Source organism: Thunnus maccoyii, chromosome 4 (genome assembly GCF_910596095.1).
Source record: "Thunnus maccoyii chromosome 4, fThuMac1.1, whole genome shotgun sequence".
Lineage (NCBI taxonomy): Eukaryota > Metazoa > Chordata > Actinopteri > Scombriformes > Scombridae > Thunnus > Thunnus maccoyii.
Window position 1 is genome coordinate 30,104,899 of NC_056536.1, and position 144,179 is coordinate 30,249,077.

The following is a 144,179-nucleotide window of genomic DNA, read 5'->3' on the forward strand; positions in this document are numbered from 1 at the left end:
TTACACCCAAATATATACAAAATTACTATATAAAAATTAAGAATGGCAACCATTTTTGCACAGGTAATGGCTAGGGAGGAAAATGAGGATTTTATTATTATTAATTAACATTAATATGGAACTGTGCTGTGATTCAGACCCGACTGTTATCTGACTGATCCCATTTATCCCATTTAGAATCTAACTTTTGAAATAATAAAACACGTCACGGTCATCATTTATTTGTTTATTCATTTCATATGCAAAGAAAATATACAATTTAAAATTCAAGCTTCAGCAAAAACTCTCTATGCATTGACAACAAGCCAGCTAGCATGGTACTTCAATCTGCCATCAGCAAAACAGGGAACAAATTAGTTTATGTAGCTACAGCCGGAGTCATGTGATAGAAACAGCTCTGTCACCTCAGCTCTGACCACATTTACATCCGATAATCAAATCCCACCAGAGTTAGTAAATTATGACTTGATAGCATCAGGTCATATTTAAACATATTACACAGATTCCACTACATATTTGGTCATTTAGCTCATGCTCCTACCAACACCTGACCCCAAAAGTGAGATAAGAAGTGTGGAAACTATCACAGCCATATTGTGAGTGAGTGAGACAAATTTCAAAAGATGGGGCCTTGACATCAACAACTCTCACTGAAGAAAACTTTCAGTAATGTTTTAGCACTAAGAACTGTTTCATTTCATGACTCAGGCAGTGAGCAAAATGCAGTCCACAAGTAATACATAGATACATACCATACAGTCTCCCGCACAGCAAAAACACACTAATGCGACACTGTTTTTTTTTCTCTTTTGATAGCAATAATAGTAATAACAACATCAACATTGTATGTTTTTTTTTCTTCCTAGATTTGGATTTTCAACAGGTTTTTCAGTTGACATTCATGTGGTCCGTAAAATGTAAACGAATGAAGGGAATCTCCTTGCGTTCAGATGCACGGAGGTAACGATACGTACTGTTACAGTTGGCGAGAAATAGTTTTTATTTATACACCAAGAATAACAAGAGAAAGAGGTCAGACGTTAAATGATGATTAGAACCATGTTTTATACTTTTACATAACTGTAATATTCAAACAGAATGTCTATACAGAGCTAACGGACAATATAATAATGTTCACTCTGCATTGTTATACAAAGGGTTTTCGCCCTCTTGGAGTCATTGTCCTTTTTATATAGTTTTGTGCTACAAAAAACACCAAACAGTAATACAAAATATCGTTGCGTCTTCAGTTTTAACAGTGACAGTTAAGCACAAAGAGCCTCACAGCTGTTAGCACGTCTTCATAAAGATAAATCATATCAAAGCCAGTGTCCTTGATGCTCCGGCCATTTTTCCTACACAAAGTCTGCTAGGTTGTACAAAAGACGACCTGTATTCATAAAACTTGTCTTGAAACAGAAGAGTCTAGATCATCAGGCATAACAGAAGTATGGCAAAAATGTAGCTCCAATCAACAGAACTAATAATCCTGTAAATTTAACACTAGAATTAAAACATTTTCCATAATTTATGATTTATAGCTGGTAAAGACAAGCCTATAAAACATTTCATCTCTTTAAATTTGTTGCTGTTGATTATTTGAAACTCAATTCACTTCGCTTTTGAGTTTCTAAACTTTAGCAGCGAGCTGACAGGAGGCTGGACAATTTGTAAGTGATAATTTTCAATATAAGAAAATAATGCACACTTCGGAAGCAAAGTGGAGTCAATTATTTTCTATACCAGATGACTTTGGAGTGCATTATCAGGTTTATGGCACGGTAACCTAAATAAAGTAAAAAAGAGCTTATGTATCATTTTTAAAATTTTTTAATGCTTTTTTTCTGGTCAGTTTTATCTTATCATTTACCTGTAGTATAATACATCTTGAGCACTTGGTTTCCCCATAAACAATTTATATGCCTGCTATTTTAATTGCCCCTCGGGGACAAATAACATTTATTGAACTAATTTTAATTGAATTGATTTTCATAGCCATAGTAGAAAAACAAAACATCTGGAAGTCCATCTGACTTCTGTAACACCTGGCTTAAGTATTTAAAATAGGTGCTACAAATAAAGAATAAACAAATGTATAAATATGCTTATTCTGACTATGGCCTATGTTAGGTTTATTCAGAAACTCATTTGGGTGTACATTTTAGTTTTAATTTGACATCCAAAATCGTTGGCCTGGTTTTGTGGTTTGAAAATTTGAAGAAAACACTGATTGACATCACATGAGTGTTTATTGAACCTTCCTGGACCAAAATAAGTAAAGTTAATATTGTCTGGCTTTAGTTATGGTGGACTTTCATTTATGTGACCTACACGGTGATCAATACTTTGAGCTCAAGTAGCAAGTCATTCACAGAAGAATCTGTAGACACACATCTGTGACATTTAGAGCTGGGTCTAATGTTTCTCCTAGCACTGTGAGTCTGGCAAATCACCCAACCTTTAGGAATACAATAGCTCCGTCTATGAAATCATTTGTCTCTGTTGTTGTCGGTATAAAGTTTAAAGTCATATGGGGTAAAGGTGCACTCACACTACTTAGGATGCAACTGAAATCACTTTTGACCCCATTTTATAAGAGGGAATCACATCATAATATACTACAGAAGCACAGGGCTCCCAAATGCACAACACTAAGTAAGCGAGAATACACTCATGAAAACACAATAGAGTGTTACTGGGTTTATAAATGATGGCCTATTATCACAAGCAGAAAGAGAAGATGTGTTCATTTTAAAAAAAAAGTGTTTATGTAGACATTTTAACCCATCGTAAACTCTGTTTCACCAATAAGAGGTAACTGTTGGTAAATGGCAACTATAGAAAATCACTATGTCACCATGGACACATACAGTTTATTATATCTTGTGTACTGATTTAGAACCAAGGTTGAACTGTTGACCAGAACTATGTTTGGTGTGTCATGTACATGTGCATTAGCTGACACTTTACAGCCCTTCATGAAGGCGTATTTTCTGTGTAGTCTTCACTTCATTAATACATGACACCAGTTTATTGTGACCATGGTAGAATCCACACTTCATCAGTACTTGATACCGATTTACAGCAACACAGCAAACCATGGAGCCTCTTTTTCAATTTGGACAAAATGACATGAATCGGCTGTATAACACACGATAGCAGCACTACAGATGTTGAGGTTCACTGTGATTACCTCAGCTGGAAGTGAAGCTAATAGACAAAGTGGGAATTTAATGAAATGTGACTGTTACTTCTATACAATCAGAGGTTTCAGTTGGAGATGCAGAATGGCAGAATGGCGTATCCATCACCTCAATTTACATTTAAGCAGGTGGGTTACTTTAGCATTCCCAACTAGCAGTATTGTATTCCAAAGTTTAAGGAGAATAAAGAAGGCAAATATCCACTTACCTAAAATGCAAACCTATTAAAATACTCTAAAGTTGCAGTTAAACTCTTAATTTATGACTGAAGAAAGCTATTTTAAGAAATACATACTCAATATTGAATTGTTCTCAATGGCCTGATGAATCCTGTCCTCAGAGGCTTTATGAATACAGGTCTGGACTAGTATAAACTAACAGCGAAGCACCAGTAAAAACTAGAACACATTTTTATCCAGCCAGAGAGCGAGCTTCAGTAACAGACTTCACTTGATATTTAAGGCAATGTAAGTTCATAGAATTGTTCCTCTCAAACAAAAGAAGACACACTAAATAAAAGATTAATACAGTATGTGCTGCAAAGAGTAACTGCAGCAGACAAACTGATTTGCACAGACAACTTTACCAAGAAAAAACAAAAAAACAAAAAACGGTAAAACATAACCCTTCATGACAGCAAATGGTATCAACTTGCTGTCATAAAACTCAAGAAATAAGTGAGAAAATATTACAAACATGTTTTGACTCCAAAGTAAAGAAAGCTTAACCAATCAAACTGCTACGTAAGTAACAAGTGACACACATATAAAATTAAAGGGGACACCAACCCTAAAACAGAATTCACAATGTTAATCCTTAAATGCATAAGTTTTAAATTAAATTGTCACTTTGTTTACTTCTGTACAACAAACCTCCAGATTATAAACCACTTTCTTAAAGTAAGACCCAAAAATTAAGAAAGAAACCATGTCTGGTCAGACGCCTGTTCAAGATTGTTGAGAAGCTGATTTTATTTTACATCAAAAACTGATTCATAATATTTTGATTAAATCCCTTGGAAATTGAGTGACTGACTGTGCTGCAAGGGTTTTTTTTTATCAGTTATCAAAATTGTACTATCTTGTCTGCTTGAAAATGACCTGTTTTTCATTATTTTTATTTACATCAAAAAGTGAAAAAAAGTGATATTATTTTGTTATTTCTCACAAGCAGTGCCAGAAGAAAATATGCAAATAGGTTTTAGAGTATAAGTTGTTTGTCTTAACATGATGCTTTTTTTTTGCAAATATTGAGAAAATACCTGCCATAATGTTTAGTCTTTGAAATTGTCACTGTTAGATTTTTCTGATAGTACAATGTAAACACAATGAATAGAAATAAATCATATAAACTTTTGCATTAAAAATTATTATCATATTGGATAATTTTTTTTTGTCATTTAAAATGTCCAAAAGGTCGTTCACATTGAAATGATGTATCCCGTCAGTCTTGTCATGCTGTCAGTAAAATTTCATCATGAGAATACCATTTGTGATTTCTGTTTCAGGGTTGATTTCCACTTTAAGACACTAAGAAGAGAGAGAGCCCCTTTGTCCCTTGGAGTGGGGTCAGAGCACTGTGACCCCTTTCCTCCTGCTTTGCCACTGTGGTACTGGGAGTCAAAATTACTCCACTGATAAGACCCTTACTCAACCCCACCTGGTGTGAACGCCCCCAACCTCAAAATACCTCAAACCCAAAGTTTACAACCAATACTCCCAAACCCGTTGTTGACCCTGAACCTGATCAGTTTCATCTCCAAACCTGACAGAAGCTACAGATGTGGGGAAAACAGCATACCCAGATGTGTCATTTTCAAAACATCTGTGATTACATTGCCCCTGTCCTTTCATTCAAAATGCTTAATTACCATATTAGGTATCTAATAGGAACCACATGCTGCAAGCATGGAAAGAATTTCTCAGACGGTATTGTCTTTCAAACTAGTTGTCTTTGCAGAAATATATCATGTTCTCTTCATCACATTAGACCTGTGCTTGACCTTGCAACTCCACACCTGTATCATATACTATATTATTAAACTAATCATATCCCTAAAATTGATTTAGATGATCAATCAATATTACCATTAAAAACAGACAGAGCTTTAGTTGCTGACCAGTTGCCAGCTGAGTCCCTGACAGATCATTAGGGCTGGGTATCAAGAACTGGTTTCGAAAAGTCCTCTACAATTTCACTCATCAATATCTGAAAGAAAAGTTTGGCTTGGAGTATGACAAGCCAAAGTTAGTGCTTAAAAAGTCTGACTAAGCTTTGCAAAACGCAGTGGTGATGCAGAAATCTGTAATCACTGCAAGAAAGTAATTTCACACAGGGAGGAAGGTGCAGGTGTAAGAGCAAGTATGAGAATGGAACATTTTTGATGATCCCATTCATAGTCATAATGGCCCAGAATAGAGCAGAGAAGATTTATATTTTTGTTTTTATTTTATCTTTAAACCAGAAAAAAAATTATACCTCATAATTTAAAAAGAACGATTTATGGAGGCATAAACCTGCTCTTTATTATTTCTTTTTGTACTCAAACAATATGCAAAGAATCAAAACTAGGATCAGTAAGCAACATCTGCATTGACCAAATTCAAATGATAGACAACCAAGCATTCATGATCTTGACTTTTTTTTTTTCTTTTTTCAAGTAATTGCAATGATGTTGCCTTCACTGTCCAGCTGTAGCTCTGAGGAGCTTCATTTTAACGAACACCAGACAAGGCAGACTATGTGACTGCTATCATGTTTAGGGTAACATTTGAGCATATACTGTCTTATTGTGAAATCACAGATGTGTTGTAAATATCATCTGGTAAGCATATTTCAAAATATGAGGATTGTTTTTCAATCTTTATTCTAATTAAGAACAACAAATTCAGAACCACTAATCACCTAATTGTTATCTGATAAATTATGATTTTCACCCCTGTTCCTTGCTGTTATCAGATGGCTTGTAAGGCATCATATGTTTCCTAAGTGCTTGAAACAAATACTTGAAACAGCTTTTACAAATGCATTTTTTTTTTTTCCCTGGTCACATTAAAAGTTTATATTTATACCCTTGGATACAGGCAAATTGACATTTCATGTGTGGACACACCACAGACAGGCACTCGTTTTGTGTCCTAAAACACAGCAAGAAGAAGAAAAGTGTTAATACCCTTGCTGGGATTTGCCCAGAAACTGATTCTTGTGGTTCCTTTTGGGTTTTCTTTCAGGTTACAATGCCACCAGCTTCCCTTCCCACCCCACCCAACCCCACCCCACCCTAAATTCTAAATTTACAACACCCCAAAGGTGATCATAGAAAGTTTTGAAAAATCACAAAACTCTAAGAAACTTGTTTTAGAACAGGATTTCTTAGGCTTACTTTGAGTCAGGACACATTGCGAAATGTTGTCCCTGTCAGAAATAACATTCATGTGACCCATTCTGGGTCCTGAGACACTGTTTATGAAATATCGTTCAAGAGTAGCTTGTTGCACATTGTTCTTTTCCTTACATAGCTAATACCTGCAGATATTACATCCAATGTCCTGTCCCCAGTCTCAAATATTATCACATTACACTTTTTGTGCCCATCTCGATAGGGGCTCAGCAGCATGTTACTATTATGTAGACCCATTCATAGTGAAATAATCAAAATAAAGACCCTGTACTGGTAGCACAGGGCTTTATGTCCACCACTTCCCGCCACTCATGACAGAGAGTTCTTTAGACTGAAACATCAACTTATAAAGATACAATAAACTGTAGTGAAAGTGTTGAACCTCCTTTTCACACTTCCAGAAAGCTTTTCTGTTCCTTGGCAAGGCTTAAGTCTGTGGTCCTTACCATAAGATAGCCACAATCCATGCTTCCAATGTCATTTTTATTCTTTTTACAAGCATCAAAGTAGTGCATGGTGGTGTCAGAGGTTTGGTATCTCCAGCTGCCTCTCTTAATCCCATGCTGCTTATAAACCCTCTCAAAACATCCAGTTCCAACCCCTGCCCTCTCATACCCAAGTACAGAGTCGGGTATCTTTCTAGAGATGCAGCAACTGGGTACCAGCATGAGTTGGCAGATCTGTTTTTTGTTCGTGAGGCTGTTGTTTTTGGACCTGCAATAAATGTCAAAAATGCTGCCAACCCTCAAGATAGTTAAAGAAGTTTTACTGAGGTTTCCTAAAGTCCATAGCCCCACTCCAATATCTGACAGCCTCAGTGGAGTTAGGGTCATATTCATTCTAAGATTAAGGATCCACAGTGGTTTGAACTACTCTCATATCTGGCACCATCCCCTACCCAGATGTCCACAGCCCTTCCCACCCAAACTCTCAACTTCCGGGTCCGATGTTCTTCAAGCCCAACTTATTCCTAAATTCTTTTCCCTTCGACCCCACCCTCCACATCTCCCTCCCCCCCACCCCAGGCCAGTCTTCTAGTTGGGGGATGGGGGGGCTCGTGCCGCTAGAGAGCTGTAATCTGAGTCAATTCTGTGTTGGAGTTCCCTGTCCCCTGGTTCTCTCCCCTCTGTGGGGGGTCTACCCCCACCAATGGGAGCTCCACGCCTAGTCATGCTGGATTAGGTGTCCCTCCGCCAGGTCCCCCGCCATCTCCGGCCTTGCAGCTATAGGCAGCTGCCACCTCCCTTGCAATGCTCCTCATCCTACCTGACTGCTGGGTGTCAAGGCGGAATGGCGATGGGTGGCAGAACTCACGGAAGCAGCGTTTGAAGTTCTCATCCAGGAAGGCGTAGAGCACAGGATTCAAGCTGCTGTTGACGTAACCTAGTGCAATGCAGAAGTGCATCAGGACCAGCGTAAACAAGCTGCTCAGGTTGAATCCCAGCGACTGAGCCAGGACCATGATCTGGATTGGGGTCCAACACACAACAAATGCTGCCACCACCACCAGGACCATCCTGGTGATGCGCCGCAGGTTGCGGTCCTTTTCCTTGGAGCCAGACAGGATACGAACGTTGCGCAGGCGCTTGACCATCAGGCTGTAACAGATGCTGATGATAGCCACAGGGATGAGGAAGGAGAAGAGGAAGACGCAGGTGCCGAAGACAGGATCCCAGTGACTCCTTGGTTCAGGTAAAACCACGATGCACTCAACGCCTAGACACATTGGATAAGAGGAAGAGCAGAAGAGAAATAAAAGAAAACAAGTGAAATATATGGAGAAAAAACATGTGAGAGAGGACTGGACAAGTGGTAGGGATAATGCCCAGCCCAGTAATACGGTAGGTCCAGGATGTGTTGGTATAAAGACCAAAAACAGGGAAAACTGCCAGTCTTGTGATATAATCACTTTAGCATTGGAGCTATTTCTTGAGTTGTTGGGAGCAGTAACTGCAGTATCTCAAAAGTCCTGACCTCAGTGGGGTTTCAAGGTTTCACCTCTGTCCTATCACTACCATGAACAAAGCCCTGGTGACTCCTGGATGAACTGGTGACTAGCTTGTTAGCTACCAAGGACTACTACTTTTGACAAAGTCTCTAGGTTAAAGAGGAAACTGATATCAGTTTTCTGAGTTGACCGCAAACAAGCTTATTTCCAAAAATAAACCTTTATTTACACATTATGCAATTAAACTGGGATAAAGCCTACTTTGTATAATACAGGGAACAGTGTGGGGGATATGTGAATACTAATGTTTACATTAAAAATGCAAATCACTAGTGTAGATTAGGCAATGATTCTAACAATAGAAGCCAGAGATTAGAAGACAGAAAAAATATATCTGCAGCTATAGTATAGGACATGATGACAAGAAGGCAAAGTATGAAAGGATAAATTAGCAATGAGTCAGTTTTCATAGGAAGAGCAATTTAATCATAATACAGTCTTCGCCTAAAGGGGGAGGAAGAAAGAACACTAGAGGATAAATGCATCTGAACCTATATAGTTAGGTTGTGGCAGGTACAATAAAAGAAACAATTAAGTATGACTAGTTTTAGAAAAGGCAGGGTTCCAATTGACTGCAGTTGGTCAAATTTTGCATCACAAAAGGTAAAAGTAACTATTCCATAAAAATATATTAAAACAAATTGCATTATAACAGCAAAAGTTGTGTAAGGAAGATAAATTTGTATTTGTATTTTGCTTTGAATTAATATTAAGCAAGGGGGAACAGCCACAATGAGAGTTAATTTTTCAATATTTGTAACAAAAAAACACCTGAATTTTTTGCCAAAATTTAGCAGAGAAAAGCATCACAGTCCTCCTGATAAGACCGAACAAATTCACCTCATTTGCTCAAATGAAACTCAGGTGTTGGGTTTGAACACTGGGGGGGAAATCCTCTTAACAAGCAGGAAGCTGTTAATCACAAATTAACAGGAAAATACAAAGTTGACTCCTAAACAGCCGTGAGTGACTGTTAAAAAACAAACAAACACTGAACCTCTTAACCTCCAGCGAATAAGCAGAAATTTGCTGCAGCTCCAAGTGGTGCATTGTTTACTAATGAGCTCAAAAGATTTCTGGGAAATAATGACTCTGCGCACCCACACAGGTGTTTTCACTCATTGTGGCTGATCTGACATTTGCTCAGGTTGTGGGTTTACACACAAACACACACTTATCCTCTCATCTACTGAAGACTGGCTTCTATCAATTACAAGAGATTCAGTCAAACCACAAATTTGGTGAAAAGGAAAAAAAAATCTGTGACATAATTTTATGAAACAATATCACGTTTTATAAATCATAAATTCTGATTAACATTTTAAAGAGTATACTGTGGTATGGCTGGAAGAAATTCAGTTACACTTGTTTTAATTGAAGTATGATCATCAGATTAAACATAGCACTTACTGAAAACCTGACATTTTGAAACTTAGAGGTACAATATATGACATTCAGCCCCACTAGATGTCAGCAAACAACTATTTGCTATGTAAAGATATAGTGGAGTAATGGCGTCCTGAGCAGAGAATGAAGTCACAATCCCTATGTGTGTGTTGTTTGTTTACAGCTAAACAGTACACTAAAATATGTTTCTGAAAACACTTAAGGTGAGAAATAGGCAATGCAGTGACAGAATCTTGATCCATATTCAATCTTGATCCACTACATGTTTCTCTAGTGCAACATGTAATGGGGCTGAATGTCGTATATTGCACCTTTAAGAGATATAAAGCACTGAGCTGCCTGCCTGCAACAGCAGTTTAATACTTTCTTGCTTAGTCAGGCTGGTGACAGCGTGCTCTGAGCCTGGCAGAGCACAAAGAGGGATGGGAAGGAGTAAAATCTCCCGTACATACAAATTTCTTGACAACTCATTTGTCAAAGAAACTACAAATAGCCCAAACAGTGATTGATTATGTTTTAGACGTGATCCGCTTCCGGGATTTCTAACATCAGATGAATTCCATGTTTTAATCATAACTCTGAAGTGAGCAGAGAATAAATATTTGATTTTTTTTAAAATCCTGAGGACGTTTGCAAGGCCAAGAAATCAATCTGACTCAAAATTTCAGAGATGGCAATGAGGCTTTTAAGTGTAGCGCGTGAACACTTCCGCCAGCTTTGTGTGCCTTTTAGTTACTCTGATTATAACAATTATCCTGCACTAACAAGTGTGTTTTTAATGAATTTTAAATAAATTATTGCCTGTTTTCCCCCCATATTTACATTCTCCATATTTAACTTTAGAAACATTATTTTTCTGCCAACATTTAGGTTTCAAAATTCGGGAGGTTTGGGGTGGTGAAGGACAATGTTATACTCGAGATGACGACAACTACATTTGTTACTGTGAGTGCAACAAAACCGTTGTGGGAGACAAGCCAATAAGCACTTTATCAAGCCACCTGTTCAACAAGCATAAACATGTAGAGGAGCAATATTTTCAATTGTTTTACCGGCAGTGTCCCCACCACTGCCAGTATGTTTTACAGTGTGCTGGTTAAGCTAATAACACAAAAGCTGTCTGTATGTAGCCTAACTGTTTATCTGAGTTTGTCACATATCTTAAAATCTGGCTAATTCTTATAAACTTAGCTGCAGGCTGAGACAAACCAGCCCCTCCTCTCTACCAGTGGTATCTGCAGGCAGTGAATCACATCAGCAGCAGAGGGAGGGGGACAGAAGACAGGAGGAAAGACTGTCTGCACAGAGAGCAGCTATGCACACGCCCTTGAATTGGGTTGTGGTGACAGATGGGTTGAAATTGTGTGTGTAGATTGTGTTTCATAAACGATCTGGCAACTTGGGTAACATCAGACAAACAGACAAAACTTATGGATCCGTGTGTATGACAGTTATTCATAATAAAATTTGAGGGCCATGCAAATTCTCCCGGGAGTTTCCTGGGAGAAACAACAAAACAGGAGCACAGCGGGAGAAACCCAGGAAAAATGGGAGTGTTGGCAGGTCTGTACATTATATATTATATAATATGTTATATTTTCTCCACCAAAGTCACAAAAAAGTGTTCTGGCTATAAAAGAAACATAAATGCAGTGTTTTTGTTTTTAATTATAAACTATGTTTGCACCAATGGGAGGATAAGGCAGGACATACGGACACATACACACACACACACACACTGCAGAATAAACTGCATAAATAGTGGAGATAAAGGCAGATCAAACAAATAGGAATAGGGGCTGTTGAAAGAAAAAGTTGATCTATTATTCCATTTGGTGGATGCTTTTATCCGATGCATCTCACAGGGCCGAGTGTGCACAATTTATAGTGTGTGGGTGTTCCCAGTAAAAACTGAAGCCATAGCCCCAGCTCTATTACTGCTGCACTCCAGCCATTGATCAAAAACACAGTAAAAGTCTCTGTGAAGGGACAGGAATAGTAATAACCTGCTTGATAGGGCTGTGAAGTTTATGTGTTTTATAACAATTGCCGTAGATGCTCTCTGTTCCCTGAGGGGAGAATGTGTTAGAAATGAGGCACCAGGTGGGTTTTAACTCAGAGGTAAAGGGATTCAACACTGGGAAATATAATAATGTTATTTATGTGAAGCTCTATTGATATCTGCAGGGAAATAATCCCTCTTCATGGAGGGTCAGAGGTCAGATAGTTCCATTTCAGGTGCTGAATCTGTCGAGGACTAAATGCCAACATGGTAAGAATAGCACATAAAAGAAAAGCTTTGTTGTTGCTCCATTTTCCCATCTATTTATAGTTTTGTTTTCTGAAATGTGATGAACATTACAGCCTTATGGAACCGCTAACGTGACCATAGATCATCTTCTCATTTCTGCCTTCATTTGATCTTCCTCATCTTCATCTTGAGGTAACCGCTTCCTCTCTGTCTCTTTCTCTCTATTTTTCAGACAGTGCTGACATTTCTGACAGCGAACCTTGCAGACACTTCAATTTATTATCTGTGATCTCATTCTGCTCAGACAGGCTGACAGCTTGTCAGTACACTAATATATATATACCACAACATCCAGACCTCGATAACTACAGCTTCACCACACGCACACACGTCCTCCATAACAACAGACAAATGTAAATATACAAGCATGTAAAACTGCATCAAAAGCGGAAATAAAGTTGCACGCTATGCATTTGAAGAGTCATCAACTATAGAATGTTTTTAGCTGTGTATATGTGTGTATATCAGACTTAAATCTATTGCTGAATGCTGTGTGTATGTGTAGTCGACCCACTTTAACATCAAAATGTGTAATAGCTACGTTGGTCCACAGCACAAAATGTATTAGTTTCACAATAATAGCTCTAAAATTGTGAGATGTCTCTGGGTTTTTTTTGGCCTATTCTTTTCTATTGGCCTGCATCCACGTCATGTGACTGTCAAGTTTATGTCTGCAAAAACAACAACAACAACAAAAAGATGGCTGCTATTCCTTTCATTCTCAGTGGAAAATGCAATATTTTAAAATAGCTTCATCATTAAAATGAGTTTTGATAACATTTCTAGTGAGAAATGTGCATTTTATTTTCATAATCTTTGTTCAGTGAATGTATATGATGTTCAGTTTGTTAGTCATTAAGAAGATTTTTGCAGGCTTTCTATGGTTGCTATGGTGATCGCTATGGACGCTGCTACCGCTGAAACCACATAGTTGCATGTTGTGTGGTGATGTCAGCTGTTATGTTATTTTTGCTGTTTTATGTAACTGTTTGTTGATGTTCTTTCAATAAAAAACATAGATTTTAGATTTTAATTTGAAGCTTTGCAATTCACACAAAAACATGACAGTGTCTTTGATAACTCAACAATACGATAGGTTAATGTTATGGCCATCAGTTTTAATTATCTCTCCTTTGATTTCAATAAATAAAGTTTTTTTTGTCAGCTTTGGACAGCAGACTGCTAGTGAAGGGCATTGTGTTGTGGGCGGACTTGGTGCATTTGATTACTGTTTTGGGTTGTCTGCTATAGATGGGCTTCATTTCATTTCAAATTGGCGCTGAGTTGCTCATTTAATTTTATATTTCCAAGAATATATGGCTGAGTACATCAATATAAAATAATCTTTCTTAAAACAGCCTTTTTTTTGTTTGAGCAGACAGAAACTTGACAGTCACATGATGTGAATGCAGGCCAATAGAAAAGAATAGACCAAAAAAAAAAACAAAAACCTTGACATCTCACAATTTTAGCGCCAATATTGTGAAGATAAAACGGTTTTGCACTGTGGACTTACGTAGCTATTACACATTTTGATGTGAGAAATATTGATATTATAATTAAAACTATATTTAGATCAATGTAACCAATAAGTGCAATAACAGTTTGCTGTTTTTCTTGATGTATTTGCAATTATCTCCTTAGATAAACAACACTGCAGCATCTTTGTAGCTGCTCCTCCACTCTATTATGCATACTGTACATGACAGTAAGACACTGCTGCATTAACACATTAACAAACAGACTATTAACATATTTAAATGTAGTGACACACTTGTGTGCACAAGCATATGACGCATTATGATTATATTTGCCCACTCTTTTAGATGTGATGTGTCAAAACATACACATATGCACACACCAACACATATTCCCTATGAATAAACAAAACTTCATTACTTAATTCTCTGGAGGGATGCTGTCTTCTGCCTGGTGGATTAATGCACAAACATTCCCCACACATAAAAATACACGCAAAGATGTACATTACTGAAAATTAAACGTGACTTGTGCACACTGCATATATGCACCTTCCAGTTGGCTTTTGACAGGAGACTTGAAATACCTCAGCTTTCATATCTCCGAGGAGCTGATGTCTGATAGGTGGAAATCTCAGAGTCGGGATTTGTTGCTGCTCTATTAAAGCTTGTCTGCAGTGCTGAACACTGCGTGAGAAAAGGTCAAGCCGCAATCACTCGATAGCTGTTAGTAGCAATCACTCAATGGCTGTTTCGAAATATCTCACCTTTTCAAATGTCAATCGTTGACTTTTACTTGCCTCTGTTTCTATACGTGCCGCTGTTGTCGTATTTTTAAACCGTGCAATGAAACAGTATTCACAGTTAGCCCAGATTAACCCTCATTAATTCAAGGCTTAATGTCAAATGAGTTCACGTCTTCATATTGGAGGAAGTAAATTGTTATGTTTGTTGCTACGACAAAGACTGTTTAACTCATAGTTTAGCTTAGATTAGGTGCTCTCCACCATTTTCAGTGGATTTTTCATCATGTCCTTTGTCAAATTCTATCAATTTCTAAAATTTTTATAAATTTTCTTAAACATTTAAACATCAAAATCCCTCTGTGCTGTGCTGCAGTCCTTGCCACTAGTAGCTTCTTTTTCAACTGCCTCGTTTCACCTGCATCCCCACCGACCAAGAACATGATCCCTCACTGGCTTCTCGCCCAGGAACACAGCCAGAGTTTAGTTTCACCAGACATAGCGCTCCCAGGAATCAAACCCCTCTTTTGGGATGGTAGGCAAGAGCTATCATTACCTTTTGATATTCAGTTTCAATCAACAGACCACACACACCACTGCTTTATCAAACAAGACCTACCAATGACTAAACACATAATAAGTGAATCAAGGTTTCATATAGCTGTAACAAAAAGAAAAATGACGTTGACATTGAACGATTCTACAAAACCCTGGATTACGCCAAGATGCAAACTTTGATCTCCTGCATGGAAATTAAACATGCTACATATCCATCTGCGACTGTCCTTCCAAGAAAAACGACACATTAGGTCATAAATTACCTATACTTATGTTTATATATTTACACCTTAGGAACCAGATTTGCAGCTGTTTTTCTGGCGACAAAATATTTATTTTAACCCAAACTATGATCTTTTTATAATGCTAATCAAGTGGTTTTTGTGCCTAAACCTAACCAAACCTTAATCACAGTGTTGTCACAAAATAAAACATAATCATTCAACTGATAAAGGCCATTTAATGTGGCGTTAAATGACATATGAAAAGCTTAAAATGGCATCAACATTGAGACGTAGAGATTCAAATACAACGCCAATGTTTTATCAATTATTAATTCTTTCGTTTGTCCTGTAATTTCATCACTTTCTTTCTTTGTCTCTCCACATGATCTCTGTCAGTTCCCCCCGATATTCTTTCTTTCATATATAACCGGGAATCTGTGTCCCATCCCGGTTTCCATTTCACAGTTGATGATTCTCCCCACCTCTTCTCTCGTTCTTTTCATTTATCTCTTATTTCCCCCTCAATTGCATTTTGCCTACCTTTTTATTTTCTCTTTTCCTCCACCTTGGATCATCTCTCGCTTTCTTTCACTGCTCTCCTCATCTATTTCTTTTCAATACCTTGCTTTTGCTCTCTTATTTTCCTCACCTCTGGTTCAGGTCTATTATTTTCTCTTTTCATTCATTTTTGCTTGAACCACTTTCTGTTCATCCTCCTCCCCTCCAAAATGTCTTGCCTTTGGTTTTCCCGTTTTGCCGTCCTCTGCCTCTCTCTGAAGATTCTCTTTTTCTTTCTTTTCTAGACTTAATTTGTTCCTTTTCTTATCTCTTTCATATTTTTTTTGGTTTCTTCATGTTGTCACTCAGTGTCCTTCTTTCCTGTTAATTCTCTTCATTTTTAGACCTAACATTTCATGTTTTTGTAACTCCCTTGGTTGCTCCTTGCAATATTTACTCACCTTTTATTCTCTGCAGAAAATAACTGTTCATTCAGTTTCCTTTCTCCTATTGGTCTTTCTCTGCTCTCTGCTCTTGGCTTTTTTATTTCTTGTGTTCTCTCTCCTGGTGCTAATCTCCTCCTGCTGCCCCTTTTCTTTCAATTTCAATCTGAGCAAAACAGAATTCTTCTCTCCTCTCCTTATTTTTCTTCTTCCTTTCCCCTTTTCTCACTTTCTCACTTCTCATTTCACCCTTTTCTTCCATCTCTTCCCCTTTTACCTCCCATTTTCTGTCTGTGGACAATAGTTGTGGTCTTGCATCGATTGGATCCTGCTGCCCTCCTAACTGAACACTAAAAAAACTTGTCACCTCGTTTAAACAACCAAACCAGAAGCTGCTGACTCCCAACTTTCAGATGTTACTATTGATATTTTCAGTCCTTCACTAGTAAAACAGACTTGAACATATGAGAAATGATGAGGGAAATATACAGTAGTAGGATGTGATAATAAAATCCCACTAGTGGAGTCATAAGTAATTTCTTCCACCACGATTCATCAATGTAAATGGAATTTACTGAAAAAGCAACGATATGTAAAATTAAATGATGTCACATGTCATTACCTTGATTTGTTAATAATAATGTGTATCAACCTTTAAATGTACAAGGCAGCATTGGAAAAAAAAGACTTTTACTAAAGTGAAAGCAAAACAAGAATTAGGGCTGGTTGTAAAATGTAAGAGGCCAATCAGCTGTTTAGATATTGTGATAATCGTGATGACAGTAGATGGAAATATTCTACAACACCCTTAAGCCTCTACAACACATTTTTCTAGAAGGAAATTATGACCATAAACATCCAGCTTCTAAAATCTCTGCATCTTTTTGTTTGTTGTCATTATAAATTCTGTAAATTTGGTTTACTTGACTAAAAAAAAGTATATTTGATGGCATAATGTTAGGCTCTGGGAATGTGTGATGGGCGATTGTCATTTTTTTGGACATCTTATAGACAGTTATCGACTAGATTAAAAACAAGACTACAACCACACTAGCAGCTCTGTGAGGCTGTGCTCTACTAGCCAGTAATGTTTACTACAGACCTCATCTTAGTGTGATATCTTGCTAACATTTTCTAATTAGCACTAAAAGTACAGCTAAAGCTACTGGGATGTCATTAGTGTTAGAGTTGTTAGAGTATTGAACAAATTACAATTTTGACCTGATGATGGTATTAGATGGAAAGTCAGGGAATCCCTTAAGTCTTGTGAATGTTTGCACCAAATTTTGTGCCAATCCATCGAGTGGATGTTGATATATTTCAGTGGATAATTGACAAGTGTGACCTGTTGTTGGCCCTAGAGGTAAAGTCAGAAGATCATTAACGTCATTAAGATCTATCCTCGTGAAACCTTGGATATCTGTGCCAATTTTTATGGCGATCCATCCAATAGTTGCCATGCCTACAGCCACACAGCTAGCAAGGCTAAAGAGGAAATTTGAATACATTATTTTGTCCTCTGGGAATCAATTAAATAGAAAATATACTCTGAATAATGAAAATAAGCACAGTTGCTGCTCATGTTGAGAGGGACATTTTGCCGGATGTTCTTTATTTGCCTACCTTGTTGGATATTCAAGGACATTTTACTGTTTTAACAGCTGTTAAGTGTCATTTGCCTTTCAGTTGTATTCTCTGGGCAACATCACAGTGTTTCTCTTTTTCATTGTTTATTCATAGTTTGTTCTGCATTTTCTTCAGCAGTTTTGTCAGATGGGTATTTGAACTATGTTCTCTTCCTTTCTATTTCAGTTTTTCCCCACCTGGTTTCTCACAGCCTTCCTGCTCTTAAGAAACAGTGAAGATCACATCATATTGGGATATTTAGGCTTAGAGCAGCAGTGGCTGAGTTTATAATTCAGATTAGATAGAGTGAAAGTTTGCAATGGCAAATAAAAAAAAAAAAACAACAGTGGAAAGACAGAAACAGCCTTTACATCAGGTCTGTACATGGACAAGTACATAATAAGCCTCAGGCCATATGTTTATATGTGAACTTATCCACACATTAAGTGTATCTTGAGGCTTCCAGCTGTGTCCGTGTTAGCTTCTGTAGCTCCTGGCTGATAAATGGCTCTGGCAGTAGCTGAGCTTGGTTCATTTATAAGCTCTGTTTGCCCTTGTTTACTTGCTCTTGCATGAAAACCTCGTGGCTCTAGATGGATATTGTTCCACCTCAGAGATTATCAGTACAACCGCTATTTGACCACTGGTTTCATAAAGACTAATATAAAGGGGACATTTGTTTTTTTGTTATTTTCTGTTATTTTTATTCTGTTATGATGTTGGATGTCTGTTCCTTAGCCTTTGTTGCTAAGGTTTTTTCTTGGGTTGTTCACGTTGCCCACTCGCATTTTTCAGATCAGATTCAGTTCGAACATGTACGGATGTGTTTTAGAAGTTTCCATCTCAAGTAAAGAAGTACTTTTGTTTATGTAGCCTCCAGAACTGCCGGAAGCTGTTCAATCATTGGGAGGGGGGCCTTAAAGAGACAGGAAATAAAACAGCCTGTTTCAGACAGAGGCTGAACTGAGGGGCTGCATAAAGGGCTGGTATCAGATAAATATGGAGTTTTTTGAACTGTAAATCATGCAAAGATATTCCAGTTGAGGAACCTGAGAATGTGCATGATACGTCCCCTTTAAGACATTTTCATGCTACCTGGACTTGAGTTTCCCCTCCAAAACCAGCTCACTAAGATGGCAATTAACTCAAGTCTCAAGTCTCTATGGTATTTATTGTAAAATATGATGTTTTCAGACTAAAATCTTGTATTGAAAACTGGGCTTGTAAGATACTGCGAGACTAGATTTTCATTTTAAAGCCTGTGTATGATCAAGTTTCAACACAGCAGTAGTAGGAGAAAACACAGTGATTGTCTGTCATTACTTTGATACTGATCCAGACACATTTTTTAATTTTCTATTATTAAAATTACTAATGTAGAGAATCATGCAGCCTTGTTGGAAGTTTAAGTCTCTTGAGTGCTTTCTCTTATATCAAATTTGACAGCAAAGGCACTGACAACCAATGACAAACCTGATCAACAATTTTTAAAAGCAGATTATGGAGGGTAACTCCATATAGAATGAAGGAACCAGTTTTAAAACAACAAAAATGATGTGATGTGGTCTGGCCTTTTTAACCCGTTGAGGGTTGAGATCATTTTGTGTAGGTCACAGGTTCTTAATGATTTCAGTCTTTGTGGTTGATTCCTTTCTCTTGTGAACTAAAGAATGCATTCTGCCTTAGGCCTGTTCCACTAACTATCCTGCAAAATAACATAAAATAATATAAAAGTCCCCATCGGCTGTCAGAGTTCATCCCTCTGTGTGTTCATTATCCTGTAAGACAGTTCGTGGGCAAGAACTGTTTGGTTTTGGACAGTTGAAAAGGTTGAAAGACACTAATTTAGACTTAAATTCAGGTTTCAGACTCATGCTTGTTTACCTGCTGCCACTTCAAGCTTACTAATGGACAGAGGCAAGCATTGGCTTATATAACCTGTCTGTGTGTGAATGTGTGTGTGTTTAAAGTGACAGTATATGACATGTAGGTATTACAGCTCATCTCACAGTGTAGTTTCAGGTTAAACTAATGGGGAGAGAAAGATCACCTGTATGACTGTCACAAGGTTGTGTGTGTGCATGTGCGTGCATGCATGCATGTGTGTATGTGTGAGTACTGTGTTTTTGACATCTCCACGAGTTGGTACATGTATAGTTTATCCGATCTTTGTGTATCTTATCATGTTATATTGTGTGTGTGTCTGTCCATGGACATATCTGTCGTCTGTATGTGTGTATTGTGAGTTGGTGTGTGTATGTATGTGAGTATGTTTGTGTGTCTATCCTCAGGCGATACAGCGCTTGTCATAAAAGTTTTATCTAGTTGGGTCAGCAGGGAAGGGGGCGCAAAACTACACTGCACACACACACACATACACACAGATTATAAATGGTATTAGTCAGTGTCGTGTGAATGACTCTTTTGTTACAGTTTTCTTCCATCGCACTTAATCACTGTTATTTTTATTTCACTCAAACATTTCATTACTGCAGATAAACTGAACTGAGGGACAATCTTAATGCATTCCTGTAAATCCTGCAGAACGGAGGATCAGATCCACTGACAACATGTAAAGTTGATACTGATTTTATCTTTGTCAGCTTCGTCTGACTCACATTTTAATGTCACTGTCACTTCTTTAACAACAACCTTGACTCACCATTAGTGAGATAGTATTAGTATGAGACTCTCTAATACAGTGCTAATACTTACTTATCCCTCATACATCATGTACCTGCAGTCAAATGTCTTTAAAATCCATGTAGACCTCTATCTCTATATACCCAGTACTGTTTAACCAATACTAGTGCTGAGAGATATGTTAACATTGATACTGATAGGCATTAAAGGGTAACTACACACTAAATTGTTTTTTTATACTGTACACATAATCACATAGGTCAATGTTGGTATATGATGTATACAGGTGATTTTTCCAACAATACATATATTGTGTGTAAAAATTGATTTTTCTAGTTTATTTCTGTCTGCTTGGTTTTAAAAATTCAGTTCAGCCAAATTCTCTGCCCCTCCCTAATGATGACATATTAGGCATTATTTTTTAACTTTATCTGCATTTTGTGGTTATACGTCTGAATCTACACTAAAAATGATTCCCACATATATGCTAAGAAAAGAGCATATTCTTGATTTTGCTTTTCTTTTCAAGATTGTACTGAATATTAAATAGAGAAAGACTAAAAACTAGAAAAGAAGCATCCGACCCAGGAGGCAGTTTAGTAAAAAAGCACAGTGGCATTCCTGGCAGAAGGACACATTATTCTTTCCACTGCAGAATGATAATATCATGCTGGGAAACAAATATAAAATAGGAGCTAAATATAGAACTAACATGGCATTGGTGGAAGTACAGTATGTGCTCTATTGAGAGGAATGACTTTGGTTTTTTGAAACTTCCAATAGCTTCCCTGAGAGTCCAGGAGTAGAAACTATTTGTACTGATGTTTATGATACTCACTAATGATAAGTTTTCAGTTACTGTATGTAAATAATAATGGTGATGAAATATACTTTCTTAGCATAATCTTTCTCTAGATAAAAATGGTTAAATTTAAAACTAATGCACCAACAATCACATTAAAACTTATCAGTATCATCACACTAAGGTATTGACATTACCTCATTATACTGTATGTATCAATGCTTTTACAGTAAATTGCTCATAAAAGATACACCATGCCATCACAGATGATGAAGCATGGCAACGTTAATTATGCATTGTTACTATAATGGTATTATATAAGCATATTCATTTGTGTTTCTAGTTACTCAATGATTAAGGTTTACATACTGTAGCTCAGAGTATGTAGAAATAAGCAGAAGAAGACAATAGACAAGGAAATGAACTTTGACATCTCATCTCCTATCCTATACCTAGTGGGAATGCTGCTATTGTCTTCTCTTCCACTACATTATATAAAGAGCAAGATTCCATTATAATCCATGACTTTACATAAATACATAAGTGTATTACATGACCCAACAGCAATCCCTGGTTGGTTGGAATTGTTCATCGGGGTGCATCTTATTTGTTTTTCCTTCTGTTCATTTCTTCTCCTCCGATAGACCTCGGCTCAGTCTCATTTCAGCCCCCACAACCTTGCCCTGTCTCCATCTCTGTTTATGTGTTCACTATACCGAGGGTGGTTCAGTTAGTGGGCAGTGGAGGTGGACTGTAAAACCAGCCAACAGCAAGTCTACACAATGATGACTCACTGTAAGTCACTACTGCTAAATTGTCTTTGATGATACTGATTATTTGTTACTTTTCTTGAATATTTCTCATTTTTAATTTTAATTTTATTTTATTCTTTATGGTTTTGTTACCTTTTGTCAAGTTGTTGTTCACCACATTTGTTACCCTGTTAAGAAAGGTGCATTACCTAACTAAGCAAGAAACTATTATATAGCCAATGACTTTGCCCATTGAAAAAGAAAAAAAAAACAATGTCTTCCTTCAGAAGACTGTATACAAATCCCATGGTATCCCAAAGAGAAACAACTTAAGTAGATATGTAAATGCATGCATTATTGTGAACATGAGGATAACTGTGTGCTCAATGCAAGTCCCCCAAACTGGTCCCCAAATGGTTTGCCATTGTCTGCCAAACTATCCATGTGACTGTTTGTATACATATGCATATATATTTTCTGATCTGCCACCTTTATGGTTAAGATTCTGATAGGTTTCTTGCTTCACGATTTCAGTCATTGTTAATAAAAAACAAAGTTGACTGTAAAATTGCCTTTGATGCTGATTGAGAAGAACCTTGTAAGAATGTGTAAAGTTAATTTTTGGCATTCGAAAATAAATGACAAATGTAATATTTTGTGTGACAACTGGACACTTTAGGTTGTTGGAATGATATTCTTGAAAAAAATAAGTGTATGAATCTCCAAATGTAAACAAAGTCAAAAGAAGGGTAAAAAATGTCTAAATGTAAACTAAGCCAAAGCTAATATATGAAGGAGAAGAACAAATACTGAAGTTCTGTGTAACTACTCAAACAGCGTAACAAGTGTGCCTAAAAACTAAGTGACAGCTTCTGCAACAGTCTCTGGAACGGATTGGTCAGAGCATCTACTAGTGACAGCATGGTGGCTGCTGATTATAGCCTCCTTCCTGCCACTGTGTCCTTGGGCAAGGCTTTTGACCCCAATTACTGAGAGCGGCATGCCGTGACTTTCCCTGCAGCTGTCAGGTTATGAAGCTGCTCTTCTCCCTCTCTGTTTGTTTAGAGGAGACAGGAAGAAGAGAGTAGAGAAAAATAACTGGGAGTGTAGTGAACCTTTATTATTCCTGAATGTCAATTCATTGTATGTGAGGACACAGACGATAAACAAAAATCTAAAGGGCAGGCCAAGGTGAAAGATCAGAAGAAAGGAGAGAATAAGCAAAGAGGATGATGTGGCAATAAGAAGTGGACAACTGAAAGAATAAGAGTAAAATGAGAATAAAAAAGAGATGTGAATTATATGAAAATGAAATGAAGGGGATGAGAATGACATGTAAGTTAATATAAGCTGATGAGAATGAGTTGGGGATGAACTTAATGAGGTGAGAATGAAAGAATGAGATGTAAAAGAAAGGGAGAGAGGGAGGAGAAAGGAAATTGAGGTTATATAAAGAGGGAGATGTAGCGATGATATGTGATAAAAGAGAACTGAAAGAACGAGAATGAAATTAGAATTATATCTGAATTAAATGGAGGAGATGAGAGTGATGTGAATGAAATGAGAATAAAATAAATGTAGGTGAAATGACAATGAAATGGGAATGAAATGAAGGAAATGTGAATGAGAATCACATGTAAATGAAACAAAGCAAATGAGAATGAGACGGTAATGAAAAGAATGAGATGGGAGTGGAGTGAAAATGAAATGAAGGAAATGAGAATAAGATGTGAATGAAATCAGTGTGATGGGAAAGACACGGCAATGGAATGAATGAGATGAGAATGAAATACATAAAATGTAGATGAAATGAGAATGAAATGGAGGAAATGTGGGTGAAAACAATGAGAATGAGAATGAGAATCACATGTAGATGAAATGAAGCAAATCAGAGATAATGGAATGAATGAGATGAGAATTAATTAAATGAGATCAAGGAGATAAGAATGAAATGAGACACAAAGAAAGAAGAAGAAAAGAGGCACGTGCAAACAAAAAACAGAGGAAAGCAGAGAGAACTCTGTAGCTGTAGCTCAGCTGAAGAGTAGACTAATAAAAATGATTACAGGATTAGACCATAGCTGCAGGCTGAGACTGGATCAATATCTAACCACTAGATCTCCGATTTGCCTTCTAGCTACAACATATAACTCTATTTAACTACAAAATAGCACTGATAATAACTGTGCAATTTGTGAGCATGTATCAGGAGACTCATGACTGTTTCAGTGAGTTATTTTCTTTGTCTAGCATTAACATAAATATTAGAAGTATAATTGTTGTTTTTTCCACCTTTCAATTCTTCATTGTGGACTTTCTCATATACAGTAATTCTCAAAACAACATTGCAATGCGCTTTGTTTACATAAAAACAAAGATAACACAGTAACAGAGAGTATAAAAGTATAAAAGTAAAATAATACAAAAAAGTAATTACTCAAATAAATAATAGGAGAAAGTCTCGAGAGAGAATGGCTTTTAAATATTGATTTAAAAGACACTGGCAGATTTGGGAGCAGGGAGAGGAGCTGCCATAGGATCTCAGGGCTGAATCAGGCTCAGAGGGGGAAATCAATTCACACATATAAGCAAGAACCTGACCATGCAAAGCTTTAAAAACCAGTGGCAAAATCAATTCTAAAATTGACAGGCAGCGATTGAAGGGCAGCATGGATTGGAATAACAAGATCTCCTCTCTTGGAGCGTGTTGGCAGCCTGCAGCATCATTCTGCACTAGTCAGAATATTTTTTTTCAGGCTAGGATTTATGGGATGTAGTTGCAATCAATTTGTAATCAAGCCTGGAGAAAATCTAAAAAAACAAAAACATTAATAACCTTCTCCAGGTCTGTGGATGAAAGAAAATACCTGATCTCAGTGATGTTACTTGTAGAATTACATATTATAGTACAAATGAGACATAAAACAAATCAAATGACAGGCCTGCATTTAAAATTGGACAGAAAATTAGCTTTGTAACTTAACATTAGTTGTAACATTATATGTTAAACCCAAGATTTACTGCAGTGGTGCACTAGTGGGAGAAATCTGAAGGAACGCTGTCATAAAATCATTGAATGTGAGATAGCTTTTGTTCATCCAACACTAGAAGCATGTAAATGAAGATTAAGGGACCCAAGATAGAGCCCTGGGGGATCCCAAAAAACTGCAGCAGTAGAGGAGGAGAGTTATACAACAACAAAGAGTAAACTATTTGACAAGTTTGAAGTAAAAAAAAAAATCTAGCACCTCATAACTGATGCTGACAATGTATCCAAAATAATAAATATATCATTGTTCAGTCAAGGCTGCTTAGAGTGTTTGGACGTTATTTTAACATTCTCATTTGGCTTCGTTCATCTCTTTTAATATGCTTTGAAACACATACTGGTTACATCAGGTCAAGTTTTGTTTATATTGAAGCAACATTCCAGATAATTGCGTAGTCAAACGCCAGTCCATAATGACTTACATTCTAGCCTTTTTCTTATAGAGATTCTTCTTCACAAATGAAGAACTGAAGTAACATTTGCACAGACAGCCATTCAAATAGGGCAAATCTTCTACTTGTTTAAAATTAACTCGTGAACTATATCTTTATAGAAGTGAAATAAATTAAATAAAGGTCACATCGCCACAATTCCAGTATCAGATTCAGTACCACATATGAAACTGGCCCAAGTCAGAAATGGAAAACTCAGACTGAGTTTGGTTATTTCTGTTAATGCTATCATTAAAAAAAGGACCTCTCTCTCACTCTCTCTATCTAAACCTAAACAAATCCATTACAGAGTGCTCAGTATTAAGGTAAATGTAAAACAGTGCTGAGAAATGACAGACAAGAAAGTGAAGTCAGGGCAGCAGCAAGCGTGTCTGCAGGATGACAGGGGACCTGGTGTCCCCTCAAGCGTGCCAGCTGGCACACCTGGTTCAATTCAGGCGAACTGACTTGTAGCAGCTTAACACAGATCTGCACACTGACACACAGGGGAGAGAGCGGGGGAGGGCAGAGCTGCATCTGGAGACATTAACACAGACACTGTTTCCGATTTTACCAATGTTTTCCAGTCCGTAGATTTTTATTATGAGACCGAGCCTAATATTTAGACTGAATGGACATTTTTGCAACTTTATTATTCAGTCTGACATTACATTGTTGTTGGCTACAATTTAATTTTGCCCAGAACAATCACCGCTCTGCATCTGATACCGATGCCCAATTTACACTTCGGCTCCTGCTTCCAACCGTGAGTGCCAAGTTTCCAGCCATGACTCCGAACAGTGTTTTGTTGTTGTGTTTACCGTTACCATGATGATGTTTCAGGTGATCACTTTAAGCCAAATCAGGATCTTTCCCTAACCCTCATCAAGTGGTGTCTGTGCCTAAATCTAAACAGACCACACCAGTTCTAAGCGTGTAACATTGCCGTGGAATGGTCTGCATTGGATTTAATTGAAAGCCTGATGCGTCTTATACAGATGCTAAAGGGTATCTTGTACCTTGGTATCAGCTGCCAAGGGGCATTGACAAAGTGTTGGTATTTGACGACCTGGGATGAAAATGTGTTGTTTATTCAGACATGAGAAGACATTCACAGAAAGAGCAACAGTGCTCACTTAATATTTGGCACCTGGACAGGGTGGCACCAGCTGTTTGTAATCACTAACTAGTTCTTAGTAACCATTAGCTAGTTTCAAACTAGTCATTAACTATCAGGTTGCACCATTAAACCTTAGATAGTAATCACTTTAGTAATGTGTGAATTGGTTGCTAGGAAACATCTGTAGTGCCATCCAATAAGAAGCGACTATATAAACAGGAAGTCACCGTAGCATCACAAGCTGTAAAATAACTTGTTTTATTTATATGCATATGTGTGTTTTAGAATTATGCAGTATGCAGTTTTAAAGAGAACAGATTTCAATAATTAGAAAACATTATGCAAAGACAGTTTGCTGGTTAACAGCACCCTGTGTTTTCTTGCTAGCTAAAGGTATAAATATATGCTTCACAGATGAAAACTAGCCTTTTGGGTAATTTTAGTATATTTACAAAACAGCTAAATGCATCTGAATGTGTTGAATGCATTTCTTTCCTGGTAAAATATTTGCAAAGCGATTTTTTTGGATGGAACATTTTTAAATCTGCAGTGTTTACATCTAACATTGGCTAGCAATCTTCCGTCTTCCCTGCCTTTTGCTGGTAATCAGTGGAATAGCTTAAAGCTACAGGAAGGGATGTGCTTTGAATCAATCACATGCATATGTGATGTGCATCCTTGAGCATGAGATATAAGTACAGTGGTGACACGCTCATCAAAAAATTGCTCCATAGCATCACGAGTGGTCAAAAACCAAACGAGGAACCTTTAAACACAAAATAATGCACAACTAGCAGTTGTGATACGTTGCCATTTCAACAAAGAAAAAGCAAGAGATCAAGAGGGTCGAAAGGTCAAGAAGCCACGGGGCTTATACAATGGACCTCCCTTCAACTTCAGACAAAAAAGGGGAGGGCGGGGGGGCGTATTTGTTTTCATTTTTAAGTGAACACATCAGAGCTGCTCAGAACAACAATAACTGCAGTAAAATTTGTCCTCTCCTTTCTAACTTAGCTAAAAATGTCATAAACAGCAAAGTCACTCTGTCATAAATCAAACAAGCAAGCCACTAGAGGCAAGAAATTTACCTTTTAAAGCCGGTGATATTAGCAGCTGATGAATTAATGGCAACTACTACTGATTAACAACCCTGGCAACCTCCTAATGACATGTTTTGATCATTTTCTGCTTTGGGTTTATGTAAACATAATTAATTGTCCCTTTAAGGTCAAATGATTGTCTTGAATGTGCATCTATTACATCCATTTGGATTTTTTGGCCTTTTTAGGAGGAGAGCTGCCATCTGTGAGCTGTAAACTCCAACAGCAAACTGATGATATCAAAAGTTGCCAGCATGATCACAGTCACAAACACACACACACACACACACACACACACACACACACACACACACACACACACACACACACTCATGAAATGCATATTATCACTCTCACACAACCCTATAAGGCAAATGCACTGCTTTGAAACACACACACACACACAGAGCTTAATGTGTGGAGAGGAATATTTTCCACTTTTTCATTAATATTAGATGATAAATCTGTGTATGTGTGTGTGCGCCCCATACTAAAATATGCATACATGCCTAAGCGAGACGATTTATGGCAACAAACACATACACTCGCATACACACGTACACACACTCACTCGCACAGTGTATCAAGAAGGACCCAGCTGGATCCACTCAACAGCAACTGATAAGAAGCTATAAGAAGAGAAATGAAACGAGTCTATTTCGAACTGAGAATGAAGCTGCTGTTATGCATAAGGTGTTATCAGGTATCAGAGAGACTGAGATGAAGAGAGAGAGAGAAAAGGAGAGAGAGAGATTGTGATAAAGAGCCGAACTTCCCAACAGTTACATACTTTTATAAAGTTCAGCATTTGGTGAGAATCCAGCAGACTTTTGCAACAGATTTGTTTAAATTCAAATGTGGCTTTTTATCTCTGTTAAAGTAATGACTCTTTGTCATTCAGACATAGGTGTCTGTTACACAAATGTTCACTGTGGCTTTATTTGAGCCTGTTCTCATTCCCACGGCGTCAAATACCGACGCTTTGTCACGCCCCTCTGCATCTGGTTCCAATGCACAAGGTACACTTTGCTTTCAACTAACAATGTAAACCCATCCACATCATTATTTGAGGCCATGAGACCAATGACGTCTATATAAGGTGACATTTTCCTTCTTTAGAGGAGGTGGGTTGGGTGGATGGTTAGATAAGCATAGCACAAAGAGTAAGGAAATCGGTGTTTGGTAGATTATTTCTTTGTTGTAACAATGCTTCTTGGCAATAAATCTTATACCGTTGGAAAGCCTGTTTACTTCCCTTTTAAATGGTGCCACATTTGTAAGGAACATGCATTTGGGGGGTGGGATGAGCAGCAGAGCTGAGTATGTGGGCTGCGCCCATGAAAAATATGCCAAAATCTTCTCTGCCAATGCCAAACAGCCTTGTTTTGCTGTTGCTATTGACTCTTGTTTTGAGCTTCTGGTACCCCCAGGTGCTGCCAATCAGGGTACCCCCAGGTGCTGCCAATCAGGTGCACCTGATTGCCAGCATGTGAGCATGGGCCCTGCCACAGTGGTCAGTAGGTGTCTGCTCCAAGAATTGGCATGCCACATTTGACTGATCAGCTGGTGCGACCATCTCCTGTGTAGAAGAGCCGTGAGCTGAAAATTAATTATATGATGGAAGACAAATGTTTTCTTAAGGAATAATAATGTTCTCAAATCTCTCACGGGCCATGACAGCAATGGAGTTTAAAATGTACTGTATTTTGTTGTTGAAGCCTTAATTATAGTGGGGCAGCTAAGTGCAAAATCATTCAGATGGTGATACAAGCATGACATTAGCATGTGGTTCACCTTTAGGCTGCTCATAAAGAAATTAACATTCGCCAAACGGAAATTCAATATAGCTGCCATTTTTCAAGATAACCACCAAATTATGGCTATTGGATGCAATTATCTTCATACAATCAAAACAAACTGTCCAAAATTAATATTTGAGGGGTCATTTCCTATGTTTTGAAACATAGAGATTCTATTTGCACAACATCTGGGTTTGTAGGATGGATTTATTTATCAGTTTTAGAAAGTTTAAGACACTCTATGTTGCCTAATATTTTACTTGATGATTCAGCTTTCATGGTAAATAGGCATCTGGATGCATCATTGTGTATTTAATCAACCTTACAACTGGCACACACAGCTACAAAGTGCAGTGCAGCTCAGGCTAAAATGATGGCATTTGCATCTTCCATGGTATTCCATGGTCTTACATCTGCTGTCTTACATCTGCGGTCTTACATCTGCATTTCATCAGCTGTTGGCAACACTTTGCAATAGGTTGGAGAGTCATCAAGCAAACCTTCCATCCCTCGCCATACGTTGTCCACCCCCAGTCACTAGGATTCAGTTAATGTGGCCTATTTACTGATGCATACTCCATATGCATCCTGCCTGGAAGGCAGCACGTTTTGCATGTTGAAGGAGGGCATCTTGAGTTGGTGGAATAGAGATATATGTCTGTTTTCCTGCAAACATGTCCAGTTGTGTCTTGTTAACTCCTACAGCACTACTGGACCTGTCATACATGGTGACTAAATACTTCCCTAAAGTCTGCATATCATTGTCATCAATGGCTGGTTGACATTACAAGTGTCCAAAGCAGACTTTTTTTTCCTTTGCCTTGAAATACTGACACTACATCATAACCACTAAAAGCATGGAAGAACAGGATTCTCCTGTTTGTTTCTAGCACAGTTACAGAGCAGATCTCATGAATGGTGATCCATTTCAGGCTTCGCCCTTGACCAAAGGCAATCCACAGCTTTGCAAGACCTAGCTCTTTCAGGAATGGAAAACATGATACTGCTATTACAATCAAATCAGTGTCATTTGTCTAAAACATCAATACCTTGTTGTAATTTAGGACTAAATCTTTTGCATGCACAAACATTTGTGTATCTGCCTCTTCAGGAGTACAGGGAGATACATTATTTAGACGCATTGCTCGATTGGACTGTGCATTGTGTCCTTTGGTCACAACGATCATATTTGTTGTTTGGACACCAGCAATTTTGTCTGCTAGACAATGAAAGATATCCATTTTGTTTCTGTTGTCTCAAAAAGTTGTGCCAGTTATTGGGTGTTTTGATGAAGTCTGTCACCCTCCTTTTCATTCCCTGCCCTCGCTTTGTTCTAAGCCTTCAGACTAGATGGAACGTATACATCAAAAATTATATCTGAGCACTTGTACTTTGTGGCATAAGCCTTTACTGCAAGACTAACATCTTGCATGACATGCTGACTGAAAGTTTTTATGGCTCAGTGTGCCACGGCATTCACTGATGCTGAGCCACTGAAGACAACAGCATCTGCCACTAGTTCAAGATCTGACATCTTGACTTTGGATTCAAGCATCTCAGCCAGTTGAGATTTCCTGGTTATATGAAGCTGCCCATTGTCAGCCAGAGATGCAGGAAATAGATTGTTTTCATGCTGAAAGAATTCTATTAAGTCATACTCCTTTCTTTGACAAGAGATGAAAAGTTGCGAGAAAAGATGGAAGTCCTCCTTCAGTGTCTTCTGAATAGAGAAGCTTGAATGTGCTTCTCTTTTGAAGAAGTTAACTTTGTTCTTCTTAAGTGGCTGGTAAAAATGTGCATTGAACATAGGATGCAAGTGCTGTCATGAATACATGACTTTGATGTGCACCTTTCTCATATTGTGTGGCTACTAACGCAGCACTATCAGGATTGGCAATGTCCTTTGTGTGAAGGGTAAGAAGGTTATCTGACTCTTCCTGAAAAGGATTACCAACGTCCTGTGTAACAGTGGTTAGCTTTTCTACTCTCCACAAATACCCTCTAAGCCTTGTGTGTCTGATCATGATGTTGAGCTTCATTCTTGACATCTGATGATTTCTCACACTCGATGGATCTTCAGTAAAGCCAATGACTCCTCCATTGCCCTTTATAACAGCATTTGTCTGTTCATGGTCTTGGTTTATTGCCATGGCTGAGAACAGTTGGTATGATTTGTGGACAACAAAGTTTCCTGCAGAGAACTCTCTCACCATGTCCATGAGATGTATAGAGAACCAACAAGCATAATTCACATTGTTGTTGGCAAAGAAATAAGGTATCAGTCACCTCAGTCACCTTAATCAGACAGGATCAAGTGTGGTTGGTAAAGCATTCATTGCTTAAAACTGAGGGACATATTTTTCAATGATACTGTAGCCATCCTGTTCTGTACTATATGAAACTGGTGGACATTTAAGATCTTCCTTTTTGTCCAGTTGACAAAGGCAGCACTTGTTCCAACCTGTTCACCCCTTGGATGAAGATTCTCCAATGTCAGCCATATTCAAGAATGTATGGTAATAAACAATTAAAGGCTGAGTGTTTATCCTTTTACCACCTTAATTATAAGCACTTTCTTGTATGGAATGCAAGTAGGTCCATGCATTAAATTGCCCTACATCTAGCCTTATCATTCATCCAGTGCCATTCAAGTCCCCTGCGATCTTTACACCATCCGGATGACTAAAGCCCCATCAACCTTGGCTTGGCTCTCCCATGCTGACACATCCTGTCAATTCATGTGCGGATATCTAACTGACATGGGGGCTAATTAGATATCATTTGGGACGCTTAACCGTATTACTTTATAGAAGCTGACATCGAACTCCATGGTGAGTTTCACAGCAGTGATGTCACCAGTGTGCCCTGGTGGTTTATGACATTCACTCATATAATTACCATTACAAGTTGATTTTCAAGTGTCTAACATTATTTTTATATCAACTAACCTTTGATGAGTCCCTGTGCGAAATTTGGTGCCCTCTTTTCTCATGGTAAATCCCCCAAAAAATGTTTTCATTGATTTTATCATTTATCAGTCCAGAGACAGGAGAATTCTGTTTTTGTAATGTTGAGAGTGCACAAGCATTAAATGACATTAAGTTGGGACTCTCATTTGATTCCTCTTTGCTCACATTATTTGTAGAGTGGTTTGCTAATTTTAACTTATCTCTTCTTCTTTTTATCCTTTATTTAACCAGGTAAAAAGTCTCATTGAGATTAAAATCTCCCTCTCTCAAGAGTGACCTGGCCAAAAGAGCAGCATAAACATTGTTACAACAATAAACAGAAACCACATAAAGAGAAAAATACAATAGTCACACACTACAAACGAGTGAACACAATATCCAGTTAATATGCAGTACAAGATTATGGACAAAATCCAGTTAAGACGCATAAAGGGGTATGATTTTTAAAAACTTTTTCAGTGAAAAATTTAAGAGCAATCACATTGACCAAGAGTACTATTTTCTCAATCCTTCTCAAATTTGAAGAATCTCCTAAACAACTTTAGAGTATTCACAAGTTTTTTCTGGTTTTAACTTAATTTATTTGTATCTTTGTGAATGTGAAATGATGATTAAATCATACAATTATTACAGTGCTATTAGAATATGAACTAAATGTGAATTAAATTTTTCTCTATATGTATTTAACCTAGTCTTGCTGCAGCCTTAACCTTAGCCTTAAAAACACTAAAAAGGTCTAGTCATATTCAAATACAACTAGGAGTGATGAAGAATGCTCTACAAGTGATAACTTGAAGGCTGTGCAAACACTGAATAACAGTGACATGAACCATAAAGATCGCGCTAAGCACCTTTTGATCAAATCATTGAGGTCGTGGAAGAAGAACAGCACAATTAACCTGCATGGAGCGCTTGTGCACCAGGCTGATTGACATCTCATTAAAGGAAATGGAGTTCAGCTGTACATCCTGGAAGGGAGCGCTAAAAGGCTGGATCAGATTTAATTAGCGAACTATAGGTGATGCTCTATAAAATTGCATGTACAGTTGAATTTCTCTGGTTATCAGCTCATGTTGGAGTAGAAGGCAATGAAACAGCAGATAAATGGGCAAAAGCAACAATGAGTTCTCAAGCGTGGAGAGTTATAGCCTCATTATGAAGGTTAAACTGATCAGATTTGAATATATTTACAAGGGCAGTGGGGCATTTAGGTTATAGCAGCAAAACTGAGAACTCTTCATGGGGGAATCTGTGGCAGCTGCAGGTCCAAGGTTGCTAATCTACTCGTCTCTTTAGAGCAGCAACAGAAACAAAACCGCCCAGCATTATTCAAACATAAACCTGGAGGCCAGTTCCAGCAAATTACTTATAGCATGATTTAAGATACTAGTATAGTTTTGTTACTAGCTTTTTGCAAGATTTATAAGCAGTCAACCTCTCAGATTATGTGATGAAGGGACAGGCCTGCAAGGTACAATGGGAACAGCATTAGCTGTAATATTTTTCTGACAAACCGTGTAGCTGGATCTGAAGGCTGATATTTCACAAAAACCACATGTTTTCTGAAGTTTAGTCTCCATATGATGCTGGCAATAGTTCTGTAGATTTGGAAATCCATTATTCATTTCTTCTCCATCATTAATGGATATTGCATCATGCAGCTTGGGTTCAAATTTATTAAATTATGATGAGCAACATTACACTGAGGCAGTGAGGTTTTTTTTGAGTCAGTTTGTTCCTTGCTGTCCATTCTAGTTGTAAATAAATGCCTTGTTTAATGGGTTAGGGTTCTGCTTTATTTGTATTATAATGTCATTAAAATAAATGTAATTATGGTTTTCTGCAGTTGTATTTAATTCAGTTACAGATACTTTATTGATATAAATGACAGTTTACACATGATGTGTATGTTTGTTTATTTCATTTAAAAACATCCAGTATTGTGAACTGCCATCATTCAGTTATGCTACACTAAAAGGACTTTGTGCAAAATCTCATATTAAACCCTTAATTGGACCAACTCACAGTTTTTAAAAATCATCTAGTGACTCAGCAGTATGCTGTTATTTCATTGTTCCCTCAACAAAACAAACATTTTAAAAAGATCTACTTGGCCAGACACTGCACAAACACGCACCCACTGTGAAAATTTTCATAACATTGAGCATCATGAGTCGCTTTGCAGGCAATTGATTTGAAGTCACTTTGCACTTGATTGATAGGAAATGAAGAGGAAAGGGGACATCACACAACAGTCAGATGCTGTGCAATAAACGCAATAAAAACTGGGACAGCTATAATACTTGTGAACAAGTTCACTCACATCACACCCTGTGAGCATTTTTTTTTAAATATAGCTTGAAGCATTTTGCTTTTTTTTCACCCACCTTCAGCAGCCGAATCCATAAAAGTATAGCTGTTAATTAGATATTTAAATAAAAACTATCACAGTCACAAATATAATATATGTGAATGTACAGTATGCATGATGATATGTACTGCAAGTATGTTTTGTTCTTATGTACACGTATAGTGAGGGAGCATGGATGTGTGTATAGGTCAGTGCATGCATGCCGTGCAGTATGTGTGCAGGTATACACATTTACACACACACACACACACTTACATACACACACACACCCTTGTACTAGCCTCCAAACCTCTCTCTCTAATCCAGAACCTTTCATTCACACAACACAGCTGTGTGTGTGTGTGTGTGTATGTGTGTGTGTAAATTACTTACTGTTATGTTCTTGCTCCTCCTCTACATTCCCCATGACCATGGCTGGGACACCAAAGGCTGAAGCCAACACCCACACACAGATATTCACCACCTGAAGACATAGTACATCACATGGTGATGATGGTTACAGAGTAACTGTAGGCAATAGGAAAACTAGGAAGGATGCAAGCAAGAGTTAATTTATAGCTTATATATAATGTATGCTGATATTCATACTTGTTATAGCTTAGATAACAGAACACGATGAAAGCTTGCATTAAATTGTCTCAGCAATGTAATCTCATGGGATGGTGTATAAATAATACATCAATTTTAAGGACATTTTGTGTTTTCTTTATGTATTTTAAGCTTTTTGCATGTCATTTAATGCTGTTAGTTAGGTTTAAGCACAAAAACCACTTGGTTAGGGTTAGAGAAGGATCATATTTTGGGTTAAAATGCAGTAAAAAATGTACGGTAAAAATGTCCAGTTTAATGGAAGTAAAATGCCAGATGTGATGGTAAAAATGCCAGGTTAAAATGTCCTAATGTGACATTAAAATTGTCCTGCCTCTTTTGCAACTTTTTGCTCTCCTGTTACTTTTGCAATTTTTTGCCAACTGACTGACTGTCTAACTGACTGTCTAACTGACTGACTGTCCTCCTCCTAATGAGCCAAAATCACCTTACAAAAGAAAAGAAAGTCACATTATATTGACTTCATCTAAAATGCGTCACGTCCCCTGTCAATCAAACATAACTATAGGTCCTTCTTGGAGACCTGAATGGTGCGAAATGACACGATGAAAAGCAAAAAATGCATGGTCATTAAACTCAATATGACTTTTGAATTTGATGTGTTATTCATACACCATTTGGTGATACCAGGCTGGTCTCAGTAGTGACGTGGCAGTAAAGCAGCATACACAATACCAGGGCCTGGAACTGAAACACCTGAATGGAATACAGTCTTTATTAATGCTTATTAGTCAAAGTTGACCTTTATTTGACGAGTGAAAATATCTACAAGGACAAATAGTTTAACATGCGCTTGTGGCCACAGTTTCCAGCTGCTGTAAAAGTTTTTTTTTTCCTTTCATCAAAGAAATCTGGCAGGATTACTGTGATAAAGAAAATTGGACAGAAAAAACTGTCAAATCATCTTCTGCAGCGCTTTAGTTTTTCCTCATTTTGTCATATTTTCATCAGTTCTTGAAAACACATGTTTCTTAAGATGTCATCATAGGACAGAGTGTTTACCTGTCAAAGTCAGTTGCAGAAAATGCAGGAATAGCTTCTCACACCTTTCAATGTCTCATACCATCACACACAAAGGTGTCAAGACATTCCTGGCCAAAGTATACCCCAATAAAAATAAACTTACAGGTCATGCAACACAGCGTAACACCAGTGCTGGAGTCTTTATTAACTACAATTATTGTACAGCTGTTTGACATATGAAGATGAAATAACTTTGTCATGATACCAGGCAATCAGAATTACCTGGTTACGTAACATTATGCTCTATCAACCGACGTCGAGAGTAGAATAAAAGAGGTGTGATGGTCTTGGAGAGGTGAATGTCTCACTTTGAAATGAAATGGTTTACCTTGGCCTTGTGAGGAGTCCTCATGTCCAGAGCTTTGACAGGGTGGCAGACGGCCACGTACCTATCCATACTCATCACTGTCAGGGTGAAGGTGCTGGTGAACATGTTGTAGTAGTCGATAGACACAACCGCCTTGCACAGAGCATTCCCGAATGGCCAGAAGCCCAGAAACACGTCAGTGCCCTGGTAACATCGGGAAATCAAAGAATGAACACAGATATACAGCTGAAGGGAGAACTTCCTCTGATATATGACTTTGGACGGTTAATAATTCATTGAAGTGGAAACAAATCAGTGCAGTGGAAGACAGAGCAGCTAATGACTGTTAAAGTCTTGTTAACATCCAGCTGTTGAGAGGAGAGCAAAACTTGTTTTTTTAAAGCGACATTGAGAGCATTGAATCGTTCAGCTCAAGTCATTATTTACACAGCACATTTTAAAACTACAAAATGATAAATAAGAGAGAAATTAAAAAAAAAATACAAGCAATCTTCAAGGCACAATGAGTTTGTGAGGATTTATTGTTATGAAAAGATGGGTCTTCTTTTAACAGTAATGATGCTCTAAAGTAATATTTTACCAGACAATATACTCGCTGCAGTGGCATCGCATGATAAGGCACAAAGCAATAAATCACTGAAATGATGATAATGTTTTAATATGAATGGTTTTTACTGTAGTATGTGTAACATATGCCTCTTGCATATTACATTAAATACATAATTTGAGCTTTAAACGGTTATGGAAAAACCTTGCAACAATAATAATCATTTTCATGAGTCTTTGTTCGTTGAAGAAACAATGTAAAACACCAAGGAGAACACTTTTAAATACTTTTGCAAAAATACTTTTTTCTGTTGTATATTATGTTGCAGATGGTTGATAAATTCCTACCTGGAAAGGTAAAGTAGCCAGGAACAAGGAGTCAGCCAGAGCCAGGTTAAAGATGTAGATGTTAGTGGCCGTCTTCATCTTAGTGTATCTGAGGAGAGCAGAAGCAGAGAGACACACACACACAGGTTGGTTCGGTCAAATGAGAAAAACCTGAGATAAGCGGCTCATTTTAGTTCACACACATATTAACACCCTAATCAACACTTTGCAGCCAATTCAGTGTTTAATCCAGTCCGCAGCCTGCATGTCAAACAGATGCTTTGTGTGGCTGCAGGTGCCTTGTCTCTCTGCTATAGGTGCTGCTGGTTATAATGAGATTTGGTATGCGCTTTTATTCAAAGCTCCTTGTGGGAAAAGACTTGGCCACAGTGGGAATCAAGCCTCTGAACCTGGTAGTGTTAATGCCTTGTTTCAACCTTAATCTCTCAGGTTTTAAATCCAATCTAATAACATTTTATGTATGTATCTACGGGAATGGGGTTCAACTGCAGTTACCAGTGGTGTTCATCTACATTTTCCAGTCTTAATCATGAGTTCAGCTTGTCGTAAGTTGAAATTTTAGACTTTTATTTCCAAGTCTAAAATGTTTATAATCCTGTAGTAGATGAAACAGTCAGAAGTACATTTTCCAGCTGTGCATACATGTAGACCAATCAGAAGTAATGCACACAAGACTCTAAAAATCAACAGTAAGTGTGATTGTCTGATGGTGTGTTCAGACAAAACGCTTTTACTAACAATAAAGCAACATGCTCATTAAAGTGTTTCATTAAAGCACCGCTAGTGGTCAAACCCTCCACAGGGAGCCTTTTAAATTAGGCAGTTTTTCGAACATTAACAAGACTCAAATGCAAGACGCAACAACATTCGTTGCACTTCTAGCTGCCTAAACTGTTGGATAAATCAAAAACCATACCGATGAATTAGCTTTTCTTGAAGTATCACTGGTAGTGGGGCTATAATTGTTTTAAAAGACAGAGAAGAGAAAAGGCTGTGAGCGTGTTTGATTGAGGGTGTCTCAATCAAAAAGTTTATGAGATATCGTGGCGCAGTATTGACATTTTGGACAGATTTTGATGCTACAGGAAAGGTTGGGGATGTTATGCTCTGCTGGGCTTTGTGGCTTTTGTCTTGAACAGTCTTTTCACCTTAGGTGACATCAAGTACTGTATCAACTCAACAAACAGCAGCCTGATGTGACCCTGTGGTTTGTGTTTCTACTTTATTTCTAAAATATGAGTTTGATTGTCCTGTTTCTACAGTTTTGTTTCTGTCAGATTTAATTGTCAATTATCTGGTAGCCTGGAGGGAACACTGCCCCAAGGGTTCCCCTTCTTTTTATTACATCTAGCTGGCTTGTGTCTCTCATCTTACATTTTTGGGATTGAACTTTTATATTTTGATGTTTTTGGGTCTCTCGCTCTCTCACACACACACCCTCAAAAAACAAATAAATAAAAATGTTCACTTGCTGCCTCCAGATTCTGTTTGATATACATTATTGACTTCTGTGGTAAAAACGTGATATATATATATAAATGATGATAAAAAATATCATGATATCTGCTCTCTTTATCTGCTTTAACTCTGCAGGTTTTTTGTCTCTTTGATTTATGAACAAACTGAGGTCTTTTCTGCATCAGCTGCCCTTGATAAAACTTATATAAAACTTACAAAAACGCATTGCAGCCAAATGTTTCTGTGTCGCCCCTCCTTCATTTAGTCCAGCCTCAGGCTCTTTTGCACTCTTACACTCTCCCTTTTTTTTCCCTAAACGCATCCCCTTCTTTCTTTCTTCCATTCTCTCTGTCTCCTCCTCTGCCTCTTTTTCCTCCTCATGTGCCCCCCCCCCATCTCCAATTGTAGATGATGTTCACCGTACTCAACACCCCTCTCTCTTTTTAGGTCTCTCACTCATCCATTCCCTTTGCATCTCAACATCCGAGTCTTTCAGTCTCTTATCCTTTCGTCTGTCTCATTACCTTCTTTTTGGTTTTCTGCATCTTTCCTCCTCTTCACTTTTTATCCGTCTCCACATCCTTAGCTCCTCTTGCTTTTCACTTCTCTCATCTTTCCTGCCTTTGTCTGTCGTGCATCTGCAGTTTATCAGTTTTTGCCAAGCAGCAACAACCACGGCTTGAGGCAGAAGCCAATGTGGAAGTTACGTAGTAGTGGTAGGTAGTGTAACGCCACAGACATCCGCTAGATGCTGGCTCCAGTTGACTCTCATTTACAAAATGTCTTTGTTTTGTTTTTCAATAATTCATTATGGTCTTAGTTATTACATTTGGGCCCTCTAATGAGTGTGCTGGTGGTCATTTTAGATATTATTGCTCTGTTAATAAGATTTGAAGACTTATAGTAGCGTTGATGTCTGCTGTGTGGGTGTTGATTGACAGCTGTGATTGACAGTTTGCCTGCTGCTCTCCCTGGCTCTGGGACTCAAGTCAGACTGTTGTGGCAATATTTCACTAAGTTTAATATAACTTGATTACAATAATCTGCCTTGGTAGCACAATTTAGCCAAAGTAGCTAACGTTAGCCCAAGTGTGCATCACTCTGTGATTCTAGTGAGATAGCTTATGCTTCTGACTGAGGTAGTGGGTTTGGTTTGTTTCCAGAGTGTGAAAGACCCTACACTCTATATTTGGAAGGTCCTGGCTCCAAACAGAAAAGATGGCACATACCATAAGCAGCAACTCTTAGCTTGAAACTGGCTCAAATGAAAACCAATGGGTGACATCACACCTTGCTACGTCCATCTTTATGACATAGTCAATAGTTTTTATGCAGATCTATTTGGAGCCACAAAAGAACAACTTTTTTCACATTAACAGTAATATTCCCCAACACCTGTAGACAGACTATAATCGATAAAATAGACAGACTAACAAATTTCCTACTTTTGTGTACGACAGTGAAGTTACATGAGAAACGGACACACACATTTCCTAGCTATGTATGCAACACTGAAGTTACAACTACAAACTACATTTACAAGCATGAATTTTGACCTTGTTTTACAGCTGAATCTGATTGGTCAAATGCTGAGTCAATCTGTCCAATCAGAGGGCTCTCCCACAACCCAGGTGGGTTTAATTGTACTTGAGGATGCCGTAGATGATAATGGTAAACATTTAATGTGTCATGTATTGAGTTTGTATTGTGTATTTAGTTTGCAGTTAGTTTGCTGTTATTGTAATGCAATGCAGTTGTCCAAATGCATATTTTCAAGTACAGGAAGGTTGCTTTATGTACCCAGAATAACACAGTAATGTAGCTTTCTGTTAATATGTCTGCTAGCGTTACCAAAGTAGCAGCATCAATGCTGGCTCGTCCTTTGAACTCAAACATTTTAAGGCTTGCAAAATACTCTATCTCTTCATCTTTTTCTGATATCTTTTCTGTTGGTTTCCTCCTCTTTCAGTGTCTTGCTTTCACATTTGCCTTTATACTGTTGCTTTCAAAGATATCCCTCTATTCCATTTCTCTTTTTCTTTCTCTTCCTTCTTCCTCCCTCTCATCGCATCTTCCCCACCCCTTTCTCAATTCCTCTTCTGCGTCATTTCTCCACTTCTCTCTAAATCCAGCTCTTTATAACCTCATTCCTTGCTTTCTGAATAGATTTCAGCTCCCTTCAATCTCTCAGTCCATCTTTCATCACACTCTTCCTTTTCTCCTCTTCTCCTCCCTCCCTTTCTACCCACACCCCTCTTTCCTTCCCGCCCTGTCCCGTTCTTCTTCTACTTTATTCCCTCTCAACCACATCCATATCTTGCTTCATCTACTCTAATCTTGGTTCTCTGTCTCTCTCTTTCGCTGCCTACTTGTCCTCCTCCTCCACCACCACCTCTCTCTCTCTCTTACATTCCTCCCCTCCTTCTCTTTGCTTAAAATTGCAGGCAAGTAGAGAGTCTTCAGAGAGAATATTTCATGGCTGTTCAGCTTTCCTCCCTTCTTTACATCAGGGACCTTGACTACCCAGCAATCCCTCTATCTTTCTCTCCCCTCCAGAACATCTTGTCCTCTCTCTTTAAGTCTCTAGGTCTCTTGTCTTCTGGACTTCTGGCACTCCAGTTCAAATACAATCATTTTTTCCTCTCTTTCGCTATTGAAACAGTCTCTTGATATTCTGCCCTTTTCCCCTACACTATCTTGTTTTCTCTACCTCCATTCCTTTCTTTCTCCCTCTCTGACGTTCAGTGAAAGTATAACTGCATTATAATTATGAGTTCAAGACTCCTGGCGGCAGCAGCAGTAGCAGAGAGAAGAGGAAGAAGAAAATAAAGAGGGCAAGATGAGAAAAGAAAGGGCACAGAGTCAAGCCCCGAGCAAGGAGAAGTCATACAGTCGTTCACATACAGTGTAGATTAATTCATACTAAGAGATATTCACATACTGCCCTGCTACAAAGATGTATAAGGAGTGTATTCTATATGCGTATTTCTCTTTTTGATTTAGTTTCAAGGAGGGCAACAGTCAGGCAACTCCATGTTTGAGACAGTATTGAGAGCACTTGTATCAGCATTGTGGCCTTTCCTTAAATTACCATTAAAAAGACACATATTCATTCAAGTGATGGGAAAGTGTGTCCAAACTTTTGACTGGTACCGTACGCAAGTGAGTATTGTTTTAATATAGACTTTAAAAAATGTGAACCTATTCTTTAATAAGTGAATTTCAATCAATTTGTTGTAGATCATCTAATCGATTAATTGACTGACAACAGGATTCAACAGTGAATCCAACATAAGATCAAAGCTTTTTCTCGGGATTCAAACTGCTCCAAGCTGAGCAGTCGGTCCTAATGCTTCATCCCCCTCAGTGCATATTACTTACATTCCTGAAATGCAGCTAAGACGCTGATCCATTAGACTCGATCGGTTTCTGTTAGCATTCATTGCACTTTCCACAATCCGTTCCACTACCTCCAAATTCAGCATAAAATATTTAACCATCCATTAAAGATGATTTAGTGCTTTATGCCTCTCTCACTCTGTTTTCACCCTCCTGCCAGTTAATTCCTCAGCTATCGTCTGTCTTCTTTGATGTCCCCATATAAACACTAAGGCTGATATTACCTTCTGAACAAAATCCAATCTGCGAGCTAATACCAGCATACTGGCATTTGCATTTCCCAACCCATATTGCCAGACACAAAGCTGATATTGGGAGATTCTTCAAAACCCCAAATGATGTTCAGTGCCATATGTGCCGTTTTTATAGTTAGGGTTGGAAGGATATGGTTAGGGTTTTAAAAAAGTGAACTGACTTGATAGACGCCAATCCACCACCCCAACCTCCACATCTGTGTCATACATTAAGACACAACTAATATACTGCGATTCATAGGGATTTTGGGCTGGCAGCTACAGGTGTGATTGGATCCTGTTTCCTAAAAATTAAGTTTATATACAACTAAGTTGCAATGCAAATTTGTTTGCACCCTGATTTATTTTTTTATCAACACAATAAAGAAATGTTTTTTTACTGGATGTATCTGCACACTGCTGACTGGCAACACATTCAAACTCAGCAAGAGACAGAGAGTACTGACTCTGCCCTCCCTCCAAGATTTTACCACAACCACCATCTGTCTTATCCTTAACTAAATGTTTAAGTGGCCTAAACCCACAAACATGACTAGTCCCTTGTAGCGTAAAAGCTTAAAAGATTTCCCTTCACGTTTTAAGATGTATATAAAATACTCTCCCTATGAACATGCCTATATTTACTGTATATAATCTATGAATATGCAAATACTATTCTTTCAGGTGTCTATTATTATAGTAGGCTATTGCATTTTTGAGGGGCTTGGGGTGATCGAAAACTCATGAAAGTTAGCACACATGCCAGAACTGGTGAAAATTATATAAAGTTCTGTAATGATTGGGCTCAGGTTTGGCCAGCAGGCTCCATAGCACCCCAAAACGCAGGGCTATGTTGGGATAAAGTTGCTTGGATGTCCATGAGCTTTGGTGGGATCATTGCTCTCATCGTTCTGGACTGAATATGTATTTTTTGAATTTTTTTTGCCAGGCAGGAAGTCAGCCATTTTTTTGGATTTCATGGATTTCAATTTTCATTTCATGGACACATTTGAGGCCTTAAGAATACACAAAAACTCACAAAACTTTGCATCCATGTTCAAACTAGTAAGTATTTCGATTTGATATCACAGTTGGGCATGGGCATGGCACGTCGGCTCTATAGCCCCCCCTAATTAACCATTTTTAAGGCACTAGAGGTGCTCAAAAAATCAAGAAACTTTGCAAATGCATCAGAAGTGGCGTAACATTATATGTAATATGGGTCTTGGGCTTCGGTGTGGCAAAATGGCTTAAGGGCCCCCCCTAGAAAATTTCAAAGTCAAAGCCCACACCTTTAAATTTGACTTAGATGTATGAAATTTGCTAGGCAGATGCAATATCAAAAAGCCAGTCCTTCGTGCAACATCCAATATTCATGAAAAATGCATATGCATGTCAAGTGACCTAACCAAATATATTGCTGCATTAATGACCCACTTGTGTAGCACCGCCTACTGGCAAAAAGAAGTCAACTTTATGTGACTAACATCATCCGATTCACATGAAATTTACTACACATGATATACAGCAACATGACATATAATTAGTGGGTGTTCTCTGGCACCACATAGTGGACACAGGAAGTGATAGTTATCTCCTACATTCAATGTCCAATATATACATGAAAATGTATTTCTGTGTCAGTTGCTCTCTGGTAAATGTATTGCTGTATTAATATTTCACTTATGTAGTAGTGCCTACAGGCAACAGGAAGTGAAGGGTAAATGACATATAGTTCATCAAATGTATACACAATTTCCAACATGTCATCTCCAACACCGCGTACTGCACACATAACAGAACGACTGCAGCATGCCCCAACATGCATAAAGGTGTGAGGGCCCGATCCTTGCCGCTTGCAGCTTTAATATTAGAACAAAAATTAGAATTAATTTTGTTCTAGCCGTCTTTCAAAGCAAAAGCTACTGCATGTGATATTCATATTGGTTTTGGCTCATTTTCTGCACTTTTATGAAAATAATCAACCAAAGTATGTTCTTCCTTGGTGCCACCTGAGGCAAATAACATCATCTAGCCAAACAACTGAAAGAAAGATGGAGACACTCCGCTGTTCTCACCATAACTGATATGCATATTATTATTTTGCAGCTCTGATTTATAAGCAAAATCGCTTCTATCTCTTTATTTACAAATGGTAACAGACATAAATATATAAAAAAAACACACACTTATATGCATCTCCTCACATGTGCTGTATTATTTTTCTTTCATTCTTTCTTTCTGTTTCTCGAACAATGGCACTGAGCAGCAGCTTTCAACTCAGCTCACTGTATTAACATTTAATGTCATGTCAAATGATTTATAACAAATAATTAAATTATTTCTCTCTGTGTTTCTGCAGCTCTTTCTGCCTCACAGTTCTGTGTTTATTTTCTCTCTCTTCCCCCCTCTGATCACATCTTTCCATTTTGCTTTTTTGCTTTACTTTATTTTTTTCTTCACCTTTCACCTTTATTTGAATGCAACTGTGATCTTGTAATTAATAAATGCAATTAATGGATTACCCTTCTGAACATTTAGGGAAACACATTTGCAGCGGATAATGAAATCTGATGAATTCACTGGTGCATGGTGTATAATTGAGGGCTATAAGGTCAAGATTTTGCAATTCATCCATCAGTGAATCCATTTTTTTTTCTTCACAAGAGGGAGATTAAAATCGCACATCTAAGGATCAGAGGTTGAGTGCAAAAACAAATTATGGTTGAAATTATATTAGTGTTACAATACTGTCTTTACTCTTTTAGATTGCACTAGTTGCACACAATTAGACTTAATCTGAGCCAGTGACTTGTGAATATCTGTAAAACAACACCACTGCTGAATAAGATGTTCTTAGTTAGCTAGTTAGTTAGTTAGTTTTGAGTTGACATGACTAATATACTGTATTAAAAGTACAAGAGCAGCAACTTAACCTATGGTGACATCTGTGAAAGCATTTTGTTACCAAAATTGCAGTCAAACTAAAAAACTCTTTGCACACCTGAAAGTGCGAGACTCGTATCAGATTGCAGCAGAAAACATAAAAACACAGTGTAGAGCACACTTTGTTAGGTTTATTTCCTATATTTCATATAAGATGTTTATCATCTTAATACCCAGATATACATAGATATTTTGTACCAAATCCAATCAGAGAAGCACAGCTCTCTTGATAACAACAGAGCCATCCAAGAAATGAGGTCAGAAAAAATCACACTGTCAATAGCTTATTTTTTAATCAAACTTTCTTTCATACTCCTCTGATATTACAAACATACCTACAGTGGTACATTTTTGATACTAATTCCAATATGATACCAGACTTTTAACATCAATACATGGTTACATAGATAGTTTATTTTGAGGAATATTGTATAAACATATTTTTTCTACAAAAACAAACTTTTTTTTTGTAAAGCAAGTAGCTGTACAAGAACTTACTTAAGACCAAATATGTCGTTTGACCATGCACACTCAAGAACGACATACAGGAGTGTTTCCTAATCTGGTCCCTCTATCTACGTGACAACGCTGTGGTAAAGGTCTGGTTAGGTTTAGGCAAAAAAAAAAAACACTTGGTTAGGTTACAGGAAAGATCATGGTTTGGGTTAAAATTATCACTTTGTTGAGGGTTGAGAAACGTGGTGTGGGTTAAAGTCACTACTCCCTTAGAGTTACGTGACCATCATTGTCATGGCAACAATAATAACCATGGGGTTAAGGTTAGGCGACGACTGTAGCTACGGTTTTTAAAAAACTGTCCCAACATGACTTGGAAGCTTAATATTCACAGTTAGAAGGCAAACACCAGTTTTGCTGTGGCAAAGTTACTACTTCCTTAAAGTTAGGCTACCTTTGTCGTCATGGCTACAATACTAACGTGTACACTACTCAGGTTCATAATTACTATAGCCACTAGATGGCATTTGTCACTCAAACATAACTATATGTCATTTTTGGGTGACTGATATTTGTCCGTGTGGGCTTGTTACATGGATGGAATGATCCCTTTGCATATGATGGAGAAAAAAATCCCAGTTATGCTGAATATTGGTACTTTTGATCATTTACTTTGCTCTTTTTCTAAGCTGTTCACAGTGGTATATTCATGGATTTTTAAGAAAAGTTCTGATGTTATTACCTGGATGGTTTTACTTTGTCAAGGCATTTCATGCACAAATTGGCCTCATTTCTGTGTTTCTCTGATTGGATAATTGATAGTAATCTAAAGGCTGCATAATATGTAGCATTGCATTGAGTCATGTAACATTATTTCTTTGCAGATGATGTTGTCCTTTTGACTTAATTGCACCACCAGTGTCATAAGGGCTAATTTTCTGTCTTGTCCTTCCTCGATCACACTCTACTCATTTTCTTCACATCTTAAGGTATGACTTTTTTCTCTTTCTCTCTTTCTCTCCTTCTCTCACTCTGCATCTTCTGTCCATTAAAAGAGGGAGGAGGAGGGAGGATGAAAGGAGTCTGAATCTGGAATCTGATGACTTTTTCATCTGCTATGCTGTTCGATTTCAAATATTAATAATCTGTTTGAATTATTCACACGCTGCCGGTCTGCACTGTGTCAGCTTGAATGAGCTGTCACACACTGGCATAAGTGTGTGTGCTTGTGCGTACTTATTCTTGACTTTGGGAGCTCATGCTGTGGCCTTGGCACCTATGTGTGTGTTATTTGAGTGCAATCGATTGATAGGACACGGAACATGTGGATAGCAGTTTAAAACTAAAACTAGTAATTATCCATGACATTTTGATGGTAATAAGTACTTCATAAGTCTTTTCCCTTTGACACAGCAGCCAAAACCCAAGAAATATTATCTAATTGCTGATCTAAACACTTAGCAGTCCAAGTCATTCTTGTTGCACAGACAGAGTTTCACATTTTCTGTTTGACTCAAAGAGACGAGCAGTCTAGAAGGAGCAGTTCCTCACTAAACTTTACAGTCAGAAATCTCCACTTGTTTTCTACCTAGAAGGCAACACTGCTCCTTTCTCACTTGAGATTCAGGGTTAGGGTAGAGTGATAGCTTAATAACAAGGAAGAAAGTAAGAGACTAAAAGTAATTTTACTCCTCTGATAGAACTTTAATTAATTTTCAGATATACTGGCAGCATGGCTTTAGGGATGGCAATGTCAGTCAGTCTTTATATCCACCAGTTTAGTCCAGACTGATATATCTCAAAAAGTTTTAGATGGATTGCCATGAACATTTGTACAGAGATTCAATAGTCACAACAGGCTGAATCCTACTGATTTTGGCGATCCCCTGCCTTTTTTCTAGTGCCACCATACGGTTGACATTTGTGACATTTGTATCACATGACATGATATCCTTTCTGTTTGGCGGTACCTGGAAGCTGCTCGATGTCCTCCTGATCAGACTCTTCCCTTATCTGAATTGAAGGTCTAAGGATAGAGTATGTTGTATTGCTGTTTTTTTATGAAATGCCTCAACAAAGACATTGAGCCCTATCTTACTCACGGCGCAAAGTAGCGCCAAGCGCAGCGCAAGTGTCTTTGTTAGTTTAAGACCGACGCAGTTGTCATTTTCCCGTCCAGCACCCACGTTGTTTAAATAGCTAATGCACTTGCACCCATGGGTGTGTGTTGGGTGTGTTGGTCTTAAAGTGAGGTGTGGTCTGGTCCATTGTTGGCACATTGCTATCTTGAGGCAATAGAGAGTGATTGCACTATTGACCAACAAAAACCTGGTCTGAAGTCAATGGCGCAGTGTTTCACTGTTCACTCTTTTAAGGGTGCATTATCAAGACAGTAATATGCACCTACATAGGCGGGTGCACAACGTGTGTACACTCTGCTTGTTACACACACAGGACGCGCAGCAGCACACGGACATGCAAAAGATTACAAGTAAAAGGATTACAAAATAAAGGATTATTATTGTGTATATCAGCATAATTTAAAAAAATACATGTCATAATGGTTAGGCATAATATTTAACTTATCGCAGCAATGACAGATAAAATTGTCTAATTATTTTACCAAATCATGGCAATACACAGAGGTATTTAAACAGACGGACAACAACGGATCACACACAGATTGACTTTCCTGCTGCATCAATACATGATGACATGAGGAACACATGAGGAAATAAATGAGGTGACAACAATGATTAAACTAAAGAAGGAAATAAATCTGCACAGCTTCTAGCTGCTGCCAGCAGCAGGATCAGCACCTTGGAGAGCTCAACAAGTCCTGATAACTGTGTTGATGATTCTTTACATGATTAAAATTAATGATTACATTTTTGAACAATATTTAACAAATATTCTTTAACATTTTTGAGAGTACTGTGATCAGGTTTCCATACTGTCAGCAATTAAAACCCCACTGATTTGACCTGTTACTCCATGACTGAAAAAAACGATTTTAAAGAAGCCAAAGCTGTAATTAAAAAATAAACTGTATCAAAAACCAAACGAAAATAAATTTGCAACAAAGTAATGAACAGGATCTTAAACTGGTGGTCTGGGGCCCACGGGAGGGTCCAGGAGCAGGGGCCAGTGTGCTTGTTATGGATTGTGCACTTTGACTTTGCGCATGAACAGATCTGTTTCCTCTGCAGAGAAGTGCTCCTTCTTCCTACTTGGCAAATACACCATCATAATAGCAATCCGCCATGGTGCAAGTGCATCTGGCTTTTAAAAGGAACGGGAGATGACACTCTGATTGGTTTTTTGCATGTTACTCCCAAAACACACCCATGATTAATTAGGAGACTATGGACAACCCCTTTGAACAATGCACCTAGCGCATTGACTGTTTTTCCACTGTTAAAATAGCAGAAGTGGATTTGGACACACCCTCAATGCAATTGTGCTATTCGCTTCAGACCGTGCACTTTAGATTGTTAAAATAGGGCCCAAAGTCTCCCTTCAGGCTCTGTCTTTCTTCTCTTGTAGCACAAATGTTTCCAGGGTGAAAGAAATGTTTTATACCATCTACTCTGAGCTCTGTAGCTCTGTGACCCTTTGCTGCCAGTAAGCCTGTTGATCTGGTAACAAACACTCACAGTGAGTCATTCTGACAGTAAAACTCATACTACGCATTTAGGCTTTTCACTGCAGATGAATGCTTCTTCACAGCATAAATAATACCAGCCCCTCTGCTGTGAAATTATGTATGTACTTTTTTTGCTGTAACTTGCAGCATAAAAGCCGATTGTGTGAGGCAGACCTGACCCTTCACACAGAATAATACAAAGATATTTTAAGTGTATTCAGAGTGAAAGCAGGAGTTTGCCCACACTCCTTGTTCAGCTTCGTAGATGGAGTGGCTTCTGGGTTACATCTGTTCCATGCAACTGAAGAAAGTGCACTTCCTGATGAAAATTGTCATATGGGCAAAAGCTCCAGAACAAGCGGACCTTAAATGGACCTCTATGAATATGCTCTTTGATTCTATTAAATCAACAGGATATTAATCACTTTTACAATAAATCCTTTTCTTTCTTCTTTGTTTTCCTGTATCTCATCCACTCTCTCTCTGTGCTTTCATGGCACAGTTCATAAAGACCTATTTATCTCTGTCCTGCTACAGTCTAAAACCTTTCATATCCCTGTGTGTCTTCACAGGGAAGAGCTCTTGAAAGAAAGCTTTCTCGATGACAATCGCGCAATCTAATTCATAGCTGCCAGATGCCACGGCGGAGGTAACGGCACAGTGTTATTATCATCAGCCCTATTCTTCAAGGTCTTTAAGCATTCTGAAAGCAGTCCAATGGATGTACTATTATCTCTGCCTAGCTGAAAGGGGATTCAAGTGTGCAGCAAGAGGGATTATGGAAACATATATGCTGATGTCAAGATGTAGAGTGTTGCCATGTATTGTGAGGATTATAATGCTCTTTTTGACATCAACTCTTTAGGAATTCAGTCATGTATGCCTACAAAGCTGAACTTTGCTTTTTGGCAGCCAAAGGAAGTGTTCTACACATTGTCGCCATATGTATTAAAAAATTCATCAGTGCACTCCTCCTAAGCACAATAACATAAGACAAATATGTTTCATTTGTGCCGGTACATCCCCTTTTTGTCCTGGTACCAAATGTTCAGTGTTTTGAGACTGAAGGTAAAGCAAATTTTAGAAGTGGTGGGATTTCATGTGATGTCAATGGAAAGAGTTACACACGTTGAAAATGTTTTAACCTGAACAGAAGAAATATGAGCTTATCCCCAGATTTTATGAGTCCACCTTAATGATCACACAGACACAATAGAAAAAATTAGACACAAAATTTAAAAGTAGAACCTGATTTTCTGGTAGATTTGGGAGTCTGAGCTGCCCCGTAGAAAAACTCTACACAATCAGAGTTGTGTGTGTAATGTTGCTGGCTAACTAAAAGCTACAGCTAACATCAATACTTTTAGGTTGTCTCTTTCTCGTGAATTAACACTGACAGAAATGTCAAAGAAATGTCAAATTTGATTGAATAGAGCGAGACAAAAATTTATTTCAATTTCAATCAATGAGGATTTTTAACGAGGTACCTGAACATGTTTGTGGGCAAAACATGTCAGACACACTTTATTATTTCAAGCAGGGAATTTTTACATGTCCTAAAACATGTCTGGAGGGGATCTTTCAGACTTGATCTTTCATAAAATTGGGGGATTTATATTTCACTTCATTAAAGTTTGGGTACTTGCCAGAGAAAGATCACAAACACATGGTCAAAAGCAAAGTAGCAGAGGATAAAAGAAAAACACTTTTAGTCCCTTGTATGGCTCAAACTCCAAAAACTCTGGATGCTACCCTTCCCATAATGCAATTTGATAGCATCTATTTACCGCACCTTACTTTCCTGGTAAACACACGTCTTTCCAGCTCCACAGCCCCAGTTTGTAACACAGGCTTTTTGCTAAATGTTTGTTGTCTCCAATTATTTTTTTTGTGCTTATATATGCTGCTAATGCCTTACTCCACTACCCCCATATGCACGTACGTGCACACACGCACACACCTCCATAACATCAAACTACAACAAGGACCACAATGGAAATGAGTCCCATGACTTTATTGTGTTATCCTTGATGTTCTTTTAATTGCGCAGGCACATAGTGTTGCAACCATGTAATCTGTCCTTTTTAAATGTTGTTTTAAAATTGTCAAATGAATAAACTAAACTAAATTAAGAAAGCAAGCAATGTTTATTTATATGGCACCTTTCACAGACACCAGTCACAAAGTGCTTTGCAGTCAAAGGATAACATCAAATACAATTAAATCAGATCAAATAAATAAAACAAAGACACCGGATAAAATATACAAGGGGAACAGACGTAAGAGACAAATTAAAACATGAAATCCTGCACGCTACCCGAATGCCTGTCTGAACAGATGGGTTTTTAGCTGCTTTTTAAAAGAGTCCACAGTCTCCAAGGACCTCAAGCTTATTAGGAGACTATTCCAAAGCTTAGGGCCTGCTTACTGGAAAGCACGATCCCCCCCGAGTCTTAAAAGTCCAAGGTTCAAAGTCCATAATATACTGTGAAGCCTGGCCATGTAGAGTTGTATAAGTGAGCACCAAAATTTTAAAATGGATTCTAAAATTAACTAAAGATAAATAATAACTAAAGATCTTGATGTTGAACATCAATGTGGTGCCCAAGGAAGGTGAGGTAATTCGTTCTGTCCAATGAAAGAAATGTCAACAATTAGTAGCACGATTGTGATTGTGTGTTGGTTTAGATAGAGCAGAGCATTTTTTGGCATAGTTGAGTTGGCGTGCAACTATAGGTGACCGCCAGCTGGATGGGTGCCAATGAGAAAGAAGAAATGTTTTTTTAATTAATTCCAGATGCCTGATCTACTGTTAAACATCTGTCACATTGACATCCAGTGCACCCGCATGAAATACCTGATACCGAGAGGAGACTACAAGCAGACTCTATAGACTGAAACTTTATCATTAATATTCTTATGTTTAAATGAACCTCAGGTTCTCTGATGTGTAAGAATCACATATTAGTAATCTGGTCACTCCTGCCCCTTTCCTTTCCTTGAAATGACACAGAACAGGTGAGTGAAGCTGAATAAAGTAACATTTAAAATAATTATGCAGCTATCATGAAATTACTTGAATTGTTTGAAAATATTCTAATAAAAAGATAAAATCCCCTCACGGACGCTAGTGGATATCTCACCTTAGGTACCAAAATGTCCAGAAACGGCCCTGCTTTAGATGATGATTTCTGATGGTTTTGGCAACATGTTTACCTTTTGTGTCGATCTTGATTTGAATTAAACTCGCTGTATGTGTTCACCTTCCTCAGTCCATCACACTATAGCAAGAACATCTTTCTATTTAAATATAAGGCTATAAAGCAGTGATCCTGAGCAACACACATAGGATACACACCATTCCCTTTTATATCAGTATCACAAGCATATAACTGTGAAGACGGTGATGAACTGTAAAACTTTGCCCTGAAAGTAAAAGCCCAAAATATCCCTATATGCCTTATGTAAGCATATGACAGATAAGTGCCAGAAAAGCAAGAGTGAAATAAGAACTGAAATCAAAGGCGAGGAAAGCTAAGAAAATTTTTTTTTTTCATCTTCACATAAGAGCACATGAGAGTGAATGGAGGAGGTTGATACTGAACATGAGGATGTCAGAGAGATGAAACTTCAGGCTTTCCAAACTATTCCCTCCTGACATGATACTTAAAGTACTGATCCAAGTGGGTCATATAATACCTAAAAAGCACTTTGGAAATACAAAGACTCAGAAGACTCTGTAAATATGTACTTTTCATGCAGCTTTTATGTACAGGGATTTGATTTGTTTTCTCAATTTCATGTAGAAATAAAATAATTGTTTTTCATATTTTTTATAGCTGAACAGAAAAAAAAATGTTAATTTTAAATATTTATCTTTTTCATCTCAATTTAGACTTTTTATAGATAAAACCAATAAACAGAGAGTAATAAAAAAATTAGAGAAGTTGCAGAATAGGTCAGGTGGCGCTAAATGATAGCACCGAGACACTTGAAAACGCAAATTTCAGCCCTCTGTGGTGCAACGTTTTTCATGACAGAGGATCATATTTTGAACCATACCACTAGAAACACACACACACACACACACACGCAGACTGTATGGGCATATATTCATCTGACCTTCTTAAAAAAATCCCCCACACAGTTTAGGCTGCATTTTCTTAATCTCAGCAGTCCATCATGCATGACTAAAATTTCAGCAACAAAAATCAAGATAATAATATTGAATCTGACCCTTGATAAAGCTTCATTTTCCCAATTACCCTTAAAAGGCTAAAGATAATGACGTCCATTTAATTTCCACTTTTAATCCCAACAAGTCCCATGGTTTAATGGTCTAACTGGCTATAAACCATTGAGATGTATTTTTAATGGCTAATGGGGTAAAGTTGTTAAGTGAGTGTCAGTTCACTCTCACTCATCTCATTCATTGCAGTCCCACTGGTCATAATGATACACAAATACACACACAAAACATGTAACACATGCTTTTTATGCATCAAAAACCTACTTTATTAAGCCAATCAGAATTCAATCCAGAGAAAAAGTGACTTGAGTAGCAATGATGAGCACGAGAGGACACTACAAACACACTCACACACTTCAGTGAAAGCTCAATTGAGTGAACTCCAACGCTACTCTTCTGATGCACACACACCAACACCGTCATCAAACACCATACTGACACCAGGACGATTCACCTTCAGGGATTATCACAGGTTGAATTCATTAGTATGACACCTGTGTATCTCTCAGTATTATAATAACAGTTAGCATCTGGCAGAATATCCGAGTTGGATGCAAAGTCCCTTGGGAAATTTTGCTTTGTTTTATTTTGTATTATTTACACTGAATTCATTCCCTAACCCCTAGCTCTAAGCACATTTTAATTTTGGTTTTAATCTTTAAAAAATTTACACGTAGCGAGTAAACTAGTTATCTTATGGGGCTGCCACTGATTTATGTATGAATGACATGGATAAAGTCAAATAATAAACACAAATTTTGCTTTCTGGTGTGACTGGTCACTAAGACTACACATTGGAGATTTGCCTTGTATCATTGTGAGCAGTTGTTTTCATGTTGAGGCATGTTGCAGTTCTGTTTTTACCATATTGCACAAATGTTTAACACCTTCAATCCGATTAAAGCTGAATCTGAGTTTCCAGATATATAACATTAGTCTAACTTAACGTTACTACGATATGATGGTATTTACTGGCTATTCAGCAAGTCTTCAAAACTAAAAACAACACCAAATATCATTTGTCACTGCTTTCCAAAACAACTCATGAGAGTGTTTTCTGATCTGACACCCCTATCTAGTATCTGCAAGACAACATACATGTACTGTAGTTTATCAGTGTCCGTTTGGTTACATTTAGGCACAAAAAAAAAACAAAACAACTTTTTAAGGGTTAGGTTGAAAATGTGTCCCAGTAAAAAAGAAGAATGCAAACAGGGGTCTCTTGCATCAAACTCACATTTCCATCTGTCTACCCTGAGCTTCTCCCTCAGGTGTTTTTTTCTCAACAATATCATGCTACTTCCACCTTTGTTTCATGGCAATAAGAGGGTCTTATCAGTGAAAGACAAACGCTCATAATTTTTCTGGCAAGGACAGTCTAGACAAATGATATTTGACATTGTATTGGCACTGAGCTAAGCTCTCAGCACTGCTAATAGAGCTTCAAACAAAAAGAGGAAGGACAATGTAGCTTCTCCTTGTCCCTGGACATGCCACTTTTCCTGCAGTCCACTGACAGGCTTTATTGACTGATTGGCTGCCTCCTCTATGCTTAAACCCTCTGTGAAAGCACAAATGTACATACCTGAAATGTTGGTAAAAAATAAATGTTACATCAAATACAAAACAGAACTTACAGGTGTTTCCTTACACATACTTTACCACTACCAACAGTTATATATGTCTTTAAGTGTATTTTCCACTTCCTCGATTGAATGTGTTTATTGGTTGACTATTTGATCAGTGCTGTTACTGAAAATGACCCCAAAACAGCAGTGAAATCTCTCCCTAAACATGAGTTTATTGCCTGTTTTAGTACTTTGTATGTGCTTTCTCTGCCTGACACAAGTTCATTCAATTGTCAAGATCCAAAAAAAAAAATCCAAATTAATCTCCTAGTAATTGTCCATGGTGCAATTTCAGGTTGTACATCCTCCTCCCAAATATGGGCTTGATCTGTACTTCTGTTTTTAATACACATACACACACACATCAAATATCAGCTTCCCAACTGGTGAAAATAATAAATTGTCAGCGGGAGAGATATACTTTTCTGACTGATTGAGTACATTCTTAAAAAAAACATTGGTTGAAAGTAATTTCCCCTGATGCTGTTAGCTAACGCTCCGAGATAAAATGGGAGAAGAGGGAGAATAGATACTCATTGTGTCTCCTAAGATGTCCTATCTACTTCAGCACAATAAGCCAGGCGTTTTTATTTTACAAAAGCACTTCCTATTCATTCCCAAGGACTGTTACAATATCACTCTATGATTGAAAAGTTGCAAGAGCATCAGTATGAATCAGGCCATGAAGAAAACAGTGTCTGAAATATACCCTGTTACTCCAAAATAGTTGATAGAAATTGGAGATCAACTAAACATCTAAAATCAAATTTTCTCTTCTTTTTTTTGTCCAGTCCCGATCCCAATAGCACAATATGAAAAAACTCAGTTCTACAGGAATCCTACAGGATTCTAGATATCTTTTAAAGGAGACATATCATGCACATTTTCAGGTCCTATAATTTATATTCTGGGGTTCTGTACTGTTACATCTTTGCATGATTTGCAATTTAAAAACCTCCTTATTTATCTTATATTGGTCTTTTATGCAGCCACAATTCAGCCACATCCAATCATATAAATCCGCAGAAAGAAGCCTGGTAAAATTACATACTGCAGCTCATTCACAACACTCAAAACAAAACAAAACAAAAAAAAACAAACTACTGGATTCTAATCATTATAGAGAGGGACAAGTGGAGCAAGTTATTGAGTGCCTCTCCTAGTTGCCAATCACTACATACTAACTTAAGCAATAAATGGTAGCGATTATAGTAAATTTGCTACCAGTGGTAATAAACCGGGGTTTTTCAGTTGAAGCACCTGGAAACACAATTGTTACTAGTGTTTCCAGGTGTGTCAACTGCAAAACCCCGGTAAGAAGGAAACGTAGACGTGAATGAGGACAGAGACGTCCACATCAGTATTCCCAAAGAAGTCCCATTCATCTTGTCTCACTTCACCATGGAAATGTTCAGTTTAATGTGAATTCTAACACTAAGTAGGCTAATCTTAGAGTTTACGTTGCTATGGATGCAGTTCCAACCATAGAATCTAACAATAAAATCATTTTTGAATCAATTCTTTGTGCCAAGTTATTGATTTATTTAGTAAATAGCCATGTAATAAGAGGGATAATGTACAGCGAGTGAGTCATTATTGCAAAATGAGGTCCGACTTAGGCGTCTCTGTCTTCTTCAGAGCGATGTGAGTGAACTGAGGCTTTCACTGAGTCTTTGTGATCTTGCTGAGTGTCAGAAAATTTATTCTGGCTGCTTTAATTGGCTAGAGTAATTACTATGGCCAGATAAACTTCAAAAGGAAAAAGCCACATGTTAAAACATAAGGTTTCTTGTTAAAAAATTATAAAAGCAAAAATAACTGAACTTTTCAATAAAGGATTAAAATTGTGAGCATACTTCAGGTCGAAGAACAAAATTTAAAGAATTTAAAGAAAACAGTTCAAGAACTTGTTGAGGAGATTCCTTTCAGCTTTTTATCAGTGTCTGAAGGCATGTTCTAATGAATATTAATTTTCTTTATTCTCCAAAGTAAAACATGGTGTTACTGAAATGGTGGATTTACGAATCCTTATTCTTGGGGAATTAAATTTAGGGTTTACATGCACACTTAAAGCATCACTATTGCCCACTTTCAAAATTATAGATATCATGGTATTATAAGACTATTCAGAAAACAAAGTTTATATATGAATATGCATTAAACCTTTAAACTTAATGCTTATTTCGTAATATTTAGAAAAAAAACTGACATTCTTCATTGATTTAACTATAAAACAATATATTATAGTGATGTAAAGTTAAAACAACAATTAGGTGACTATAAACATAACATTTTGTAGTGACTACATTTTCAGAACACATGGCTTAAAATATAAATTCCACATAACTGTTATTTCATAATATAGAAAAAAATCAACCTGAAATTCTTCAAACATTATATCTTGAACCTTCTCAAAAGTTTAAGTGTATATAATATATAATAAATGCACCAAGATTAAAGCAAGAGTTTAGGTGAAATGAATGCAGTTTTATGAAACAACCCATACTCTTTAGTGTTACAAAGACTTTGCTATATACCAGTCAACAGAGGGAAATGTTGTCACATGGTGAAACATGGAATAAAATTGAATTTTAATATTTTAGTTATGCTAACAAAGTTATATCATTATTCTTGAAATCTTAGGCTAAGTACTATTATCTGGTTCAAGTAATGATCAGTACTTTGCTTCACATTAATTCAGGCATTGGTGTAAAGAAAGGGCTAACAGGGGATCTATCAATGTCAAGTCAGTCAGGAATGTACTCTCAAATTCATGACAGTTCCTGTGATAAGCGAGACCCAAAAAGGGAATCTTAACAGTCCAGTGGTCCTGTTCATGTGGAGTTATCTGGTCCTTTCTCTGGTGACCCCAAAGGTCATTTATGCTTTTAGTTCAGGTGATAATTTAGTTAGCCATCTGGCTTTTCCAAGAGTTTTGACACAGTGTTTGATTCTGGTCAGTGCCATGTTGTCAGACCCCCACTTGGGCCAAGAGGTCATTTCATGTACTGTAGGTCCTGGGTCATTTCGTGTACTGTAGGTCCTGGGGTGACACACTCACCTCATGTCTCTGGAATTCAAGAAAGACTTGTCCCTGAAATAAGAAAAGAAGTCTGTCTTCCTTTCTCCTGGAAATGAAAGAAAAGGAACTGACTATCCTCTACAGTGGCGTTTTTATTTTTATGGTAACTTTTCCAGTCTTCTGCACCTAAAGTCATTGATATTTAATACTATTTTGTCAGCAAATGCTTTTTTATTCTCATAGTTGTATTACTGGAAATCTTCACAAACTACTTATTTTTGGCGATATTATCAAACTGATCCATTTGACCGCAGCTCCACAGAAGCTCTGAGCTGACCAGACAGTCTAAGATGCAGTTTACTCCCAAATACTGTAATCGTCTTGGAAAAATCCTCAGTAATGCTGCTGTAATTCTTTCCGACCAACATTTGGAGTCCTCAAAAGACTCACTCTTGGTCTTGTATTCAGAGGTGAACATCACTCAAAAGAGAGCGACATGAACAGAAAGAAAGATTTCATCAGTTTTATTCACTAAGGATGGCTGCGAAGAGAGGAGCTTTCTGTCATCCTCACTGACTGAGATGTCTAAGATTAGCCCTGCTAGCTAAAGTGAAATTTTGATGTCGGGTAAGGACACAGATAGATGTGATGTGATGTTCTAAGTTGGGCTGAACAATTTAGTGACAGTACATGTAATTTTTCAAAACAATATTGTGATTGTTGTTAAAAGTCCACTTACAGAAAAACAAACAAACAAAAAAAACTCTTAAATCGGTATAGCTCCTAGCAAATGATTTTGGCTAGACAGATACATCAGTCACTATTGACTGGTTTGAGCAAAACACAACTAAACAACCCCTCTCCGAATACAAGCCTGAAGTTCAGTTGAAAGGAAATAATCACATATTAAGTCACAATCTTATCCATTTTCAGTAATTTTTCTATCAATTTTTCTATCTAATAATTTCACAGGGATAGATAACATTCCCATTCTTAATCCAGTCGTCAAAAAGCACAGCACCAGGCCTATTTGAATCACCAAACAAATTGGAGTCGAGCAAAAATTCAGAACCAGGCTAGAGGAAAGTCAACTTATTGTTGCTCATTTTTCATAGAAATAGAAATATAGTTATACATCATTAGAGAAATGTGTAAAACTATGATAATTGTATTCACATTTACTAAGATATTACATTACAGGTATGCTTAACATTACAAATGAAATGTTCAACTCTTAAAGTATAAGAAAGAAAAAAAATGTTAAATCACTGTTTAATATTGCTATTATTAATTTTAGGCAGTCACAAGCCAAAAAGTTTGAGTTTTAAGACATTGTGAAAAATTAAAATTGCACTCTTTCAAATTGCAATTTGGATATAAGAACAATAAATAATTCAGCCCTAGCTTTAAATGAGCAGTTGAGGTAAACATTTTATCAAGTGTAAACTCCACTAAACATCTGTGTTGCTGTCCAAACAGGAAACATGAAGGAGACAATTAGATTCAGTCCCTCACTCGTTAACCTTTAAAATGGTCACAGCTGCCACTGTTGTCTACTTTCCCTGTCTATCTCATTCTTTAACTTTTGGTAAAACAAAGACCAGAGGACGACACCGAGCTTCAGAGCAAGCAACAGTAGAATAAAGAAAAATGCAGCAGGTGAAACTGAAAGTGTTACTCAATGTATCCATATATATATATAAAAAAAATCCCCCTCTCACCCCCTTCCCATTGGGGTGGTGGTGGTGTGTCTTCCACGAGCTCAGGTCCTCTACCAGAGGCCTGGGAGTTTGAGGGTTCTCAAGTATCTTAGCTGTTCCTAGGACTGCGCTCTTCTGGACAGAGACCTCAGTTGTACTTGGAATCTGCTGGAGCCACTCTCCCAGTTTGTGGGTTACAGCCTCCCAGTGATCTGATTACCACTGGCATCACTGTTGCTCTTTCAGCCCTTGGTATTTTTCGAGTTTCTCATCCTGATGTTGCTGTCGCTTGAAATTGCTACGTCTATCACCACTGCCACCATTGTGACCTTGGGACCTCCAACTCATACTCAGTGCAGATGTTCCTGTACACTATGCCAGTCACTTGGTTATGGCGTTCCATGTACGCTGTTCCTGCCTGCATCTTACACCCTGCTCAATGTGCTGAACTGTCTCAGGAGCATCTTTGCACAGCCTGCACCTGGGGTCCTGTCTGGTGTGATAGATCCCCGCCTCTATTGATCTTGTACTAAGTGCCTGTTCTTATGCTGCCATGATTAGTGCTTCTGTGCAGCCTTTTCCAGCCACTGGTGGGATGTCTTGATATCAGCCACTTCTTCTATCTGTTGGTGGTACATGCCATGTAGGGGCTTGTCCCACCATTATGGTTCCTCCTCCTCCTCTGCATCATTGGGTTTCTGCTGCCTGAGGTATTCACTTAGCAGTTCATCTTTGGGAGCCATCTTCCTGATGTATTCCTGGATCTTGGTTGTTTCGTCCTGGACAGTGGCTCTGATGCTCACTAGTCCTCAGCCTCCCTCATTCCACTTAGTGTACAGTCTCAGGGTTCTGGACTTGGAATGGAACCCTCCATGCATTGTGAGGGGAATTATAATTATTATTATTGATTATTTCTTAATTATTCCTTGTTTAATATTCCTGCTGCAGAGCAACAAGTAAACTGAAGATGAATTAATGTACTAGAAGTGCCAAATGTGCTTTGTCAAAGGCAGGGACAGTTTTCAGAAGACTGATGCACATGAAAAGCACCAACCATCAAACATTTTTATTAGCTACAGTCCAGTCAATAGTTTGGACACACATTCACTTGAATGAGAAAGTGTTTCTACTTTTGAGTGGTACTAGTAAAACGTCTGCAAACTCTGAGCAGGTTAGCTCATAAAATAGAGCTCTTCAAATGTAAAATCAACATATCCGCACAATGGTTTAGATGGACAATTAGATAATCTCAGGACATTCAAAGCAGGCTGTAAAACAGACTGCAGAGTGCACAGAGTACCTTTTACAAGAAAACATGATCAGTGGTTTAATAATCCATCAAGTAAGGTCCACTTGTAACAATATAAATCACATCCTCCACTTCTACTCTCTGATGTCCTTTTTACAAAACACCCTTTTCCTTAAAAACACCCTTTTCAAGCGTAAAAGAACATACTGTGTTGGAAAACTGGAAAACAAAATTTAAAACATAATTTATGGTGGTGACATCAGCATTACTCTAGCAGCCTTGATTTATTCTAAGCACAGACCATATCTCACTGTTTTATAATAAGGCCTGCTGCTAATTTATAACCATGCATAATGACAACATTTTGATTAAGGATGCATTTAGATGCTCACAATTTAAAGGAGGAATAAGGCAATCAAGACATGTGTCCTCTAGGGTTGGGTTGTGGGCAGAATGTTTCCTGTCTGCAAATGTGAGCAACTTCTTTCAAGGTCTTCATCGGAGTAAAACAACTTCTTTGCTGCTTATAAATGGTTAGTTTTTGATGCCGTATTTCCTCAAATAAAAGACAGCAGTCAATTAAAAGCCAGGTCTCAGATAACGGCTGGGGGCGTGGTCAACACAAACAAATAAAGGCCGGCCCAAAAAACAGGCTGGGGAAAAAGAAGGGTGGATAAACTCCTGGTGCATGTTATGTAATGTGCATGTCAGTTAAGCATAAATAGTAGTTACCTGGATGTAACTCCAGTTCTGTGAGTACATGTGCAGGCCTCTAGTCGAGCATCACAGAGAGGGGAGGGGGACAGAGAAGACATGATATTGTTTAAATACAGGGATGACGGCAGAGATATTACAGGGTAACTTGGCTAAGCCAGCGAGCATACATCCATGAGCACGCTACCCGCATGCTACAGCTAAGTGGTGCACTGCCAAAACGTTTGATGTGGAACTCAAGTGCTACAATTATTTTTCCAGACATCGGAGTAAGTGGATTACCGGTATTGCAGAAAATTTTTTTTATCAGAACAAATAGAATTAGAATTAGAAATAAAGGCCTCTCTTTAATATAAGCCTGCTTCCAGTAAAGGCCTGGTACCCTCTACAGTTGAGGTAATCAACCACTATTTGAGGAAATACGGTAATCAGGTTGCAGTATAACAGAGTGACTATACTATGGCTGTTTGTGTGTTAAGGAGATTGTACCAATTCATCTTTGGCATCGGTTGCGTAACTTGTAAGACCTATGGAACTGTTTGAATACAATCCAGCTGAAGTTGGTGGATCTCTCTGTGTCAGCTCTAGAGCCAAGATTTTGTAGTTTTATAGTAAATACTTTATAGTATTACTAATACTAGAAAAAACAAAACATTGCTCCATAAACACTGCTCAGCTGAGAAGTGAACACTAATGTATATATGTTATATGTGACTGGAACATTGTTCACTGTTTGAAAATGGATCCTGCATGACCAGACTGATTGAAATGTCCTTAAAATGTGATAAAATGCCATCAAGTCTACTACTGGTACATCTAGTTAAGGGCATCTTTACAGTGGAAATCTCATTGATTTTAATCTCAAAGACCTTTTTTTTTTTTTTTAAACCTTTGGGATACCTGCTCATGTTAATTTGTCTCAGTTTACATTAAAAAGGCTCGAGTAAATTGTGTTAAAATAGAATCAAATGTGCTCTACCTTCAAATTAAATCACAAAATATCTTAGCTAATCCTCGATACACTTCATATCACTCAAAGGATATTATTATGTGAATAGATTTGTTTGAATTGGCTGCCTGTGTCACTTCTCTTACTTGTGTTTATAGCATTTCAAAACCTGTGACTGAGAACCTGCCTTTGTAAACGTTGTTGATCCTCAATCAGCCACATAATTCACCAGCAAATTAGTCTCAGAGGTTTTCAAATCACTTGCCAAAAGGGATTTATCATCTCCTAATCTTTAAATTTATCCCTGGCTCAGATAAGTGACTTCTTCTAAAAAATTGTAACATAACATGCCATTTGGTTGGTGCTTTTATCTGGAGTGCATGCAGAGTTAATGAGAGTCTCCACCAAGCCACACGGTTAATACAACTTCGAGCCATGGCAGTGTTAAGGAGACTCGAGGACTGTTAGTGTACATACAGTGTTATTCACTCAGTTTATGTGTTTACTATATTGTGTTCTATCAATTCAGGGGATTCATTTCAATGCAAGCCAACGTACAAGGCCGCGCCTCTGCTTTTCATTTATACCATCTAATCACCTTTTCACATCATATTACTGTAGATTTACCTTTCAGAATTTGCAAGTAACTTAAAGGTTAAAATAACTACAACTCCAAGATCTAATTACCTTTTGTCAGCTGAAAAGACAGAAACTGTGTATTTTCACTCACAAGAGCTCTCTGGTTATAAGTACAGTCCTCAGCTGCAGAGAGTACATCAACCAGTGAACAACCAAACATTTCATTATAGCTGTTACGGAATTAATGTAAATTAGCTACAGCTGATCTACTTATGTTTGTCATTTTAACCACAGACAGCAACAGTCAGCTAAAATGAGAAGCCTGCTATACGCCTGTAGGTTCTCTGTCGCTCTTTGCCAATGAAACAGAGCGAGGAAAGATAAAGGTGTGATAACGAATCTAAGTATTTTGCCAATTAATATTCACATCAAAAGGGGACTTGAAGACAGTGAAAACCAGTCTGAAAGGACATCAACTCTGGTAGCAGCTTTATCCTCAACCAATGAAGAGCAGCTGACATGCTAAAGAGCAACAGTTCACGTCATTGATTCCTGAGAAGGCACAGTGAAACAGAAACTGCAGCATCTTTAGCTTCAGTCATGTGACATATTTCCGAGTGAAATGGAATATGGTTTAATTATGAGAGAGATTTGAATCAAATCTTACAGATATGATTGCACTGCTCAACACCGGGCGTGGCTTAGTGAATACAGTGCGATATGGAGCTGTAACACTCCTCATCCATCTGTTAGGTGAAGATGGGAAGGAGGAGGTTAAGGGTAAATAATAAAAAATAAAAAATTGGATAAAAGTTTTTTGCCAGCTGAAATCCAAGCACACACCTTTTATTACTCTGGTGTGGTTTTATATGATGGGCAGCGTTAGCTAATGTCCCCAAAACACATTTGATTGGATCTATTTCTGTAATAAATTATGTTCATCAAGAATATTTTTACATTTTTAAAGGAAAAGAAGAGAGAAGAATTTTGATATAAAAAGGGATTTTGAGGAAAAATCTGATAAATCAATAATTAAAACAGGGACACCGGATCACTTGACCTTGTCTCTAACAACTTACAATCAAAGCACAAAATTTCCTCCTGCTGATTATGACGTACCGTGTGATCAAAGCTGATAGTAACTCCACATGAATCTTGTCAAGTATTAGACACACATACCGGAGACATGTTGCAATAGAACTGAATAAAATGTGGACCCTCGAATCCTAGAAGCAGAGAGGAGCCTTTATAAAGACACATGAAGGCCTTCGCTCCCTCTGGTTCACACACGCAGACTCCGCCATGCATACAGAAGGTTCCATCCTGCACTCATTATCTTGAAGACAGAGTCACGAACTGAGATCTGACGATTTAACAGAGAGAGAGAGAGGAGGACTGTACCCTGGGATGAGATGTTCATTAGAGCCTCACCTCTCATTCTGTCATAGTTTCTGCCACTGTCAGCAGCAGCCACATGTGTGTGTGTGTGTGAACGAACATACACCCACACACACACACACATAGCCTACATACAAACACTTGGAGTCATGCTACGCCCTCCCTCCCACACAGCAGTGTAGTAACGCGGGCCGTCCGCAGCCTGTAAATAATGAATGATTTTTCTATAAATCCGGATGCGGAGCATTGGAAGCGCTGAGCGTGTTTGCTCGGCCGGCATCTCCTCATTTAACAGCCTTTTCATTGCTGCTGCCAGCCGGCCAGCCTTTGCTCAGAGCTCTGCCAAAAGCATTAGAGCGCTGGCCTGATGATTTCTGACTGCTGTCTCCTGGAAAATATGTTGTGTATTATCGTGAAACCTTTCGACTCCTGCGGACATTACAGCCAAGGATTTTGTCAGCCACAAGCGGGCAAAGACCCAGGGTCCTCATCAAGGTTGTTGATAAAGACCTGGCGGCTGCAAGGGAGCGAACCTGTGACCTTTGTGTCACAGGATAGTATCTGTAGCAATTAAAGCCCCCTCTCACCTCACCCTACCCGTTTCTATCTCTCCTCCTGTGTTCCCTCAGCGCTTGCCTCTGATTATTCTGAGTCTTTTTATTTCTTTTCTCCTTTTAAAACATATTTTAATGATGAGGAACCCTGTGCAGTTAACCATAATATTCTTTCCAGGCTGCTTTTTGTGTTTAGTTTCCGTTGCAATCAGAGACAAGCATTTGAAATTACTCATGTAAGAGTCATATCTATTTGGAAAGCTATAGGAGGCTGATGCAGCTCGCATTGCCTCGTTATTCACTGCTCCCACAGGAAATTATATAATATAGTTTTATTTCACCTGCAGTCCAGCCTTAATAGATGTCTTCATATTCATATTTCATCACGGTCAGGGATGTTTCACTCTCTGATGTTTTGTATATTTGAATATTTCTTTCTAATCCATATTTTGTGTTATTTTAGAAATGATATGTTGATATTACTGTATTATAGATCTGTTTTGATGGTCATTGGCGTCGTCATCATCGGGCTTCCAGGGCTTTAGCCGGGAATGTTTTTTGATTAGTCCTGAATCTTTCTGACAGAGTGAAAAATCTATGTGTCCATGTTACAACTGTTATAATGACAAAAGGTTTTCACATGAAAAAATTAACACACTGGGAACTTTACTTTCTGTTGTGGAAACTGTCACCTAAATGACTTCACATAAACACATTGTTTAGCATAGCATATTTGCATTAGAAACGTGTATTATCTATATCATCTATAAACCTGCTTACATTATGCTAATTGTGTGAATACTAATGAAACCTCTGTGTTGAGTGAAAATGACATCAAAGCAAGCAGAAATATCAGTCACTAGTAACCGGTGAGGGCAAAAATTCTTCCTCTGCAGAAAACAGCAGCAAGGCAATGTCAAACTGAAAAACAAAAATGGTGGAATGCATTAACAGCTCTGGCTTTTACTTTTGAACAGCTCACAGAAGGTCAGAACTTAAATGCAGTATCTTGCAATTCTGTGACTGTATGTGTAAGAGGGTGAAGTAAGGTTGTTTCAGCTTTTGGAAAATTTGTTTTCAGGAGACACTGAAGTCTGGAAAAAGGCCAGAAAAGGTTTTAAAGTTATCCTCGGAAACTTTCCCAGCAATTTGTTATCACCACTTTATTTATTCACCCAATTATTCCTGATGGCACCAGGTAAGGTTGAGTGCCATGCTCCTAATTTTACACTGCAGGGGTTTATCTACCAAGTCAGATGAGTCAGAGAAGTCAGAAAGCATTTGTGATCATTTACTATGGTGTCTCACTGCTATTTTAGTCAGGTAAAATGTCATGTGTGTTTAAGTGTTTGCTGTGTTATGTAAGACTGCAAAATATGGAAGACGAGAAAGGAAATTTATACAAATGAGACCTGGAACTAGTTGTCACTGCTGGCTGAGCTCCGCAGCAGAAAGTTTTGTGTTGTTGATAGAAGATCTGTGGAAAGCAGGTAAAAAAACATTTGCAGATGCATTGTCAGAGTGGTAGAGGATGTTGACAAAGAAGTAGTAGGAGGAAAATCTCATAAATTAACAGCAATACCGCAGTTAAAAATTATTAAACACTTTTTTGTTGAGTGAACAGCATTATATAACATGCCTTTCCTTCCTATTTACACTTTCTTTTGCAGGAAGAGCTTTTTAGTTATTTCCAGACATACACAAGATGTGTCTTAAGCCCAGCATCAGATCATAATTAGCAGCAGTGCGCTCGGCTGCAGCTGTTCCCATTTACATCAAAAGTATTAGTAAATATACTGCAAAATTTATAAGAAGCATTTATAAGAAGCTGTGATGCAAAATTTAGCAGCCCTGATAGTACTTCATGTTAAATCTTCCCCGAAGTAAGTTTTACCATATAAACTGTCTTCTGTCTTTTCTTGTTTTACTCTGACCCCTAAAATTATGTATACCAGTTGCATACCATTCCATTGCACATATGCATATTTTTATTAGTATTTTTTTTATTTTTGTTTGTTGTATCCATTTCTATTCCTTTAGAAATCTCTGCTGCTGTGAGACTGCCGGCTAGCTAGCTCTTTATTTATCCTCATGGGGCAGGCGGTCTCTCTCTCTCTCTCTCTCTCTCTCTCTCTCTCTCTCTCTCTCTACCTATCTATCTATTTTACACCATTTGTGACTCCATGACCCTATTTTAAACCTTAATCCATCACATAATTTGTTGTACATGTGTTTGAAATTGGCTAGACATGGACTGAGGGTTGTGCGATGCACAAAAGAAAACAAAAATCAGTTGCTTCTACTAGGGTTTCTTTGTTTGTTTTTGTGCAACAAGCTGCCTCTACTGTGCAAATATTTCAAAGAAGTCAGTCTTGTGTTCAATCCAAACTGTACTATCCCTGACTATCTCCTGTCTGGATCCGCATTCCCTGTAAGTCCTCATCACACCTATCATCACACTATTGTTCTGAGGGCACGGATGTAATCATGTGTGAAATTAGTTTGGATAGGGTTTGATGGTGCTCCGTGTCTCAATGGATAAATTCAAAGCCCATCTAATTACTTTCTGGAGCAGGAGAGGGACAGACCAATGACCTGTGGCCCGTTAATCTGCTGCTAATCAGGATAATCTGAGAGGAGAAAATTGTCAAAACTGTATATATTGTTATTAGTAGTAGTAGTAGTAGTAGTAGTACTGCATGTATTATTTTAAACATTAACACAACATGATTACCACTTAAACTGGCACCTTTGTACAATTTGTGCGAAGTTGTTGGGGAGTGGTTTTGTTTTGCCTCAAGTGTCTGCCTAAAGTCCAAAAAAAAGTTAAGTTAAGTGGATAAAACATCATCAGCCAGTGAAAGCTCCATTTCCTGCAGGAGAACAGAACCCTCTACGTGGGCGCCAAAAAACAATCCAGCAGATTTCCTTTAAATCTCTCTTTGTGGATCACAAAGGACTGCTAGATAAATACCAAAGGTGAATTTGCTCTACCCTGCTATCAAGAAAATTTGATTGCCTTGTCATGACTGGTTAGTTCACACCTATCATGAAGTCTATTTAAAGGGTGAAGTGTTTCAGACCTTCTGGTGTTTCATGGTTTTTCATGGCCTTTTTCGTAGTCCACAATATTTACATATAGATGAGAGTTCTGCTCCCGAGACTGCTGTAAGATTACACATTGGATGGAAATGAGGTCAATATGTCGTCATATTTAAATGGCATACAAGCTCGTCTGTCAATGTCTTCTGACACGCCCCATATGACTTTTCCAAACACAACTCAAATGAATATTTTCTGATCTGCCAACTACAACCTTAAGATATAGTGAATTTTAGGCCACTAAAAGTACTCATTCAGGAAAGATCGTTGTCATGGTTAAAAGCAACCAAAGTTGACTGTTGGAAAGAGACTTGACTGGGGTCATAGGCCTAAAATTCCCCAGCACACTGTAACCCCATCCACTCAAGATGGTTTTTACTAGCCACCAACATATAAGACTAAGAATAAGTGTTTAAAAAATAATTATGAAAAAATAAAGAAGTCCATAAAAAATGAATCTTCTTACATTATGGTCTAACTGTTGCTTCTCTACACTGCCAGGTCTCTTTGGTGGAGAATCCCTTTTAGTAGCAGTTTCACACATAGTTTCCAGTAAATTACTTGGACAACCTTTCAAGCACCGCTAGTGATTTTCACACATGCAACTACTTTCAGGAACATTTCCGTCTTGCACCTTTGCACACATGCCATTGTGATGCCAGAATACATGGGGCAAGGGACAGTCCAGCAGATGACAGTCACGCACTTACGGATGCCAACCACCATAAAACACAACAGAAGACGAAGAAGATGGGAGCAAGGGCGGATGTACTTGGCAGAAGACATCTCTCATTATTTTCAGGAACATGGTGAACGAGGAGCTGTTTTTGTCAGGTGTCCAGCTTGAAAAAAGGGGCTGGTTTGCAAACAAGAGAACTTGTATTCACCCGCGAAAGCATTGGCAAGGCAACCGTAAACAAGTCACTAATTCAAATACGTCATCGGTGGAGTCTTGTTATTGGTTCACTCACTCTACGTGAAAGTGTCTTTAGTCAGATAGATGTAACCCTTTACATGCTTGTCCCTGTGATGTTACTGCTTTCATTCACAACCAGCATTTACCCTGAAATGTTACTAGGACTTGAGGTGGCAAATTGGCGGTACAGATTTCCCCAAATATCGATCCCTGCTCCCATTCATACCTGACCACATACAGGAACTAATCCTGAACATTTAATGGATAGACTGTATGTGTGAAAGGGGCTTCATTGTAGTGTATTTCATTTTGTGCCTAAAAACAGCCACATTTTAAGCTATTTAGTCTAAAAAATAAAATAAAAATATCAGAATCTTCCCTAAAAGACCCAACCTGTGAATAATTGTAAAATGGAAACTCCTTTTGATGTTATATAATAAGACCTGAAACTATTTGCATTAATTAGATAACTGACAGAAAATTAATTGACACGATTTTGATAATCAAATAATTGTTTAAGTATTTTTTAAACAATTTAATAGTTTCTGCTTCTCAAATGCAAATACTTTCCGGTCTTCTGTGACAACAAATTGAATATTCTTGGGCTTTGGACTTTGGTTGTACATAACATACACTTTGAAAACATAACCTTGGGGCTCTGAGCATGTTTCACTATTCTCTGTGCTAAAAAATGTATGTATGTAAGAAAATAATAAGCAGGTAAACCAAGGACAATACTTCACTGTCCTCGCTCAGCTAGGGTTCTGGGCTTTGTTCAGCATTTATTCATGGGGGAGAAGGGGAGTGTGTAGGATCTAATGACGATGATTAGTAAGTTCATACATTCAGAAACATACCTTTTTAATATCTCTCTCATTGTGTCTCACAGCACAAACAGTAGCCTTCAGCCTCTGACTGTTCTCACAAAGCGTTGAAAGTTCAACAAATTGGAACTTGAGTACATGACGAAACAGGGAAAAAACACCCTGTGTACACAATTATTTTCAGTTTTTCCACAATAATTCTAACTGTAGACTTGTTGCACCAGTATAACATCACACTACTTCCACTTTTGTTATACAGTAAAGGTCCATTTCCACATTTTAACAAATGATCAGCACTGTCGTTTTACCTGGTGAGGACAGTCTCAGTTTTATCTCCGCTGTATCCGTCCTTAAGAAAGTCTGTTGGTCTCTCAGCGTCTCATCCATCTCATCATTCATCCTCTCCAACACAATCCTGTTGCAGTTTCCCTGTAAGGCTGTGAATCACCTCTTCACCCTCATGATGGAATGTATGCGGCTGAGAAGCCTCGCTCTTCTCCATTCATCACCTCTGCATCCTCTCACATCTTTATCTTCCTTGTTTTGTCCTTCCCTCCCCCTTCTTTCCCTTGATGTTTCCCACCCCTCCCTCTGCCTCTTGTCAACTCAAATTTACTCTCTGTCGCTTCTTCTGCTTCTCTCTATGAGTCTCTCTCCACTTCTTGCTTCATTTCTTCTCCTACTCTTTAACCTTTTTCCTCACTTACTGTTTCTTTCTATACACAGACTCTAGAATCAGAAAACAACAAATTGACTTTGAGTGTTTTGTTTTCCTACTTTGTAAATGGACTGCATTAATAAAGCATTTTTCTACCTTTCTTAACAGACCAAGTACTTTACAATTTTCCTCCTATTTACCCATTCACACTTCGCAGGGATTCATGATGATAACAGTCCTGCATTAAAACCTCAGTTTACTCTCCAATCTCAGTGTTTTATCTTCCTGTTTCTCTCCAATTATTTTCTATCTCATCCCTCGTTATATCTGTTTCTCAACTTCTATCTGTTCTTTCTAATCCTACTCACCCTTGCCTTCCTCCTTTGCTTTTCTTCTTTTACTTCAAAGGGAACCCGGACTCACAGTCTCGCCTACAAATAACACAACTTTACAATTTCAAACTGTGTGCAGTGTATACACCAAAGTCCGATTGTGCATGCAGGAGATCTGCCAATTTTGAACCTTTTCATGTGTCATTTAAATTTGTCTTAAAACAATAGTCAGGTGCCTAAATGAACATTAACATATGTTTTTCTTGCTATAATCGTTCCTTCTGTTCATACTGACCATTCGAAGATCCCCACCAAAATCCACAGTCCTCCTTTGGTGAAACAATCTATTTAAAGATATAACATTGTGATCCCGGAAAAGTCAAGGAGGACGCAGGACACCAAGGCACATTGTATGGATCACAGACATAGCAAGAATCATATGCCATCACTTCTTGTATATAGACTTCCTGCCAGGACTTCCTGTCAGGTAACCCACACCTGGAGCCTAGACCTCCCTCTAGATAACACCAGAAGTCTCAGGATACTACAAAAGGTTTATCCAAAGTTAAAATGAGGTTTCAGCCATCTTAGTTAGTCAAATAAAGTAGATATCTTTCACATTTTGACAGGCAGTGTTTTCCTTTTCAGAAGGAGAAGGCGGACTGTGGATTTTGTCCTCCATCACTTCCATTGTAAGTGTATTATGAAGGGATCTTCTAATGGTCAGTATGAACAGGAGGAATGATTACAGCAAAAACATCATGTGTCAATGTTCATTTTGGCTCCTGATGATTGTTTTAGGACACTTGGAAAAAATATAAACCTATCCTTTACCTGCTCACTCCCATTCTCCTTTCTCAATCATTCCCCCATTGCTATCATTTTGTCTCCCCCTTCAGTTCTTCTATTGTTCTTCCTAATTCTCCATGTTTTTATCCTGCATTTCCTCCACCTGAATTCATCCTTCCTTTATATCCAACAATTGGGAAATTCCAAAAACTGTCTCAGCGTTGAGGCATTATTACTTTGTCGAGAGAAACTTTTCAACCTCCCTTGCTGCTACTTCAGCACTTTAACATGCCTCCTACACTTGCAGATTTACAGTCTTCAATACATTTCAGAATAGTCTGAGAAACTTTATGGCTTTTTTTTATGAATACTTTGAGAAAACAGCTGAGTCATGCAAACGCTCACTAATAAAATCCATGTTTCATTCAATTCATAAAATATTTCTCATTCAAAGAGGCATTTCTTCTCATTTCTTCCCTTTTCTCTCTCTGCCCACCACCTCCACCCCCCACCCACCAACACTCCACACCAACAAGTACCCAATTAAAGAGCTCGACCCTTCACTCATCAGTCCTCTCATACTCCTATTCCACCCTTTCTTCTTTTTGCCCCCTCCATCGCCTTGTATCTCCTTACCCACCTCTCTGTCCTCTTCAGTTCACCTTCCGCCACTTCTCCCACTTGTCTCAACCCTCCTCCTCCTCCTCTTGCCCTCCTTCATCAACAATTCAATTACCCAACATACTGCATAGGTACATTCATCTCCCTCTTCTTCCTCTTTCTTCTACCCGTCTACAAGCCTTTTCTTCTCATCTAATTGATGACATTAACATTTGAATAAGGGTTTGTTTTGATACAATGTATTAAATGACTGTGTACTGAGAGAGGTGGTGCTCATATTGATGAACCTACAGAGCATTATCAGTGACTCTGCAGCTCCCCTCAGCTTATTTATGGAGTTTTATAGTGAATTTCAGCTCGATGTTAAGCTGTCCGGCTACAACTTTACTGTTTTGGTTCACTCTCAGTGCTCTCATAGTGTCGTTGTTGCTGTAGCAGGCAGCTATTTTCAGACAGAAAAAGCTCTAAAAACCCACTTAACGCTACCTGCTCAGCACCAAATGGCAGACAGACACATCAGCTAGCTGGTGAACATAGTGGAGCATTTAGCAGCTTAAGAGCCAGATATTTCCCTCAGGAGTTGGTAGAGAGCAAAAACAGAGCTAAATGAGAGTGAATATTGGACTTACATTCACCAGGTGGACAGAAACACGACTCCAAATGAATAATAATGTTGCTCCTTAACTGCTGGATGTGTAAATAAGCAACTGTTCAACATACCAACTTGAAAGGTGATGATATTTCAGTGCTGTTTTCACTACTAGTTTCCGCAGCCCTCAAGTGGCCAAAAGATCAGCTAATGCCAGCCCGTCCTCAAAAGAAAAACGACAGTATTGGTAGTAAGTAGTAGTTATGACCTGAAGAAGTGATGCAGTTCAGATGATGTATATATGGTGACAAATGTCCATATTAGGAGGAGGTGGATAGGGTGGATGGCTAGATAGATAGATGGCAAAAAGTGGACTTAGCTGCAGGTGACTGATGTTCGCTTCCAGTTTCCAACCACGACTGTCGTGTTCCCAACTGCGAGTCGGGACAGTTTGTTAAAAACTGTAACTACAATTGTCATGGCGTTTACTGTTGCCATGACAACGAAGATTGCCTGACTGTAAGGATGGAGTAACTTTAACCCACATCATGTTTCAAGTGATCATTTTAACCCAAACTATGATCTTTCCCAAACCCTAACCAAGTGGTTTTTGTGCCTAAACCTAACAAGACCTTATCCACAGCATTGTCACACCATAAACCATAATTTTTTTTTTGCAGTGATTTGTAACGGTTTTGGAAAGCACTGATAGAGGCAGTATATTAGAAAACGCTCCTATAGGTCATTCTGGAGTGCTGGTACAATCAACCTATGTGGTCGTTTAATTATGAGGATGCCTTGGCTAATGCAGGTTTAAGAAGAGCTGTGGAAAAGATAATATAGCCTGATCGCTCAGAACATTTCTCATTTGGTCGAAATAGAGTCTTTAAAATAAATGAAAAGGACACGGTATTGCTTAAAAAATCAGACAGACAACTTAAATTGCACAATGCACAAATGGTTCGGTGAATCTATGAAGTGTGAGTCTAATGTCGCTTTTCTGGATAAAAATCTTTTAGTTGAGAGAAAAAGGGGCATTTTTCATTTACCCATTATTAAAGATCAAAAAGGAAGCTTCAGCTTTCAGTTTTTCCTCTTCCAGACATTTTTGTCTTTGTAGTGCCCCTTTTTCTTCTCCATATATATATATATATATTTTTTCTTCTTCTTCTTTTTCTTTTTGTCAACAGTAAAAGACATGTTGCAGGTCAGGCCACTCCGCAGACTCATCTCCCTCTTTAGCTTGCCTGCTTACACCAACAAGTACCCAATTAAGCCGATGGCCACAAATGCACTCGTCTGTGTCTCTCTACTCCCTCCTCTCAGTTCAGCTCTTGGCTCCAGTCCTTCAAGACCTTTTCCTCTTATTAACCTTGTTGTCTTTCTGCTCCTCCTTTGCTTTCCTTTTTTTTTAACCTCATGATTCTCATTTCAGTCCTCTCTATGCGTCCTCCAGGATGAAACTGCAGGCGGACTGCGATTTGATTTGTTTGCTTGTCTGCCTGTTAATGACACACAGCCACACAAACACCACTGATGGGATTTTAATGAATTCCAATATTTTTAAAATTAGATTTGCTGAGGGTGTTAGGCAACGTCGCCAAGAGCGGCTGAGAAGTTTAGTGACACGTAGCATATTTAATTTTCAAGTCAACATTATATTTTCAAAAAACAGAAAGATAATCAATACAACAAGATGAATTATATGATTGTTTTTCCCCAAGAATTTATGCAGGAATTCTGAGCATCACTTTTCTGATCAACAACTCTTCTAACCCAAACTACATGCATATGACCATTACAAAAATGATTCATTTGAGAACTTTCTGATCTGCCACCATTATGCTAAAGGTTTGGTGAAGGCAACTAAAACTACTATATCAGGAAAAGCTTGTGTTCAACCAGTGTTGACCGTAGAAAACAGGATGTGAATGGTGACCTCATGTTTCGAAATCACTCACTGATTTTACATCAGTCAGTAAAGTCAATACATCTTGTGCCTTTTAAAAGTAGCGAATAAGTTGATAAGCAATCAACATTTTGTGAAACACTTGATAAATTTTAAATTTTAAAAATTTTAAAACCTGTTATACATTATGCATGAAATAATGTGACATACAGTATGTGTTTGTAAGTAAACTTGGTCCACTTACTCGCCACCATATGACACAGAACGTTCCCGTCTTGACTGTATGTACAGACAGAATGTGAGGTAAATTTGAGAGGCAGCATGATTGCTTGACTGGTCAATGGAAACAAGTAAGTGAGTATTAATTCCCTCAGGATGGTACAAACTGAGGAAGAAAAGCAACTGCAGTAGTTAAAAATATTTGAACTTGAGGGAAATTGTTCGCCCTTTGAATATACTTCATAAATGTACCGAGACGAACGGAAAAAGGAGAGAGACTACAGGGAAATGAGAAAAGAAATAGAGTTCCTGGTAAGTTCAGTCAGAGGCTGAGCTGAGCACGTACGTCCCACACTGTCTCCTAGAAATTATGTTGCAACTAAATTGCAACAGCAAATTTGTTTTGGTAGGAACATAATATTGGCGGAATGATATTTTCTCTAAACAAAATGAGAAAATGTTCTTAATTGATGTATTTGGCAAGTTGCAAAAACCGTATAAGTGGAATGTTCACAGTAAACTTAGCTCTTATTTTTTCCCCACCAAAATATCCAATCTCACAGTACAATACACACAAGTAGAAACTACAGCAATATTAAACTTTTTATGGTACTTTGACTGCAACTCGCAACCGAATGGAGCGTATATTGTAAACTCTGCCAAAAAACATGTGCCAACTAAAATGGGAAATACCATGAAGTTATTTCATCACCTGAAACATTGTCACCCGATACCGCAAGCAGAGTGCAAGTGTTTACAGTCACAACCACCAGCAAACCTGTCTCCTGGAGCGATCAAGAAGCTGCTAAGAGAAAAGCTGCAGCAACAAACTGTGCTGTCTGTGTTTTCTAGCATTACACCCTACGATAAAAAAGCAAAAAGACACACAGATATATCACATGCTGTTGCTTTTTTTCTTGCAAAAGGCCTTATTAAAGATGCTTATGAAAGTAATGGACCCAAAAACCAAAGAAAAGCAAAGAGTGTGTTCTGAAATTACATTTTTGGAAACCAAGTGTGTGTAAGTGTACTTTTTAGTGTCCTGTAATGCTTGAAGGTTGTTGCACAACCAAGAGTTTATATTGAGAATATTTAAATTTATTTTTGTATAATTATTAGAATTCATTTTCTGTTTGAAGTCCATACAATTCTTGGTCATTTTTCACATTTTGAATCCACTTAAAGGAAATCCTAACAGAAATTTAAGTTTAAGGGAACTTTGAAGTTCAAAAATATGAACTGATTTATATCGTGATATATATCGATATTGACTGATATGAAAAAAAAACTATAACTATGAACATAATCCAGGCAGTGATTACGTTTGTTAGCAATTTGAAAACAGTTTAGTGGTATATGAACGGAATTTCTAGGAGACAGAGTTGCTACGTCTGTACATTGGATGTTTTGGGATGAATCAACATGGACTGCTTAAATGGTTCAGCGGTAAAATTTGCATGAATGATGTGAGGCAAAAATTTGTTTCCCTTCCTATGTGAACACAACTTAGGAAAAGTGCTCAGAATCCTAGAATTTCTAACATTTACACTTTCATGGCAACAGAGCAAACATCATCTGCTGATGAGAAATGTGTAATATTCAGAGCAAGTGAGTAAGTAGACCTTGAGTAAGAAATTGTATTGTCAACAAGATGTTCATCATTTGTTGTAGGCAACTGGCTGATGCTCTTATTCGTAATTATTTTTAGGTTCAACCCCATAAAGGACATTTTCATTTTTGTTTCGCTGACATCACAACTCTGACATTTCACTCATAAAAACTGCATAAATCACCACCGTATATCCACACTGATTTCCTCCATTCATTCCCCATCAAACCCCATACATACTGACCCCAACTGTAATATAAAGGCGCTCCCTTTCAGAAATCATCCTGGCTTCCATTGTTAAAAATCAAATGAAAGTCTAAAATCCTGGTGGTAAAAGGCTCGATCAGGGGTAGAAGTGGTGCCATGTTCGAGCTGGGCAGAGCAGAAATTAGCCGTGATGATGGTAAATGGTCTGGCTCTGTTTCGCCATCTGAGGCCCTCATTAAGGGAAATGGCTTGCAGAGGCCCAGAGCAGAGATGATTGCACACACTGTTAACCCCACCAAGACAGTGTGTGTCCTATGTGTGTGTGTGTGCTTGTCTGTGACGAATCTACCCCCCATCCAACTATTGCCAGTGTGAAGAAATGATATGTCTCTGCCAAACCACATGTTGCTCTGTCATATACACAAGTGAAACACTTTTTGTTTTGGTTTTTGCCAGAAGCTGTCATCTTCTTGTTTTGTGCCATGTAATCTGTTCTGAAACAAACTAATTGATTTCCCCATACACAAAAAAAAATCTGTCAAAAACAAGATGCTGAAGGACTTCTAGATCTTTGAAGTCAGTGCTTAAAAATAACCAAAAAACAATCCTACATTTGCACTGCACAGCATTATGCAGAGACACCGCATGATGCATATAACATGGATGACTTGCATGGATGAACTCTTTACAGAGTCAGGCTCTCAGTCACACTACTCCCTCACCCACACGGATCAATGCTTTCACACTCACAGATCATTCAGTGGTTGCACTGATTAGGGATCAGATAAATGCTCCAGCAGCATGTTACACCCTCTGAATGACTGTATGGGCCCTATTTTAACAATCTAAAGCACATGGTCTGAAGCACATGGCGCACATGCATTGAGGGTGTGTCCAAATCCACTTTTGCTATTTTAATGGCGGAAAAATGGTCGAAAATGGCACCAGGTGCATGGTTCAAAGGGTTTGTCCATAGTCTCCTAATTAATCATGGGTGTGTTTTCAGCGTAACATGTAATAAACCAATCAGAGTGTCATTTCCCATTCTCTTTAAGAGCCAGGTGCACTTGCAACATGGCGGATTGCTCTTGTGATTGTGCATTTGCCAGAAGGGACACTTCTCTGCAGAGGAAACGGAACTGTTCATGCACAAAGTAAAGCGCACAATCCATAACGAGCACACTGGCCCCTGCTGCTCCTGGACCCTCCCGTGGGCCCAGACCACCAGTTTAAGATCCTGTTCATTAATTTGTTGTGAATGTATTTTCGTTTGGTTTTTGAAAAGGTTTTTTTTATTGCAGCTTTCTTCAGTTTCTTTAAAATCGTTTTGTTCAGTCATGGACTAACAGGTCAAATCATTGGGGTTTTAATTGCTGAAAGTATGAAAACCTGATCACTGTACTCTCAGAAACATTAAAGAATATTTGTTAAATATTGTTCAAAAATTAAATCATTAATTTTAATCATGTAAAGAATCATCAACACAGTTATGAGGACTTGTTGAGCTCTCCAAGGTGCTGATCCTGCTGCTGGCAGCAGATAGAAGCTGTCCAGATTTATTCCCTTCTTTAGTTTAATCATTGTTGTCACCTCATTTATTTCCTCATATGTTCCTCATGTCATCATGTATTGATGCAGCAGGACAGTCAATCTGTGTCTGATCCATTGTTGTCTGTCTGTTTAAATACCTCCATGTATTGCCACGATATGACCAAATAATTTTTAAATAAGTTTTATCTGTCATCACTGCGAATATTCTTTCACATTGTAATCCTTCTACTTGTAATCTTTTGCATGTTTGTGCGCTGCTGTGCGTCCTGTGTGTGTAACAAAGCAGAGTTACGCACGTTGTGTAGGCGCAAAGTGTCTCTTAAAAATAAGTCTTTATTTAGTTAAACAAAGGACTGAAGATAGTCGTTACTCTGCTGGACTGAAAATAGTTTAAGGGTTTTTGTTGGTCAATAGCGCAATCGCTCTCTTCTGCCTCAAGACAGCAATGCAACACACCTATGAGTGCTCTGATGGGTGCAAGTGCATTTGCTATTTAAAAAACGTGGGCGCTGGAAGGGAAAATGACAACTGCATCAGCCTTAAAATAACAAGGACACTTGTGCTGCGCTTGGCGCCACTTTGCGCCGGGCGTAAAATAGGGCCCTATATGTTGATATCGCTGGAACTGCTTTCTGACTGAGAACGACTCCTCACATTGATTTCAGTGTAATTTCTGGGTCACCTTAACTGCCATTATCACAGGTGTAGAGATGCTGTAGAGGTTACTCCCCACTGACCACTGATGTAGTTGCACTCAGGAGGAGTAAAGAGACTCTTTTTTTTACTCTTTTTTACAATCTGGCTAAAGCTGCTTGATTGCATTTAACATAGATTTATTCCTATTTGTCCTGTGGGGTTTCATGTCGCCAATCCTCTTAGTGCCAAACTACTTCCGTCCTGATTCATTTATTTTCTGTCATGTTCACTAATAGGGACCTTCTACCCAATGGACCTTAGTAGGTATAAATATGATAACCAAATGTTAAAGTGATAACACTGAGGAACTAGAGTTGCATCACCTATAATGATCTATATTTATAGGTCTATATTTATATTCTGGGGCTCTACTGGAATATATTTGCATGATTTACAGTTCAAAAAACTCATACTGGTCCTTTATGCAGCCCCTCAGTTCAGCCTCTGTCTGAAACAGGCCAATTTAGCTCCTGTCTCTTTAAGGCCCCCACTCTGTTCTGATTGGCCAGCTTCCTGAAACTACATAAACCAACAATAGTAGAAGGATTTTATTTCTTTTTCTCGTTCATTACTCAAAATGGAAACTTGTCAAATACATCCGTACACATTTGAACTCCAATGTGAACAGCCTGTGGAACAACCTTAGTGACAAGGTTTGTGGGTATTTGCGAACAATCTGACATCATCCAAGGAGGAATTAGAGGTAACGTCGCAAAATACTTTAAGAAACCATTTTTACATATGTTCATCTCAAGTTTTGAACTGACCATGTTTAACATAAATAATTGACATCATAACAGTATAAAATTTTATCAACATAACATTTTTGGACCAACTCTCTGGAGATGGTCTCACAGTGGGGACTCGGTAGGGAACTGAGGCTCCTTTTATTTCTTTCACATAGCATTTAGCTATTTTCTGTATTTTGAAAAAAGCCAGTTGTCAGAGTAGGATGAGTAGGCAAAGTGTGAAATTCAAGCAGATAATTGACTAGTCTCTTCAAGTTGAAAATAAAATAAAAAAGGCATGAGTATCAGAGAAGTGTCTTCACAGTTGGGCTAAGGGTGCTTTGCATTAAAAACACCAACTGTTCATTTGTTCAGTTCTGCTATGGATCTCTAGGAAAAAGTCACTATCTGGTGTATCCATGGCTAACGAGACAAGTTTCATTATTTCTATTCCTCCTCTGTCCTCACGTTTCTTTTGTATTCAGAAGTTTTCTACCATTAGATACGATGTAAATACATAAACAGTTTAAAGTCAAAGGTCAACACAAATGTATAAAAAGCCCCTTTTTTTCCCTTCAGATGTCATGAAGTTCACAGTGCTCATTAACACTTCCACTCCCAGTTAAATAAAAGATGGCAGACAGACCCAAAGAAAGAAAAAAGAGAGAACTGCAGAGATGGAAAATGAAGATGACAACCAAGATCAAAGAATGAAAATGGATAATGAGGGACTTCCATCTGATCTCTCATTCATTCTTTCTTTTTTCTTCTGACCACTCCAATACACAGCTCCACTGATCAGGTTTTAAAAGGAAATAAGCTGCATATTTCAATCTTCATGTCATACAGAGAGAGAGAAGGCAAGAAATAAACATGTTTGCTTTGGTTTAGGACAATAATTGTGTGGTTTAAAGCATCAGTACAATATAGCAGGTACAATATTTGGCATTAACTTAGCTTTTTCCTGAAAAAACAAAAGACAAAAAAACACCAATTTTATCATTTGTGAGGTTTTGTTCACATTCCAGGCATATATTTCTTACAATGAATTATGCTGACATAGAAGCCAGCCAGTTTCCTCTTATACTATTTAGCAAAATAAATATGTAATATGTAAATATATTTTTAGGATACAGATGCAGTCATACACTCCCTCACTCTTTCACTGACTCACAGACACATTAACACTTCAACACTTGAAATTTTCAGTAATGTATTTTTGATATTCATTTCCTGTGATTGTAATATAGTAAACGCTACACCTTGCAGCTCCAGCTGTGTTGGCTTCAGCGCACATATGTACGTCTAAATTAAAACAAGATGTGACATTTGTTTTTGGAACAGTCTAAAAATTCATTGCTTGAGAAAATCCTGCTGTAAAATTCAAGCTCTTATACTGGCTGACTGTGAACCACTTAAGTAAAATCTACGCTTGAAAAAATGGTTTGTTAAAATCCACTTCAACACACATTAGATAATGACTCTGATCTCATTATATAACACTGTTAAACCAGCCCGAGATAGAGAGAAACATATGGTGAGAGAGGAGAGGTTGAGAGAGAATCAGGAATAGAATCAAAGAATGAAGGAAAGAAAAATTGATAGAGATTTAGTCAATTTTGGCAAATTACTCCTCCTTGCACTAAAGACATGTAGAAGAGAGATACTGAGTAAGAAGAAGAAGAAGGAAAAGGAAAGATATTAATGAAATGATAAGAATAGATAGAAAGTGAACAGTTTGGCCTGTTAAAGCTAAGGACTCCACTTTCAATTCAATCAATTTACTTGATTTCATACAATATGTCCATACTCAAAATTAAATATCATGCACTAGAAAAAAGGAGACCAAGAGTCAAAAAGATAAAATAGTATATAAATATAGACCATTACTGTACATCCAATCACTTCTGGCTCCTCATTAGTATCAGAGTTAAGGTCTTTGCACACCAAGTCCATTTTTTTCGTCCGAAATCGTCCCACATTAAAAAATAAATACGACGTCACGTTGTCATGTTTACACACCAACTCCGAAAGTTTCGTCCGTCATTAAAGTTTTCGGAGCAGGTTCGATTTTCTGTGTTTTTTTGCATCCTTCAAAAGCCTTTACAGAGTTGTTTGACCACTCAGAGCCAAACGACACAGCCTCGAAACACTGATACTATCAGCTCCAGCAGAGAAGTTATACACAGACTGATCACAGGACAACTATTGACCATGATCTTGTCTGTATGTTGCAGCGTTTTGAGGCTGTGCCCTGAATATCTGCAGATCCAGTCGAAAGGCTGATCACCTGTCATCACCTGTGATCAGATGTGTGTGTGCTGCCAGCCGCTGTTCACGATCAATTGGATCATCCTCACTGCTTGACGACTACATTTTGCCTCGTATTGCGAATTTTCGCAACGAATATAGTAACAAAACGCATCGGACTCAGTGTGCAAGGTTTCTGTGCGTAACGATTTTTGTCGGATGATGGATTAAAAAAATGCATATGAAAAAAACGGACTTGGTGTGCAAAGACTATTATAGTTTGCAGATACCTTTATAGGGGCAGGTACTCAAAGTTTAAAGGGAGCCACATGGAACAAGATTTTAACACAGCATACATCAACATAATATGCAGAATAACCTGTTGAATTATAGCAACCAATAATCTAATCGAATGTAATGTGAAATCCTACAGGACACTCACTTATATTTGAGATCCAGCTCCAGCTCTCCTCTCATGTCATTGGTTTTAGTGGTATCACTTTAAAAAGTCTTTTTGGCTGGTGGTAGGAAGTCTTTTCAATGACACAGGTGTCATAGAATCTGCTGGTTTTCACATGGTGCCAGCACAGACGCTGACAGATTGTCTGTCACCTTCATTGCTCATTAGGTGGGTTTTTTTTTTTTCCTGCAATTGATGTCAAAGTCAATCTAATTTTGGAATCTTTAATCATCAAGTGGCAGTTAAGGTTAGACAGGGTGACCATTAACTGCCTGGTACTTTAAGGGAGAGCACAGATACAGTATGACAAAAGAGATTTTTCTTTACTTTGATTTAGAACTATCTTGCTTTGGGGAAAATACTTATCAGGGTCTCTGTAAATGCAAAAAAATGTCAGCATCAAAAGCAACTAAAACATGACTGACAGTTGAGAATGAACACTAGTAGGCTTGGAGTATCGCCATGTGTCCTGCTGCTTAGTGTTATCATATCATAAGCCTTCAGAAAAGTTACAGATTTCACACACAGCTTGACTTCAAACTAATCAAAAGAAAAAAAAATTGACTTTGAGATGGGTTACAGGACTTTTGATTCATTACCATGGAAATGAAGGAAGTCAAATGTAATATAATCATTGCCCAGCACCCTCACAGATTCGACGTGATGATGATGATGAACACATCACGGTATGAAGTCTGCAAGGGCTCAGTCCGTAAGTCTGGAGGGTGGACATACAGCTTCAGCCGTTGTTGCTGCTGTATGCAGTCATGTTTTTATCCAAATCAAAAGTAATGCAGTAATGCATCTTGACTACAAAGAGCACATCAGTCTGTGCATTGAAGATACAAATACAACATTATCTATTGAACCATAATTATCTATTTAACCATCTATATATATAAACTTTCAACTGCATTGTACCATACTATAGAAATATGCAGCATAAATCATATGTTTAAAGCTACACATAAACACAGTATAGTAAAGTGAGAGGTGCACTGACAAACCAATCCACATCATATCTAAATTCACAATACAGATTGCAATAAATTAACTCTCTTTTTTTTTCTCTCCAGGGTGCTTAGTCATGCTGCGGCAGTATCACAAGCACCTGTGCTAAAGGGAAGAAAGCAAACCACAAGAGCCAGAGTCACTATCCCTGATGACAGCCCCTTAAGAACAAACTATAACTGAGTCATCAAGATTCATTTGACAGGATGACAGTTTCACAACTGTTCTTAGGGTGGATTTTGGGTTTTGGCAGCCATCACCTCTGACTGCAGCATATTGTCACACAAACACAAACAGTCTTGAAGCCGTCTTGAACATCCAGTGCTTTGAAAAGAAGACATTAGTGTTCTTTTGAGTTTCATCTGAGCACTCGGTCTGTGTCCCAGAACCATTTTAGAAGTGACAAGGCTGTAATGTCACTTTGTGGTCACAAAAAGCCTTCTACATCAGGTGAACTTTCAGGTAGGTGATGTGTTTTTAAGAGCTGAGCTTGTGGGCTTGAGTACTCTCTGAGACAATACCAGGAAGGATGTGAGACTGAAAACAGGAAAGAACCTGCAGGCAAAAGCTTTTAAGTTTTTTTTTTAAGGGCAAAATCCACCTATGATTGTAGCGATGGAGGATTGTGCTCAAACTACAGCTCATTTTAGTAGCTTCTTTGATTTACCAACCAAAATAAAACGAATAATAATACAAGATTCATAGTCATGCTAATCAGTACACAATATCTGTACCACTAATATAATTTTACTGCATCTTTCATTTCAACCAAAGAAATATGCCAGTTTAAGAGCTGTTATTTCTGTAAATTGACTTAAGAAAACCTGTACAGCTGCATATACTTCATCCACGGTTGTCACCTTTTTTTCTGGTTTGGGAACAATAAGATCAAAATCCCATTCTTAAACCGACCGACAAAATTAAGATTGTCTCAGTTGTTTTTCAACTGGTGGAAACAGCTGTCAGTGACCTCAGCAGGAGATCTATTTGAATCACTGAAGAAAGAGTGTGGGCCTGTGATTCACAGGTCTGGCTACTTCCAGCTACAGCTCTGATGACATATTTTTTGCAATATGTTAAGTGACAGTTAACCAGCATGATCTGAAAAAAAATATTAATTGAATGTCATGGGCCTGTGGACTCATGAATCTAAAAAAACAGTCCAACAATTAAGGAAAAACCTCTTTTTTATGTCTTAGCTTTTTAGTCCAGTTGAATCAGACCCTGGTTCATTGATTCGTTTGGGCAGGTTTTAACACAGCAGTCATACTCATACTTGTGCTGACCAAAACAATCCTACCAAGACCCTTTGGAGGAGGTGGTCTCGGTCAAACGAACTCTGAAGCGGTTTGTTTGTAGTGGGAACGTGATCCAACATTGATCCGACCCAACTACTAGGCGTACTCTGCAAGGTTTGAGCTAAATTTGCTGATTTGTCACTGCTTTGGTAAAGGTTTGGCTAGGCACAAAAGCTAAGGAAAAGGTAAGATTGCAGTCATGATAAAAAATAATCCAACATTTACTATTGGTGGGAAACATCCACGTGCTTTTGACTCTGAATAAGACATGGGACAAGTGTCTTTTTCAGAATGTTGAATGAAATGGGCCTTTTTTTTTTTAAAGTTACCAATAAAGCTAATAATGAGATTATAACATGAGCTGTTGCATGTGTGCAAGTCATTGTGAGTCCTTCATGTATCCATATATTGTCTTGTTATATTATAATTTCATTCAGTTTTGTGTAGATATTTTGATACACCTGTTAATCTGAACAGTCATGCCACTAAAGTGCATTGAAATTAAAAAACGAATAGAGAAAGACAGATAGGACACAAGGCAGAAAGAAGAGCTAGTGTGCATGTCCTGAAAATATGCAAATGAGAGTGTGTGTCTGTGAGAAGTCATGTGACAACCAGCTATATTTGGTGTCTGTTGGTGTCTCACACACACACACACACACACACACACTTATGCAGACACCCTCTGTTCTCTGTACGAGGGATTGATTTGCAGTGCAAAAGTAAATGGCCTCATAATTCACCGTGGTCATTAGGAAGGAGGAAGGCACAGTCATTACCCTGTGTCTCACACACACACACACACACACACACACACACACACACACATACACACACACACAGGCTAACTAGCACACACACAACAGGTACAGACAGAAACACTCGCAGACATACACTTATGCATTCATAGCGTAACAGCCATAAACAGACAGGAAGGAACAGTTCTTTATCTGTTTTGACTTTAATACGATCATTATACGAGCAGATTTTGCAATGTCTTTCTTTTTTATGCCAATAAATTAGAGACCAAAAAAAAACAGAGAACAAAAAAAAGATACACACACGTCATCCACTCCAATCTGCAGAGTATTCCAGGTCAAAGGGTCAAGAACTAGCAGATATGACATGACAGCCATCCAAAGCCTCTTCTCTCTGCTGGTTCGCTTCCTATCAAGGATTCGCACACGGATGACATGACAGCACTTTTTTTTTCTTTTTCGTATGTCTCTCTAATGCACAGACCAGCAGTCCCTTTTCCCAACGCTTTCAACCGTGCAAGAGCAGTTACCATCAAGATGTAATAGAGAGGTAAAGAATGTAAGATATGTGTTTGGTGGTGGTGGGCAGGTGGTGTATACCAGACTTTTTTTGTTGAATGAGGTGCCTACTGGGATTTACGGCACAGACTGGAACATAGCAAACAGTAAATTTGCTGGCCATAATGGGATGCACAGCTGCATGATCCCTGTAGTATAATCTTCAGGCTGATCTGTTCAATAGCCACAGCGGTTATTGTATGGTAAATTAAAACCAAGGTCATGTATGAATGCAATACTGATGATGTATTCAGTAGTATCTTTTATTACTTATTAAAGTAACAGAATATTATAGTAGTTATGTTCACTATAAGGTCACTCAGCTTTATCAGATATGTTCTGGATATCAGACAGAACCTTATACAAACGATAAAGTAAATTAACGGGTGCTCCAGATCGCAATTATTATTATTATTTTTGATGTTTCAGTATTTACTGATACTGCTTTTGCTTACCACGCAGTCCTGCTAAATAATATAACACATCTGCTGCCTCCATGACATGCATTAGTCATAATCGATAATATAGTGTTATTGATGAAGACACTCAATAAAATGAGACGCTTCCTTATATCTTAATATTATGACTGTTTCTTGCCTGTAAGGAGCTGTACATTAATATTTGTTTGTTTGGATGGTCATGGTCCTCAGTGGTGAACTACTACTACTACTACTACTACAACTACTACTACTACTCATGCTAGTGAACTACTAGCATGAGAAAAATTATGGGTTCATTTGGTAATTTCATTCAGAGGAAGCGCTTGGCCCCATATCACATATTCGAAGATATTAAAAAGCTAAAAGTACATCAATTCATTTGATGACTGATTCAGAGCCGTCTTTAATTATAACCACTCATTGTTTACTTTAACTCGAGGATCCTTTTATGCTTGCGTGCGATTGCAGTTCCTGTTAAATTAATGTCTTTAATGTTATTAAATCAGTGAGTAAAGTGAAGAGGAAAACTGTAGTCAAAGTGCTTCTATGCATTCTCCAATAAACTACATTCATCTTCCAATCATTCCTACCACTATGAAGAATCATCAGGATCTGAGGCCTGCGTCTCCAAATTAGATTATGTTGTTAGTCAGTTATCTCGGCGGCTTTGTTTACACACACATAACGCTGCTACCGAGAAACACTCCACATAAATATGGAGGGCAAGATTTCATGACGAAAGGCATCAATATAACAACCATCTGCCACCTTTCATGAAAAGCAACAGTCTTGAATTCCTAAGTGGAATAGGTTTGAGGAGCACGCGTGAGCAAATCCATCAAGTTAGCTTGACAACATCATAATAGCTTTGTGGCACAGGCCCCAGATATATACCTATTTGGCTAAAAATACATTTTTGCTAATATTTCAAATAGCAAATACCTTCAAATCTAACACATAGAACCCTAAAATCTCATGAAATATTGAAATAAATGTGACATAATTAATCACCAACAATGATTTATGCTTTTTGCTGTATCAACAGATGTAATGGTGGCACTGCAGTAACAGTTAAAATATTTAAAGATAATAGAAAATAAAGGCTTACAGCAATAGCATTGTTTTCTTAACTTTCATCCCTTTTTGTTTCTTCGCTTGTTCCCTCTTTACCTCTTCATTTCCACCCTTTCTTTCTCTCCTTCTCTTTTTGCCTCATTTGCCGTTTACTCTCCTCTCTCCTGTCATGTTCCCCTTCCCTTCCTACCTAGTGTTAGCGGCACGCACAGTACCGCTAGCATGGCTGTCAACTCTCAGTCTTGTTTTTAACCTTTACCCAAAAGTCTGTCAGTCTATGTTAAGTAAAACAGCCGTGTCCAGATGCATCATTCTCCAAAGTAAAAATCAGAGCAGCAACCTGCAGACAAACCTGTGTGACGACTGAAGGAAAAAACTAAACAGACTTAGTCAGGAGGAGGATAATGACTATTACTGAATGCAGATAACACACACACACACATACTCTGATAAGTAAAGGGGACTACAGAGGAGATGAAAAACGAGAGGATATCAGATAATGTGACATTGGATGCTTCCCACTCTTTCTCCCTGATTCTCTTTCATTTCGCATCTTTTTCTCTCTGTGGCCTTTTTTTTATCTCAGCTTGTCTTTGTATGTCTCTCTGTTTATTGACCTTCCCCTATTTCTGTCTCTCTTCTCATCTTCAATCTATTTTCACTAAAAAGAACTCTGAATAACACCCTGGATCTGGACATACCATTATTGGGGTCGGAATGAATTTTTCTCTGAAAGATACAGAGATAGATGAAGATACACACAAAAAACATTTGAATTTGACCTTGGTAATGATGCTGAATGAAAAGGGCACACACACACAAAGACACACACGCATACAAAAATTTTAATTGGTCCTGAGCTGACTGAGAGGTCAAAACCAACACTGTGTGTGTGTGTGTGTGTGTGTGTGTGTGTGTGTGTGTGTGTGTGTGTGTGTGTGTGTTTTCTTTTCTTTTCTTTTTTTTTGTGACAAACACTCACACTCAGGCCATCTGTGTAATTACCTATTCAGTCAGCTTCATGTCTCTGAGCCAAAGTATGAATGTTTGATGTCTCTATTCAGAGAGACACTTTTGGAGTGATACAAGTGTCTGACGTCACCACAACAACAGCAGAGTGGACCGAGAGATCATTGTCCTGTAGAGGGCCGGTCCACCAGCAGCCATGAAAGCTGAGCAAAACACCGCACACACATCTGTCATTTAAACCAACGAAAAATAAGCTGTAAAACCAGTGTTTGCAGTGGTAAATAAGCAGTAGCTTATTTGCATTTTCATCCCATTTTGCTCTTCACTTCATAATACCACATCATTTTTAACCCTTGTGCTGTCTTAAGGGTGAAGTCGCTATGTTCAACAGCAGAGAAAACTCCCTTAATGAGCTTTTTCTCAACTTGAAATTTGATGACTTTACATAGAACATTAGAAAAAGTGAAACACTGCCTTTGTTCACATTTCCATGACAGCTGTACAACACCAGGGTATGAAGATTATCTCGCTTTCATTTTTGACCTGGCAGCTATAAAATCATTTGCACACTACAACAACCACAAACACATACACACACACACATTTTTGTCAAAGAACAGCAAAATAACACAGTCCTTATTGACAGAATGGCAGCACAAAATGTCATAAGGATGACCTCGGGGCCCACAGGACATGCAGTTGCCCATGCCCAAGATATCACCTCAACAGTCTACATGTTTATCACACCAGCCATCGAAAAAATCAACCTGGTGATGACAAATTTGGAGGGTTTCTGTAAACATAGAGACAACTGGAAAAGGATGGATGTGATCAATCTGTGCGCCTACATAGGGCTGCTAATCTTAGCGGGTGTGTTTAGGTCCTGAGGAATGGCTACAGCTACGTCTCTGAGATGTAGAGAGTACAATTTTCCGTGCCAAAATGCCAGTGAAAGTCTTTCACACTTTCTCAAGAATGCTACAATTTGATAACTGTGAGTCAATACCTGCAAGACATGTGAGAGACAAACTGGCAGCCATTACTGTCAAAAGGGTTGCTGTCCTTTACAGCAGTATATGTCTAGCAAGCCAGCAAAGTGTGGCATCAAGATATGGATGACCTGTGATGCACAATCCAGCTACGCTTGGAAGATGCAAGTCTACACAGGGAAGCCGACCAGTGGAGGCCCAGAGAAGCACCAGGGAATTTGGTTTGTGCTTTATGTCACAGGTGGACTGAGGGGGCACAATGTCACATGTGACAATTTTTTTTTTACCTCTTAAAAAGAGGAAGATCACCATAGTTGGCACAGTTAGAGAGAACAAGCCTGAGCTCCCCCTGTACTCCTCTTAACGAGAAAGAGAAAGAGAAAGAGGCTTTCTCATCAAGAATGTATTACTATGTTGCCAAAAAAAAGTTCAAGACTGTTATTGTTTCTCTTCAGTAAGATGCATTTCTGCTACTTTCTTAGGTTATACAAGTGCAATCTTGCAAATAATAATAATAGTAATAATAATAAATCTTTATTTTAGTAAAGAAAACAATTATGACATGTGTTGTATTAAAAATGAGTGGTGCCCACTGATTAAATACAGTCTTTCTGCACTGTGAAGAGGGAAAACCCAGATATTCACGAAGTTTGTGATGAACAACAGGTTGTTTCTTCATGTAAAATAGGTTTGGGGTTTAAAATTCACTTAAGCTGCTTTATTTTAGGGGTTTAGTGAAGGCGGTTCATTTTCGACACTTAGGACAAGGGGAGTATACAGAATGTTAAGATTATACAAGGGTTAATAATATACTGTTTCCTGTAAACTGCAGTCACATCTTCATGCTGTAAACAGGATTTTCAGTGTATAGAGACATAAAATCTCACTGAAAATCTGATCTGATCTGCTCCTTTAAATCTGGGAGTATATATGTGAAAATCTATACAAAACTGCATGGGTGTAACTATACATCATGATGTGACATTTTGTGACACAAAAATGTTACAAAATACATTGTAGAGCTGGAAAAAATATTGCAGTATACTTTTTTTTAAAATTTATATATATATATATATATATATATATATATATATATATATATATGATTCCAAAAGATTATTGCTTGATATTGTTTCATTCAGTTATGATTCAGTTATGATAGAGGCCACATTAACACTGTGAACAGTTAGCAATCTCTTAACAAATCAAAGAAAATAAAATGAAATGTTCTGGGCCAAAAATATTAATTTGCCATGATGGGTTTTTTTTTTTAGGATTTTATTGTACGGTAAGGTGTTTAGAGAGAATTAGTAATGATGATATTCTATTCTATTGATCATCTTCTTTTCAGTTTACTTTTACACAGATTAAAGTCTGCTTGTAAAATAAAATATTTTCTCTTTCTCTCTCTCTTCAAGTGATCCAGTTATTTGCAGTTTAAACTTCGAACCAAAATGTTAAGTATTAATTAAACTACCTTTATATTGTCAAATATAAGCTGGTAACACAAATAATCACATTGTCACATATCATATAGTTGTGGGTGCAACATATTCAAAGAAATAAAGGTCCAGAATCCAGAATAAAGGCGTGGTAAAACAAAATAAAAAAGTATTCAGATACAATATTTAGTTAAAAACCAAGACAAAATCTGTTCAAATATTGTGTTTGAAGTTTTTTTTTTTCTCCTTTTTTACATGGTGGACTTGAATAAATAAATCAACAAGCTCACAGTCCATCAGCTCACAGACCAGCAGCCTGTTTACCATCAGAGATTTGCTATCTGGGCCACTCTGTGAAGCTCAGAGCCCAGTCACAATCTAATTAGACTCTCTGGTACTAAAAACTCAGTTCAATGCCAGATCTGCTTTACAGCAGATGGTCAAAACTGATCCACACTGACTCACCACTTTGTAACTAAAATTCTGGCCATTTTAAGGATCTTAGGCAGAGAGAAGTGTTTAACAACTGGATTTAGAAATAAGTTTTCAGTTTCCAAGAAATACTTTTTGTAACACCATAGAACAGCACATACATATATAAGAACGCACCAAATACCTTATGTACATGCATAAACGATATATCAACATCTGGGAGTGAACAAATGGAGACTGGAAGAAGAAGAGGTGTCTTCACTTCAACTAATTTCCTTCTTTCCTCTCATTTTTCTCTCTATTATTCTACTACCCCTGACAACATGTCCGTAGGGAACAGAGAATAACAGAGAATAAACACTTCCTTCTTAGTGAATTCCACTCTGTCCTCCATGTTTCCATCTGGGGATTCAAACGAAAAACAGCAACATCCAGATTCATTGTGACTACTTAGCCAATCAGTATACAGCATTTAATTGGCTCAGGTGTGTTCTCTACTGCTCTCCAGGGACAGTTAAGATTTACTTGACATCCTTCTTCTGTTCCTATTGCCCTTATGTGTATTCTCTTCCTTCACTTACATCCTGTTCTCGCTCCATAGATCCACCTTGCTCAGTCTGGTCAGCCAACAACAACATGAACATTGTTATTATGTGTTGCACAGCTGAGCTATATCACCTTTCACCTTTTTTACTGGATTTGTTTGTTGTTTTACTGCTTGGTTTTCTTCAAATCGTTCATGTGATATATTGTTTTATTGGATGCTACATATGTTTTTTTTATTCATTTACTTGAACTAATAATGACAGACTTGAAAATGATGTGAAACATGTCCCTCCCTGACATCCAGTGACCCCCTGATTTGTGTTTTTTTTTTCATGAAGCTCTCAAAAAAATGTTGAAAACATCTTAATATCTCTTTTTTCTTCAAATACACACAGAGTCAGCTATTCATAGACACTTCACATGCCATCTTTCATTGTTAAAGCAAACGATACACATCAAAACACTCCTCTAGAGCTGCACTTAAAAAAATCAAACTAATATTCTGACACCAGCAGATTACAAAAGTTAAAAAAAGTCAATCATAGCAGTTCTTAACATCAGTGGGAGTTAGTTTTAAAGTGGGATGAGTCGGTGGTTCCAGAAGTATTTTTTTCCACTTTAAATTTCCATTTTAAAGCTGTACTTATCATTACTTTTATATTAACTATTGGTCAAAAGACTGCAATTAACTTGAAAGGAGTCATGTAGCGGCAAACCCACAGAGAATTATCACTAAGGCTGCAGTCCCCTTCAGCTCTTCAAAGCATTTCAGTGTCTTTCAGTTCATTGTTTTAGTTTTAACAACTTTATTGTTTTGGTTTGGTCTCATTGCTCTCATCAGCCTAGTTATTTGGTAGCAGTAGGCAGCTGTTTTCAGCACAAAAAAAAAATATGAAAAAATCAAACAGCTCAGCTCTCCAAACAATAGACAGTCAAAGAGATGGACTTACTGGTGAGGAAAGTGGAAGATTAAGCAGTTAAAGAGCCAAACTCAGGAGTTGGTGGAGACCAAACTAGAGCTAAAATGAGAGTGAGGGTGGCCAGACTCCAAATGAATGCTAATGTTGCCCTGTGTCTGCTGGGTGTGTAAGTATGCAATTGTTGCCTAACATTTTCACCATATCAAAATCAATTAATACATGAATTTCTTGTTTTAATCCTCAGTGTTCCTAAACATAGAAACATGACAGTCTTTTGGGAATAATTTAACAATATTACAGCCATAAAATACATAATATGTATTTTAACAATAAAATACATAATATGTATTTTATGGCTGATTTAAACTGTTGAATGTTCTATCAGTTTTCTACAAAGTGCAATCTTTATTTTCAGATCACCATTAGCAGATGCACAACAGAATATCGAGTTCTGTGACTGGATGTTTCTTAACAAAGATCCCCTTGAACCAGAACTGTTTCATCTTCATCTGGGGCTTGGACATGTCCCAACTGTCAGTCACCTCATATTGTCTATGCAGAAAATGAATGATCCTTTACTTTCTGAGCTTTTTGGTTCCAAGACCCATTGGTACAGTCGCACAACACCTTAGATTTGATCATTTGTTTTTTCCTTATTATTATTGTTATTGTTTTTTTAATATCACCTGATGTTTTTTGCTTTAAGAGACGATTTCATTGTGATGTTTCAGAACTGATGCTAAGGGCTGATGATGTCCTAAAATGTACAACGTGGATCGGTCTGTTGTTATGGAAACAGAATCCTTTTCCCTTAAAAAATCCCTCCAGGCAGCACTTTTTCCCCCACAAAAAAAAAAAAAAAAAAAGAAAAGAAAACTGCACCATGTGAAACACAGCTTCAGTCTTCCATACTCTGTCTCTCTTCTCTTTATCTCTGGGCTGCTCTGTGCTGAATTCAGCATGATGTTTGTGTCTCCCTATGGTCCACCTTCTTTTTTGGGGGGCCTGTGGCACTAAACAGATGCTCGTAGGAATCCCTGCTTGTGGCTCCTGCTGTTGCTATGAGCCAAAAAACATGCCTGCACTGCGGTGCTCTGCTAGTGAAAATTAAAACTCTTTTTTCTACTGTTGTCTGACAGCGCTGAGAGCTGAAAACACATTAAGCTTGCAGAGCTGTCAGGACAAGTGTTAAAGTATGTCTTGGAACAAAAAGCAAAAAGACGATGAGTAAAGAATTTCCTGACAGACACTCAACCTCAATTAACGCTGCTCGATGGCTTTTCCTTAGTGCCTTTCATTGTTAATGATTTTTGTTTATAAAGGAAAGGTGTATTAGGAATACGTTGTCTGCCGCACTCTCTTTCCATCTGTCATTAACTCTGCCATTTAAAATCTTATGCATGGTTCTTGCATGAATAATAACATTTTCCCTTTCTTCTCTCTTCCTCAGAAAGTCCACTTATAAACAAACTTTGCAGAGTTTGACATTGCATAGAGCAAATTACTCAAGTACAGTGTGGACGTGCAGATGTCTACTATATCTGTATATTGCTTGTGCCCATTCAATGTGAGAAAGTGACAGCTTGTTCAACTAATTCATTTTAATTCAGTCCATACTGGCCCTGAAGTTATGTCTTCACATGACTCCAATGTAAAAGATGGGTGTTTTTCCAACCTTTAGTGTTAACAGGACATAGTGTGTCCTTTATGTAAAGGTGGAAAGTAAGGTTGTGGAGGTCGGATGGGTGCAGGCGATACATGGATGGGTGTGTAGCGTGTCAGACATTAATACAGGAGACAAGAGTTTGCTTTCCATAAAAGACAAGCTACTAATGTTAGCTTTTTGTGGACTGTAAACTAAATTGTTCCCTTTAAAAACAGAGTGTTTACAATGTCCAGATGTTGCAAGTTAAATACGCCACTGAACAAAATCCGTTCAGGGTTTGCAGATCGTATCAGCGTTCTTGTCAGGTAATATGGTTGGACAACCAAGAACTATTCTTCCACTCCAGCTCAGCAAGGAAGTACTGCTTGCCAAAAAGAGAATTTAAAAACACTGTCAATTTGGAAGACACTCTCTTGATTTGACGAATGCAAACTGCTGAAGCTTCATGTTAACTTCAGCTTAACTCGCCTTTTTGAAAGCAAATGAAGGGATCACCTCACGGCCAGTTGACTCAAAAAAATCAGAAGCTACAGATACAAATAATCAAAGCTGATTTTAATCAGTATGTCATATTTAATATAAATAGTAAGACACTGTAGACTGGAAATGACAAGTAATAGATAAGAAGGCAGTTCTTGGTTCTCACTGCACTATTTTGTGCCTGCTGCCATCAACAAATTGTGTATATTCTATTGATGTATCTTTCCTCATGTTCTTGTTCTCCATTTGAAATTTTGATTTCCTTTATCTTTATCCTGGGAGGAGTCCAGTTGACATAATCCTTGTGGGCATTTCAATCAATCTCCGTCTCTGTTTGTGGACTAAATAATCAAGTGAACCACTGGACGAATCCCAGTGTTCCTTTGTGTATTTGTCAATCTTTCTTTCTTTGTCTCTTTCTGCCTCTCTCACAATGCTGGCCTCCCACTGTCCCTGCCTCCCTCCATCACACCTGACACCTGAACACAACATGCCCATGTTTGTCTTTGTTTTTCCTCTGTCTCTCCTCCATCTGATCTAACTAGACTCATGAGGGAGACGTTTTACAGTGATACATAACAGTGTGTGTTTGTTTTTTCTGTTGGTTGAATGTCACATCTTTCCATTCAACTTTAAGAGTGACTAAATTTTCTTAGCTGTAACTGTGAAGAAGTGCAGAGGCAGTGCAGTGTGAAAACTCCCCATACTAGCCACAAACTGTATAAAAAAATGATCTAGTGTGTATTACATCCAACATTACATCCCCCCGTGCTTTTAAACTGAAATAAAGTATCGGAGCTTTCTGAGCTACTCAGCTCTCACACTGAAAATCATAATAATTATTCACCTTACATTATTTATAGTCTCCAGACATTTTTAACTTCATTATAACAAAGAACTTCATTATAATAAAGAAGAACCTTTTAAAGGACTTTTCATACATTTTCTCACAGATTGAAAATTGATCATATTCAGTAGTCTGGATGTCCAGGTATTAAGTGGCAGGGTCGTGTTCTGTGATCATTATTTTCGTTAATTGCGACTTTTTTGTATTTTACCGTTATTATTGTCTCTTTCTGTGATTGTCTTCTTTCTTTTTTCTTAGTTAATATTATGTTTCTGAACCTTTTATCCCCACCATTTGCAATTTCAGCACACATATATAACATCCAAGTTTTCTGAGGGCTGAATTAAACCAGAGCCAATTTACAACTTTCCCAGAAGATTAGACAATTAGGCTTTCATCATCATAAGCTGTGATATTTGCCACTTGCTAGACCAACCTTAGCTGTGCCCCTCTGGCCAAACTGGGATTTTAGTGCTAAAATAACTGACAAAGATGGTGGCAGTAAACAACAGTTAACATCATAGATGGTACACAGATGGATGTGTGGGCAGAGGACTCATACATGATGGTCAAGAAAGAAGTTGTGAGAACACAACAGTAGTAAAGTGTGTCTGTATGTGTGGGTGGGTGGATGGGTGGGTGGATGGGTGGGGGTGGTGCATGTGTTTGTGCAGGTTAAATATCACCCCTTCCTGTCTGCTTTAAAAGAATGACTCAGACTTTTCTTAACTGTGAGAATTTCTTAAAACTGCAAAATGTCACATCTGGTGCACAAAGTCCCAAATCAGCTTAATTTATTTTTCATTTGGTATTTTCTTTTTTCTCTCTGCATTCATTCTACATAAATAAGTGAGTGCGTCATGTGGCCCACAGTTACGGGACTTGAGCTCCTGAACCTGCTCCATACCTTCTAGATAAAATATGAGTCCATCCCTGGTAATTACCAACAATCCATCACCTTAATACTGAGTCTAGCAGAGACATATTGGTCTCCATTCTTTAAGTCTTTGGGATAATTGGACATCTTTAAATTCAAAGCACTCGGCTGATGCTCTGACCTACGCTCGGTCTGTGATTATTCTTTAATGCTTTCAAGCTCTTTAAGCCTCCGAGAGCCAGTTTGATTCACCTGTAGAGTTTTAACTATTGGAGAATTTATACTGTAAAGTATACATAATGTACATATATACAGTATACTGTATTTATGTGAAGTAGTGTAAAAACACACACAATCAGATGAGATAACTTTCTGATAAACTTTTGATTTAAATTTTTGATACAGTGCTTTAATTCTATATCATATCAGTACTCCATGGCTTAGCTTATAAAAGTAGCAATCTACATTTTATGTATTTAATGAATTTACTTTTTTACATTTTCACAAGGAATTACTTCTGCATGGTTTATACTTGGGCTAAGGAATTTGGCATTTCTTCCCCACACTATGTGCTTCCCACATTTTGCCACATTACATCATATTTGAAACACTATAAATGTGTTACTAGCTGAAGGAAAAACAAAAAAATCACTATTCCACTAAGTGGTCTCTGTAAGTAGGACATGAGAAGAACTGTATGTAATGAGGAGTAAAGAAGGTTATCTTTCCAACTTGGCACAAACTTGGTTGTCAACACAGGCAGCAAATAAGGAGGTGATTCAGCGTTTCCAGAAGGCATAAATAGTCAAGATAATATAACAAACCTTCAAAACCTGTTGGTAGAAATAAACAGTTTACACACTGCATGCACGTCTGTGAATGCAATATTCATTAACACCAAATAAGGGCAATGTTTTAAGCACTTATCCCTCATTAGAACAGAAATGACAATATTTAGCTTTTGTCCTCTTTTATTTAAGAGCGTGGTCTTTCAATTTGAGAGCATTAATTATTGATTTCAAATTCAGTTTTTGTAATGCTTCCCCTCAAACCCTGCCCTCACACTCAAATAACTCCTGCTTTGTGCTTAGATTTGCTCTGTTTCTGCTCAAACTGTCTGCTCGCACTCAGATTTATATTGTTGCTTGTTTTCTTCTCCAGCTTCAGCCCTTCTCCTCGCACTGAGGCTGCTTCTGTGCACTTGTAAAATGGTTAAAATGTGGAGTGTAGCACAGCTTTTATGTACACATTAGGATACATGTTGGGTAAATAATATAAATGTCATGCAAGTAGCCAATTCACACAATCCATGCATTTAAATAAAAATGCTATTTTTTAAAAAATACTTATCAATACTTTTATTTTTAAGATATAACTTCTGACCAATCTACCTCTACCTACATTTTTCTTTTCTGTTTTTTTTTTTGCTCACACAATTAACCCCTGCAGTAGATGTGGGCGTTCAGAAGATGTCTCCAATACTGTCGTGTTAACCGTTCTTTGGCTTCTTTCTGCTTGTCATGAAACATGTCACAAACTGCAGTAAACGTCTGAACCTGTGTGAGGAAAAGTATCTAATACGATCACAGAAATTCATCAGTGGATTTTCAACTGAGGGTTAGAGGCTAATGAGAGCACCTCTGCTTTTATTCATTTGGTCATGGCAAGTGTTGTGGTTGGCCATCTTGTGTAATCAGCCCTTTCACGCAACCTGACACAGTTAGATGACGGAGGCTACTGCCCTCTGATACCCGTGATGGGGGCGAATTGTCGGGGGCAGCCATCTTTACTGAGGGCAACTGCTGAGAGCTGACACCGCTGAGCAGGAGGGCAAGCTGACTACAGCTGTGATTCACTACTGGTTTGTGTGTTTCAGAAAGTGTGTGTGTTTTGTGTGTTAAGTAGCCTATGTGTGCAGATAGAATAATTCCCAGTGTGTGTGTGTGTGTGTGTGACACTCATATGTCTGTCTACAGAACTCCTGTTAGTGTCAGAATGAGAAAAGGTGTAACACAGAAAGTAATTATCTACAGTCGAGGCGATGCAGCAAGCATGGAGACAGCCTTGTAACACACATGCACAAACAGCGTTATTGTGAGCTCCCACCTCACTTGCTGCACACTTTAAACCTTGCAATCATTTTACAACACTGTGAAAACAAACACAGAATGTTTATTTATATAGAACTTATCAAAACCAGAGATTACAAAGTTCAAATGCAACATACATGTTACATTACATTACATTAATCTCCCATATAAATCAACCTGCATACTAGGGATGTGCAGAGATCCCAGTATTTGTATTTGTATTCGAATAAAAGTGGATAAAAATCCTGTTTTTGTTTTTATTACACTTTTAATTTCAGAAAATTAAAGTGTTATAATAAGAATTCATGAATAAACTATCTTAAAAAGTAGGTCCCCACACTGGGTTTTGAACTCCCAGATCATAGACGACTGCGCTGACTACTGAGCTAAAACTTTACTCATCGCCTCATTGCAGACAGACCTCTACCTATTTATACACCCATAACACATGCTGACAGCACAGCATGTAATGTGTAGGGAGGAACTTCAAAGGCAATTATTGCTTTGCACTTTTCATTTATTGCCTATTTTTTACAACCTAACTTTGTGGAAAGGAGAAGGGGAACAACAGGTTATAGAGAGTCACTTGGGAGCAGTTTACATGTGTCAGTAGCTCAGCTTTATCTCTGGGGAACACCCCCAACAAATAATTTTTAAAATATTTGTATGAAACAAATATTCGTATAAAACCCACTATATGTGCTTTGCCCAATAATGTATTTATATTAGGGCACACCCCTACTGCATACACACATAAACACACACATGTGGACAAATTTACCCAAACCGAATACGACTATGACCAAATACATTTTTAGAGGCAATATAAAAGAGAGAGGTAGAGTGATGTAAAAGAGGTTATTTAAAAGGCCTTTGGGTAAAAAATATGATTTCAGAAACAAAAAAAAAAGAAGATACTGGATTTGCAAGTCTGAGTTTGTCAGGCTTGGTTCTCTTTAGTGTTATACCAGGAGACTAGCTAATAGGTTCCTGCCTGAAGAGCTCAGACTGCGTGCAGGTTGATAAGGCAACAGTAATTCAGACATATAGCCTGGAGTCAGGCCATGAAGTGCTTTAAAAGTAATGAGTAAAATCTTAAAATCGATTCTGTAGCTGTTTTTTTTTTTTTTTTTAGTCGTCTAGCCACTGTACTCTGTACAATTTGGAGTCTGTGAATTGTTGTCTGATTTATGCCAGCTAGGAGACCATTACTGTAATCTAAACATGAGGAAATGAAAGCATGTATGATGGATTGGTGTATCTCTTAGATGATAAAAGCAAGACTGGACAACGTTGCTAACACAAATTTCAAAGTTAAGGTTGGAATCAAATAAGACACCTATAATGCCTAACAGATAATGCATGTCTAGAGTAAAATCAAAGTTGTGTAAGTTAGCGCATTCCGATCCTGTAGAAACTTCTGATTAAAACCACCAGTCCAGTGCTTTGTGAAGTTTCATATGACACAGGAAGAAGCTGAAGAACAGGATTAATATCTCACTAGTATTTGTTGGTTGTTCAATCTGTTGTACCTTAAAGGAATCTGGGGGTGATATTTGATCTGAAAAGAAGTAATTTAAAAGAATCGATGCAGCTTGAGTTGAACCTACAGCGAATCAAACGGGCTATTAAATGTGTAAGAAAAACTCTATCTTATAAAAGCACTACAAACTCTACTGTCAGCTGCATAAAACCGCTCTAGATCTCACAGGCTCAGTTTTTGCTTAAAGATTATAGATGTAAAACACTGTAGACTCATTTGCTTTCAAAACTCCAGATGGGTGAAAAATTAAAGGAGAAACCTGAATAAATTTGTGCAGAAACATTAAGAATACAGATTCTTCCATACAGTAAACGATGGGTTACTGAATGGTTTAATGATTATGAAAATGATAAATGATGTCGATGAACGATTTGTTAAAACAATGCTCTCCATCACCATCAATAAAGCACCACATAAGGGAATATTTCAAGGAAGAATACAGTTCATCCCTCTATTAGAGTCCCAGTGACTTGGAGATTCAATGTCAAGGAGCATTGAAGCTGTTCATCTGCATATAATGAACAATAATTCTGTAACTACATGGTTTGTTTTTTCTTCAGATAGATATTCAGAAACTTGTTTTGGTGGACAGTTCAGGGAGAAATTTGTCAACGTTTCCATGACACCCACCATGTTTTTTTTAGTTTGATAAGCAACAAACAAAGACATCATTGTCAATCATCTGTTTTGCAGATTTGACATGACATCTGTTTCGAGCAAACAAGTGTTGAGCCTTAATACTGAGCAAAACTACAGCAAAGCACCCCAACAACAAAGTCACAAACACACACACACACACATATACACAGTCTCCTGGTTAAACATGATATACATGAGCAGACAGCAGCTGCCCACAAGGCTGAACCATGACCACACATGCACTAACTCACAAAACACCCATGTGTCCACCTACGCTCGTTTCAGTGAAATCCACAGGGGAATATTGTGCATGTACACACACACACAGTGACATTCAGGACAAGACATTTGTCTGCCAGGCTTTTGATAAAAAATATCTGCACAATGAAAAGATGTGTACACACACGCGCACACATTTTATTTTTGGCCACTTTCATGTCCTTTATTTCTCTGTTGGGCAGTTTCTGAAAAACCTGCTTTAAAGTGCATGAAACATTTGACCTCATACAAACACACATATCATATCTGACCTGTGGGTCGTATAGTTATTATATTCTTTTTCCTTATGTTTTTTTTTTCTGCTAAGAATGACTTGTGTGCAGGGCCGCTGCTAACCATTTGGAGGCCCTAAGCATAATGGGGGTCATGGGGGCCCTGAGTCGAGTCTGAGTTGAGTCCCAAGATAGGCTCCAGTGCTGACATACAAATAAAAAAAGTCTACATTAAACAAAAATGACACAGATGACACCATGACTTTTTTTGGACTTTAAGGTATTACAAATTGCGAACTTCGTGTCTTCTTCGCTTTTTATATATTAGGTAAAAACATCTAATTTACCTGAATTGAGTGATAGGGTACATACAATGAAAAAAACAATGCATCATCTTCACTCCTTGGGAAGGTGGGGAGGGTCCAGAACCCCAGATTGGGAACCACTGGTCTAAAATATGTCTAAAAAAATAGGGACTAGTGCTCATAAGGAGTACAAATCTTTTCAGTTTACAGTAAAAACATACACAGAAAAGCAGCATTTTGGTGCTTTTACTTGATAAATGACATAAATTATTATCAATATTAACACTGAATAATTTTACATCAATTAATGTATTGATTTATGGACTTATAATTCAGCACCAGTATAGGACAGATGGTGGGAGACAGAGCAGCTGTTGTGACACTGAGCACTGACTCTTCTGTAAAACAGCTGAAAAGATCAAAAAGACTATTTATATGTTTAGACTAGATTATTTATAGATGTATTATAGAAGTATTTCATTCCTTTAGTTTTGATTGCTATAGCAACAGTGATCATATCATCATTCCTGACTTCAAAGGCTTTCAGAGGATTTTTTCTGAAAATATGCCGTGATTTAACCGGAAGTCTGAGCCGTAGAGGTTTCTCAATTATATAACTTTTGAGACGATAGAATCTCATATACATCATTTTCAACAAGACTGAGCTAAAAACAAAAATTAAAGCCGGCAAAGTGAGATCAATTCAAATGCAAATCAACTTGTGTCAAGAATTTTCTTGAAGCTATAGTGTCTTCTTCACTCTAGGGTAGCAATCTGACCCTCATTCCAAGCAAATAGTTGAAACATGTTGCTTTATTTTGGAAATAGGTTCAATGCAACATATTATATACATGCAGAAACTCATGTATCTCTTACCTTATGATGACATACATGACCAGGAAGTTGCCCACAAGGCCGATGACACAGACAATCATGTAGACGACCACGATGGTGACCTTCACTCCAGTTGGCAGTAAGGCATCGGTCTCGTTGTAAGCACTGAAGTTGCTCTGGAAGAGCGAGTTGTTGTAGAGCTCCAGATGGCTCAGCTCGTCCAGCAGGAGGTCGTCCGGGAACTCCATCTCTGAACTAGAGCAAAGAGAGGGAGGTTTGCTCCAGTCTGTAGGGTAGTAGGAGTGGAGGCTTGGTTAGTGCCACATATCATCTTTAGAAACTTTTTGACAGAGCCACTGTATCTATAAATTTATGATAATGTGCTAATGTCTCAAAATTACCAGTCTAATCTTTGAAATGGTTTGCCTCCAGCACACAGTCACATTGACTTACAGCATTGACTTTTGCCTGTCACCAAAGTGTAGAAGAAGAGTAACCACAATTGACTGCAACTGTCCAATCATAGCTTGGCAACTTTGCATGCTTTGGATTTCTGTTGAAACATGGGGCTGCAGTAAGAGTGGTATTCCGTATATAAAGAGTTTGGATAGTGGTTTCTTTTTTTTTAAACCTTTACCAAAACCAAAATACAAGAGAAAAAGCGTAATGGATTAATTAAACAGTGTGTTTGTCTGCTCTAACGTCAGCTGCAAATGTTAGCATGCTTGGCTAACTAGCTTACAATCTATAGTAGTATCCTAACCCGACATGCCTTCCAAAGTCAGGGGTTTTTCATATTAATATTACTCTATGGGGTTACTGGTTACTGGTTTTTAAAACACTCTGTTCTCGTCTAGCACATCCACTGTGTTATATTTCTTTAATGTGTGGGAACTGGTCCTGGACTATATCAGAGTGTAGGCTTGGTTAAACATTACTGCTCTTTATTGGATTTAGGGACCTTTACACCCCAGCAACCCCAGCTTATATTTTTCCTTGTCATACATATAATAATATGACTAACTAGTTCCTCACTGTAATACCAGAAAATGCCTTTTCTTTATCTCCATGTCTTCTACATGTATCATATAGTGAGGATTAGGGCTGGGTGTCAGTACGCAATACTTTTAAGGTATCAGCTGAAATAACCCAGTATTAAGTAGTATAGAAACTTCTCCAGTAAAAAAACACCTGCATTTGATCCTTTTTGTAACCAGATCTAGAAAAAAAAATACTATTTGTATGGTTGTGCTTGCAGCCAATAACTGCAAGCATTTTTCAATTTAATGTGACGTGTGATTGGCCCACTATCGCAGCAGCTACAACCCATTCAGTCTGTGTGATAATACTTCATTGTACCGTTTTGTACAGTTATTTCATACATATTTCAATCATTTGAACACTTTTAAAAAGTATTTGTGTGAAAATCATTTGGATGGGGAGGAAATGGTGGCATTTTACGCAACTGATTGCTTCCATTCACATGATGGATGCAGAATGAAGTACTCTACTGGTATTGGTATCACTTTAAGGGTACTGGTATTGTATTTTTTTTAACTACACCAAGCCCTAGTGAGGATGCTTTCATTTTGCCTGGGACATGCAGCTTTAGCCTCAGTCTATCAGCACAATAATATGTATATAGACATCTTTTATACAATTCTCATTTTAAAATTAGTTAATTGTCATTTTAGCTGACAAAATCAGTGACAAAATCAAATCAATCAATCTACTTCTGTCTGATATCAAGGACCTATTGTTTCAAAAATGACTAAGAATTATGTGTGAATTGCAATTTCTGATGATCTGGTGTTTCTTTTCTGGGAGAATGAAACGACACCAGCAGTGTTTTTTTTTTAATTTACTTTTTCTTTCAAGTTGGGACAACTACATCTAAGGTTACAGGAAGATCATCTCCATGGTTTAAATAAAAGACAGTAGGAGACATGATGCAAACTTTGATTTTGTGCACCCAATCACTAGGATTTTGTTATGGCAGAATAACAATATGACACTACTTCCTGCTTTGCAAGTGAACATAAACAAAGGTTGCTTCAAACCGTGGTGGGGCAGATAAATAAAGCAGAAAGGACAGATGGGAAAAAATGGAAAGGAGGGGGTAGGGCGAATAAATGGAAACAAGAAGGAGAGGTAAAAGGAAAGAGAGGGGAGGAAAGGAAGGAAGAAATGGATGACGATGAAGGAAAGCACAAAGAGAGAAAGATCAAAAGGCAAAAAGAGAGAGTGTGGAAGGAAGGAAGAAGCTTGATTCAGGATTTATCTAGGAAGAATAATGAGCAAATAGGGGGGAAAATGGAAAGTAGATGGGAGGAGGGGAAGGAAGAAAAGAAGTCAAGGGAAGGAAGAAACTAAAAAGAGGAGCAGCAAAATAAGGAGGAGAGGAATTGACAGCATCGAATTTTCTATTAATGCACTGCCACGTGAAGAATATATTAATGCCAAGATATGTGAGGGAGAGACTAAAGGAAAGAAAGAGGGCGCGAGAGAAGTGTGTGTGTTGGGGGGGTGACATCAATATTTATGAGAGTTAATTCGGTGAAAAGAGAGAGTGGCTGTGGTTGTATATTTGACTTTTTTATTAGTGATCATTTTAAAGCAGAACACAAAACAAACATGTCCATCCACCAACAAGAAACTGTGTTATTCTATAGGTTATTTTTCTTATTGTCAAGGACCAAAACCGAAAACACGTCCATCTCTGATTTCCAAACCTTGTATGTGGCTCTAAGCCCTGAGTCCAGCGGTTCCTATTGAAGGTGTAAATCAACACAAATACACAAGTCACAAATACATATGGTTTGCTTTAAAAAAAAGTATAGTTTCTGGCTAACATTACTCAAACAGGAGGAAATAGTGTATTTGTTGGGGACTATTTTCAGCAGCGGATTAATACACAATTTTAGCCTTTTGTTTTTGTTTGTTTGTTTTTTTCTTTTCCTTCTTTAAGCTTGACATTGTGTTCACGTTATTTTTTGTTAGGGAGGCAGTTTTGTTTTGTTTTGCCCTAAATAGTCACAAGTAAGTGACATTCCCGTCCACTGAAGTCATTTTCGGTTAACATGGATGCTGTGGTTGTGGTTGCTCATTTGCTGTTAGCATTTTTAGCTATGTTGCTAGCTATGTAGGATGATGACGTCCTCACTCTTAATTCAACCTATTAAGCTCTGATTTGACAACTGTTTTTCTAACAGAAAAGCTATTTGAATCACTGAACAAATCTGAGACGTGAGTGACAACTGGGAGGTCTCGAATCAGACACATTTGGTACACTAGTCAGTACCCACTGCACCAGGACAATGTATTGCATCTCTGCTGTGTGGCTCAGCTGGCTTCATCATGCTGTGACTGCCAGTAAGCACTTTGTGTCTGAGTGTGAAACGACAGAGATTAAAGCCACCAAGCCTCCGAGTCTGAGGTGTGCTGAAAAATGAAAGATTTTGTTTTGGGGAGTGAGTTCCTTTTCCATGTGAGGCAGTTCAAGTACCTCTCAGTCTTGTTTATGAGTGAAGGTAAAATGGAGCATAAGATCGATAAATGGACTGGTGGGCTGTGTCAGCAGTAATACGGATGCTGGACTGGATTGCTGTGGCAAAGAGGGAGCTAAGCCTACAGGTAAAGCTCTCAATCTACTTTCCAAACCTCACTTATGATCATGAGGTTTGGATAGTGACTGAGGGAATAAGATCACACGTACAAGCAGTTGAAATGAGTTTCCCTCACAGGGTGTCTGGGCTCACCCTTAGGGACAGGGTAAGAGGCTCAGAAGGAGATCAGAGCTCCTTTATGCCAAAGGGAAGTCAGCTGAGGTGGTTTAGACATCTGAGTAGGACGTCACTTAGCTACCTTACTGTGGAGGTATTTCAAGAACATCCAACTGGGAGGAGACCTGAGTGCAACACAGAACATGTTGGAGGGCTTACATATTCTATCTTGCCAGGGTACACCTTGGGAAGGGAGCTGGAGGATGTAACTAGGGAGAAGGATGCCTGGACTACAATGCTTAGCCTGCTGCCACCTGGACCTGGATCTGGATAAGCAGCAGAAAATGGATGGATGGTTGGAGGCCGGTGTATACGGGATTGACTCAAAATAAACTTCAATGCCCATCAAAACGAGGAAACGAATCACCCGGTTTTTAGACATCAGTGGAGGTCTATAGCACAAAAGGATGAGCTATATCAGAGTTTGTCTACTCTCTTTCTCTGCAACCCCCCTCCACCCCTCCCCCCCCCCGCCACCCCCCCATGTGATCTGCAGCAGCAACACCTCAAACTGCCGCCATGAACCAGGCTCCCTCCCCTCTCCCTCTCTGCTCGATCATGAATATTCATCAAATCAAAACAGCAAAGTAACTCTGCTGTGCTGCTGAATTTCCCTAGGGTTACTTCCAGGCTCAATACACATGGGTTATACATGCTCTAATATCTTTTTTTTCCCCATCCTCCCATCCTCATCTCTCCCCTTCTTCTCTGTTGACATCCCTTTTTTCTCCTTTCCTGCTTCCCTCGCTTGATATCCACCTTCCTCATCCAGACACTGTGTGTTTTGTTTCCCAGGTTCAATCTCTAATGCAGCAGCAGTGTACGTGTGTGTGTGTGTGTGTGTGTGTGTGTGTGTGTGTTTTGGCTGCTTGAGCTTTGATGAATAAGCAGTTAAACTTAGAGTCTCGAGTGTGTGTCCATGTAAGGCTGCAGTGCCACTCTGGGTGGGCCGCTGTACCGTTTCCACTACGTGTGAGAGAACAAAGTAGCACTAATAAGACTAATGTTTTTATTACAAGGTGCATGTTGGAAAGTAAAGCTACAGCAACTGTTTGTGTATCCAGGTTATGAAGTTATGATCCCTAAAATAATTTCAGAAATTATGTGCATACCCAAATGTTTTTTTTTCCCTAAAAAGACTGCAAAATCAAATATGGATCAGTGCATGTTTCTGTTAACTATGATAATGTGAATACATGTAACAGGATGCAACAGGATGACATAATTAATCGAGCGGCAGTAACTCTGATTCATCGTGGCAGTTCATTACTGTTTCCAACCTCAGATGGCATTTGTGTTATTAATTAATTACTTTGTCTAATCTGATTCATCTATGCTGAATGGTGTTTCTGTAGAGAGCGGGTGTGACTTGCAATAAGCCTCACCCGTCCCTGCTCTTTATTCGGTAATTTTGGGGTCTTCGCTGAGTCCTTTAACACTGAGCAGCAAAATAAGTATGTTTTGTCTGCCGGAATTCATGTGTTGTTGTTTTTTTTTTTGTTTTTTTTTAACGTTTCACTCCTCTGCACATATTGCCTCTGGTCATCATTCAGCGTCTGCACCTCACAGTGTGGTAAAAATAAACACGGAGGAGAGAAATAACAGCAACAGGGGTCAACAGAGAGACGAGAAAGTTTCAAATTTGTTATGGAGATGCTTCTATTTAAGCCAAACTGGAAGGAACTTACATATATCATAAGCGAAGCTATGTCATCCGTGTTTATGATTTAACTGTTGCACAAATTATGTTATGGTTTTTATTCTTGTAACACATTTCTGTTCAGTGGATGGTGTCTGAATTGAGCATTAAAGCCTGTGATGTGAACATAGCCTTAGCTACCTACTGTATAACTGTTGAATTGCATCTCCATGACTATATTTCAGTACTTGGTTGGGACCTGTATAATTATTTAAATGTTGTTATGTAACCAAAATCTTTATAAAACAGCCCAGTTGCTGTACATTTACTATACACAGAATGTAAACTAAAGAAACACCAAATGTAATTGATACCTAGACCTTCAATGATGAAGAATTCCCACAACGAAAACAGTAGAAATGTTGGAAAACCTCTTAGAAGTAGGGGGCATTAAACTGGAATGATTGTCAAATTGACAAACAGGCATTAAATATTACTAACTAGATATACACACAATAGATCAGTATGTTACAGAACAATCCTTTGTGCTGGATACCAGCAAGTTCAAAGTCCTTCTTCAGAGGAAACATGTAACACAAACAGTTCTTACTAAATCTATACAGTTCAGGTAAACTATGGAGGGAGATGTAGTGTCTGCTTATTTTTGACCTGTCAGCTTTTTCTCAGTTCACAGTGGTTACAGTTACACAAAAAGATACAATCACAGTTTCTGTTTTGTCTCTGTTGCAACCACAGTCTTTTGTCTAAGTGGAGTTTAATGAGATGATGTGTTCACTGGCTTCTCTAAGTCCACAGATGTCTTCTTCTGTTCTGCTTTTCTTGCTGCACATGTCAGCAGCACGTCTGTCCCGTGAGTCATAACAACAAACTCCAAAACTGAGCCAAGGTTCCCTTCTAATGAGGTAACTGTGAGCTCTATATCTATTGTTCTTCATTATGAGCAGTTTATGAAGTATGACCACATACTGTATTAGAGCTCGCTATTAGCGGATACTGATCAGTTGACTGCTGTGCTCTTAGTTGATCAGCTTTTTTTTTTGTTTTGTTGTGGTTTTTTAATGTGGGATTAGTTCATAAGTCATTACTGGAAAATGCAACATCCCTGGCATTATATACTACACACAAATATGCTTTCATCTTTAAGCACTAAGAGATGACTGCATTCATCTGCAAAGAGACAACAGTGCTGGTGAATTTGTCTAAGTAAAGAATAGATACTAGATATCATAACATAATACCATCTGTGAAAAAGCTCAACTTTTAATCTTGGCTCAGAGTAATGGGAAGTTTGAATATCTGCACTTTCATGACAACTGAGCAAACTCCATCTGCAGATGAAGGCTGTGTGAATTGGTCACAAGCTTTGGAACAAGCAAGTAAGTGGATTTTAATTTGAGATTGTTGAGCTCTAACCTATCGATCGATCACTTAGCCAAATTTATTAGTTAAAGAGGCTAAGTGGCTAAAACTGTGACTTGATTTGGCTGTCTATAGAGGGTTTTTTTTTTGTTTGTTTCTCCTTTTTGTTTTTGTAAATCAAGGACAGACCTCCTGCATTTCTTCCAATAAGAGTTTGGGACCATATTATGATTATTTAGAAGACAGTTCGCTGTAATGCTTCTAATAAAGCTAAACTATACTGCAACTCTACAGAAGTTTATTGATGACTGTAGAAAAAGCTCAAAACAAACTTAAGCACAAATTCATCTGTAAGTCATGACTTGAGGATGCAGGGACGCATCCATAAGTCAGGTCAGAATCAGGAGAGTAGCCGTGAGGACAGAAGATTGTGAATTGTTTGTGCAAGTTATTCCTTCCTCGCTATCTTCAAAGCTGCTTTCTTTACCCCTCACATGCGAAGTTCACCTGTCAGCAAAACAAACTGCAGTGGGTTTGACCTGGAAGTAAACAGTCATCTAACTCCACCCTGTGAAACACCACAGGAGGTTTCATCCACAAACATACAAGTTGACTGTGAAATAAATTTGAGACTGATAACTAAGATACAGATGTGTCCTGTTGAAACCTGTTAATCAAAAATTGTTACCAAGCATCATTTTCTGAACTTCTCCAAATCTCAAACAAGATCTCTCAAAACTTCTGTACTTTACTGACGTGTGTGACCTCGCAAAAGTTCTCTTGAATTTGTATCATGCGCATTTTTGTCATTAACACACTTCCATACGGATCTAATGCAAAGTACCTCAGCAGTAACTGTTACAGTCACTCAATCAGACAAACACACACGCTTTTGCAGTAGAGACACCATGACAAAGTGTTGAAAGAAAACGCAAGAAGCTCCCACACACACTTACAAAAGTAGACACTGATGCAACTCAATCAGAGCAGGTGCTTTAATTAAACACAGTTAAATGCACCAAACATCCTCCTCTCTCTTACATGTAACCGTCACTTAAACGCACCACAAGGTGAAACAAGTGTTACAAACACAAACACGCACACCGCACCGCAAACACATATTTGCACCGTAAACCGACGCAAATATAACACTTTAAAATAAGTACGTCACGCACGCGCCGTGCGCCGCCACCATCAGTGAGCTATCTATACAGTGGGTTATGGCAACCTTCCAGCTGAAGCAGCTCAACATAAACACAGTGACAGACTGCAGACGGACAGAGGCGCGTTTTCACACGCAGTGCGCACCGTGGTGGTCCAGAATACAGATGCATATGCACATATATGAACATGTGAATAAATGTTGTATTTGTTTTTATATTGTTGCAACCGGCTGTGCAACATCCTACCTTTCCGGTGTCAACAGCTCCAAAGCACCCCGCAGACCGCCCTGAGGACACTGGAAGTTGTTATGTTTCTCTCTGCGTTACTGTGCACTGTGCTGGGTTCTGTCCCCTCTTTCTCTCGGTTTTGGTGTGTTTTCTTTAAATTCGCTGTTTCCTCCCGCTGTCATCACCAAGAAGTAGCCAAAAATCCAAAACCGCCGTCAGTCCGTCCGTCCGTCCAGGTTTCCCCGGGATGACGAGGGGAGAGAAAAAACGGCTTCACCTCCAGTCATCATCAGCTGGCAGGCAGACGGAGAGACAGACAGAGAGAGAGAGGAGAGAGAGAGAGAGAGAGAGAGAGAGAGGGGTGTGTGTGTGTGAGAGAGAGAGAGAGAGAGAGAGAGGGGAGGGGTCTGCTGGGATAAAGATGCAGCCAGGCGCTGCGCTTTCTTCCACTCTTTTCTTGACTCTCTCTCCCTCTCCCTCCCTCTCTCTCTCTCTCGGACAGATCGATGAGGGCTCAACCCCCCCCCCCCCCCCCCTCCTCTCTTCTCCATCTCCGCACTATAGTAGGGGAGACCGGGGCATCTTGTCACACTTTTCACACCCTTTTATATATCTTGGGGTCAATACATCAGATTGTTAAAGTTGCATACCAGATTAAAGAACAAAGTCTCAGGCATGTATTTTGTGTTCACTTCATTTTCATATCTTATTTCAGTACAGAGTTATAGACATTAAAACAGTGAGTGTGTACCATAGACTGTATAAAAATATGGACCTAGTTACCATGACGTCACCTGTTGGTTTCTGAAGAGCAGTTTTGAAGCTCAAAGTGAGCGGCTCCGACCATCGCCATCTTGGCAGTGTGTGACCCTGCCTAACTCCCAGCCAATCGAAAATGGGCAAAGAGGCAGGCCGAATGGCTGAAACAAGCCACCTAGCGGCTAGCGGACCTGTTACTCAAAGCAGCCATGTTTTTCATTAAGCATAACTTTATGCCTTCATAAAATTTAAATGCGTGAGTTATAAAAAAAAATCATCCCCCGTACAGTTGTCATGAAAGTGGAAATTAGCTATAGAGACCAAAACTGTTTTTTGTACCAGGCTGTAAACATGTTTATTTCTGCTGTAAAGTTGGGCATTTTAACATGGGGGTCTATGGGGACTGACTCGCTTTTGGAGCCTCAAGTGGTCATTCAAGGAACTGCAGTTTTTGGCACTTCCACATTGGCTTCATTTCTCAGCCCTGGCAGCAACCGCTTGGCGGTACATTTGACACGTTTCCCCATCAGCAGGTAAGCTGTCACACTATGTGGGGTAAGACGTTACACTGGATTTTGTAACAAATAAAACAAGAACCAGTTCATTGTTGTTGTTTTTCTACAGAAAAAAAGATTGATTAACCTTTGAACTTGAATCAGTACAGGAACGTGGCTTTTAAATCAGCCCCAACTACAACAATTGGAAAATCATTTCAAATAAAACAAAGAAATTTCAAATCTTACTAGTCAGACTCATCATCAGAATCGCAGTTCTGGCACACATAAATTACGTTGTTAAAAGCACTTGCCCTGGCAAGGCTAGTTGCCTCTGGCTTTCTAAGAGGGAATGTAGGGTGCCACTTTAAGCAGCATGTAAACCACTCGCTGCTGGCTTATTCTTTTTCAGCCCAGGCTGGTGGAAACTGGAGTTCCCGTGCCACCGCAAAGTCATATGCTAGCTTTCTCACCACTTCAGTTGGCAACAAACCAAAATAGAGGTCCTGCTCAAGCTGCAGCTCCAAGTCTGGGGCTAAAAACCTGCCATGGAGATTTATACCCAACCACCGTAGTTGGGATGGCCGTATGACTTTCTGTTTCAGCTGCAGTGAATGTCTTGCAGTATCGAGCCAGCGTATGGTAGTTAACATTACAATCCTACGCTGTACTCCTGATTGATTTATTTGCCAACTTCACCTGCCTCACTGCCCTTAGCATCACATCAGGTGGTGGGGTGAATACTTGTGAAGATTTATAACTAGAAGAAGATTATAACCAAAAATGTCAAGTTCAATTTTTTTTTTTTTACTTTGAATGTGAAAAATGGTAAATCCTTCCCTGACCAAGTAGATGCACAAAACTAGTATTCGACTTTTAAGTAGCGCCCTTTGGCGGTGAAAATATTAACAATGGGACAACTTACCCATGTGACAAGAAGCCCCCTATCCCATCTTGTATGCGCATTTGGATCAGAAAGACGAACTGCTCTGTGCATGTTTGTGCGCCCTGAACGTCTATACATTGTGTCACTATAGGCTACAGTGTTCAGTGTAACCGTTTGTATATACATGTGTGTTTATACTGTGTGTCATCCGTGTTTTCTTAGTTTGATCCTGAAGGATGATAAAGCAGAACCTGCAGTCAAACATCTAAAGAGGGTGACATAAACACATGATCATAGAGTGATACAACCTCTTCCTGTCAACTCATGACCTCCCATTAACAAGGTATGGTCACATTAGCTTTCTGTCAGGGGAAATGTTCCAGTACATAGGCCAAAAAAGGTGATGTCATGGCTCTGATGTGGGTGATAAATAAATAGGCCTTTTAAGCAGAGCAACCACGTGTGGTTTATACTCCGGTTGTGTGACATTGTAGTGCTAGAATAAGGACTTCTGTATTTCTAAATTCATCAGTGTTTCTTTTGGCCAGTGGTGAAAATTCAGTGGTTGAAGTTGAACAAAAGTGAACTCAGTGAAGTCAGCTGGAAATGGCCAGGAGAAAACTGCAGCATACAATGAACAACAAAATTGTTTTTGCCTTGTCTTAAATCATAAATAAAGTATTAATTGGCAGATGAGGCTGTAATAAGTAGAGTTATTTTTGTGTTTTGAATATTCATTGCATGAAGATAAGAATATCAATCCAAAATATAATTCGTGTTCAGCTAACCATTTCACCAAATACAAAGAGATTATTTCCTCCCATGTTTACTTTGACACACTGTACTGTTCAAAACAAATATTACATACTTGTGATTCATGCATGAGCTTGAAACTTACCTACAATAAACAAACAACAATCATTTGTGAGATTTAATGATGGCAGCATTTGGGATCTGCATGTGAGCAATATGTGCAAATTGCCCCAGGTTCAAAAACAGCTGTCCACCACAGCACAAGGAAACTGTTGAATCTCCAGATTATAAAACAAACCATGCAGTACCTCAGCCTCAGATCCTGGTGAGAAACATTACTGAACTCCTCCTTGACAGAAACAGATTGGTTTTGTAGAAGCTGCACTGCAGTAACATTAGGAAAAAAAGAATATGCTGTTTCAGGTTTCACAGTGGAAATAATGCACTACATATTATGCAATACAATAATCATTTTTTATCAAAATCTGAACAAGTTACAGTGATCATATTACAACTATAGCAGAGTAAAGAGTGATAGTAATGACTACATTTGTGAGTCATCTTCTCAACACTTAAATACACTTATATATCAGTAAAAAATCAAAGCATTAGGTTGTAATGGCAGCTACACACATACAGTACACAGTTGACATCAAACAGATCTCTCAGACATTTTTATAGAACGCACAGCACCTTTTCACTGGAAAAGAAAAATAACCAAACAAGAAAATGAACCCGGGAAAAGGTCAGCAGTGTTTTCAACACTGTCACAGTGATTTAAAGTGGACTTTTTTCTTCAACAGCCAAAGTCATATGTTGTTTTTGTGACCTGAGCTGATCCAATCAGCCAAATTGCAGCTAATGAACTATTGTGTGTGTGTGTGTGTGTGTGTTGGCGAGTCTTAAATTAGTGGTTTTCTGGCTGTAACTGTGTCCGTTTGATGCCTGGTCAAGCAGTAAACTCAGGACTCCATGGGTCTCTCTGCTGGGTTCTCTGTCTGGCATCAGATTGGTTCATTTGAGTCCTTCAGATCACAAAAACAACCAGGTTCTGGCTGAGACACAGTAATATAAAGCGCTTATCTGTTTACACACATACTGCAAGCTCTCTGTGTTCTGTACCAACTGCCTCCAAATTAGTTTTTGGAAACCAGGGTGATTCCCTAGAAATGTCTTTTTTTTTTCAATTTACCTGTGCTTGAAATACTAGATTATGTCTGTAGATGATGATAATTTTTATCGTGGAAGATTGCTTCCAGACCTAACCTGTGTGTGTGTGTGTGTGTGTGTGTGTGTGTGTGTATGTGTGTGTGTGTGTGTGTGTGGCACTAGCATGGCTTAGTCATTTTTCATTGTTTTTACAGCTTCAGTTTAGAGCATAAGTTACTTTGGCGATGACTGAAGCAGTTTTATGTACAGTGAAATCACAGGTAATTATGAAACATCACTAAATATAAAGATGGACCAGCTTCTATACAGATTGTTTAAAGTCTTGACAGTCTGAAAGGAGCACGAATTTAACACAGCTGACAAGCACACATGATCATTCCAGCCGTCCACTGACTCTTGCATGTGATGTCATGCTCAAATTTTTTTTGAAAAGGTCTATCATAATGTACAATGACACATGACAAAGATACAGTTAACTGCAGATGCCTTTTAACAGTTCCAAGAAAAAGAAAACTAACAAAACAACAACAACAAAAAGGACTTTAGGCCAATAACAAGACTCAAGGCAGATCTATTTCTTGGCCTGCATCAGTAGCATTGGTGAGCATTACAGAATCAGAACAATAAAGAAAAAGTAGATATTCATTAGCTCAGAGAGACCAAAAATGACAAATTGCACATTAAAGATACAAATTAGTAGTTTTCTAAAAGCTGTTACAAACACCCTTTGACAGTGAACTATGTCCTGTTAGATAAATATGGTATTATTATAAATCCATAATGTCACAGTTTGGGTGGAATTACTAATAAACAATGCTTATTTTACACAATGACCTAAATCGATGAACTCTTGTGAACACTGTAGCTGCTGTAAAATGTGTTTGTGTGTGATTATGAAATACGTGACTGAAAAAGAGCAGATAAATATATATATATATATATATACACTCAGCAAACTCCCCAGATAAAGATGATAAAGATACTGAAGTAACAGAAACGCCGGTGGGAATTGTTTTTGTGCTCTATAATGTCGTTTATTTATCGTTGCTACCTAAAGGCTCCAAAGGCTCAAGGAACCAGGAGACCACAGAGGACTCATTAAACACACTTCCCCCGGAGCAGATGGACCTCTGCTGACCTGGACTCACATGTTATCCCAGCTTCTCCCCTGAGAATTCCTTATATTGTCATATGAGTATGAATAATGGATTTATCATTCTGTACTGGCGGCATTGGGTATATATGCATATATGTCAAAAGTTTGGACAGACCTTTCCTGTGCATGTGACGTCAGCAGTGGCTGTGGTCACCGTCCTGAATGGCAAACACAGAACATGCGCTACCAGTAGATCCAAAAAAACTATGCAACACAGATAAATAATAATAATAATAATAAAGAATAAAGAGTTGAGAGCTGTTGTCCAATCAGCTTTGCAATCAAATTCAAAGAGTTCAGGCAGTTTTTATAGATTGCTGAGGAGAGGAGACACAAACTGATGCTGAAACCTACTCTTCAAAAATACTTTTCTGACTAGGATTGCAGTCCTTAGAGACACATTGCTATGTATTAGTGTGACAACCATGTAATCTACTCTTTAGGCCTTATTCTTATCATCTCGCTGCTGAAAAGTAGATGGAATATCTTAAGAAGAAAAATCAAGACCATGAAACAAGTTTGATGGTGTATTTCAAATAGTGCTCAACAAGATAAATCAAATAAATTATTTAAAGGGGAAATATGATGCACATTTCCAGGTCTATAGTTTAAATCTGGGGCTCTGCTGGAATATTTTTGCATGTTTTAAAGTTCAAACGACTCCTTATTTAAATGAAATGGTCATTCAGGCTTTCATATCATCCCGCTTGGACTATTGTAATTCCATCTTCACACAGCAAATCATCTCTGAACCGTCTACAAATGGACCAAAATGCTGCTGCAAGGCTGTTAACCAGGTCCAGCAGGATGACTCACATTACATCTATTTTAAGTTCTTTGCATTGGCTTCCCATCCGTTTTAGGATTCATTTTAAGGTTCTTGTTATCACATATAGAGCCCTGCATGGGCAGACACCTGAGTAAATCAATAATCTTATCCATCCCTATATCACCAGTAGGTCACTTAGGTCTTCTGACCAGGACCTACTGGTTGTCCCTTGCTCTCAGCTGAAAACTAAAGGTGATTGTGCCTTTGCAAATGTGGCTCCAACACTATGGAACTCTGTTCCTTTACATATTCGGTCTGCATTCTCCATAGATGCTTTTAAAAAACAACTGAAGACTTATCTTCTTAAATTGGCTTTTGTGTCATCTTGAGTTGAGTGTGTTGTGAAGTGATCGTTCATTTGTTTGTTTCTTCTTGAGGTAACCTGCTGCCTGTGTTTTGTTTTGTTAACTTTAATTTGTGGCAATGTTTTTATGGTCTTAATTTTAACTTTTATCCCTGTGAGGCACTTTGTGAATTTTATTTCTGTGAAAGGTGCTATACTAAAAAAACTTATTATTATTATTGTTATTTATCTTATACTGACCCTTTACACAACCTCTCAGTTCAGCCTCTCTCTAAAAACAAACAAACGGAGATAAAACATCATGTTGTTGATCAAACACTTGAGCCAATCAGGTGACAGCCAGGCGTTTCCCATCATGCCCTGAGGTCTCGATGGAGAGAAGCTGTGGCGCCTGGCTCTAAAAACTGCGGCCGCCTTGATCTCGTGAGGTTATCGTTGTCCTCGTGTGCATGACGTCAGAGCAAGTCGGGATCAAGTCGGGATCAACCATCTCGAGGTAAACAGTTGAATATGGTGTCCACGTTACAAACGTTATCCACCAGGAATGTGCGCTTGCATGTATGTGATTGGCCAACGCTGCCTTTGTTGGATGATGTCGGATTGCATTGTGGCAAAAGTTGAGCCCATTTCAACTTTTTGCCGGATTACCCCTCCACCCCATTCAAATGAGTGGCTGGGGTGTGTTTTTTTAAGCAGTGCTGGTTTTGGTCTGAACACGCCCACTCTGTTCTGATTGGCCAGCTCTTGAAAGCTGCCCCGTGGGAGACTTCTATCAGCTCCAGAGGCTCCAACAAACCCTGAAACAAACTATAGTAGTAGGATTTTCACTACTTTTTCTCATCCGTTACTTGAAATGTCAACTTCTCAAATACATTCGTACATTTTTGAGCTGAAATCTGATGCAAAAGTGTCCGTTGCTGTCATTACTGATTGCACAGATGGCTAAGGCTGTAGACCCAGTGATAGCAGCAGGAACAAAGGGTTGCTTAACTCTTGGATATAGATATTATGACTTTCTTGAATTGTCCTCATTGAGGGTAGATATGTAGTCCTCCCCATCTACGTCTGTAGTTGCCATTTTTTGTCAGGAATGTCATATATTAGGATAAATTCGCATCTTAAAGAGGTTTTGGACTATTTAATAGCTCCATCTATTGAACTGGTCCTCAAGATTTTGTTGCTTGTGTTTGTATTTTTCTTATCTATGACCAAATTCACAGCAACATAATCACATAAACATCCTCCACACAAAAAGTCAGATGAATTCACTTTCATTATCGCTTTGTAAAATAGCCAGTGTATTCTAAGTGGCAGGTTGAGGCTGAGGTTACACGTAGGATCAAGTAGACATTTTTTTTTCCAATGTTATTAATATGAAACCAAAGAAAGAAATGAAAGCTGCTTTCACAGAAGCTCAAGGTTGTTGGAAACATTATCTCTGCGTGACACTGAGTGCATCCTGTGTGGCACTTATTCAGTTCCATTTTGTCTCTCTTCTTCCTAAAATCTAAAATGCATCAGCTCAGACTCACTCAGAAAAAAAAAAAAAAGTTGTAAACTCTGCTCTTCACCATGGCTTAATTTTGAAAACAGATTCTGACCTGATCATTCATATATCTAGATACTTTACATCAAAAGCAGAAAGGTAGCATTCCTACAGCATAGCCTCCTCCATGCTTCCATGCTCCAGCTTTCATCAATTGGGAAAATTGATGAACACATTTTGTTTTGTTGGCACTTTTCTTCATCGATTAGTCAAACTAAACCAGATGGATGAACAGAAGGGCTCATGAAAAGTGGAAGATGGCAAAGTGCAATTCCTTTATAAAGTTTCTCAGTTCTTGTTATTTGAATGATGACGAATGATTGAAGAAATGTGCCAAAATTGAGGCCCCATGAGTCAAATTTGTGATGACTTGACTTGAAGCCTAAAGAACAGCTGCATCTACAGCTGGAGTGCATAAAGCTCCAAAGTCATTTTGGATTAATCTCATTTTCTCCTTAACCCTCACTTCTGTTGGAGTAGCCTTCAACAGAGAACTACAAGGATACTTGATAAATCTACTCAGCAGAATGGCAGCAGACAAAAAATTGTAAATATTGACAAGGAAGGCTTAAGGCTATAAGGCTAGACACAGGTTGTGCCTTAAGGTAAAAAATTGGGATTCAGCCTTTATATGTTTATTTTGCAAAGATGTTGCAAGGGATGAATAATTTGAGGGAATTGAAGAGAGTTTATCTTGAATATTTTACACAAAGGTCAGTACATTTACTGCCCAAAGTTCAGATTTCATCAAGAGGAAATACTTTTGCAGCAAGGCAGCATAAAAACATAGAAGAAGTTGTCATTATAGCCAGTGAAATCAACAGTCACTGGCTTAAACTTTCACTTTCTACAGCTTATTACAACATTTGGATAGAGGGTGTTGTATTGCTGTACAGATTGTAAAGCCAGCTGAGGCAAATGTGTGATTTGTGATATTGGGCTATATTAATAAAAATGACTTGACTTTAATTACACAAACTATGTAAAAATTGTTGCTCTTGTGATGTAAAAAATGTACTCTTTCAAATTGTTATTTCAATATAAAAATGATTTATCATGTATCTTTATATGCTACTTTTGATTATACTGTAATTAGCACACACTAAATAGTAGTTTACATAAAACTATTAAATGTTGGACTCAATGAAAATGAAAGACAACAGGAAAGCAGCAAAAAATGTAAAGTGGGAGCCTCTGGTCCTGTTAGCAATCAGTCATAATGCTTAAAAAGCAGTGTGTTCATGCATCAAAAGCATGAGCTCAGGCTTTAGCTTTATAGGACACTCCACCTAGACAGTATTGTAATTCTTGGCAGAACATCCTGCCAGCAGATTCTGTGATGGGACACAAATGTTACTCACCGTTTGTCCATTTTTGGTGATAAGATGGTTGCCTGAGATTCAGCAGACCATTTTTCAAAAGCACATGTGATTTTTATTCCTTAAAAACAGAGACAAAGGTTTTAAGATATACAGTAGGTCATAACTTTGATGGAAACTCATAATGTGCTTTATAGAAGGCTTTTTGTGGGAGAAAACAGTGGTTCCTTCACCTCACAAATGGAATTTCTTCTATTTTATTGCTCAGAGCTTGTAAATGGTCTGTAATGGATGTCTTATTTTTGTATGCTAATAAGCATAAAAATTCTGGGTATATATACTCTTATCCGCATTCACTAACAAGGATGCTGATTAGTCTAATCAGACATATTTGAAGAGATTTAAGAGTATCAACGTGCACGTTCTTTGGCCAGTTTTGCTGTGAAAACACACTTCTATTGGGGATATCTAGATTAATGATACTCTCCTCGGCACCCTGCGTTTGCCCTTAGATTTACCGTTCACCCCTGGGGATTTCTGCTTTATCCTCTGAATGAAATAAATGACATTTTAGCTGAAACTGAAAACTTGGTATTTTGCTCATTACCATCTTGCTTGGTTTATTTTTGATTCATTTTTATTGCATCAAAGATTCATGCAGCCTCCCAGGTTACACAAAAGTTGAAATAAAAGTGTAAAAAATGGTTCTCATATCCTTGTATTTGCCACTGATATTTTCTTCTGTGCCCTCGAGGAGTCTCATCGATCACGTATCATTTCATGAAGCCAGAATAAAACATTTTGCCTTTTTATTTTAGATATTTTAGCACCAGAGTAACTCACACCATGAACAGGTATTATGTTCAGCTCTGGTCTTGCTCAGCGTATACAGGATTCAGTGCTTGGGGTGTGTATTATAGATCACTATAGCTTGACTATAGGTGCCTTTATTTAATATGTAGGTCTACATTTTTATTTCAGGAGTATCTTCTTTGGCCAGTTTTCTGAAAAAGAGACAGATCGAATATTGATGACATTTACCTCTGCGTGTAAATGTCAAAATGGATTTAGCACTCTTCTGTTAACACATTAAAATATCAGATCAGTCTTCGGAGTTTGATCTTCAAGAATATAATGATGGCACTCTTTATTTGTAGAGTGCTTTTCAAAAACCAACATATTAAGTACAACCAGTAAGATTAATAAGAGTAATAAGAAGAGGGGGTTCAGTGCCTTGCTCGAGGACATTTCCAAAGTACCCTGTGAAACCTGATGAGGGATTCATGCATTCTGGCTGCAGCACTGTTGTCCTGTCTCCTGAAAAACACACCAACAGGCACTCGTGTGTATAACTGGCAGGGAGGTGGAGAAGGAGTTGTCAAACCTGCTGGTGTTTTCTTGTACCAGCCATAGGGGGCACTAACGTTCAGCCTTAGTGGGAGGTAGAGAGCGAGTGGGGCAGGTTAGGGTTGTTTATGTGTTTACACATGTAGTTAGTGTTTTGATGAATTATTTAGTGTAACCTGGAGCATAGAGAGAGGGACAGAGAGGCAAAGAAGAAGAAAGAGAAGCATCATAAAGAGAGGAGGATACAGAGAGGGAGAGAGGTAAAGTAGTGTAGTGTTTAACTAACCTGAGTCACCGGTTGCAGGCAGCGTGCAGGCAGATTGTTCAAGATATAATAATCAGACTGCAAGGTAAGAGCTGCAGGGACAAAGAGCCAGAACCAGCTGCTTTTGTTTTTATGAGTTTGTCAGTCCTGTGGAATAATTACAGAATCACTCTACATGTGAAAACACATAAGTAACACAGTGTATTCCAAGTAGACATGTCATTTCATTAGATGAAACAAGCAGCCAGAAGCTCTGTATGTAACTCTAAATATTTTTTTTTCATCTTTTATGCCTGAATGTCAAATTATAATGCCAATATCTGTCGTTGTTGTGAGTGTCTTATACCTCTGAGGCTTAGCTATTATGTCACAGTTAGGGAGGGTAAGATATTTCAGCTCAGTTGAACTTTCAAATTCAAGCAGACACAAACAAAATCATTTTGAGCAGAAAAATTTGTTTTTTCACACAACATGTGCATACTACAATCACCATATAGCATCACATGTCAACAAGAAATTAGTTGATAATGCTTAAAAAAAAAGAAGATTTTTAAATCTAAATTTAGTAGTTAAAAAATGTGTGGAGTTCCTTTATAAAGCCAGCTACTGCAGGACTAAAGTTGCAGTGGTGACCAGTGGTTGCTGGCTTCAAGATTATTATAGACAGCTGAAGTCCTGTGTTTTTTTCGTGCTATAGCCTCTGTTCCACCAACTTCACCTGGGGAAATTTATGTTGAGGGTTTCTGTAATTGATATATTAAGATAGCGTGTGGACAGTCAGCCTTGTTGCCAATGTGTGTCAGTGGCCAATCACGGCACTGCAACAAAATACATTTTCCCCTCAAACCACTATTATAACAGTGAATTCTGTTAAACAGAAGGTTCCTGTCCATATTATAAGATAAGATGCCAGTTCAGGCTGTTTATCAGATTTTGTGAAGCTCCCTCTGGTGCCACAAAAGGCTTCATTTGACATTTTTCCACATATGCAGAAGTACTCACCAAGCTTTGAACAAACTTGTAAAATTGAACAGCTTGTCGATTGCGCAACCAGGGGAGATAAGACTCTGGACCTTTTGTATGCTAGTGTACAAGACACTGCACAGTCCCCCCTCAGTGGATCAGACCACAGCCTGGTTCATCCTTCTCCCACCTACACCCTAGTTGTTAAAACAATACATGTCACCACCAGAACTTTGAAATGCTGGTCCCAGGAGGCAAAGGAGTCTCTGCAGTGCTGCCTGGAATCAACAGACTGAGATATTTTCTGTGAGTCATATGGGGAGGATATTGAAGGACTTACAGATTGCGTCACTGCGTCAATTTCTGTGTTAATAATGACATACCCAGCAAAGAAATTCAGTGTTTTCCTAACAATAAACCTTCGCTTACCAGCAACCTGAAAGCCTTCTGAAGGTGAAGAGCAAGGATAGAAAACAAGCCTACAAGCACAACAGCTGCAGCAGGATGGAGTGAAACAGGTCTGGACTGACATGAGGAAGATCACAGGCCTAGAGCAGAGGGAAGGATCTCTGCTTGATGTAGATCAGGACCTGGCTGATGACCTAAATCTATTTTTTTTTAACACATTTGACAGCTCCACCCCACCTTGTCTGTTGCCTGTGGCTCATACTCCTCCCTCCACCATCTCATCTATAACCTCACCTATGACACTTCACTCATCTCAGGTCAGGAGGGAACTGGACAAACTGAAGCAGAAAAGTGGTTGGACCTGATGGAGTTAGCCCCAGGCTGCTGAAGACCTGGTCCAGACAGCTGTGTGGAATTCTTACACACTTATTCAACCTGTGCCTGCATCTACAGAAGATTTTCACACTGTGGAAAACATGCTGCTTGGTCCTTGTTCCCAAAAAGAGACGCCCTACTGACTCCAATGACTACAGGCCTGTAGCCCTCACCTCACATATCATGAAGACCCTGGAGAGACTGGTTCTCTCTCACATTAGGCCCAGGGTGAGTACGTACATGGATCCTCTATAGTTTACATACTAGGCTAACATAGGTGTGGATGATGCCCTCATCTACATCTTCCAGAGGTCCCATGCACATCTGGACAGCTTTGGTGCAACTGTGAGAATTATTTTTCTAGTGCCTTCAGTACAATCCAGTCAGGGCTGCCAGGGGAGAAGATGAGGAGGATGCAGGTGGAGTCAGCACTAGTCTCTTGGGTCATGGACTATCTGACCTGCAGACCACAGTACATGCACCTACAGAACTGTGTCTCTGGAAAAGTCCTGGGCAGCACAGAGGCCCTACAAGGAAATGTCGTGTCCCCATTCCTGTTTACCCTGTACACGTCAGACTTCCAATATAACTCAGAAAACTGCTTTCTTCAGAAATTTCTGGATGACTCAGCAGTTGTTAGTTGTATCGAGGGAGGATGTGGAGGATGGAAGAGTGCAGGGGCATCATTAGGGACTTTGTGGATTGGTGCAACCACAACCATCTACAGCTCAACATCTCAAAGACTGAGATGGTTGTGGATTTTAGGAGGAACAGGCCCAAACCAGTTCCAGTTACCATTCAGGGTACTGAGGTGGAACTTGTCTCTAGCTACAGATATCTTGGAGTACAGCTGGACAACAAGCTGGCCTGGACCACCCACATGGAGGCACTGTACAAAAAGCGGCAAAGCCAAAGAGATCCTTTAACATCTGCAGGCCTCTACTGTGCACCTCCTACCAGACTGTGGTGGCCAGTGCTCTGTTCTTCGGTGTAGTGTGCTGGAGGGAGGGTGCTCACACAGCAGGCAGGAGCAGAATTAACGAACTGATCAGGAAAGTGAGCTCCATCGCTCCATCATTGAGACTGAACTGGATACGATTCAGCAGGTGGGAGAGGTGAGAATGCTCTCAAAGCTGAACTCAATAATGAACAATCCCACACACCCACTTCATGCCCTGGAGGAGGTTCGGCAGAGCACCAACAGTCACAGGCTGATCCCACCATAGCGCAGAACTGAATGCTGCAGGAAATCCTATCTGTCAGCTCCCACATGTTTAATGTTTAATGCGCATAAATAATTACTGTGGTGTATGTACAGTATAATATTGTATGCCGTGTATTTATCTGTATATGGGTGTACACATTTTTATACATGTACATTTAGGTATGCATATGTATATATGTTTATATTCATAGATGTATTTTTTTTTTCATTTTACATTTTTAGATAATACAAGTCACATATTGCAAATTGCACACTGTGTATTTTATTATATATCATATACTTTTATTGCTTCATTAGTACAATCTCTATGTACATATCTATCTATCTATCTATCTAATAACAATATCAAACCCGTGTCCTAGATATTCTGATGCTTGATATGCATAGTAGTATATGAATGTTTAGTTTAGTGTAGTCGTATAAAATGATTGGAGGCAGGTTTGATAATAGTATGTCTAATAATAAGAGGAACAAGACAATCAATTGATAAAAATGATAAAGAGAATAAAAGTGTTCTCAAGGTGGACCGGCTTGTTATATTACATTTACATTAAAACAAGTAGTCATTTTAAATTAACACAATTGAAGTTTATTTTCATACTTACTCATACTGTTTTCCTTGTTGCTTCATCTCCTTGTCTATTTTTATTTACGTATTTATTTATTTCTTGTTGATATGAAGATAACCTATGTTGCAGATTACCAGGCTGTGCCCAACCAGTTGGGAACCATTGTTCTATGACAAATGAGCCTCTAATATTGTGCTGGCTGATGCAATTTAAGCTACTTGTCTTTCTAACATAGAGGAGCAGAAACAGTTGTGAACTGCTGTGATTCCAGAAAACAATTTTTTGTTACATCCTTACAACGAAAACACAGTTTGCTGCCTTGAGATGATGAGATAATGAAGTCCTGCTCTCATCAATATAATAGCCCTTCTCTACGTCCCATTAGTGTATACATGGCTGTTTATACTGTACATTTCAATCTATATAATTTATGTCCACTCTGAGTAATGTAATCTGTCTACCACTCATGCAAACCATATACAGAGCATAATTAGCCTCCGATTCACATTCATAGTGCAATTACAGCGGTCTCCAGTGCTAAACACAAACTGCTTCTACAGGCGGTAGACGCTGTATCATTTCATGGGCAAATTAAGTAAACTAATTGCAGTGGGGATGAATGAATTCCTTCTTCATAATACTCTTGAGTTAAGGCAGTGTGAAGTGATGCCCACAGGGATGGACCAGCATTGCGGAATTTAAATTTAGGTTAATACCAAAGTGAAAGAAGGAGAAATAAAACCTTTCAGACCCAGACCTGCTGCTTTGAATTTTCTGTGTTCTTGATATTTGATCTGCAGTATGAAGCCCCTTTGTCTGTGAAACAGGCCGATGTTAATAAGAAGACAGGTAGTGCTCCGTAGTGTAAAATGTAGTCTAAATCTGGCGGCTGTGAATTGTTTTACATCAGACTCATACATCAATGTCACTCTCTCTGTCTGAGCTGGATCTAAGCTAAAGTCCATATATGACAGACAATCATCAATGTGCTGTATGCACTAATGGTCACTTATTAACAGTAGATAATTACACTTTATTGGTCTAGAAGCTTCCATAATTAAAAATCCCCTCCATACATGTTGTAAAATATATAAAACGACTCTGCTGTGAATAACTATATGTGACACACACACACACACACACACACACACACATATATATATATATATATATATATATATATAAATGTGCAATGTTTTACTCTTCAAAAGTCTAACTGCTGGACACAAGATATTTCCTAAGTAAGTAGCCCCTTTTAAACAGAGAACTGGCAATGTTGCCAGAAAGAAGACCCCTCATTATGCCAGCTTTGATTTTTTTGTCTATTCTCAGTGTATGTGCACTGGAGGCTTCCAGTTTTCACATTACAATTGTGTAAGCTGCTTACTGTACTAGGATTGTCTCCAAACTAGTTGTGTTGTCGTAAATCATGCTCAAAGGTACACACCTTGAAGTCAGATTTAAGGTAAACTCAAAGAAACGCTCCTCCTTCAGCAAGTCTTCTACCCCCATATGACTCATGTGGTATGTAAACGTACCAGATCTTGCAATTGAAATTCAGTGGAATGGAATACCAGAACTCTGGTATATATAAACTAATCATCTAAACAAAGAACACACCTGAGTCTACTTTTGGGCTGTAATTTCATCCCATGTCCTGACATCAGGAACCTGCTGGGCCAAATAAATCTGAATGGACAACACAGTGGTAAAACAAAGTTTGCCTCATGGGACAAAAAACCAAGAAAGACTGTCTGTCCTACCTGCTTCCACCTCATTATGCTTGCTGAGGAGGTGTTTGTCTGTCAGCCACAGGTTCTCTCAGAGGGGAAACACCTCGTTGCTTCAGCTGTCACTCTGGACTCAACAGGCTCTAAAATGCTGGCAACAGGTGCAAAGGTGATATGGGCTCCGTTACTTTAATGGGAACCAGTTTTATGTAGATGTATCCGTCATCAACGTACAAGAAAGTTGTCCGTTTCATTTGTTAAGTTATATTTGATACAGTGTGTTTGACACATATGTATACACAACCATGTATTGACTTGTTTTCTTTTTGTTCTGTTCTTCTTGCCTCTGTAGGTAAAAATAGTGTCTTATACTTGAATAAAATAAATATTCATTCAGTCATTCACTCATCTGGAAAGCAGTATTGGTATATTTACTCAAGTATCAACCTTTGCAAATACCATAGTTAAGTACAATTTTTAGGTATTTGCACCAAACGTAGAGCTTTATACTTTTCCCTCATTACATTTCAAAGGCAAAACTGTACTATTTACTCCTGCACATACTGTAATTGACAATTGCTTTGCAGATAAAGATTTTGCATACACATGACCAGCTAATGAAATATGATACAGATGATACATTATAATTTAAACAGTATATAAAGCACGAGTTAAAATGAATGTCAAACTAGCTGCAACTTTAAAATACAAACATGCTAATGTATCAATACCAGTATAGTCCAATAAGTGTTTCTTCCCTGGATACACATATACATTTTGCTGACAATACTTTGGACACTCAAATTTGAGAGCTTTTAAATGTTTGATTTGTCATGTGTTATATAAATTTACATGTGTTATGTGTATTTATTCCTTTACAATACAAAGAAACTATGTTTGTTGTTAATATGGAATAAATCCATAAAGAATCCATAAGTGTGAACCATTTTGCTTCTATGTGGGCATTCGCTGAAGGAGTGAATCTTTGTTATTTACAGTACCAGTGTAGTCTTTGTGAGTTCTCTACAACAATCACTGTAAAGAGACAATACAGAAATTGACAGACACGTCCTGAATGCCTCACAAACCTTGAAAATCAAAAATGTCGAGTACAACTCACTTTTTTCAGTATAAAAGGTATGACTGATTAGCTGCAGTATACTGAGGAAAGACACATTTACAAGTGATTGTAAAAGAGATTCTTTATTTCTTGCTAATATGGTCTCCAAAAAACAGCGTGGATCAGTCTAATTTGATGAATAATTGTAGAACAAATGAATTACTATTTGCGATTTCCACAGCTCCACAGCCAAGCATGAAAGTTGCACGATATGAGTGGTGGTTGCTGTAGAACCAACCCATTTATAATCCAGCTGCATAAACAGCCCTCCTTTAGCTTTCATTCACCGATTATACCTTTATCTCTTCGGTGTAATCAGCCCTCTTTCCCAGCCTCACTAGACCACATGCTAGTTTGAGGTTTGGTCCCTGCAGCTCGTTCACAGTTCAATACCTCCACATTCTCTACTTTCATTGGCGATTTGCAATCACAAGAGTGTTCATGCACTTCTAAATGATGCAGATGCTTTTGATTTACTAGTAAAAAAAACTTCAACAAAACCATAACAGAAGCCCAAAATTCTAGGGGCAAAAATAAAGAGCATTTGTAACTAATAGTTACTTTCTGAAGTTCAAAGGATCTGACCCATTGAATTTGGAACTGAAACTATATGTAGATATTAAATGAAATGTAATTATTTTTGGATGGGATGAAACTTTCACTGCACAGTCAGCAAATGTTTTTTTGTGAGTCTACACCAAAGGAATAACCCATAATTGGTAGGTTTTAAATCTTCAAAAAGATCTTTCCTCGGGACATTTGGTGGTTCTTGAGGACATCATTGCCACAAGATTTAAATGCTGACAATCAAACGTGAATACAAAAGACAAATGCATGAAGTGGAGAAAAATAAGTGCTGGCACTCCCCTTTTTCACACTTGTCTGTGTATTGCAGGCATCAGAAAATCAATCAATTTCTACGGGTATAAAAGATAATATGAGATATTGCTGATGATTACCACACAAATTGGTTTAAAAATTCATAACACAGTTACTTAGAAATGGCTCCAGCGTGAGTTTTCTAACATGCTAAATTGAGAGGAGATTGTTAGGAGCAAAAATAGCATTTGCTCCTCAGACCAGCAGTCACGCTCTTCACTTGACCAACATTACTGTCAACATTGTAGCCGGCTGCTACAGGAGTAGCTGTGGCTGATGCTTCTGTTGATACTCCATCAACAGATTCTTTGCTCATAAAAGAAGGGTTAATGTTAGTCTGATTAGGCTGCTCTCAGTCTGCATTCAGTACTGGCTGGGGAAGAGTTGAAACTGTGTCATCATCTGACTCTTTGTGTTTTTGTGTTGCCAGGATAACATTATTGTAATATTATTACCATTAACTAAATGAAAACTTGAAGAGATAGCCCCTCTGGCATACCCAGCTACTAACCTGTATGTTTAGGGATGGTACTGTACTGATGTTGCAGCATCTCTTAATGATTCGGGGTGATAATGGTTGGACTTTTACATCTTTCTCATTGGAGCTTCAAGACCTCATCAGCTCAGCTGTTAATCTCTTGACGATGGACCACAGACTTCATTGGGTACAAACAGCTACAGGGAACATCTTAGCAGATAGTCTAATTGTAGCCTCACAGTGCATGAAGAAATCATGAAAGAATGATGTGTTAAATATAAGAAGAGTGTCAAGTGCAAAACATGAAGAGAATATACGCATCTACTGACATTACAGTTGTATTACCCTACCATAGGATGCACACAGAACTTTTTATTTGTTTCAAATTTTAGCAAGATCCTTGAAACAAGAATTATTTCCACCACTAAGGACATTTTTTTCTCTTTAAGGAAAAAAAAATCACATCCCAAGGCTGAATGTTGTGTGTTAAATGGATCGTGGTTGGCAGAACAACACAGCCTGTCTGATCTGTTTCCACTCCATTTCACTGGCTGAGGAAGTGTTTGGCTGTGTCAGCCACAGGCCTGCTCAGAGGAGGCAGACCTCATCAGTCAGTCTGTCAGTCTTTGGAGGATCTTCTGAAACTGAAACAAAACCAGGGAGAGGCCACTGACTCCTACTGGTCACTGATACAAGTCATAGACCTCACTGCTGAAGACTACTGAAAGAACATGACAATATAACAAGTCATTTCATCATTTGATTTGGTAACATTGAAAAATACTGGCATATTTTTTGACTTTCTTGCTGTAGTACTGTTATGAAAATATTCATTGTGCCCAGATGATAATTTACAATGACTTTGGTGACCACCTGTACAGTCACAGTAAAGATTTCCCAACACTTTAGTCTATGACAATGAAACTATTCACTAGACTTTTTGCTACTGATGTTCATGGTCCTCAGAGGATGAATCCTGGCATTTTTGGTGAACCACTGACCTTTTATCAGGTTAAAAGTTTGACCAGTACACAATAAATATCTGCTGGTCAGACTGTGATGAAATTTATTGAAAACATTCATGCTCACAGGACAGACCCTTTTAATTATCCACTATATGCTTTCCTCTAGGGTCGTATTCAAATTTACCGAGGATGAGCCCTGTTCATTTCAATGTCACTCTCCCTTGTTGCACATTTGTCCCTTTAGGACCAAGTTTAATTTTAAGCCCTACTGTTGGTAAGGCTCTAAGAGTAGTGGATTTTGTCCAACACCATACTGTGAAGTATAAAGAATACAACAGCCTGTAGATGCCATTGGTGTGGTTTTCCATGTATTTGTTTGTATTTACTTGTAATTGGCATATTATATTGTTGTTACAAGTGATTACGTGGGGTATGCAGAGATGCAGTTCCTTGCTCAAGGACATTTATACAGTTGAAAAAGTATACTTTGAACAGATCAAATCTGTAACATCCCATTAGCAAGTGGGAAATAATGTAGGATGTTCCCTCCTTGGGCTATGAATATCCAAATATGCTATCTTGTACATTATAATATCAAAGAATAAAAAATATATATTCTTATGTTGTAAGTCTGTGTCGCGCCAAAAATCCCATTTTTTAATACTTTGTCTTTACAGTGATAATAGGGATGATAGAACAGAGATGCCATCAGTAGCTAAAGCCAAGTCAACAAAATATCACAAAGGGAAGAAAGAAGAGCAAAGTAAAATATTCAAAACCACAGTAAACATAAGCAGTAGCCCTGCTCATTTTATTCACAAACCGCAGATCAACTGCTTCCTGAACATCCGTAGAGGCTTTACAAACACAAGTTACCTCAGTGTGAGGCTGGATGACACTTCATCAACATGAGTGACAAGTGTGTAGGGACAGGAAACAGACCAAGGGGACAAAGGCAGGAAAATACATTTTCTGCCACAGGCTGACAAGATGTAAAATCTCAAGAGAATTGACTTCATGAATGTCACATTTCATATCTGTTACACCTGAGTCTGTTGTATTTATGGTTGTTGACCTGCCAAAATGTAAATGCTTAAATTGGCAGTGCATATGCCAGTTTATATTATGGCAATATTAAAGATGATGGTGTAATAAACGATGATAAACATTTAAAACAAGTCATGCAGTTCTGTAGGACGTGGGCCATTTGGTGTAATAGACTGAGTTTAGTGGCATCCACCAATCAGCTTAATTACAATTGACTTTGCAGCCCGTCCTCCCAAGAAAAACGACAGTATAGGTCGTAAATTCAGTAGCCAAAAACGACCTATGGTTATGTTTGTGTGACAGACGCCATCTAGTGGCGATAGCAATTATGACCGGAGAAGTGACACATCAGATGATGTCTATATCAGGTGACAAATTTCAATATTTGGAGGTGGTGGATTCAGTGGATGACTAGATAGATAGATGGCAAAAAGTAGACTTAGCTGCAGGAGACCGCTGTTCCCTTCCAGTTTCCAACCGCAAGTTGGGACAATTTTTTTTAAGACCATAACTACAATTGTCGTGATGACGAAGGTTGCCTAACTTTAAGGTAAAGTAGTAATTTTAACCCACACCACTTTCAAAGTGATAATTTTAATTCAAACCACAATCTTTCCCTAACCTTAACCAAGTGGTTTTTGTGCCTAAACCTTAAGCACCTTAAGCACAGCGTTGTCACATGATAAAACATAATCATCTTTTAACAGTGATTTGTAACGGTTTTGGAAAGCTGCCGATAGAGGTGGCATATTAGAAAAGGCTCCTATGGGTTGCTCTGGAGTGCCTGGTACAATCGACCTCCTGTATTTGGTCGTTTAATTATGAGGATGTGTTGGACTTTGATAGCAGGGTACGGATTTATTCGCCTCCTCAGCTGCCAGTGCACTGCTGCTAAGGACCCACTGTAGCCTACATGCCATTTTTAATATATTGCGCTGCAGTGACTTGGTTCAGTATAAATTATTCATGAGGGAGGGAAAAAAAACAGCATTAACCAAGGCGAGAGAGAGGGAGACACTCTGTAGAGAATTGTCTGATAACTGGTTAGCTGAGAAATATTAGTTGGACAGAAATAAATACAGTTATAATTTGAGGTAGTTAAGTTTATAAAGTGCTTTTAATAAAACAAGCTAAATTCACCTCACGTTGCTTTTGAACAGTGCTGTTAAAGGATATGGCTGGCAATTTTCTATATTTTTCTTATTGTCCACATATCAGAACCAAATCAACATTTAATTGATCCTTCTTACAAGTATTGTATGTGTATCGAAGGCCTGGTAAAGCTTAATTCCTCTGTAAAATTCCTCCAAACTACTATTCCGAGACTGAAACGTGATCGCTGTTTTAGTCTTCCGAGTCATTTCTAAACAAACTAATGTGACCGTAATGTGGTCATGTCAGTGAGTCGTGGTGCGGTTTTTAATGGACAGCAATGGAGGTCTACAGAGGAATAAGATATATCGGGCTTTGGATACACACACACAATACTTGTAAGTAGATCACTTCATTGTTGGTTTGGTTCTGCACATGAAATTTGTTGACAGTAAGAAAACTATAGAAAAGTGCCAGCCTTATCCTTTAAACGGGCCTCAGTAAAGTTCAGCTTGCCTCCTTGGAGGTTCATGTTAATCTCTTAATTATTCCTGCAGAATCACTTAATAATTGATTTGGAAAACAGTAGGATCATTTGAAGCTGCATAAAGTTCAATATAGTTATATTTAAATCCATGACATATGTAGTGAACGGAATTATAAATATAGTCAAAAGGGAATTTTATTCTGAGACTGGGCTTAATCTCTTGTCTGGACATGTATCATTGTCAGCAAGGAGGAGCAAGCCGAATGACACAAAAAGGCATTCCACTACTATACATAGGCCTAAAAAAAAAGTAAAATAATCATTATAATAAAAGATTCAAGAGAAGTTACAAATATAGATTGTTTTACAAAGGGATGAACACTTAGTTATACAGTTATGGTACAGGATCCGGTGAACACCGCTGCCTTTAGCAAAAATAAAGATATTTACCAGTCACTTTTAATACATTGCATCAGAGACATGTAACAAGTATGCATCCAGAGGGTTTGCTGTGGGACTGTGATGTTGTAGGCTTTTGTAAGACATCATGTAAAGATACAGAATATTTTATGTAATTACAGTGCAAGTATATGCTACGTGGTGACTTTCTGTTGTACAGGTGTAACTTCACCATCTTACCTCTGTCATCACTTTTAGTTTTCTGAGGAGGTTAAACATGTTGGAATGGTCTTTTCACCTTCAGTCTTTCAATCCTTCCACCATCTGTCATATCTAGAAACTATGTTGGTTTGGAAACACATATAAAGTAATCGAGCATATTTCCCACCTGGTGGATAATAGTGTGAAATGCATGGAGAAACAGTCCTTCAGCCTTTTTGAACAATGATCTCATTTGTTTGCAGTGAAATAGACAGAGAAATAGAAAAATAGACTAAAGATTATAATGTCTGTCTGCCCCAGGAAAAGGCACTGAAATAGATAAAATGGGAGCAAAAGACAAACGAGGTGGAGACAGGAAGCACAGACAGAGAGAAGACAGAGCAGAGAGTGGAGTGAAGACAGACTAATTGTCAGAGGGCCTGCAGCCTGGAGACGCAGCTTGTTTCTTCTGCATGCGTGCTAAATTTGTCTGGGATGCCTCGACATTCAAACTGATGGCGCACAAGCACACAAACATAAAATGGCATCAGCTGTCTGTGTGGATACCTTGGCGAGGTGATTGAACTTTGCTGTGTTTAATGGTTTTTGCAATGGAGAGATGCTGTGGCCGTGATGCACCATGGACAGGCCTTGAGGGATCAAAGTAAACCAGATAATAAACGTGTCTCCATTAAGTGCTGATTCTTTAAGTCCACATTTCTGGGCAGGCTGTGTCCTAACGTCACAAAGTCTGTATCATTTCAAAGGCTTGTTAAAATGCGTTCAAGAAATGCAGCTTGCTTTTCCCAAATTTGGGAACTATTGTGTTCTTTGGTCCTCGGTATCCGATAATCCATATCAATGCCCTTGTCAACTCATAAAGACAGGAAATAGAGTACACTCCAATTTTTTCTTGGCCTTCATAAACATGAAGCAATATTTTTAAGTAAAATGTAACTAAAATATATGTAGTCAAATGTTTATTTATTCAAACAATTAAACATAATGTAAATGTGCTTAGTATAAACTGAATGTAAACAAATTAAGTAAACTTCATTTAAAGATTTATTTTACTAGATCCTAAAAGCAGGCTACCCGTATATTCAAGAGTAAAAGGAAAAGTCCTGGACATGGACTTGGCATTGCCATAACTTGGTTATTGTAAAAGTATATTAACTTGTATTTTATGTTTTGCAAAGATGAATATGACTGGTTTGGCATTTATATTTTGAGAGGTTGGTGAATTTAGGTTAGCAAGTATCTGAGAATTTACTGGTATTACATTTTTAGAAGATAATGTTATGTTAATATTTGTCCTTTATATCTTATCAAGTTGTTCGCCATTAGCTACAGTGTGATTTTTTAAGGAGCCCTTTTTTTTCGCTAGAAAGCGCGTTCCCTCTCCTTGCCTTGCTGCTACGAAGAACACCATTTTTAAACTTATAGACATTGAGAGGGCTTGTTATTTGAGCCGGTGGCAGAACCAAAGACAATTATGTGTGTCTGTGCTAGGACAGTAAAAAGTCAGCAGTGAGGGCGCTCTGGGTTAAGCTGTCAACATGCATTGCTTTCGCAGCATACAGTGAAGTTCAGATGTGAGAGATTTAGCTAGTGCCACGAGATTGACCACTGTGTTGAATGTTTTGCACAGTTAAGAACTGCTACAGTGACAAAACACAGTAAACTATTATGTGTTATGGGCACTGGAGATTGGCTTGGGGTTGGATACAATGAGAATTTAAATGTACATGTGGGGCTGGGATGTGTGTATGTATGTGCTGGAGGTGTAAGCAAATCACGCTAACGATTAGTTAATTCATTAAAAAATTAACTGGTTAGTTACCGGTTAATGGGTGTCAGTCTATCAAAAGCAAAATTAACGGAAATTGACATCCCTAGTTAATAGCATTTTACTATTTCTTGTGTTTAAAAGTAGGAATATTGCTAGAATACAGGCAGTTAGCCAGCCAAGTAACACATGTAAGCCTGTAGAAATATAGGCTGGAAAGCTAGGTTTACTGTATTTCCTAGCCAGCAGATATAAGGGGTAACAGGGCTAGTTAGACTGGCTAGGTCATCCTGTAAATAGAGTTTAATGTGTAATGTGATGTTTTGAATAAGTTAACTGAACACGAGACAGTTCAGTGTTCTTTCTGTGTTGTGTAGAGGATGTTAATGTGCATCTTAAATATGTAAATGTTGGTAGTATTTTGTATTAGATGATTAAAATAAGTCCATTGAGTGTATGTGTAAAGCAGGACTCTAAGCTCAAGTATATACAGTGAAGTTCAGAGGTCAGAGATAGAGCTAGTGCCATGAAGAGATGATGAGCATTGCTGACCACTGTTTTGCACAGGTAACCCCCCCTATAAATAAATGTGTTGCACCAGTTGGGGCCCAGTGCTTCATTCAGGACCTGTAACATCAGCTTAGTTTGTTAGTTAAAACTCAAATTCCTCATGTGGGTCCACTGAAGTCTGCTGCTTCACACCCTCACTGCCTTTACACCTTTTATCATGGAGCCTATGAACTTACATAAAAGGAAGAGATAACCAAGGCCAACTTGAAGAACTCTCTCTACCCATTCCTGTCGCATAGCTGGCTACTTCTCCTCTTGGCCAGAAATTAACCTTGTGACATTGTTTTTCCATTATTTTCGGGCACAGCAACATTAGACTGAGTAGCTTTTCCAGGCAACCTCATAATCAAAGTAAGTACATATGGCATTGATTCAGTCTGTATTAACTAAACCATATTACTCTGCTGCTTCATACCTTTCACTGAAAGTATTTCAGCCTTTTGTCATTTTACAGAATAGCCTATGATGTCACATGAAATGATGAGAGCACTGAGTCCAACTAAGAGTTGTCTCCTCCTTTTTAAAAATGTGATTAAAGCAGCCAGCTATATCTCATCCTGGCTGGAAACAAACCTTGTAACATTTTTCCATTACTTTCAGGTACAACATCATAACATCAAACAACAAACTAGCTTACATCTTGTATAAGCAACCTCTCAATTTAGGTGAGTACATGTGAAGTTTTATGCGTTTACCTTGTTCTAAACTCAATTATACTCACTCCTCTATAGTAATTCAGAATTACGAGCACTGCTGCTAAAATTTCACATAATCATTAATATCAATGGGCTACTAATGATTTTCATTTGCACACTGTGCAAGCATGATAACACCCTACATTATCTTAGAATTATTTTGAGTCATCGACTAGTGCATCAGATCCCAAAATCCTCCCGCTCTTCATTCTTCAAAGGGCATCTACCATGGATGTATGAAGAGAACATCTACATGAAAGATACTGTTATATGAGTAGTAAGCTGCTAATAGGAATAGGGCAGTGCGTAATCTGTATGCGCAGCAAGTGTGTGGATGAGTGAGAGGAGAGAGCGAGCAGCAGAAAAGTGAAGGTGAATGCGAGCAGAGCAGAGAAAAAAGTTAGCAGTAAGTCGTCAATCTGGCAGTAAATGTACAGCACAAGCTACAGTATGTCAGTTAATAAATGCTGCAGCTTCTCAAGACCAAGTCTCATCTGCTGTTTAACCAACTACTGGAAAAGTGAAGGAGGTTCGCCGTGAAGTTAGCAACAATGGTTAGCCTAACCTGACCGGGCTGACTTTTAAGGTGGACCAGCTATTCTCATTTTATTGTCAATCTCAGCCACTCCTAAACAGAGAAATGTTTGGTTGCTGAGTCTCTCCCGAGTTTTGGTCCCTCACAGGGTTACGCCCTGAGCTAAGAGTGGGGATATCCTACATTCTAAATTACAAGTGTGCAACATTTTTTTGCCCAGTACGTGTTTTGTTGCAATGCTCCTACTAGGACGACTAGATAATACCAATTTTTGCTGCAGGTTTCTCAAATCTGATAGCTCAAACAGAGAAGGATACCTTGTACATCAACATGCTGCTGCTTCTTTAGTCAAGTGTCAATAAAATAACCACTGTGGTGAGAATAAGAGGGTTATGAACAATGTCCTGGAAAATGTCTTGAAAGGTTGAAACTCGTAATATTTAATATGCCTTCTTCTGCAGAGTGAGGACACTGACCTCAAGAGGGACTGTGTCCTTAGAAGTGTGTGTGTGTCGTCCTTTTAATGAGGACAGCAACACTCTCATCAAGGAGTAACTGGATAGTATAAACATTTTACTGTGAGATTTCAGTATTAAACCTGCAGTGTTTTCTTTATTTCAAAATGGTCAATTGTTTTTTGCCATTAGAATATCAACAGTGAGGAAGCTGAGAAAGAGCTTGCAAAGACCATCGTGGGGCTTTACATGATTTGCAAAGAAGGCGCTTATGAATAGGACAAGCCAGAGGATGCTGGAGTGGTGATTGAGGGTGTGGAACTGCTATGTGAGCTGCGAAGTATTTCCTTTGGATGTGCCATGATTTTTGGACTGATTTACACACTCAACCTGAACTATCCCCAAGAAGTTCTTCCAGAAAGTGTTGATGAATTTGGAAAGCAACAAACAACAAACTGTCACCAAAGGTCCAAACACTTTTTGATGACCTGGTAAAAATGGAATGAACCGCCCTCACTAGTTCATGTGGTTTAAAAAACAAAACAAAACAAACACTGGAACAGTTGGTTTTTCTCTGATTGTCATTTTTTGGCATCTATTGCCACTTTCATTATGTGAGAACTTACTGATTCTTCTTAAGATCTGCTGTTAGAGAGATGGAACATTTGGTGGAGGAAACAGCTCTTGGATCCTGTGGCCATTTTTTGCATTGAGATTGCGTACTAGTATCTTTGTTACATGTGTAGATGGAGAGGAATAAGCAAAAGCAGCTTTCATGAAATAACTGGTAGATGAATCAATTTGTTCAGCAGGTGCCAGAAAGTAGCAATGGGGACTTTTATTTCTACTTAAATGTCCTTGAATTGAAATGAAAATGCTACGAAGTGACAATTCAGATACCTCAGCGAAGGGAGGGTGTTAAGATGATGGGTGTTGCCAACTTAAATTCTTCTCTCACTTTTACAATTTGTACAAGTACCTCATTCTAGCATTTATATTATTTTCACATGGAATTCCTGTGTGTGTTTCAGTCATTTTTCAAGTAAAACTACCAAACATTATCTTCATTTTTTTAAATGTGAGGATTTGAAGATGTCACCTTGGACTCTTGAAATCATAATGAGCATTTTTCAGTGTTTTCTGACTACTGAATAAAAGGCAGATTAATCGATAATCGGAGATGTCAATTGAGACTCACTCAATTGACAAAGATGCATTTTCTCATGCTAACTTTTCATCTTTGCTTCTGATATAAAACTCGTGATTTTCAAGCAGTGGATAAAAAACAAAAAAGTTGTGAAAATAACTGAATTCATGCTTATTCTACAAAGACATTCTAAAATAGTCTGGACAAAATTATTGGTACCCTTTAGAAGTTGTAAAAAATAATTTATCTGTAGTGATACTTTAAGCAGACTACTGTGTTTTAATTAGCGTCACAGGTGTTTTCAATCTTGTAATCATTCATGTAGACAGTTTTAAAAGGAGAAAATTACTCACTCTGCTGTTTTGTGCCACTGTGTGCATCACATTGAACATGGAAAACAGCAGGAAAACTAAAGAGTGGTCTGAAGTCATTAGAAGAAAGGTAATAGCTAGCGTAAAGGTTACAAGACCATCTCCAAAGAGCTTGATGTTCTTGTGATCACTGTTGCCAATTTTATTAAGAAGTTTAAGGCCCGTAGAACTGTAGCCAACATCTCTGGACATGGTTGCAAGAGGAAAGTTGGCCCAAGATTGAATAGAAGGATTGCTTGAATAGATGAGAAAGAACCAAGGAAAACTACAATACAGATCCAAGCTGATCTTCAAGTTCAAGGTACAATAGTTTCGAGTCGCACTATCCGTCACTGTCTGAATGAAAATGGGCTCCATGTTAGAGGACCCAGGAAGACATCACTTCTAAGAGGGAGACACAAAAAAGCCAGACTGGACTTTGCCAAAATGCATGTTGACAAGCCACAGTCCTTCTGGGAGAATGTGCTTTGGACAGATGAAACAAAATTACAGTTTTTTGGTAAATCACACCAACCCTATATTTACAGAAGAAAAAATGACGCCTTCAAAGAAAAGAACACCATGTCTACTGTGAAACTTGAAGGAGGCTCAGTGATGTTTTGGGGTTGCTTTGCTGCCTCAGGCACTGGGTGCCTTGAATCTGTGCAGGGCACAATGAAATCAGAAGACTGTAAAGGTATTTTGGAGCAAAACATACAGCCCTGTGTCAGAAAGCTGTGTCTTAGTCACAGGTCATGGGTCTTCCAGAAGGATAATGACCCCAAACATACATCAAAAAGCACTCAAGAGTGGATGAGAAGAATATGTTGGACTGTTCTGAAGTGGCCTGCTATGAGTCCTGATCTGAATCCCATTGAACATTTGTGGACAGAGCTGAAACTTGCAGTTGGGAGACAGCACCCATCAAACCTGACAGAACTGGAGCAGTTTGCTCTAGAAGAGTGGGCCGAACTACCAGTGGAGGAGTGGAGAAACAGAAACAGAGAAAGTATAGGTTTTTTTGTTTTTTTTTTAAAAAAAGGTGGAAGGGTACCAATATTTTCGGCCACATCTGTACTTCTATTTGGATAGATCTGGAAGACTAAAGTTGGGAGTGTTGAATGATGGGAGTGACTTGGTGACAAGCAGTGATCTTCTATGTTTTGTAGAAAAATGTGGGTAATATCTGGAGTGTTTTGGGTCAATTTTCCACAAATAATGCTCATTTTCTCACACTAACATTCACTCCTTGAAACAACATATTCAACACATGAATTGCTATGCTATTTGATGTGAAGTGGCCAGTGTGTATCTCACTTCAAGTGCAACTTCACTTTGCAATATCTGTGTTTGTTTAAAGGATTTGGACACAGCTGACTGTCTTCATAAACCTCCAACATACAAGCTGTCATGCAGGAAAAAAGTTGTGTCCCACCTGATTCAAACTAAATGTAACTAGACTATATTTAAGAAAGGAAAAAAAAAAGAGAGCCTTGTTTTGGTCAGGGTACACACTCAGTCCCCAGGTATATTTCATCTTTGAAGTGATAACTTGTGCTGCTACCCATGTGGGAGGGTGATGCAGAACTACTGATGGAGGGAATTATAGAGAGGGAGAGAATATTGGAGGTATGTTATTGCTCTTGCAGCTCAGCAAGAAAGGAGAAAAAGAGAAGTATTTTCTAGCCATTACACTTAGATATCAGCAGACAGGGAGAAGAAAAAGACATAATTGCTGTTATCACTTCAATAACTAGACAGTGAGAACAAGACAGGTCGACGGAGAATGCTTTTTCCCCATTTTGTACTTTAAAGATATGTAATTTTTTGACAAAAAAGAATAGCTACTTGACTTGTACCTTTCAGTACTGTTGTGGACAGAAAAAGATGTTCTTAAAGATAAAGGACTCTATTCTTCTATTGCCGTTAAGGACATAGGAAATAAGTGAAACAATTTCTGTTGTTGAAAACACAATGCTGCAGTGAGAGGTGAGTCGGAACAAGATTTGTCAGAGATCGAAAGACAGAGTAAACTGGGAGACCGTTTTATTGCCACTGCAATTCAGGAATGGAGAATAATGAAGAGGGAATCAGAGAGCAGGAGTGTTTTACTGGAAGATGAAGTCAGAAATAGGACAATATAAGAGCATTTTATTGTTATTGCAACTCAAATGGGATTATGTTAAAAGGAGAGAGAGAGAGAAAGTGGGTAGTGTTTTTGTTGGTCCCATGAGTCTAAACATTAAAGAAATGAAAGACGATTTATAGAAAGAGAACAAAATATGAGAAAATCGTTTCAAACCAGCCGCTCTTCCCAAGAAAAATGACAATATAGGACATAATTTCAGTAGCCAAAAACAACCTGTAGTTATGTTTGAGGAACAGAAGCCATCTAGCGGCCATAGTAATTATACTGGAGAAGTGATGCAGTTCAGATGACGTCTATATTAGGTGACAAATTTCCATATTAGGAGGAGGCGGGTTGGGTGGATGGCGAGATAAATAGATGGCAAAAAGTGGACTTAACTGCGAGAGACTGCTGTTCGCTTCCTGTTTCCAACCGTGACTGTCACATTTACAACCACTAGGACAGTTTTTAAAAACCGTAACTGATCATTCTGTTGTTTACTGTTGCCATGACGACAAATTTTAAGGAAGTGGTAACTTTAACCCACACCACGTTTCGAGTGATCATTTTAAACCAAACCATGATCTTTCCCAAACCCTAACCAATTGGTTTTTGAGCCTAACCAGACATAAAACATAATTATTTTTTAACAGTGATTTGTAATGGTTGTGGAAAGATGTCAATAGAGGCAGCATATTGGAAAACGCTCCTATGGGTCGTTCTGGAGTTCATGGTACAATAGACTTATTTGGTCATTTAATTATGAAGATGTGTTGTTTCACGCTGCTAAACCCAGATAGGATTCTGTTCCAGAGGGAAAAAAATAGCAAATAAAGAAGAAGAAGAAAAAGTTGTTGTAGCTGTTATCCAAATTTATTGACTGACAATAGAAAAGTTGTCAACAAAAATTAAACAGTATCAAACAGTTAAATAGAGCCACACAGGTAAAGTTAAGTATTGAGACCCTTACTACATCTAAAGAAAAAAACAGCCCGCCCTCACAGGACAACCAACAGTATAGGTCTAAAATTCAGGCCAGGAAAAAAAACATAAAGTAATGTTTACGCCATCTAGCAGCCGTAGTAACTATGACTCGGGGAAGTGACGCAGTTCAGATGACGACAACATAAGGTGACTTGATAAGGTGATTTTGCCTTATTAGGAGAAGGTGGATTGGGTGGATGGCTAGATGGTTAGATGGCAAAAAGTGGACTTTGCTGCAGGAGACCACTGTTCGCTTCCCGTCTCCAACCATGAGTGTCATGTTTCCAACTGCAAGTTGGGACATTTTTAAAAAAAAAAAACATAACATGGTGTTTACTGTTGCCATTATAACTTTCAGGAAGTATAAAGCACGTTTCAAATGATGATTTTAATCCAAACCATGATCTTTCTTGAACCCTAACCAAGTGGTTTTTGTGCCTAAACCTAACCAGGCCTTAACCACAGTGTTGTAACACCATAAAATATATTTATTTTTTCACAGTGATTTGTAACAGTTTCGGAAAGCGACATATTACGGTCCTTTGGGTCAGTCTGGAGTGCAGGGACGGCTGGAGTACATGTGATGGTGGATGGATGGATATAAACCTCAGAAAACCTAGGGTCAACAGACTCTGGATGGGGAATTGTCTCTGGACCTTCACTGCTACTCTCTATGCCACATTGGTTCTCATATGAGTGGTTAAGGTTTGATTAAGTTAGGTAACTAAAACTACTTGGTTATGTTAGGATATGATTGTTTGTCAACATCAGACACCCCAACTTCCTCCTTAAAATGTGTTGTGGCTTTATAACAACATCGTGCTCCTTAAGTCATATTAACCATTTTTTAAAAAGACCAATGTATTTCTGATGTGGACTATCTCAATGTGGAAGATAGGGATGTGCAGAGGGCCCAGTATTTGTATTTGT

At 38.3% G+C, this 144,179-nt stretch overlaps 1 protein-coding gene and 1 long non-coding RNA gene across 4 annotated transcripts; both read right to left on the minus strand.

Annotated features, from left to right (window-relative positions):
• Positions 1-7,636: 7,636 nt before the first annotated feature.
• On the minus strand, positions 7,637-112,638 carry oprl1 (opiate receptor-like 1). 3 transcript variants are annotated; one of them, XM_042409940.1, is made up of 7 exons: positions 112,614-112,638; positions 111,849-112,123; positions 103,681-103,924; positions 37,790-37,877; positions 36,896-37,078; positions 35,308-35,398; positions 7,637-8,319 (listed from the first exon to the last, which is right to left on the minus strand). In XM_042409940.1, exons 3-7 carry the CDS (start codon positions 103,884-103,886, stop codon positions 7,772-7,774), a joined length of 1,116 nt encoding a protein of 371 aa, XP_042265874.1. In that variant the 5' UTR covers positions 103,887-103,924; positions 111,849-112,123; positions 112,614-112,638; the 3' UTR covers positions 7,637-7,771. The 3 variants fall into 3 exon arrangements, with proteins under 3 accessions (XP_042265874.1, XP_042265875.1, XP_042265873.1); XM_042409941.1 differs by lacking the exon at positions 112,614-112,638 and having other exon boundaries at positions 103,681-103,893; positions 111,849-112,270; XM_042409939.1 differs by lacking the exon at positions 112,614-112,638 and having other exon boundaries at positions 111,849-112,270.
• Positions 70,563-74,335, minus strand: LOC121896198. Its single transcript, XR_006095937.1, has 4 exons — positions 73,932-74,335; positions 73,231-73,403; positions 71,838-71,900; positions 70,563-71,540 (listed from the first exon to the last, which is right to left on the minus strand). It is a non-coding gene; the product is annotated as an uncharacterized LOC121896198 (long non-coding RNA).
• Positions 112,639-144,179: the final 31,541 nt, after the last annotated feature.

Excerpts from the sequence above, each read along its gene's own strand:
- oprl1 (XM_042409940.1), bottom strand. The coding sequence starts at position 103,886 with ATGGAGTTCCCGGACGACCTCCTGCTGGACGAGCTGAGCCATCTGGAG. Across the intron at positions 37,878-103,680 it reads GTCATGTATGTCATCATAAG|ATACACTAAGATGAAGACGG; the intron begins GTAAGAGATACA and ends TGCTCTCCTCAG. Across the intron at positions 8,320-35,307 it reads GGAGGAGCAAGAACATAACA|GCGTTGAGTGCATCGTGGTT; the intron begins GTAAGTAATTTA and ends CAATGTGTCTAG.